This window comes from Hibiscus syriacus, unplaced genomic scaffold, assembly GCF_006381635.1.
Source record: "Hibiscus syriacus cultivar Baekdansim isolate YM2019G1 unplaced genomic scaffold, ASM638163v2 tig00110186_pilon, whole genome shotgun sequence".
NCBI lineage: Eukaryota > Viridiplantae > Streptophyta > Magnoliopsida > Malvales > Malvaceae > Hibiscus > Hibiscus syriacus.
In genome coordinates, this window is record NW_024062617.1 from 859,014 (window position 1) to 1,003,192 (window position 144,179).

The following is a 144,179-nucleotide window of genomic DNA, read 5'->3' on the forward strand; positions in this document are numbered from 1 at the left end:
CTGATGGGATGTGTTTCCTTTTAGGTCTCAAACCACGAAAGGTATTTGGATGGCAAAGTGCTCTGGTATAGAGCCTTGCACTCTAGTAATGGATCTGGAGGGTACTGATGGAAGGGAACGAGGGGAGGTGCTGTTGCTAACTTGCATTATATTATTAACTGTAGCGTCCAAAAAATTGAAACTACATTGTTTTATTTAAGGATAAATATTTAGTGACGGATTCAAAAATATTTTTTTTAGTCACAAATATATTAATAACAAGAATATTTCGTATGGAGTGTGCACAAATTAAATTTCAAGATAAGTACCATCGCAAATAAAATTTTAAGATAAACACCATTAGTAAAATAAATAATTAATATAAAGAAATTCAGACTTTAGGGCAGTGGGTTCATGCTCGCCCTGGTTAACCCTTGCATCCGCCAGTGTAAATATTTGTTCACTCTGTTGTTCGTCTTCTTTCTTATCAGCTTAAATATCTTTTCCCCTTTTGATGGCTATTTTAGCAAGTACATCCTCTAAATAATTCTTAGAAATTCTCAACCGGTTGGTAATGCTAATGATATGGTAGTTGTAGGAATAGTTATAATATTGAATGAATTTTTGTTTTACTGAAGAGTAAAATCAATTAAAGGTCAGTCGTTATTTATTTTTATGTTAAGCATTTAGTTCTGAATGTTACACATTATTTTCTGTCATAAAAGTAGAGAAAAGGTGATATTTATACAATATCATATTTTCAGACATGGATTAGGAGATTGTACGTGAAATTGAAGAACTGATCATGATCATATAATTACACGGGTTTTTAAGTTAAAAGAACCCTAAATTATTTTTGAATGTCTTAAAAGAGGTCTCACTGCTCTGAAAGCTAGAGTGATGGATCAAGCTGAATCGACTCAGTAGTTGGAATTCAGATTATAAAAGATGAAGAAATGGATTTTATGTGTCTATTTTTGTTTGTTGAGATTTATTTGATTTTCCTTTGTTTTATGAAAAATGGGGAGGAAGGCAGTTTTTTTAAATACATGTTATTTATTGTTTTGCCTTACTCCAGGATGACACGGCATTTGAGAAACAAAGTGCACTTTTTGCACTGGCGGTTTCTGATATAGTACTCATAAACATGTAAGGTTTGACATCTACATGGTGCTTGATTCTTTTAAGTTCATTACCATCATTAGTATGTCCAAGTAATATGCTTGATTAACTTTCATCTAGGTGGTGTCATGATATTGGACGTGAGCAAGCTGCAAACAAGCCCCTTCTTAAGACTGTATTCCAGGTATTTTGCTACATTGTTGCCTTTCTAATCAGTGTCCTGAATTTCAAGGGGTTCCTTTTTACTTTTAATTTGGTTGTATCGGTTGCAGGTCATGATGAGATTGTTTAGTCCCCGCAAAACAACATTGATGTTTGTCATTCGTGATAAAACAAGGGTGGGTGCCTTTCTTCTATTATGGAGTCTCTAGTGTTTGGAGAGCTATTATTTTCCCACCATTTTCCTTGAGAATTATGAGCATCTAAGCTTTATTTTGTTCTTATATCCCACCATTTTCCTTGTACGCAGACACCACTGGAAAATTTAGAACCTGTTCTGAGAGAAGATATTCAGAAGGCACGTATATGGTGCCTATGCTTCCTTGCTTTCCTCAGTATATTCAGTTATGCTTTCTTCTGACCCGTGTTTCTTGAACTGCAGATATGGGACACGGTTCCTAAGCCCGAAACACATAAGGAAACCCCATTAAGTGAATTTTTCAATGTATAGATACATTGGGTCGTTATTTCATGCAATATGCACTAAATGTTTTGACATCTCTTTATATCTTTTCTGATAATTATTGCTTCTGACGATTAATACTATTTTTATATTGACCAGGTTGAGGTTGTGGCACTTAATAGTTATGAAGAAAAGGAAGAGCTATTTAAGGAGCAGGTACATAATCTGTATCCAAGTCACCCATAAGGACATTCAGCATGTCATGCAAATGAGACTTTCACACAATTGGCTGTTTAGAACTTTGTTTAAATGGAAAGAAAAAGGTTTATTATCTAGACATGTGGACGTCACCTGATTCACTGTTTGATGACCTAAAACCTTTTTTTTCCATTCATGTTGTTGAATTTCCTTTTTTCTCACTTGTCTTGGTTGTTAGGAGCAGTTTACATTTTCTGGATATTGTTAAAATAAAAGATCTCTACGTACGGTTTATAATTTTGTCTGTATGTTGGATAATGGTGCTGAGACTTTCAACTAATTGGCATGAAAACGGGCAGTTTGTCTGATTCTATTATTACTACTGAAGGTTGCTAAATTGAGACAACGATTCTTCCACTCTATTGCACCGGGGGGGCTTGCTGGAGATAGGAGGGGAGTGGTACCTGCTTCAGGGTTCTCTTTTAGTGCACAGCAGATCTGGAAAGTCATTAAGGAGAATAAGGACCTTGACCTTCCAGCCCATAAGGTAAGCTTTTGGACATTATTTTGACAGTAAATTTGTATATCTCGTTGATGTTTCTGTTATGCATGTTTCATTTGCCTGTAGGTCATGGTGGCTTCAGTACGTTGCGAAGAGATTGCCCATGAAAAATACGATGCTTTCATTGAAAGTGAGGTACGGGGATATGTGAATTTGTTTGTGAATCCTAAATGTTTGAATTCAGGCACTCCCAGATCCACATGTTTGGGAGTTGAGTATTTTTCTAGAAATAGAAACCAACCTATTACTCCATATAACAGAGCTGGCGTAATTTAGAAGAAGCTGTAAAGACTGGTCCAGTTTTTGGGTTTGGGAAGAAGCTGAATTCACTTCTCTACACTTCTCTATCAGAGTAAGATTGCTTTAATGAGATCTCAAGAAATTTGTTTCAGTGCCAAGTTACAAATGGGCTTAAATCTATATAAGCATTTTGAAGAGCTGCGCTGACTTATAAGGGATTTGTTCTATCAAAGTGACTGTACAGAATTCTGATACTAAAGGATAAATATGAATGGTGTGATAACTGATTGGCAATCTACCGACTTGTAATTCATGATGGTGATAATGGCATATTGCTTGAGTAAATGGGTGGATGAAAATTATGACATAACTTGGCCAAATAAGAGCCCTGATGATCAAATTTAAGATTCTTGACTTTTCTGTAGTTATTATCTGTGGTTTTACAACCATATCATGGACATTAATTTTATTTTTCATTTTGTTCTGATTTTAGATATGATTCAGAAGCCACGTTTTTTGATGAAAGTGTCGGAATATCAAAGAGAAGACAGCTTCAAGAAAAACTGTTCCAAGTACTGGCACTCAACTCTATTATTTTCAAATTTTTGTTGTTATTCAACTCATTTGCTTTTATTCTTCTGATTTAGCTTGCCCAACCAGCCCACCACTCCGTACTGGGACATTTAAGGTCTGGAACTCTTGAAAAATTTAAGGAAGCATTCCAGAAGGCTTTGAATGGAGGGGAGAAGTTTGCTGTGGCGGCTCGTAACTGCACTGGATCGTACATGGCTCTATTTGATGAAGGATATGAAGGTGTGGTTGATCTTTATAAATTATTCTCGTTTACTATAAACTGACATTATAAAATAAGCTACAGAGCACTGTTCATGATAGAATTTGACATCATTTTTCAGATGCTTTTGTTGAACTAGCAAATTGGGATTCCTCTAAATATAGAGACAAGCTAGGTCGAGATATCGAGGCACATGTGGCTTCTGTCCAAACTGCTAAACTTTCAGAGCTTATTTCATCGTATCAGGTGCATAAACTTATCTGTCCGCCCCTTCTGACCATTTACTTAAGTGATATATCTTCATGATTATCAACTACTTTACTATTTACAAATCACCTTCTGTTTAGCAATCCTAATCAATAAATCAGGGACGGAAGCATAATTTTATGTAATAGGATAAATTTATAAAATTCTAAAGAAGAACGAACTTATAAAATTTGAAGGAGACAAAATCAGATTTTTAATAAAAAAATATAAAAAATATCTAAAATGTATAGTTATTTGAAATTTGTAGGGAGTAACCGCCCTCACCTGCTTCCCTCTTGGTCCATCTCTGGATGAAGTAATATTATGAACATTGCGGATAGTGTAACCTAAACCCTTCGTTTTCAACTTGCAGGTTGTTGAAAATTTAAAATTGTTGCATATAATATGCATTACTTCAAAATAAATTTTAGCCAAACTAGTTATGATGTCATATTAAAACAGTTAATTTGTTTAAACTTCAATGTATCTAGGTCTGAATAAGGAAGGTCCAGACTTTTCTTGTTTAATTCAATTGAAGACCATGTATTATGGCTCTTTGGTGCTTTGTTTTTATTCTCATATACTATGAAGGATGAACAACAAATTACTTTGTATCAAAGTTTGTATCCATGTGATTATTCTTATCGTTTGGATGATTTCGGTGGTTTATAGTCATGGAGTTCCATAACGGTTGAAGAATTAGTCACGGTGACATCCAACTGCACATTTTTATGACTGGACTTTGAATCATTGAGATAATTATAATGCTTTTACAGGAAAAGCTGAATGAGACATTGGCAGGACCTGTTGAATCACTTTTTGATGGAGCTAATAATGAGACCTGGCTCTCAATAAGGAACCTTCTTAAGTGTAAAACTGAATCGGCTGTCAGTGGAATGTCCAAGGCTCTCTCTGGTTTTGACTTGGATGAAAATGCCAAAGGCAAGATGCTAACGAGCCTAAAGGATTACGCCAGAGAAGTGGTTGAAGCAAAAGCTAAAGAAGAAGCCGGAAGGGTAGTGATCCGTATGAAGGAGAGGTAATAACACATTTCAATGTTTGAGTCAAAGTGGTTGATTTCCAAGACATTGTATATTACCGGAAGTGACTGGAAAAAAATTGCATACAGGTTTTCAACATTGTTTAGTCATGACGCTGATTCAATGCCTCGGATTTGGACCGGGAACGAAGATATTCGTGCCATAACTAGAACAGCTCGTACTGAAGTATGTTTATGTATTATTTTCAGAATTATGCTACATTCTCTTCTATGCTAATCTTGCTGATTATCTGTTACCAGTGCTTGAAATTGCTCTCTGTTATGGCTGCAATTCGGTTGGAAGATAGTGTTGATAATATCGAGAAAATACTATTTTCTGCCTTGTTGGATACCAGCAGTAGAGCTGCGAACAAGAGCACACTGCCGGATCCACTGGCCACGAGCACTTGGGAGCAGGTGAAGTCTTGTTCCTGCTGAGAACCTTCTGAGATGTAGTTGAACCGTGCAAACTGCTTGGTCATTGCATACTATTCATTGACGAAAATTTGTAGCATTCACCTACTAAATATGTAATGCTAAAGCTGCCGTAGGGTCTTTACATTTTCCGTCTCTCTCTAACGTTGTATCGTGTTAATCGAAATCGGTACAGGTCCCTCCCGCAAGGACATTGATCACACCTGTCCAGTGCAAGGCTTTGTGGAGGCAATTTACGACTGAGACTGAGTACACTGTCACTCAAGCCATTTCTGCTCAGGCATGAATTTTAAAATTCTAATTACCTCGAAGATTTCATTCCGATCCTTCCCGATGAATCTTTTTTCTGTCGTCTGAGTTTTACTGATGCCTGATTAGTTTTCTTATACTTTCAGGAAGCCAACAAGCGTAGCAACAACTGGTTGCCACCTCCATGGGCGATTGTTGCCTTGCTGGTCTTGGGATTTAATGAATTTATGACTGTTCTGAGGTGCGCGTTGCACTCGGTAGCCTGGATTCCTTTGAACTAATTTTGGTCCCTATCCGTTGCTTGTGCTTACTAGCAGATATCCTTCATTGCAGAAACCCTTTCTATCTGGCTATCATCTTCGTCGGCTACCTAATTGCGAAGGCTCTATGGGTGCAACTCGACGTTTCGGGTCAATTCCGCTATGGCGTTGTGAGTTTCGAACTTAATATCTCTTTGTCCCTGTTTATGAGCATGCTAAAATCATTTGGTTAGTCAATGACTCTTACAGAACAATGTACCGTAACACTTAAAACCATCTTTCTATGGTTGCAGCTTCCTGGTATTATCGCCTTATCCACCAGGCTGATTCCCACCGTTATGAACCTTATCCGAAAGTTATCGGAGGAAGGTCAAGCACCCGCCAACCCAACTAACATCCCTCCGAGAATGACGGCTTCAGCGGCATCTAGAAAGTTCGAAAACGGAAGCACTATGTCATCGAATGCTTCATCCGGAGTAATTTCATCCCACTCCAACAAAGAAGAATAACTTGTTACACTAGAAATTCGTTCTCCATCTGCTTAAGATGCCGGTTTTGTGCTCGGTTTAACGCCGGGACCAGCTTCCTTAATAGAGAGGGAAGTCTAAACTAGATTAGGCAACATGGAAATTAAACATCCATGTTTGTTGATAAATGATATGGATATATGATAATCAAGCATTCATTTAAACTCAATATTTATCTAACCCAATTATATATTCTTGTAGTAAAGTATTTATTAATGACACTTATTTAAGGTGATCAAATACGAGTCGTTTCTTGGATTTCGTATTGATTTTTATTTATTTATTTTATATTGTCATTAAATTTAAAATATGAAATTCATACCAGCATGCCATATTGATATATTTTCCTCATGTTATAATCATATTTATAGCATTTTATGTTTGTAATTTTTTATAGATTAATAATTTATGTTATGTAGATTTTGATATTTTGATATATTCATATATATTATAAAATATTTTAATTATTTTACATGTAATATTTATAGGATTATTATATGGTACATTAGATTTGGGATTTTTAGGTCTTACAATTCTAGGTGAAAAATCATCACATATAACTAAATTGATAGTCAATTAAACTTGTGGAGTAATGACAAAACATGCCACATTAAAGTTCTTGTTGACATCATGTCTCAAGTTAAAACTGGGACAATCCTTCCTTTTAGTTTAATTTGATTTTATAGAAATGAGATTTTTTTTAAAAAAAATCGACTCGATTTTAAGATAGATTAAATAAGTTTTATTTAAAATTTTCAAGGTCAGGTTTAGGTGAAATTAATCAATTCATTCGGATATATTTACTAATATCTTAATAAACCCTTAATCTTTAATGCATACTCTTAAAAGCCCTTCATTTTAATTAATTAATTTAATTAAAAGATTTATGTGTCTCTAACCACAAAACCAAGTGTTTTTTTATTAAAATTATTTGAACTTAATAAATATTTAAAATTAAAAAAAGCCAAATAGATTATTTATCGTCTTAATTTTTATATCATTATTAATAAGTAATCTATTAATTAATTAATTAAAATTAAATATTATAAAAATTTATTATGTGAGCCAACCAACCATATCCTAATTATTTATCATCCTAAACATTACTAACTCTAAATTGCCACGTTGTTAACTCATAAGACACCTCACCCAACCCTCCACCTTACTTTGCTTGAGTTGAACACAAATCGCCACATGCATTCAAACTTTCGTGAATCCCACGTTACATACAATTAATATAAAGAAAGGGCATACAATTATTTTCTCTTTGATCAATCCACCATGACACAGTTTTCCCTCCGTCCAAACAAGCCACAAACAGCTCTGGCTCCGGCATTGCCGCCAACCCTTCCTTCCCAGCCACAAAAGCTCAACTATACGAAGCCAACGGTCCTCTCTACCGTCCACAACCCAAACATCGTCGTTCCTGTTGTTGTTCATGTTGCATTTAGACCATCATCACCATCCTCCTTCTCATCCTACTCACCGCCGCATCCGCCACCATTCTATAACTCATTTACCACCCTCACCGCCCCGCGTTCACAGTCTCCTCCCTCAAAGTCAAAACCCTTAATATAACTTCATCTTGAAAGCTCCTCACCAACATCAACCTCAGTGTCAATGCCAAAAACCCTCACAAAAAATTCATCTACATTTATGATCTCATAGCCATATCTCTCACCACAGAAAACGACGTTGCTATTGGGGTCGGTTCATTCGGTTCCTTCGTACATGGCTCTAAAAACAATACCCTTTTGAAAGCTGCCATCAGTGGTGGAAACGAAGAGCTTGATGACTCATCAGCAGGGAAGTTAAGGGTTGCCTTGAAGAACAAGAAAGGGTTGCCATTGAAGATGAAGCTTGATACCAAAGTGAAAGCTAAAATTGGAGGTTTAAAGGCCCCAAAAATTGGAATTAGGGTTATCTGTAAAGGGATTAAGATGACTGTTCCTAAGGGGAAATCTGCAACAACTGGTTCAAATTCTAATGCAAAATGTAAGGTTGATTTTAGGGTTAAGATTTGGAAATGGACCTTTTGATGATATTTTTCAATTTTGATTTTGTGTTATTCATTTTTGGTTGATTACATTTTGTGTAAATTTGTTGATTGATTGTAATAACATATTATAGAAAATTGTTTTTTTTTTTGGATTTTGTGTATTTTAATTTGAAATTTAATTTGATCGATTGATTTTTGTTAATCACAAATTCTAATTAATCCAACAAAATGTAAACTCCCAAAGTGACGATATGAATTATTTAACTAAACTTGAAGGCTTTCTTGCTCTATAGTTAACAATGATTAATCTACTTTTTTTTCCGTTTTCTTATTTACCCCAATATTAATATAAATAAATAAATGTATTTCTAAATTATTCACATGCAAAAAGACGTGCAGAGTTGTTCCGAGCCAAATTGTTTTCTAAGTAAAGCCTGTTATGGATGGTTGCCATGTCATGTTTCACAATATTGAAATTTCTTTAATTAATTTATTCAGAATATTTATTTTCTTAAAGTAATGGGTTGATAAGGTTTATACTATAAATTAATAATAAAGATTATATATGTTATTCCTCTAAATACTTATATATTTTCATTGAAATAAATATTTAAAGTTATTATCTTTTTTATTTAGATAGTTGAAGTATTTTTTTTCAAAGTTATTATTTTTTCAGTCATCCTAACGTCAATTTCTCTTAAATCATCATATTTAAATCTAAATATTTTTTTAGAATTTTTGCCCCGAGCTTAAAGCTCCAACCTTACCTTTAGTCTGCTCTAGTGTTTAGGGTTTAATGATTCTTCTATCGAGTTTAGAGTTTAAGTATTATGAGAATAAGTAAATAATTCATAATCTATGGGTAAGAGAAAGTTGGTGAAGCATATTACTATATTGTATTACACCCTAATAATCATATTAGTTATAAATAATAAATTTATCAATAAATTAAGATAATATTATTGATATTCACAGAGTTTGTTTATAATTGATATCTTAATTTCTAGTGTATAAATATACATAGGTAGTGAATTACATACATACCAACACATCGTTAAAAATATTTAAAATTAAAAATAACTAATTTTATTAGTAATAAATTGAAGTTTTGAATATGTAACATCGCATGAATCATCACTATTAATTAACTTTCTTAATAATTCCTAACCTTAATTCTTGGAGGATGAGATTTCAGTGGTACAAATGGGGCAAATCTTCTTACGAAGCCATTTGGATATACAATCCGAATGATATGGATAGTCACAATTCCGAAGAGCCACAACATCTTCATCTTCTTCATAATCAGTTTGACAAATCACGCACCGATCGACTTCAGTTTTGCACTCGACGTATCGAAACTTGCATCGAATCAAGCACGGTAAAATTTCATCCGGAGATAACCCTCTCTTCTCCACTCCTATAATCTCCCCCATTGAAATCAACTCCTCGTATGATAAATCGTCTGGATATATCTCATCATCTTCTTCTTCAAAATCATCGTCCTCCTCCATATCTTCAAACTCTAGGTAATCTCCGACTTCAAGGCCTTCAAAATACTCGTAATCGTTAACGTTGCTTTCTTTGTAGGATGCCTCGGTATCGTACTCTTTGTTATCATCACTCTCGATCATTGAAGAAGCTATTTCTTGTTCCTGCAATGCCATAGCCATGGTTAAGTCAGAGTCGATTTGTTCGAGGTGGGTGAAGGGCACCCTCTTTGATGGTTGTTTCGTCTTTGTTTTCCATCGTGTCGGAACTATCTTTCGGTTGGGCCCCGAATTGGGTTTCTACTTGGATTAAATGAATTGGAGTCGCCACTGACCATTTAAAACAAATTTAGGTAGGTCGGACATCATCTTACATGATCTGCGTTGTATCAGAAACGTGTCAGGTTCGGGAGTCGGTTACGGTCAATGAAGGATTAGCACCCTTAAACCGCCCTTTTGGTACCAATTAATTCATCGGTTGTCTTAATCGCGAAAATCAAAATTTAAATTGAAATTTAAAAATTCAATTCGAATTAATTATCTTTGATCGATTAAAAGTATCCCTAAAAAGTCAAAAGTGTTGGATTGTAAAAATGAAAATAAACATGAGAAAAGAATAATAAAAAATATTAATATAATAATATTAATAAAAAATGAAAAAAATAAATAAATAAATATATAAAACAATGTAAAAATAAATAAAAATATTAAAATTAGGAGAAAATGAAAAATACATATAAAGTAAATAAATAAAAAATGAAATAAAAAGAATAAGTTAAAAGTTGTTACATCTCCCATGTTTTGCGTGTGGAGAAACTGGATTTGCAATGAAAATGCTCTGTCACTTCTCGTGCTTTTAGATACTGGCTTTGGATCCTCCACGGCTTCCCTCCACGCTTATTTTTGTCCTTTCTTCCCTTAGTTTTCTAAATCGTTGCCCCTTCCTTTGATTTTGGTTCCACGTTTTTCTCCGTCCTTTCCTCTTGATGCATGAGTCTATTTATAGTCTAAAGAAATATAATTTTAGCTCAGATTTAGAGTTTTACTTGGACTCAAAATGCTTCGGTTTTAGTGTTTCAATAGGACTTAAATATGTTGGTTTTAGTGTTTCAATATGACTCAAATAAGTTGGTTTATTTTCTGAATCTCACTAAATCGAGGTTGTTAAGTGCGGGGCCTACAAAAATAATAAAATAAAAATATAATAATAATAATAATAATAATAATAAATAAATAAATATAATAAAATGTTTTTGTAGACCCGGACAAAAACAGGTGTCTACAGCTGCCCCTCTTTGCATATTTTTGTGTTAACAAGAATAGGGCAAAAATGAAAAAGACAACCATTTTTTGTCCGGTTCTCTTTAATTTAAGACTTGATAGTGTTTGTTGTGACACTAAGTCTATCCATTGGGCACGATATCATTCTTCTTGAAGTTGAAATCGCGGGGAATCGGAAAGTGACTCTTTGTTGCCAATCTTGGTCGACCTTGGTCTTATTCTCGATTTAGAGACCTGGGTGTAAAAATTTGATCGGAAAGTAGTTCCTTGCTGATGCAACACGGTTGATACGCTCTCGAGCTGAATGAAATCGAACTCGAAGGTCTTTGGCAGATATCTCTTCTTGCCTTGAGCTATGCTGCAAACGATGGTTCCTTTGAGCTGAGTGGAGTCGAACTCGAAGGTCTTTGTTGACAGATAACCCTTCTAGCCTTGAGTTATGCCGTAAATGATGTGCCCTCGAAGTTGAGTGTAATCGAACTCGAGGGTCTTTGGCAGATAGCCCTTCTCGACTTAAGCTATGCTGCAAATGATGTGCCTTGGAGTTGAGCGTAGTCGAACTCGAAGGTCTTTGGTTGGCAGATAACCCTTATCGACTTATGTTATGCTGCAAATGATATGCCTTGGAGCTGAGCGTAGTCGAAATCGAAGGTCTTTAGGTCACAGATAACCCTTCTAGTCTTGAGTTATGCTGTAAATGATATGCCCTCGAAGCTAAGTGTAATCGAACTCGAGGGTCTTTGGCAGATAGCCCTTCTCGACTTAAGCTATACTGCAAATGATGTGCCTTGGAGCTGAGCGTAGTCAAACTCGAAGGTCTTTGGTTGACAGATAACCCTTATCGACTTAAGTTATGCTGTAAATGATATGCCTTGAAGCTGAGCGTAGTCGAACTCGAAGGTCTTTTGGTCACAGATAACCCTTCTAGCCTTGAGTTATGTTGTAAATGATGTGCCCTCGAAGCTGAGTGTAATCGAACTCGAGGGTCTTTGGCAGATAACCCTTCTCGACTTAAGCTATACTGCAAATGATGTGCCTTGGAGCTGAGCGTAGTCAAACTCGAAGGTCTTTGGTTGACAGATAACCCTTATCGACTTAAGTTATGCTGTAAATGATATGCCTTGAAGCTGAGCGTAGTCAAACTCGAAGGTCTTTTGGTCACAGATAACCCTTCTAGCCTTGAGTTATATTGTAAATAATGTGCCCTCAAAGCTGAGTGTAATCGAACTCGAGGGTCTTCGGTTGGCAAATAACCCTTCTTGACTTAAGTTATACTGCAAATGATATGCCTTGGAGCTGTGTTGAACTCGAAGGCCTTTGGTGGGCACGATTCCCTTTGTCCTGAAGTTGAAACCGTGGATGGCCCCTTCGTTGTAAATTTGAGCCTCGAATTGGATATCATTCGTCGTGAAGTTGAAATTCAAATATTTGTGCAGTTTCGAGGCCAATATCATTCGCCGTGAAGTTGAAATTGACTCTGAAACTGGAAAGTTGTTTGTTGACAACCAGTCGCCCCTCCGCTGTGAAGTTGAACTTGTGTTATCTCGAGTCCAATATCCTTCGCGGTGAAGTTGAAATTGACTCTAAATGAAACTGAAAAGTTTTTTGTTGACAGTCAATCACCCCTTCGCTGTGAAGTTGAGCTTGTGTTGTCTCGAGTCCAATATCTTTCGCTTTGAAGTTGAAATTGACTCTGAATAAAACTGAAAAGTTGTTTGTTGACACTCAGACGCCCATTCGCTATGAAGTTGAGCTTGTGTTGTCTCGAGTCCAATATCATTCGCTGTGAAATTGAAATTGACTCTGAATGAAACTGAAAAGTTATTTGTTGACAGTCAGCCTCCCATTCGCTGTGAAGTTGAGCTTGTGTTGTCTCAAGTCCAATATCATTCGCTGTAAAGTTGAAATTGACTCTGAATGAAATTGAAAAGTTATTTGTTGACAGTCAGTCACCCCTTCGCTGTGAAGTTGAGTTTGTGTTGTCTCGAGTCCAATATCCTTCGCTGTGAAGTTGAAATCGACTCTGAATGAAACTGAAAAGTTGTTTGTTGACCGTCAGTCGCCCCTTCGCTGTGAAGTTGAGCAACCACCATCAATTTTCGAATGCACTTTTTGAATCGATCATCTTTCATCTTGAAGTTGAAATTTCACTCTAAAATCTATAAAAAAAAATATGTGTGCTAAAAATGATAAATGTGATGCTCTTAAGTGTGTCTAAGATGCATGCAACATGAATTAATTCTGTTTTATCTCTTGGATGGAGCCTCATTTTTGTCTGTTGGTCTTGTCGTTGGAATCGACCATGCCCTATTTCAAGCTTTGGCTTTACAGACCTTTCATATTTGAGATTGTCCTGTTTGAAAATGTTTTTCTCATTTTTCTTGTTTTAGGAGGGAAAAAGATAAAAATTCTGTAAAATATTATTCGCAATTGAATCAAATTATAAACATGAGTTCAAAGTATATCAAATGAATCAATAGCTCTTTTAATGCTTTCAGAGTTACAGCTCTTTGACAAATGTTCAAATGGATGAGTTGGCTTTAGGTTAACCTAAGGTTTCAGCCATAAAAAGTTTTTTTTTGTTATGCAACGTGTTTTTTTTGTTTGGCATTTTAATTGGGTGCAAACAAAACACAAACTAGCATGATCAATTACTATACATTTTATTTCGGTCCTATGAAATCTTCTATTTGTTCAAGCCTCGTAAGCTCCTCTAACAAAGGTAGTGCAGAAATATCGGTCTAAAAATGAAATTCCTGAGTGCTCGTGTGAAGTTGACTATAACAGGTGTTCCTTAACTCCCTTAGTCCATCATTACCGAAAATTTCTTGCTTAGATAAATTTGATTTAATTTGCTGTTATCTGGCTAGCTGAATCCATAAAGCCGGGGCGTTTAACCAATTGCTTTAGAGGGACAACTTAAAATTATAATCAAGTTAACTGAAGGGTTCATCTCATCACAAAGTCTTCGGCCGGACAGTAGTAGTGGAGCAAACACCGAATTGCCAAGTGTTCGAGCAATGTCATGGTTTAAACGTAATCTACTCATAAGGCCAGGGCTTTCAAGTTTCCTATATAACCAATTTCCTTAGTGGAATAGCTCAGCTTTACGGATTTAATTTCTTAAATTTGTCAAGAAGAACCTGTTATAGTCTAGGTGTTGTTGAATTTCAATGAATCTCATTTTTAGAGTTTAATTTCCAAGCAACTGACCTAATCTAGATTTACCTACTCGACTATTCCATCTGTAAAGATAATACTAATGTCATATGCAAAAGGATGCCCCATGTTGTCCGCACCTTATGAAAGGAAAATATTATATTGGTTTATTACAAGAGCAGGGTACGGTGTTTGAGTGCATATTCTGGGTAAAGTCAAATTCATTGTTTTAAATCATGTTACTTCATCAAAGATCTGTAACTTTGAACCATTTACAGAGTTTCTAAATTCATATGATATTCAAATAATTGCAAGTTTGCAAATGTGATTCATTGCTTAATGTCTTTAAAGTAACATAAATTTATTTAAAAGTCCTTACAAAAACTTGAGAAAAAAATGAAAAACAAATTCAAACAGAATGCCTCAAATGATGAAATGATCTTCCTCACTTGGATGCCCCAAGTTGTTGAAGTCTATCCAGTTCTGGTTACACATCTTTTGTATGACTCTCTTGAATGCGTAACAAATCTCAATTGTGTGCCCTGAGACACCGCCGTGATATTCACAATAAGCATTCTCGTCATACCACTTGGGGTATGGGGACTTCATGGTTTCCACCAGGTATGGTGACACTACACGGGTGTCAAGAAGTTGCTGGTAAAGCTCTTTGTAGGTCATGGGAATATAATCAAAAAGTTCACATTTTTTATAAGACATGTGAATATAATAAAAAAGAAAAATAATGCGAAATATGCAGGAATGCATGATGCATGCAATGTTCGAGGCATTGATAAAAAAATATGTCTGTTATTAGAAATAATCCTTATTGGAGGCAAAAGTGTTTTATCTTTTAAGAGACAAAAATATCCTGACAGCTTCTGACATGTTGACTAGTCTTCTGCCTTCGTCTGTTACCGGTTGAATAACCTGTCGAACCGCTCTGGCTTCTCTGGATGAACCATGAAAATATTGAGATGTTTTTTGTACTAGCTCAAGAAGTCTCGAATGATTGCATCTCTGGCATTTATCTTTTGTTGAAACTATTCCCAACGAATACATCATTGGAGCCCTCAATTTATAGGAACTATGTGAAGTTCATTTGTCTGTTTCTTGAATTCGTCAGCAAGGGTCTCCAATTTCAGCTATTGTTTTGCCATTGTTGTATTTGAAGGGACTCCCTTCATCTTGCCCCTACAACATCTGCCAATCAGTTCTTCAAAGATAGACTTTCATTGTGCTTGATGTAGACCCGGTTCATTCTGAGTCCTTTATAATGTACCAGAGTGATACACTCTTCAATTGTGGGCACCATGTCTTCTGGATTAAATGCGACACATAGTCGCATTGTAGACTGTCCTCTATATTTTTATCTCTTGTATTACAACCCCTTTATCCATTAATGGAGATTATTCATGTTTAACAAACATATTTTTTGTGGATCAACACCCTTTTTAAATGATGCAAGTGATGAAAATAAAATAAAATAAAATAAAAATAGTTAGTGAGGTGAAAATAATAAAAAATAATCATGAAAAATAAAAGTCCTACCCCACATGATGTTTACCCCACATGCTTTAATTCCTACCCGGACATGATCTCTATCATGTATGCTAAATTCAAACAAATAATAACCGCATATTTGTCTAGTTCGCATGCTTTGAACAGAAAGTAAGGCAGGAAACAAAGCAACCTATGGTTTGGAATGAGGTTTTGTGGTGGACTCTAATTCCTTGTACTCTCTCGGTTTAGGTTCTAAAAAAGGTACTCGAGTTCTCTTTGCTGGTGCCCCCTTGGGCTTTCCAGACCCTTAGTCCTAAGTCCATTACAAGCTTATGTGGACTAAGTTAAACTCGAGAAGAAACATTCCCTTATGCCCACACGGAGAATAAATTCACACGAAGGCATAAGGTATATGAATCCCGAAGGTTACTTGCTAGGCCCATACGGAGAATAAATTCTCACGAAGGCGTCACTTTCACCCCCACTTAAAAAGGGTTCGGAGCTCGGGTACAGAGCCAGAGATAGAAACTTTTCAAAAGTCTGAAATCATTGAAAAAATGTCAGTACAACTATTTATTTAAAAAAATAATCAAAGGTAAATAATTGGAATCGAATAAATAAATTAAAATTTACTATTTTCGCATAAAAAGACAACCGAAGATTAATTCTGGCCTGACTCACTTATCTGTCCCCAGCAGAGTCGCCAAGCTGTCACGACCGTCTCTCGGTTGGGCCCCGAATTGGGCTTCAACTTGGATTAAATGAATTGGAGTCGCCACCAACCATTTAAAACGAATTTAGGTAGGTCAGACACCATCTTACCCGATCTGCGTTGTACCAGAAATGTGGTCGGGTTTGGGAGTTGGTTACGGTCAAGGAAGGATTAGCACCCTTGAACCGCCCTTTTGGTACTAATTAATTCATCGGTTGTCTTAATCGCGGAAATCAAATTTAAATTGAAATTTAAAATTCAATTCGAATTAATTATCTTTGATCAATTGAAAGTATCCCTAAAAATTCAAAAGTGTTGGATTGTAAAAATGAAAATAAACATGAGAAATGAATAATAAAAAATATTTAATATAATAATATTAATAAAAATGAAAAATAAATAAATATATATATATATAAAACAATGTAAAAAGAAGTAAAAATATTAAAATTAGGAGAAAATGAAAAATATATAAAGTAAATAAATAAAAAATAAAATAAAAAGAATAAGTCAAAAGTTGTTACATCTCCCATGTTTTATGTGTGGAGAAACTGGTTTTGGTTTTACGTTTTTCTCCGTCCTTTCCTCTTGATGCATGAGTCTATTTATAGTCTAAAGAAACATATTTTTAGCTCAGATTTAGAGTTCTACTTGGACTCAAAATGCTTCAGTTTTAGTGTTTCAATAGGACCCAAATACGTTAGTTTTAATGTTTCAATAGGACTCAAATACGTTGATTTATTTTCTGAATCTCACTAAATCAAAGTTGTTAAGTGCGGGGCCTGCAAAAATAATAAAATAAAAATATAATAATAATAATAATAATAATAATAAATAAATAAAATATATAATATAATAAAATATTTTTATAAATCCGAACAAAAACGTGTTTCTATACATCGGAAGACGAATGCAATCTTAATTTCAAACGAAGTTGAAATGCAGACCTATATATATATATAATCTGTTAGATTGGGGTAATGCTTGGGGTTTTCTTTAGGTGAAGGCAACTTCCATACGAATGCTTAGGGTTTTGCTTTAGGTAAAGGCAACTTCCATACGAAGCGATGGAAGTCCAAATAGTGTTATATTCTTTGTATACTTTGAATGTTATGTGCAGGGCCGCATTCATAGGGGTGTTTAAATTTTTGAATTAATTTGGTTAAACGATCGAATCGATTTAATTCGATTAATTCGGTCGGTCACCTAATTAGTTCGGTCGATTAACAATTAATGATTTTTTAGATATTCGGTTAACGGTTAATTCGATTCGAAATCGATTAATTAACCGAATTAACCGAATTAAATATTATTTTAATATTTTTTCACCCCTGCCTCCCATTCTTTTCTAGATAATAGATATTCATAAATACATTGTCCAATGGTGTCTGCTACTTTGCTTTTTGCAGAATATCCAAGGGACATTGCCCCCCACTTCCTAAAAATATACACGAAACCCATAAAAATGAATTAACAAATATTATACTGGCCTAGAAATATTAACAAAGACTAACCGCTTTACCTCTTTTCCACAACACTAAGAAAATACAATAACATCTGCACCAAGACTCATGGTACTAGTCTTAAATCTGTTGCAATTTCCTCGGTTATAATTTTTTTTTTGCCTTTTTGTGTAAGGTATGGGCATGAGATGGCAGGTGGAGTATGGTGTAGTAGAGCATGGGTGAGGCAGCACTACTTTGATTTATGCCTAAATTGTTTTTTTAATTAAAAATATATTAAATTCTAAAATTTTAAAAAAATTCGGTTAATTAAAAAATTAATCGAAATTTATTCGGTTCGGTTAATATTTTCATAAAAAAATTCAGTTCGGTTAACGATTAAAGAAAAAAAATTAGATTAATTCGGTTTGGGTATTTCGGTTCGGTTCGATTCGATTTTAACCGAATGAACACCCCTACGCATTCACGACAATTTGCACCTGTTCTTTTTTAAATATTATATACTTTTAAAAAAAAATTATATATTAATTTTTAAATTTTAGTATTGTAATCTAAATTTTCTAATTACATCACTATCTAATATCATAATCGCCTATATTGCAGCACAAAATTTAGTTTTTTTAGCATGAACCAAGTTACTTCAGTCATTAAAGGGATTATTGATATGTCTCAGGTTCGAGCACAAGAGACTGTGAATTTGTTTAAATTTTTATTGTCAAATAATTGAGAATATTTTGAACAAATACTAATTTGTAATTATTTGAGATTAATAAAAAAACTAAAAAAAAAAGCTTTCTTTGAGGAGGGGACAACCTTATTTCACATGTACTAGAATAACATATCTAGTAAGTCACCATACTAAATCATATACCAACTCTTATACCTTATATTTGGGGACAATTCTCTATTTTCAATATACATGTATTTTCAGTTTGATTATAAGTTTTTATATATAGGATTAGTATAATATTGTTCTGAAAAGTGTAATGAAAAATTGATATAAGAAAGTGATTTTTAAAAGTGTGATTACAAATTTTAAATAGAGTTAGTTTACCATTGCTGTCAAACCGTTTCTATGAGATAAATGAACAGAATTTTATAAATTAAAAATATATATATTTAAAATAATATTATAATATATAAAGTTTATTAACTTAAATTATGATAAAAATATATAAGAAAGTAAATTTGTAATGCTTTTAAAGACAATATTGAACATATATAAGTTAATGGTTTTTGGCAAATCAATTAAAAGATTTCACCCAATAAATCCACTAGGTCTTGATATGCATGCTGACGCAGCCATATAAGAACATGAGCAATTCTCATGTATAGCAGAAGAAACACTAATAATTTCTGCAATAATAGAATTAGTCTACGGTTCTGCCGGTTGGTACCTCAGGGTTACCTGCCGGAGCATTTTCACTGGAGCTTCAGTTTGGGTTATCATTGGCATATGCACCCTGTGGTCGAGGAGATTGGGATGATGGTGATTCGGGTGTTGTTGGTTTAGGTTTCATCAGTATTGGCCGGCAAAACCTGTTTTAAGGAACAATTTTGAAATCTCAGCCACGAATGCCATGTATTGATACTTAGATTATCAACATCATAATACATTATATAGGCACGGAAGAGGAAAGAAAGATTACTACTTTGTGCAATATTACGTTGATCTGACTCTTTATTTTTCTTTAAATGCCCGAGTAATATTGGTAAGGATGAACATTCGATCTAAAATTGACAAGTTTTGATCTAACCTGACTCGATAAGATCTTTTATTTTATTATTATTATTATTATTATTATTTTAAATTTGAGTTTAGGTCGAATTTTTTAAAGATGGTGTGAGGTCGGATTCAATTTTAGATCAAATACAAGACCTAACACAAGAATAATAATATATTTAGGGATGATTATTATAATATCGTTCTCTTTATAATTTTTTTCAATTTGATCTCTATTCATCTAAAAAAAAGAGAATTATATATATATATATATATATATATATATATTTTAGGTCAAGTCGACTCTGAGTCACGATTTTACCCTAAAAGTTGGGTTGGTGCCAGATCATGTGGAGCTTCTCTAAATATGAGTCGAACCTAGTGACAGATAAAGAAGTATTATACAAAGGTCGAATACCAGTAGGCCAATAACCCTAAACCCACGAATAAACAATAACCTAAATGCGAAGGGTATCACCTGTCTAGTGCTTCAGCCTTCCTCCTCACATCAGCCGATAAAAGAACTGGAGTGACATACTTAGGAAGTTGGTCCTGCTGTTGTTTTTCTCTCTAAACCAGGCCTCAGCTTCAGCACACTCATTTAAGACCTATAATACACCAAAAGGTTTCAGAACTCCGCCATAAAGATCGGGGGAAGGTCCAGAGAGAGCCTTTACCTTTGCTTTCCAGCAAGTTCAACGTGATCAAATTTGGGATCATTTGACATGGCTGCCTCCCTGTAACTGTTAATGCAGTAGGCTAACTTATCAATGACGGCTCCCCTCTCGGTGTACTCTTTGTAACGTTGTTCTTCGATAGGATCCCCTTGCTGCAACAGTAAGAAATCTGTCGGCTTTATGATTGATAAAGTCGACAAAAGAAGAAAGGTGTTACCTTCTTAAGCTCTTCGAGCTTGGCAACATAGACACCCTTTGTTTCATCCTCCCCGTCTTCGTATAGCCAATACTCTCTTTCCTGAAGCTTAGCAGTGAACTCTTCCTTCTCCGAAGCAGTGACAAAATCATGGTATTTATCACTAAGCTGAAGACAATATACGATTAGTTTTAATATAATCGTAATAGCCAAGAATCAGTTCTGATAGTAGACATTAGCTTACCTTATTCCTCATGTCATAGACATAAGCCTCAACAGCATTCTTTTTATCCTTTGTTTCTTCCATAACCCTGTCTTGCAAAGCCATTTCGAACTCTTTCTCGACTGTTGGAAATAAAACACTCACACAAACAACTTTTATTGAAACTCAAACAAATATTACAAGAGTACTCTCACTCAAAAACAAGAACTACAACTCACTCTTATAAGACTTTGCTTCTTCACTCACTTAGAAGCTCTTAATTTTTCTTGATACTTAAAACTAAAATGGGAAGGGGTATTTATACTACTCAAGAACAATCCTACACCACACAAATAAACTAATTTAAACCATTACAAATTCAACACATATCTAACTCTCACCTAACTAAATTGATGTAAGCAATGACATCATTAATTAAATGATGTAAGCAATGACATCTTTAATTAAATGATGTAAGTAATGACATCAATTTAGTTTGGGTTTGGGTTTAGGCTCCCATAATGGATCAAGTTTATGATCCAACACCCTCCCTTAAACTTGATCTCGTGACCCCTAGTAGGTTCCTTAATCTTAAGAAGTCTTCGCTGGTCAGTGGCTTGGTAAAAATATCAGCAACTTGATCTTGTGACTTCACATATTCAACTTCCACATCTTTTCTTGCAACACACTCCCTTATATAGTGGTAGCGAATATCAATGTGCTTGCTTCGATCATGGAATACTGGATTCTTTGCTAAGGCAATGGCTGACTTGTTGTCGACACAAACCTTGGTAGGCTCTTCTTGTATCAAACCAATCTCCTTCAATAGATTTCTAAGCCAAATTGCATGACAAACACATGAGGTAGCAGCAACATATTCCGCTTCACAAGTGGATAATGTGACAATCGGTTGTTTCTTTGACATCCATGTGAATGCAATATCTCCCATGAAAAATACGAATCCAGTAGTGCTCCTTCGATTATCTATGTCTCCACCCCAATTACTGTCGCTATATCCAACAAGCTTGTAATCATTAGAAACTGAATAGAACAAGCCAAAGTCAATTGTACCTTTCAGATAGCGAAGAATTCTCTTTGCGGCTTTAAAATGGGTGGTTGTTGGGGATTCCATGTAGCGACTAACCAATCCAACTGCGTGAAGAATATCGGGTCTCGTGCAAGTTAGATAGCGTAGACTTCCTACCAAACTTTTGAAGAATGTTGGATCTACACTTTCGCCTTCTTCATGTTTGGTCATCTTGATCCCGTATTCTGCCGGTGTGCTTATTGGCTTACAGTTCTCCATCTTGAACTTCTTCAGTATCTCCTTTGCATAGCTTTCCTGTGAAATGAAAATTCCATCATTTTGTTGCTTAACTTCAATGCCAAGGTAGTACGCCATGAGCCCCATGTCTGTCATCTCGAATTCTTTCATCATCACATCCTTGAATTCATTAACATGCTTGGGTTGCTTCCAGTGAAGATCAAATCATCCACGTAGAGGCACACGATCAAAATATCTTCATCTTTGATCTTGATATATAGAGCATGCTCGTAGGGACATTTGTTGAAGCCATTCTCTTGGAAGTACTTGTCGATTCGGCTATTCCATGCCCTTGGTGCTTGTTTTAGCCCGTAAAGAGCCTTCTTCAACTTCAACACCTTGTCTTCATGCCCTTTGACTTCATAGCCTGATGGTTGCTGAATGTAAAGTTCCTCTTCAAGAACTCCATTTAGGAAGGCGGACTTTACATCCATCTGTTGTATCTTCCACTTGTTTTGAGCTGCCAAAGAAATGATTAGTCTGATAGTCTCCAATCGAGCAACAGGAGCAAATACCTCATCATAGTCAATTCCAGCCTTTTGACTATAGCCTTTAGCAACTAGCCTCGCCTTGTGCCTTTCAATCTCTCCTTTGGCGTTTTGCTTTGTTTTGTACACCCATTTGACACCTATCGCCTTATGTCCCTTGGGAATTGAGGTAAGTTCCCATGTGTCATTCTTCTCGATGGCCTTGATTTCTTCGTCCATCGCATCTCTCCATTTCTTTTCTTGTACCGCTTCTTGAAAGCTCACTGGTTCACAATCGGCAAACAGACAAAATAATGTAAGATTATCTTGTCGTTCAGTTACCTCATAGAGATCTCTAAGGCTTCTTGTGCGTTGCACAACTCTTTCACTTTGACTCCCACTTGACGATGATGAAGGTGATGAGTCTCCTTGAGTGGTTGATGTTGGTGAAGTGGGTGGAGTTGCAAGCTCTTGTTGAGATTCATCTAGTTGCTCCCTCATTGTCTGCTCATCTTCTTCAAACTGAGGAAAGAAATTGAAGTCATCTGTATGGGAGTTAAAATCCCATTCTCCTTCTTCGTTGAAGACCACATCTCGACTAATCACAAACTTCTTATTGTCTGGATTGTACAACTTGTAGCCCTTCGAATTAGCATCATAGCCGATGAAGATAAAACTCTCGCTTTTATCATCAAGCTTCGTTATTCTCTCGTCTGGTACGTGAACATGGGCTATACTTCCAAAGGTTCTCAAATGGGAAATGCCAGGCTTTCTTCCACTCCATGCCTCTTGCGGTGTCTTTCCCCATACACTTCTTGTTGGAGATCGATTTGACAAGTAGACTGCACACGATACTGCTTCCGCCCAAAATTCTTTGGGTAGTTTCTTGCTTTTGAGCATGCTTCGTGCCATGTCGAGGATTGTTCTATTCTTTCTTTCTGCCACACCATTTTGCTGGGGGGATCTAGGAACTGTCATTGGTCGACGAATTCCATTTGCTTCACAGAACTCTTGAAACTCCCTGGAAGTAAATTCTCCACCTCGATCGGATCTCATGGCTTTGATCTTTCTACCGCTTTCTCTCTCCACTCCTGCTTTGAACTTCTTGAAGACTTCAAAAACTTCTGACTTCTGTTTCAAGAAATATACCCAGGTTTTTCTTGAAAAATCATCAATGAAGAGAAGAAAATAGTTATTGTTACCGAGAGAGCTTGGCTTGATCGGTCCACACACATCGGTATGGATGAGCTCAAGTGGCTTCTTAGCTCTTGTCTCTGACTCCTTTGGAAAGCTTTTCCTGAATTGTTTCCCGACTAGACACCCTTCACAGAGTTGATCAGGATGGTTGATGTGAGGTAGTCCTTTCACCATCTCCTTCTTAGATAATAGCTCTAGACCTCCAAAATTGAGATGCCCAAATCGAAGATGCCAAAGCCATGATGCATCTTTGTAGCAAGCTTTCAGGCACTTTGCAACATCATTTTGTATGTTGATCAAGAACATTCTATTCTTTGACATCGGCACTTTAGCAATGAAGTTATTCTTATCATCTTTTATAGAAAGATTATAATTATTCATATGAATATCATAACCTTTCTCTACCAGTTGCCCTAAACTTAAAATGTTACTTTTCATATTGGGCACATAGTAGACATTTGAAATAAATTGATGTCTCCCATCTTTCAAACGGATAAGAATGTTACCTCTCCCTTTCACTGCTATTGTGGAATCATCTCCAAACGAAACATTTCCACTTACTGACTCGTCTAGCTCCACAAACATGTCTTTCCTTCCACACATGTGATTGCTTGCACCACTGTCAAGATACCAGGAATTTGCTTGGACACCATCAGTTTCCTTTCGTGCTAGAAGAAGAGTTTCTTTGCCATCTGTCTTTTCCTCCACGTAATTGGCCTTCTCCTCAATTTTGTTGTTGGGAGCTCTACATTCTGAAGCATAATGCCCAAATTTTTGACAATTATAACATCGAATTTGAGATTTGTCATACTTTGAGTTTGGATTAATTCTTCCACGGCCTCGTGTTGAGCTTTCTCTTTTCTCATAGTTGTTGTTGGAATTGTTATTGTTGTAATTCCAGCCTCGTCCACGACCTCGACTTCCACCTCGTCCATGGCCTCTACCTCTGCCTTGGCCACGTTGGTTTCTATCATTGCGTTGGCTCTCATGCATATCCTTGAGTTGCAGCTTGAGGAGTTGCTCAGTAAACTCATGCTTCTTTTTATGCTTCTCTTCGTATGCTTGCAATGATCCTTGGAGCTGTTCGATCTTCATTTCTTCCAAGTCTTTAGTTTCTTCAATCGTCACGACGATGTGCTCAAATTTGGGATCCAACGAACGGAGTATCTTCTCTATTATCCTCACATCGTCTAACTTTTCACCATTTCTTTTTAATTGATTAGAAACAGCTACTACTCTTGAGAAATAATCTGAAATAGACTCAGATGCTTTCATGTTTAAGGATTCGAATTCACCTCTTAATGTTTGGAGACGAACCTTCTTCACTTGCTCGGATCCTTTGTAAGAGGTTTGCAGCTTCTCCCACGCTTCCTTGCTAGAGCTTGCACTTGAAATCTTTTCAAAACCATCATCATCTAATGCTTGATAGATGAGGTAGAGAGCCTTCTTGTCTCTCTTTCTTGAATCCTTCAAAGTTGTCTTTTGATATGGTGTAAGAGTAGCAAAAACATCATCATCCGCAGGCTCATTATAACCTTTCTCTATGATATCCCACACATCTTGTGATCCAAGAAGTGCCTTCATTTTGATACTCCAATTGTCGTAGTTGTTGTTGTTGAGTGTCGGAACTTGGAATGGTGCCATACCATTTGCCATATCTCTCAATATAATAAGATTTTGTAAAATCCGATTGCACGGATGAATCCGAAACGATGAAAAAAAAACTTTGGAGGGACTTGGACAACTCGGTCAAGGGCTCCAACTCGGCTGAATCGGCTCAACTCGGTGAGTCAACTCGATTTTCTGGCAGCAGTCTTCCGGCGGTGCGTGGCGGTGCGTCAGAACTCAGATTGAGAAAATTCTGGCAGCGTCGTATTCCTCTCGTCGAGACCTTCGATCTTTCCAACTCGCTCTGATACCACTTTGTTGGAAATAAAACACTCACACAAACAACTTTTATTGAAACTCAAACAAATATTGGGAGCCTAAACCCAAACCCAAACTAAATTGATGTCATTACTTTGTTGGAAATAAAACACTCACACAAACAACTTTTATTGAAACTCAAACAAATATTACAAGAGTACTCTCACTCAAAAACAAGAACTACAACTCACTCTTATAAGACTTTGCTTCTTCACTCACTTAGAAGCTCTTAATTTTTCTTGATACTTAAAACTAAAATGGGAAGGGGTATTTATACTACTCAAGAACAATCCTACACCACACAAATAAACTAATTTAAACCATTACAAATTCAACACATATCTAACTCTCACCTAACTAAATTGATGTAAGCAATGACATCATTAATTAAATGATGTAAGCAATGACATCTTTAATTAAATGATGTAAGTAATGACATCAATTTAGTTTGGGTTTGGGTTTAGGCTCCCATAATGGATCAAGTTTATGATCCAACATCGACTGCCTTTTGAACATCTGCATGTAACATTGCACCATAAACCAACTCTGCCACTGGTATGTTTGTTTTCTTCACCTTCTGCTTGGGAGCCTCAACCTGTATGACACAGGGAAAGGTAAATGTAAATAACCTCAGAAAAAGAGACTAAGATTGTTCCATACTAAAACTTGGCAACCGGAAGTATACCTGATTTAAAGGCTGCAACGCCGACTCAGGCAGCTCATTTATATAGTTAACAAAAGGAATCACTTACTTTAGTGTCGGTCGATCTCCATTTGCACTGGCTTGTCACCTGAATCGGGAACACCATTTTCAACTGCTCCTACATCGGTTATACCTTTGGCATATTGCTTGTTAACATCTGTATCTCCTTTGGTTGGTTCTTTTGAAACTGGAACTTCTTCCTCTTCCAAGAGCTAAAAGAGCATGCAAATTGTCAGGAAAGAGCACAACAAATTCCAGTGTACTTCAAATTTTAAAAGCTCATACACTTACGCTTGCTGACTCAAGGGACACAATCCCATGCAAATTCAGGCGAACTTTGGCCTTCAATTTTGGTCGTTCAGTTCTTATTGTTGGAAAAGGACCAATCTGCTGTTAACAAATGCCACAAATTGTTTCACAAATCAGAAAGTAGAGCAAGAAATTTTTGTACCAAATAAGTTACATTTATGTGAAGAAAAAGAAAGAGGAAAAAGCAAAATAATTAGAGATTAATTGAGGTTTGTGGATTAATTACAGTGTATGTACTGATCTTTGCCGGGTTATGCAAATCGGATACATCAGAGTATTGAACATCGACACTGAAAGTACTCATCTTGTGGAATGTCACATCCTTGACACTGGGTATTGAGTTTCCCTTGGGAAAAATTAGTCGCTGTTGTTCCACTCCTCCATTCTGAGGATCAGAAGCAGACCCTTTCCACGATAGAGAAATTGGGAAAGGGAAGCTCTCATTGACCTTGAAACCATACAAATTAATTGGTGAGCTGCGTTTGATATACAGCAAGAAGCAAAAGCAAAAGGACGCAAAAAAAGGAAATAGAACATGCAGCAAGAAGAATGGAGAAACCTTGCATCATTCTCATCTTCAAACAAAAGAAAAAGAAAAGTAACAGCTAGATATCATACTACAATGCAGTCAACTGCGTACATAATGACTGATACGCAAAGCATAGATAACAACACTCAACAGAAATGGCAAAATTATGGTTGATATCTTGGTAGAAAAATACCTGGAAATCTCGAACTTTAAATGTGGGAATAAGGATTGCACATTGTAAAGCACCCCCCTTGCGACACATTCACTAGCATTCATTGTGCGCCTAGGCTCTTTACCATAGAACTCCGTGAGGATTTTCAAAATAGCAGGAACACGAGAAGCTGAGCCGACAACCTCAACCATGTGAACATCCTCAACAGCAAGTTTTGCGTCAGCAAGAGCCTTCTCTAACTGTCTCTTCACACATTGCAAAATAGGAGCACTGATCTGTTGCGGAAGACGGCTATCGGATAGAGCAAAATCGCAACTAATAATTTGAGAAAATAAAAATTGAAGATAAAAGAGACAAAATTTACGTGAAAAACCCCTAAATAATATAGGGTAAAAACCACGGACAACGGTAGAAGAATTTCACTATGAGAAAATAGGAATTACAACTTCTCTCGATCTACCAAGGAGAAAACAATGATAATTATCTCTTGATAAAAAGGAGAAAACAACTCTCAATAAACTCTAAATTCTCTCTAGTATTGGAAGAAAGCTAGAATGTTTTGGGATGGTTTTGAAGCTAAATTACCTAGGGTATTTATAGTTGAAGCTTAAGGACTAATTTGTAAATACCCTAAATTACAATGACTAAATGTGAGATTGTATCATTTTCAAAATTCAACATTTTTGTTGTCATTTGCTACCACTTGCACCGAAAGTGCATCTCTACCAAAATTGCATGTGCTTGCATGCTTTCCACCGAAATATTGTTTTGATTTTTCAATAATCTCTCACTTGAAGATTTGATTGGAACAATCATATCTTCACATCATTCTTTCTACCTTGTACTTTCACGTTGCTTACGTCTCTGACAGGCCACAAGAGGATCGACACCAAGTAAATTTATCAGCGTTGATCGCCTTCGTCATGAAATCTGCTATGTTGTCTTTGGTATGGATCTTCTGCATATCTACCGTCCATTCTTCCACCTTTTCACGAATAAAATGGTATTGAACTCGTATGTGTTTTTTCCTTGAATGAAATGTTGGATTCCTTGCTAGATGCAAGGCGCTTTGACTATCACAAAACATAGAGACATACTCTTGATTGTGCCCAAGCTCCTCCAATAGCATCTTCAGCCAAATTGCTTCTTTATTGGCTTGTGTAGCTGCTACATATTATGCTTCTGTTGTTGATGTAGCCACAACTGACTGCAATTTTGAAACCCAGCTTACAGCTCCACCAACAACTTTGAACACATATCCTGTAGTAGATTTGCTTTTATCCAAATCCCCTGCATAGTCAGAATCTACATACCCATTGATTAGTAAGTTTGATCCTCCGTAACATAATGCAACATTTGAGGTCCCTTTGATGTATCTCAGGATCTTCTTTACTGTATTCCAATGCTCTTTACATGGATTCGCCATGTATCGACTAACCACTCCCACAGCTTGTGCAATGTCTGGTCTTGTGCATATCATAACGAACATTAAACTTCCCACTGCTGATGCATATGGTACTCGAGACATCTTCATCCTCTCTTCTTCACTGCTAGGACTCATACTGGAGGATAATTTGAAGTTAATAGAAATAGGGGTAGAAATTGACTTACAATCTTGCATGATGAATCGTGACAAGATCTTTATCAAGTAATTCTTTTGTGAAAGCCAAATCTTCCTATTACTTCTGTCTCGGTGAATTTGCATCCCTAGAATCTTGTTTGTTGATCCCAAGTCCTTCATTTCAAATTCCCTAGCCAGTTGTGCCTTCAATTCTTCAAAATGATCTTTGTTGGGTCCTGCAACCAACATATCATCCCATACAATAGCAAAATAACAAAATCGTTATCACCAGACCTCTTGAAATAAGCACAAGGGTCTGCATTAAGTCTGTTGTATCCAAGGCACATAATGAAATAATCAAATCTCTTATACCAACACCTCGGCATCTGCTTTAGACCGTACAGAGATTTGTTCAACCTGCAAACCAAGTTCTTCTTTTCTTTTTCTTCAAAGCCTTCAGGCTTGAGCATATAAATTTCTTCTTCAAGATTTCTATGAAGAAAAGTTGTTTTAACATCTAGCTGCTCTAGATGTAATTCCAATATAGCACACATTGCCAAAACTACTCGAACTGTTGTTAGTCGAACCACAGGAGAAAATATTTCATTGAAATCAATACCTTCTTTTTGAGCATATCCTTTGACCACCAGTCTTGCACGATACCTCTCAACTTGATCGTCACAATTTCGCTTGATTTTGAAGACCCATTTGTTACCAATTGGATTCCTTCTTTGTGGTAGTGGCACAAGGTCCCATGTATTATTTTTATGAAGGTCTTCAATTTCTTCTTGCATCGCCATCATCTACAGTGAAGCATCTGAGTTGTTTAATGCCTCCTGGTATGTTGATGGCTCACCGTCCTCTGTTAAAAGGCAATATGCAATATTACCTTCTATAACATAATCTGAGTGCCAATTGAGACGTCTTCTCACACGATCTAATTGACGAGTTGTTGGAGCTTCAGAACTCTCTGGTTCTTGTTCATCATGTGTTGGTTCTGCTTCAGAAGAATCTCCTTTTTCAAACTCTTTTTCCACATATATCTGAGTAGTCTCTGACTTTTCAGCGCTATCATCGTCTTCTTTTCTTTGTAGTTTATCTTCTACAAAGATAAAATCTCTGTTGGTGATCACTTTGCGGGCAGTGGGATCCCACAAGCGATACCCCTTTACTCCATCAGCATACCCCAAGAATTTGCATTTCTTGGATTTTGGATCCAACTTTGAAATTTATTGGGAGTTGTACATCACGTACACAATACTTCCAAATACATGGAGGTTTGAATAATCAGCTGGTTTACCAGTCCACATCTCTATTGGTGTCTTCAGCTCTATTGCAGTTGATGGAGCTCGATTCACCAAATAACAGGCGGTATTGACTGCTTCTGCCCAAAATGATTTTTCTAGGCTTGCATTCCTCAACATTGCTCTTGTTCTTTCTAACAAGGTTCTGTTCATCCGCTCTGCCACTCCATTTTGTTGAGGAGTGTTCGCCACTGTGAACTGTCTTTTGATGCATTCTTTCCTGTAAAAGTCATCAAATTCTTCACTTGTATATTCTACTCCATTATCTGTTCTGAAACACTTGATCTTATTTCTAGAATCAAGTTCCACCCACGCTTTGAAGATTTTGAAAGTTGAAAACACATCTAACTTCTTCTTAATAGGGTACACTCAACATCTCCTGGAGTAGTCATCAATAAATGAGACAAAGTACTTTGCTCCGCCTAGGGATGTAACTGGTGCTTGCCATACGTCAGAGTGAACCAATTCTAGAACACTTTTGCCTCTAGAATTTGACATATTAAATTTCAACCGGTGTTGCTTACTTGTTATGCAATGCTCACACAAAGTAAGTGATACCTTCGCTAAGCCTAGAAGTAGCTTTTGCTCTACAAGGACTTTCATTCCTTGTTCTGACATGTGTCCAAGTTTCTGATGCCATAGCATTACAGAATCTGAGCTACATGAGGCAACAGAGGCTTCTGCTTCTAGTAAAGTCTCCCCCTTCAGCATGTACAAGTTTGCTGCTATATTTTCATCTTTCAGCACCACAAGCGCTCCACGGAACACCTTCATGATTCCTTTCCGTGTTTCAATCTTGCTTGCATTATTATCCAACAATCCGTAGGATAATAAATTTTTCTTCAGGCCTTTCACGTGCCGCACATCTCGAACAACTTTGATTGTTCCATCATACATCTTCAATTTGATGGTTCCCACACCAACGATCTCTAAGGCATGATCATTGTAACTATACAGAGATCCTCCTGAGACATGTTCATAATGATGGAACCATTTTCTTCTTGAGGTCATATGATATGTTGCTCCCGAATCAATGAGCTATATATTTGCATATCTTTTTCTACCTTCTACGGTGGTTGACGCTTCACAACATAGAGCATCTCTATCATCTGAAGTGTTTGCAGTATTGCCTTGTGGATTGGAGTTTTTATTTAGACTCCAACAATCCTTCTTCAAATGACCCTTCTTTCCACAGTTGTAGCACTTTAAATTCTTCTTGCTTCTCGACTTAGATCTACCATGTTTGTGACTGCTGCTTTGGCCACGTTCTGTTGATCTCCCTCTCATCGTTGTCAACGCTTCTGCTTGTTGCAGATTTACTTGTCTGTTTTCCTTGTTCTTGCACCGATTTTTTTCTTGTAGAACAGTAGCTGTAACATCATCGAAGACTAGACTGGTGACATTACTGTTTGTCAAGTTGATGATGAGTTAATCATACGAATCTGGTAGACTTTGAAGTAGAAGTTCAGCACGTTCTTGTTCTACTATTTTACAACTTAAGGATGTAAGCTGAGAAAATAAAGTGTTCAGTGTGTTTAAGTGCTCCGTTACTGAAGTAGATTTTGACATCCGAAGAGTGTACAATTTCCTCTTAAGGAAAATTTTATTGTGCAACGATGTGGCCTCGTATAATTTGGTGAGATGATCCCATATCTCCTTAGCTGTCTTCTTCTCCTCGATGCTTGACAATACTTCATCTGCTAATGCTAGATGAAAGTTTGTCATAGCATTCCCGTCCATTTCGATCCATTTGTTGTCGTCTGTGAAATCTATCGGCCTTTCACTGATAGCTGCTAGATAACCGTCTTTCCTCAGGATGGCCTTCATCTTCAATTTCCACAATGAGAAATTTCTCCCATTAAATTTTTCAATATCAAATTTCGTTGCCATAGCTTCTATTATGGATAGCTCCCACTATTTCACTATCGTGAATAGTTCTCTGGAACCTTAAAAGAATGGGTAATGCCTTCTTACTTTCTTATGTTGGAGGATCCACCTTTTGGTGGCAACCACAAAGATAAGTAGATATTACACACTCAAATCTGACTCGGATACCAATTGTTGTGGAAGACGGCTATCGGATAGAGCAAAATCGCAACTAATAATTTGAGAAAATAAAAATTGAAGATAAAAGAAACACAAAATTTACGTGGAAAACCCCTAAATAATATAGAGTAAAAATCATGGACAACGATAGAATAATTTCACTATGAGAAAATAGGAATTACAACTTCTCTCGATCTACCAAGGAGAAAACAATGATAATTCTCTCTTGATAAAAATGAGAAAACAACTCTCAAGAAACTCTCTAAATTCTCTCTAGTATTGGAAGAAAGCTAGAATGCTTTGGGATGGTTTTGAAGCTAAATTACCTAGGGTATTTATAGTTGAAGCTTAAGGACTAATTTGTAAATAACCTAAATTACAATAACTAAATGTGAGATTGTACCATTTTCAAAATTCAACATTTTTGTTGTCATTTGCTGCCACTTGCACCAAAAGTGCATCTCCACCAAAATTGCATGTGCTTGCATGCTTTCCACCGAAATATTGTTTGGATTTTTCAACATGATCTGCTCAAACTCCTCTCTCTTAATGAAACCCCTAACATCCTTCTCATCCATTAAACACTCAATATTTAAAGGCGCTTCACGATTGGCACTAAGTACCTTTTTTAGCTTCTCACAAGCAGCCCGAAGCCTAATAGAAGACCTTGCATTCTGGAAGACATCAATCTTGTATTCCTCTTTAAATTTTGCAGCAAAATGATGGAGAGCTTCATCAAAATCTCTACCGCCTAAAGAGCGGCCAAACGAATGAGCCAATATCTTGAGTTGCCCATTCTTGAAGCCAACAATACAAACTTGCATGCTAGCATGTCCAATATCAACAAAGGCCACATTTAATTGGTCATGTTCAGGTAAATCGGTCTTATAAATACCATAAGCCAATGTTGTTGTTGTAGTTTCATGAATCAAGTGAAGAGGTTGCAAACTTGCAATTTGGGCTGCATCTATTACTGCCCTTCCTTGAAGATCAGTGAAATATACATGAATTCCAATGCAGTAATCCACCACTGCTGCATTCAGATTCTTCTCGGCTATGCTTTTCAGATTCGACAAAATCATTCCTTGTACTTGGGTTGGGGTAAAAGTCCTTATTTCACATAAATAAGGAGCATGAATCAAAGGATAATCATCAGGACCCTCAGTGACATTGAAAGGCAATGACCTGAGATCCCTTTGCAACTCAGGATCTGAGAACCAACGGCCAATCAAACGTTTTATCTAAGAAATTGAATTCTTAGTGTTCATTGCAGAAGATGCCGCCCCTGCAGTCCCAATGAATCTCTGCTTCTCCCCAAAGCATACAATCGACAGGGTTTCACGCTTTGATTCATCATTAAGCACGACATCAATACCTCTCTGCCTCGCAACAGCAACAATGGAACTCTAGTTGCCAAAATCAAATCCAACAACACTCATCTTCTACACCAATTATTTTATTAAATAAAAATCAATCCACGCTTAACAAAACAACTAGCATATGGAGTATATATGTTGAAGCAGAAAGTAAAAAAAAAGTCATAAACACAATATTGGAAATCTAGACATGGCACTGGACCTCATAGGATCATTAATTCTTTAACAGTAAATACCATAACATGATTCAATTAACATCCGCCCCCCCTTCATTTCGATACTCCAGACGAGTTAATTATTTACATTAATGCAAACCAGAAGACAGCAGTCAGAGGTATATGATTATCACGTGCATGCAGAGACACAAATGTATTTAAAGTTGATCAAAATTTCACGCAATGACTGATAGAAATCGCATTCGAATCAACCTAAGATAACTAATTTCAACTAAATCTACGTAAATTTTATTAAAAAAACACTTAAATAAGCTAATTTTATACATAAAAATTGTTAAAAGTTTCAAAGTTTGGCAACCAACTTTGGAAATTTTTTTTTTCAAAGTTTGGTAAATGTTTCTTTGAAAAATGTTTTTAAAAGTTTGGTAAAATTTTGGTAGATGTTTGTTGAAAATAGGAATGGGTAAATTCACTTTAGTCATTGCACTTTAGGGTATTTTCAAAGATTAGTCCCTAAGTTTCTACTATAAATACCCTTACCCATTTAGCTTCAAAATCATCCCAAAACATTTCTTTCTTCCTATACTAGAGAGCTTTCTTGTGAGTAGTGAGTGTTTTGTAAACACCTGTAAATTTTCTCTCTTAGTAAAAGATCTGCAGCAGCCCGGAGACGTAAGCACAATTGGCTGAACTCCGTTATCAATTTTCGGGTATTATTTTTCCGCTTTTATTTCGCATTCTCACTAATCTGGTTATAGGGAAATTACTTGTACTCGGTTTATTTTCCTAACAACTGGTAATCAGAGCTTTTGGTTGTGAATTTTTTCAAATTTTCTGTGAGGTTACTATTGATTACTATTCACGTGAATAGTGAATTTCGTGAATAGTGAAATTCGATCGGCGATACGAGTTTTGTCGACGGTGGTGTTCTAATACACGGTGATTCGCAAGAATTGTCAGAAACGATCCAAACGAAGCCAGATTCGAGTGGGAGCGATGGCTGCAGACGAAGGGAAGGTGAAAATTGAAAAGTTCGATGGTGCGGACTTTGGTTTTTGGAAGATGCAGATTGAAGATTTTTTGTACCAGAAAAATCTATATCAACCTCTCTCAGGAAAGCAACCAGAGGGCATGAAGGATGAAGATTGGGCTCTTCTCGACAGACAAGCCCTCGGAGTTATCCGACTGACGTTATCCCGCAATGTTGCTTTTAACATAGCAAAGGAAAAGACCACGGCGGGTCTTATGGCGGCTCTCTCCAGTATGTACGAGAAGCCATCGGCCTCAAACAAAGTTCATTTGATGAGGCGATTATTCAATTTGCGGATGGCGGAAGGGGCATCGGTGGCACAACACCTAAATGAACTCAACACAATCACAAACCAGTTAAGTTCAGTGGAAATTGAGTTCGATGATGAAGTTCGAGCTTTAATTCTCTTATCATCTCTACCAGACAGTTGGAATGCTACTGTTACAGCAGTCAGCAGTTCGTCGGGAAACAGCAAATTAAAATTCGACGATGTTCGGGATCTGGTATTGAGTGAAGAAATTCGACGAAGAGAATCGGGTGAAGCATCAACCTCCTCAGCCTTGCACACCGAGTCTAGAGGGAGAACTTCAGAAAGAAATTCAAATCGTGGCAGATCAAAATCCAGAAGGGGCAAATCAAGAACAGGAAATAAAGATTTTACCTGTTATAATTGCGGCAAGAAGGGTCACTTCAAAAGAGATTGCCGAGCACTGAAGAAAGATACCGGTGCACAGGAATCTGCCAACGTGACAGAGGAGACAGGTGATGCAATGATTCTAAGCGTCAACAGTCCGATTGAATCATGGATCTTGGATTCAGGGGCATCTTTCCACTCCACCCCATACCAAGAAATCATGGAGAACTATGTCAGTGGTGATTTTGGGAAGGTTCATCTTGCTGATGATGAAACCTTAAAGATCGTCGGAAAAGGAGACATCCGACTAAAGTTGCCAAACCAGACCACCTGGAAGCTGACAGGAGTGAGACATATTCCTGGCCTCAAAAGAAATCTGATTTCTGTTGGACAGCTTGATGGAGAAGGATATAGCACAACTTTTTCAGGCTGTGAATGGAAGATTACCAAAGGATCACTCGTCATTGCTCGTGGTAAGAAGACTGGTACTCTCTATGTAACCTCAAATTTAGAGAATATCATTGCAGTAGCAGATGCTGATGGAAAATCAAACCTATGGCACCAAAGGCTTGGCCATATGAGCGAGAAAGGAATGAAGATACTTCTGTCAAAAGGGAAGCTGTCGGATCTAAAGAATGTAGATGTCGGACTATGCGAGGATTGCATCTTTAGAAAACAAAAGAAAGTCAGTTTTGCAAAGATTGGCAAGACACCCAAGGCAGAAAGGTTAGAGTTGGTTCATACTGATGTATGGGGACCATCCCCAGTTCCATCTCTTGCGGGCTCACTATATTATGTCACCTTCATCGATGATTCAACAAGGAAGGTGTGGGTTTATTTTCTGAAGAAGAAATCAGAAGTCTTTGATACCTTCAGAAAATGGAAGGCCATGGTGGAAAATGAGACTGGTTTGAAAGTCAAGCGGTTGAGGTCTGACAATGGAGGAGAATACAGAGACAGTAGATTCAGAGATTTCTGCGCAAACAATGGGATCAAGATGGAGACAACAGTTCCCATAACACCGCAGCAGAATGGCGTAGCAGAGCGCATGAACAGAACTCTGAATGAACGTACCAGAAGCATGAGGATACATGTCGGATTGCCCAAATTTCTATGGGCTGAAGCTATCAACACTGCAGCTTACTTGATCAACCGTGGGCCCTCAGTTCCTTTGGATGGCGGAATACCAGAGGAAGCTTGGAGCAAGAAAGAAATAAATCTTTCATACTTAAGAGTGTTTGGTTGTATTTCTTATGTACACATAAACTCTGCTGAAAGAAGTAAACTTGATGCCAAGTCCAACAAATGCGTCTTTGTTGGTTACGGTGGTGATGAGTTCGGTTACCGGTTTTGGGACTACGAAAATCGAAAGATCATCAGAAGCAGAGACGTCATTTTCAATGAAAATGTGATGTACAAAGATAGGTCAACCGCAGAATCAAGTAATACCGAAGCTGAAACAAAGGAATTTGCTGAGTTCGAGGAGATTTCTGAAAATGATGTTCAGATCAATCCTGAAGCAGTTCAAGAAGAACCAGGCACACCAGAACTGAGACACTCCTCCAGAATTCCTAAACCAACCCAACGGTATTCTCCTTCTTTACACTACTTGTTGCTGACTGACAATGGTGAACCAGAGTGCTATGATGAAGCAATGCAAGTGGAGGATTCAGTCAAGTGGGAGTTTTCCATGAAAGATGAGATGGACTCGCTTATGTCAAATCAGACATGGGAATTAGCTGAATTACCACCAGGCAAGAAAGCGCTCCACAACAAGTGGATTTACAGGATCAAAGAAGAGCACGATGGGAGCAAACGCTACAAAGCAAGATTGGTTGTCAAAGGCATTCAGCAAAAAGAAGGTATTGACTACAATGAAATTTTCTCTCCAGTCGTAAAATTGTCTACAATCAGACTGGTGTTGGAAATTGTAGCTGCAGAGAATTTACATCTTGAGCAGTTAGATGTAAAGACAGCTTTCCTTCATGGTGATTTGGAGGAAGAAATCTATATGAGGCAGCCAGAAGGCTTCATAGAGGCAGACAAGAAAAACCTGGTATGCAGGTTGAAGAAGAGCTTGTATGGTTTAAAACAAGCTCCTAGACAGTGGTACAAGAAGTTCGATAGCTTCATGAGTAGCAGTGGTTTTATCAGATGCCAAGCAGATCATTGTTGCTACATCAAGAGGTTCGACAACAGCTTCATTATTTTATTATTGTACGTTGATGACATGCTCGTTGCAGGCTCAGACATGCAAGAGATTATACACTTGAAGCAAAAATTGTCGAAGCAATTTGCTATGAAGGATCTGGGCGCTGCAAAGCAGATTCTTGGGATGAGGATCAAGAGAGACACAAAGTCGGGGACTTTGATATTATCACAGGCTGAGTACATCAACAAAGTACTCTCTAGGTTCAACATGCAAGATGCTAAACCAGTAAGTACACCTTTAGGTGTTCATTTTAGACTCTCCAAAGACCAATCACCAAAGACGGAGGAAGAACGTGCACACATGGTGAAGGTGCCGTATGCCTCAGCAATTGGAAGTCTGATGTATGCCATGGTTTGTACCAGACCAGATATTGCTCATGCAGTGGGAGCTGTTAGCAGGTACATGAATAATCCGGGCAAGGTACACTGGGAAGCAGTCAAATGGATCCTCAGATATCTTCGGGGTACCACAAACAAAGCACTTTGTTTCAAAGGTGGAGATATGATACTGACAGGCTATGTAGATGCTGACTTAGCCGGAAATGTCGACATCAGAAGGAGCACTACAGGGTATGTCTATACTTTAGGAGGAACTGCAGTGAGTTGGGTTTCTCAACTACAGAAGATAGTTGCTCTCTCCACAACTGAAGCAGAATATGTCGTTGTTACGGAAGCCAGCAAGGAGATGGTTTGGCTCCAAAGTTTCTTGGAAGAGTTAGGCAAGAAACAAGAAAATAATATCTTGTATTGCGACAGTCAAAGTGCTATCCATCTAGCAAAGAATCCGTCTTTTCATTCCAGGACAAAGCACATACAATTGAGATATCATTTTATCCGGTCTCTTCTGGAAGATGGGATTTTGAAACTTGAAAAGATTAGTGGAGCTCAAAATCCGGCAGACATGTTGACAAAGACGGTGACTACGGACAAACTGAAGTTGTGTTCAACTTCAGTTGGCATGCTAGAATAACAAGACCAGACATGCTGCTGCATTGATCGAGGTGTGAAGACATATTAAAATCAGTCTTCAAGTGGGAGATTGTTAAAAGTTTCAAAGTTTGGTAACCAACTTTGGAAAATGTTTTTTTCAAAGTTTGGTAAATGTTTCTTTGAAAAATGTTTTTCAAAGTTTGGTAAAATTTTGGTAGATGTTTGTTGAAAATAGGAATGGGTAAATTCACTTTAGTCATTGCACTTTAGGGTATTTTCAAAGATTAGTCCCTAAGTTTCTACTATAAATACCCTTACCCATTTAGCTTCAAAATCATCCCAAAACATTTCTTTCTTCCTATACTAGAGAGCTTTCTTGTGAGTAGTGAGTGTTTTGTAAACACCTGTAAATTTTCTCTCTTAGTAAAAGATCTGCAGCAGCCCGGAGACGTAAGCACAATTGGCTGAACTCCGTTATCAATTTTCGGGTATTATTTTTCCGCTTTTATTTCGCATTCTCACTAATCTGGTTATAGGGAAATTACTTGTACTCGGTTTATTTTCCTAACAAAAATAAAACAATCGAACTTCTTCCACCTGAATCACTATAAACAGCTAAATTCAAAGAGGAATTTAAAGGTCAATGTTGAAACTCGAAAGCATCGAGCAATGGATGCATTGAATTCCAAGAAAAAAACAACACTGACAGATCTACAAATGAATCAACACAGAAATAATTGGAAAATTAAAAACAAATGACGAAATTACGTCGAAGAAAGCATGTGATCATACCTTTAACTAAAGGAAAAGAACCCGAGAGAGGGGATGTTGTTTAAACAAGTTATGGAAGTTTTGAATGCGTCAGAGAAAATACGGAAACAACCTTTTGAATTCAAATGCTTGATTTGTGTAGAATTTTAGATTTGGTACAATACAAGCCTGTAAGTGAATAAATAATGTGAATTTTCTTTTTTAACTCTCTTGCCAAATTAGAAAAGAGAAAATAACCTCAGTGACCGAAAATGCCTTATAATATATGATTTTAACCAACTTTTTTTGGATTTGCGAAAATGACCAACAAAATCGCAACGCGAATTCCAATTTCACAACTCAGTTTCCAAATTCACGTTGCGATAGTCGGAATTCGTGTTGCGATAGTCCAAAATCATTGCGATTTTCTAAATTCGCGTTGCGATAGTCCGAATTCGCGTTGCGATTTTCTGAATTCGCGTTACGATAGTCCAAAATCATTGCGATTTTCTAAATTCGCGTTGCGATAGTCCAAAATCATTGCGATTTTCTAAATTCACGACCACGAGACGGACGACGACGACGGTGCGCGAGAGTCCCCCTTGTTCTCTTTCACTCAACAAGGAAGTGGGAAATCCAAGCCTTGAATACCCATTCCCAATAGTGTTTCCAATACTATGTGGGATTGAGCATTACCAACACTTATTTCCAATGCTAAGTTGAAACATTTAACATTTGGAAGTTGTAACACATTTAACCAAGTGAACATCCTACTCGGTGGCCAAGATGTAGATGCATCCTTTTAGAACACATTCGTCTTGTGTTGATTATATTTCCACCCCACAATTTCAACAAATCTTATGTGATTCTCATGCACTAGTGGTATTACCTACAATGACAAACGTAATTATTGTTTTATATTTTAAGTAGCTAAGCACATGATCTATGTTAATGATTAAATGAGAAGGTTTAATCAATGCTTGAGAAGGCAATGTACTTGGCGAAAGTTGGGTTAAGAGAAGTGTTAAATGTGTTCCAACTTCCAAATGTTAAATGTTTCAACTTAGCATTGGAAACAAGTGTTGGTAATGCTCAATCCCACATAGTATTGGAAACACTATTGGGAATGGGTATTTAAGGCTTGGATTTCCCACTTTCTTGTTGAGTGAAAGAGAACAAGGGGGACTCTCGCGCACCGCCGCCGCCGTCTGTTTCGGGTCGGGTCGTGGTCAATACGTGTCTTCGACACGTCCGCGCGGATACTATCTTTTTAGGGAAAATTCTTAAGAAACAAATACGAATTATAATCCTACAACAATTAAATAAGATAAGCTTTTATTCTCAACGTGTTTATTTAAAAAAAAGAGAGAAAATTCGGACTATCGCAATGATTTTGGACTATCGCAACGCGAATTCGGAAAATCGCAACACGTCCGCGCGGATACTATCTTTTTAGGGAAAATTCTTAAGAAACAAATGCGAATTATAATCCTACAACAATTAAATAAGATAAGCTTTTATTCTCAACGTGTTTATTTAAAAAAAAGAGAGAAAATTCGGACTATCGCAATGATTTTGGACTATCGCAACGCGAATTCGGAAAATCGCAACGTGAATTTGGACTATCGCAACGCAAATTTAGAAAATCGAAGCGCGAATTCAGAAAATCGAAGCGCGAATTCAGAAAATCGCAGCGCGAATTCAGACTATCGCAACGCGAATTCAGAAAATCGCAATGATTTTGGACTATCGCATCGCGAATTCCGAAACTGAGTTGTGAAATTGGAATTCGTGTTGCGAATTTAATATAGCGTTGCGATTTTGTTGGTCATTTTCGCAAATCCAAAAAAGTTGGTTAAAATCGTATATTATAAGGCATTTTCGGTCACTGAGGTTATTTTCTCATTAGAAAAATACATGTATAAAAAATAACTTTACAAACAAGGTTAAAACCATATTAAATATTTAAATATTTTTAGAAAATAATGTATTTTATAAGATCATAGATATTGGTACAATAAAAATGAAGATGTTCGACGAGATTATTCGAACATATAATAATATAAGATATTCGAACAATTGTGTGCAATTGTTGTTTTCTCTTTGATGTCAGATGTAAAGACAATCAAGATTCTAGTTCAATGGGATAAAATATAATTAACAATAAAAAAATGTGATGAGCAAAATCAAAACTTGAAGGTCTAAAAAGATATTTTTTATATTTTTTTAATAATAAAAAATTAGAGGACAATGGCCCCTGGGACTGAACATATCTCTAGTCAGATAACAATGTACTAGGGGAAAATATCTTAAATGAAAATTTCGTGTTAGAACAAGACAATCATACACATAACAATTCTAAGAACTACAAAAAAGTTAAAATTTGTTGGCACGATGAATTTGAGAAGAATAATAGAATCCAAATCATCATAAAAATATATAACAAGAAATATATAATTATTATTGGTGATCAAGATTATGTTATGCATAACATTAATTATGACGATACAGTTGTTAGCAATATTAACATTTAAATGACCTTACTGAAGTAAAGTCTAAGTTACTTTGCATAATTAAACTTAGCATGATTTGGATTCGATTAATATTTATCGTTGATTAACATCCTTTAAGGGGTTTCATGAATATATTATTAAGGTAGAGAACATTGTTTGTTAAGTGGAGAATTGGATTTTCTATGAGTTTGAATTTTTCATCGAAATTGAGGGGTTTTTTTTTGTCTTGAGCTCCTCACACTCTTTAGAATTCATATCAGGAAGGCTATTGTTAGAGTCTTATGATTTGAATTATATTTTTATCCGGTCTAAAATGTTCATGATATTATTCGCTTGGTAAATAAAAAAGTGCAAAAAATTAGTTTGAGTAAAAAGCTTATCTTGAGTCCATATATGACTGCATTTGTACTATTAGAATAGATCTTTTGTTAAGCAAGTTTCATGATCCCTATAATTGATATTATATATTAAAGTTAAAAGCAAGTTGATTTTCGTAATCCTCTAGTATTCTTATATTTTAGACATCAGTGAAAATTTTCATTTTTTGCATGTAGATTTTTTATTTAAGATTTTTCACGTAAAATCTTATCGTTGTTGTCATCAATTCTAACATTAAATTTATAAAAAAATTAAATAAATGACAACAACATCAATAATCATAATCCAATCAAATAATATAAAGTGCAAACTCAATTACATTTATAAAATCAGATGATATTCAAAATAAAAAAATGTTAATTTAAGACATTACATTATAATTGAAGGGAAAAATATTTAATCCAACCCAAATAAAAGAATTTGAAGTAGTTTAGTAAATAATAAACAATCAAAGTGTAGAAATAAGTATGTAGCATTTGATGTATTTGTTCCATTGTTGTAAGACAAGTTAAATTGCATAACTATAAATTTCATTATATTTACTATGTGGTTAAACTAAAAATATTTTAAATAAACGTATTAAAAAATTAATCAGTAAATGATTATAACTAGAATAATTAAAACTTTCCATATAATTTTATATTGTATTTAAATATCAAATATTAATTTAATAATTCCTCAATTAAATTGGTGTTAGTTGATTCATAACATTAAACTTTAACATAAACTTCGTCACACATTTAATATAGTGTGTGTATATATATTGGTAGTCAATTTGTACAGAATGTCAATGTCCTGATAATAAAAGTGATTAAATCATAGTGTAAGGATCTACTAGAGAGTTTGATCTATTTTGATTGTAATAGTAAATTACTATTAGCGGGAAAATCTAACTCCCGCCCGCTCACCACCTAGGGTTATAATACAATGTTTCTGTGACTCGATTCAAACGAGATAACAAGGTAACCCAACCCCATTTTCTTTCATCGACTTTCTCGTAATCCAAACAGAAAAAGGAAAATAGAGGAAAAATGCCTACTTACAATTACGGGGAATCGATGTTGATATTCCGTTTGAGGCTTACCATTGCCAACTTGTTTACATGGAGAAAGTTATTGAAGCTCTCCAAAGGGTATATTTTCTTATATTCTGTATTTCCTTTTTCTGTTTAGTGGTAAGGAATTTTATTTTTATTCTTAGTCGTGGAATTGAATGAACAGTGATCACATGTCTGATTTTTCTTCAACTTTTATTTTAGAGAAAATTTTAAACCATTTTTTAGCTTATTGACATTAATATTTTCAAAAATGTATTTAAGAAGATTTTGGTTATCTTTTGAAACATGGTTATGCAATTGAAGGTCATTCGGGTAATTGCCGCTTTTATTTTGGCGTAGTTGAGTTGGATATTGATGTTAGGCTGTTTTAAGTTATTGTTCTGAGTTCTATTTTTAGAAATACTAAGTGTTGAATGGTATAGATATTGTTTATTCAATGGCTATTTCCACTTGCTGCTTTATGTCGCAGAGGTGTAATGTACTTTTGGAGAGTCCTACTGGAACTGGGAAAACATTATGTCTTCTCTATGCCACATTGGCCTGGAGGAAAAGTTTGGGCGGTTTTTCAACTGGTAGTAATAAAATAAAGAGTGGAGTCTTTGAGAGACAATCTGATGTACGATCTCCACAATCTGAGGCCAGTAACCTTCCAACCATTGTTTATACCTCACGAACTCACAGCCAACTTCGGCAAGTCATTCAAGAGTTGAGAAGAAGCTACTACAGGTCATAGTTGATTATTTCATGACACATTTTTTATGTTTCTTCACCACTAGCTTGTTAGCCCTGTTGTGTTATGCGTACTTCGCTGTAGTGGAGATGATTAATATGTTAATGCCTTTTATATTTCTAATGTCGAAGTTGGCTTCATATCCGACACCTCAAAGTTGGCATGAGTATAGGTTTTGACCCTCCAAATTTAAGGAAAAACTAGAAGGCATCTGTTGGCTCATGCTTGTTTCTGACACCTGCACCTAAGCTCATCTTGTTCAGTCTTGGCATTGCCCATATTTGGCGGTAGACCAAAGTCTGTTGGCTGGCCTACGAGATATGTCTGATTTTGTCTTATTCTACAAGCCAGAGCAGAGGAGAATCTTGTTGAGTTGATAACTACTTCTTTCTCTCTTTTTCTAAATAATATTTTTGTGGGTAGAGTTGTTTTCTTATCTGGTTTGATTAGATAAGATCTGGAATCTCAAGATGATATAAGATGCTTTAAAACTGAGCAATTGTGAAACTCTATTAATCCATGTATTCTATTGCTCGATCAAGTTGGAGCTTTAGCTTGATTTGGTTATTTCTATCTGTTTTGAACAGTTTGATCAATTTGCAGTCTCAATCTAGTTGCTCTTTGATTGAAGTAAAAAGAACTGCTGTATTTCTAGGAAACCTTTTCACTCTAGGGTTCAACTTGATTTATTCTTGGATTTATCTTCATTTTTCTCCTTGCCTAGCTGGATGTTTTGCATTTATGATTAGTATTTAGACAAAATAGTGCATGTCTGAAGTATTTAAAAAGAAGAAAAATGAGGGTATAACAACAATTGAATTTTCATTTCTTTGAATATGGTGTAGAATTTGTTTTATCAAAAGAAAGAGAAAGGTGAAGATACTGCAGATTTCCAGCCTTTTCTTGTCATATATCACATCTACGGGAACTTCTCTTGCTGCCAATCATTGTTGTTACAGTATGTTCTTAAGAACCTTCAGGGTAGCAGTGGACATTTATTTTGTTGATACTTCAAGCCTTGAAATTGCATTAAAAAAATTATTTTAGAATTGCTCTTATATTTTTTATATAGTAGAAGTATAGAATATATTGTATAAAGTCATAAAATATTAATTTTAAATTTAATATTTTTGTCAACTTAAAGTTTATATTTGGATTCAAGTATCCGAATATTCGATCCAAAATTTTAGATATATGATTTTTTCATATCGGATACATATCACAATTTTAGTGATCCGAATTTCAGGATATCTAAATTTTCGGATAAGATCTGATATCCGAAAATGTACACCCCTATCTACCTCAATCTCATCACTATTAGTTATTACTACGTCATCCACATACATTATTAGCAAGTGTTAGACCTGTTTTGAATGAACAATGATGAATCTGTTAGACAAAATGTTAATTTGAGATAAATAATAATAATAATGAACATGTATTATTATTTATCGAACGAAGCAAAATAAATACAAAATTGAAGTAGAGGAATGAAATGATTTACTCGTATATGTAGACATGAAATCTGATGAGTGGAGTCAGATATATAGAAGATGAAATTTTGTTGAAGCTTATATGAACACTTTTCTTAAGACATATTCGTCTTCTCTTCAATGCTTTGAGTAACATTGGACGTTGGTCTCCCAGAATACAATAACAAACAACCATAACAATAAACACAACCGTAGTGATCAGTCGAGCACAATCTTGTCTTTCTCTATCACCAGAAAGAATGAATTTTGAAGGAATTCTCTGTTTTCGAATTCAATGTTGTGAATTGTAACGTGTGTCTAAGAAGTGTGCCTCAACTAGTCTATATATAGATGGATTAAAGGGTTAAGACCTTTTGATGAAATGATTTAACCGTTCGATTAAAGGACTTATCCTTTTGATGAAAGGGTTAAACCTTTTCATAAAGTGAATTGTTGAATAGATATGACTTAATGAATGCAACTTTAAAGCAAAAATTAAGTTTATTCACCAGATGACATGATTTATTATTAATTAGTTATAAATAGCATCAATTTACAATGATGATTACATATATATAAATTGGGATGAAATTGAAATGTTGAAAAATTAAAAGGTCCAATTTACAATGAAAGATATAGTTTGGGATAAAACTAAAATATTGAAAAAATTTTAGGACAAATTTAAAAATGATAGAGTTTAGGAAGAAATTAAAATGTTAAAAAATTGAGGATAAATTTAAAATGATTATTTTTTTCAAATATTATTTTCATTATTTTGTATATAAAACACCTTAAATATTGTTAAGAGAATAAATATATAAAATGTGTATTTAGGTATGACACGGATATTGATTTTGAACAATAAAAAATTATTATATTATTTTATTGTTAGATTGTGATTGGAGAAGACTAAAAATTCAATTATATTTGATAAATTGAAGAATGTCATTTAAAAAAGAAAAAGAAAAACATGCTTAGATTTAATTTGAAATTAAATGAATTAATGAGAGGAATGGAGAAATAGAAAATAAATTGAGAAATTTATTGAATTGAAAAAAATTAGGGGCATTAATCGTAAAGGTAAAAATCGATATTGAAAAAATTAGGGGTCTCAATTGTAAAAGTAAAAAATAAGATTGAAAAAAATTTGGGGCCTTAATTATAAAAGTAAAAATTGTGATTGAAAAAATTAGGAGCGTTATAAAAGTAAAAAGTGAGATTAAAAAAACTAAAGGCCTCAATACAGGTATAAAGTGAAACTAAAAAAAATTATGGAGCTCAATTATAAAAGTAAAAAGTGGGATTAAAAAAATCATGAGCCTTAATTATAAAGGTAAAAAATAAGATTAAAAAAATAAGATCTAATTAAAAAAATAAATTAAAGGTATCAATTATAAAAATAAAAAAACTAGATTTAAAATAGTTAGAAACATCAATTATAAAGATAAAAAAAAATTAAAAAAATAAGACCTATAAGAATTAGAGTGCCTGAACAATCGCTCATGGTGTTCCCCTATTAGCCCGACTCTGATCTTATACATATACTTTTTAAAAACATTATTTATTCACAATTACATTAATAATTAAATGGCATAACTTTATCCTAATTTATTTAAATGCAACAAGGCCCACCTTCCAGGGGTTTCCAGCCCAGCTAATTTAATAGCCGTTGGAAATCTCCCAAAGTTTTAACGGGGTTTTGGCTAGTATATATAGATGACATAAGAAACGTTGCCACGCTTTCTTCTACCCAACTCCAACCTCTCTGCAAATATGGCCGTTCCCATTACACACTTTCCCTCTCAATTCCCCATTCTTGAAAAAACTAGCCGTTCCTCTTTTTCTACTTCAATTCCCTAATCTTTTTTTTCAATTCCGTTGTATATCGATAGATTTATTTTCCAACAACATAAATTTAGGAAATGTTTCTGTTGAGTTTCAATAGATTCTTGAGCAATGAGTTCTGGTCGTTATGCGGCTTGCAGATATTTGAGGAGAGATGCACGGAAGACTGTATTCTCTGGCCTTATTTTCCGTCAAATAATCCCCAAAGAATTGTTTCTGTTCATAGAATCTATGGTGCCAGTAACGTCACAAAGTTACTTCAGGTATCCATGATATATATTATCTCAGTTTTGGGTTTTGGATTTATTTTCAGATTTGTTGTTAGATTTTAACGATTTAAAAATGTTTTAGTAACGATTTTCAATATTATACAAGATTTCTTGTCGATTAATAAGGATGACATTGCTTGATATTTATTTATACTCACTCTACCGTCGAAATCCTATCTTTTTTCTGTTGAAGAGAACCTGTTTGTATTTATGTCTGAATGATCCTAAAACTGCTTGCATTGACGAAGCTTCACAATTATACAGACAGTGTATGATAATGAGGTTTGAAACTGACTGTTTTTACTAGATTCTTTAGGCGAATTCTGGTTATGAATCTTGCTAACGCCACCTTTGTTTAAGTTTTGCCAGTTTGTTCTTGATAAATGTTTGGGGTTCTCTTTTATTTTATCCTGATGTTAAACATAATTGTTTAATATTTATGACCGATTGCTCCACCATATAAGACAAAGGAAGATATTTTACTTTTCTACAAGCACAATGATATTGAGAAAGAAAGCTTTGGTAGGTTGTCTATGTTGTCTATTTCCCCTTATCTTTGGACAATAACGTGAAATCTTATTTGGGTTATCTTTCTGATCTATTAGCTATATTTGAGGGCTGTTTCAGATATTTGTACTTGTTATATTGATAACTGAAGCTAATGTAAAATTTGTACCTTGTTTTACAGTAGTTTTGTGGGTTTGACTGTGACATGGTATTATTTGCCATCTGATTAATTTTCCTAACCTTTTGCTCTACTTTTGACATTTTTATGAGGCATAATGCTTTGTTTCTGCTTTAATTTCCAGGAAATTAAGTTTGAGCCCAATGTTATGTGTGAACCAATTGACAAGAATATCACCTTTGAAGCTAGAATGCAGGTTAGTCCCTCTAAAGGTAGTGAAGTAGCAGGGGTTAGTAAACAAGCTAGTTCCAGTAACGTCACAAAATTACTTCAGGTATCCATGATATATATATTATCTCAGTTTTGGGTTTTGGATTTATGTTCAGATTTGTTGTTAGATTTTAACTATTTAAAAATGCTTCGGTAACTATTTTCAAGATTATACAAGATTCTTGTCGATTAATAAGGATGACATTGCTTGATATTTATTTATACTCATTCTTTCTCCAGTATAAATCCTATATTTTTTCTGTTGCAGAGCATCTGTTTGACTTTATGTCTGAACGATCCTAAAACAGCTTGCATTGATGCCTATAGGCTATAATCGGCATGCATATGGCTGTTCCTTCAAGGATATGTCTCTATTTCTTCCATAAATCTTGTTTGTTATTTATATTTTATTAAATTAAATTTTAACAACCGCATACTTGAAAACTATTTTAATATATGTTTAATTATTATGCTGATTTCCCCCTAACTTCCCCCATTTCTTTCCCTATGTGTTCCTAACCTTATCTCTACCATCTTTGTGGTGCTTGTCTCATCTTCAAGCCATTGCAAGTGATAAAATGGACAGAAACTCCAACTGTATGCATATGAGAAATAAAGAAAATCTAGAAGATTTGATGTTGTTTATCATGAAAATGCTCATGTTCTCCTTCACGATGAATATATATCACATTGAATGTGTAAGACTTGACTTTTCTCTTTTTCTTCTGGATTGTTTATTTGATCTATAATATAGGACTCTCACATGCACTGCATTTTTTGTTTGCTGTCATTGAGGCCAACTTGTTTGTCCATCCAACTTATGGACAATGGACAAGATCAACCTGAAGTGACAACTATTTCCATGGACCCTAATGTTGTATCGTATTTGCACAATGACTTTCTCTTAGTTGTTCCCGAGGAAAAAGAGAAGCTCGGGATTTTCTTGAGGAGGTATATTGACTAAGGACTATAGACATGGTTGCCTACATTTACATAGTGAAATTATCATGATATATAAGAATTATGTTTGCAGGAAATACACAAATGTGCGGGTGGTGATGATCTATCTTCAACATGTCGGACGGAGGACTTAAATAGTTAATGGTTTGGAGTGCAAGATCACTTGCAATTCTTCCAAGGTATACCCAATTAGATATTCCGTCGCACATTAGTGAAATTTTCTTCTTTTTTTCCCATAAGATTGTTTTTTCTTGTAAATAGATATGATAAGTTAAATGACTGGAACTGGTACCTAATAGGTCTTTTGTTTTGGATACAGATTGTTCCGAGTTAAACGACAAGCAGCCTAAAATCAGAACATCTAGTGCCATAACCGAGCAATGGTTTCAAACGGTAATTCAATTAGACTACAAAGTCTATAACGATATCAGAGATTACTCTTGGCATATACTTCGCTAGCATAAGTAGATATGGTATGTCTGAATCCATTTGCTGCTATGTTCTGTTTGCTCAAGAATTAAAGGACAATAATGAACCATAAAGCAATTTCTCGCATGAGTTAAATCCAATTTCTTATATTCCAATTTAAATATTATTTTTTCAAAAAAATAAAAGAAACTTCCTCGGACGTTTTCTTTGGATTTCTGTGTTTGTCTGTCGAGTCATGCATTATTTACATACAAACACAGATATTAGGGACTGGGTAAGAGAGTTGACAGTGGCAAGAAAATGGAAACCTTTTACTTTCATAACATGGAGGGTAAAAAGGAGGTTTTTTATGAGGCCTCATCTTCTATCAAAAAAAAAAGAAAATGGAAACCTTTTTCCTTTCTAAATGAAATCATGGTTCAGTGTAGTGTCATTCATATATGACTTGCCAAATAAAGAAATATATTGAGGGCGCTCTAAGAATTATAAGTTTAATCTGTGTAAGTTGGTGGTGGTATTTGAGCCACGAGGGTCTAGTGTACATAGGAGATAATATGATATATTTCTTTCTGGTGTATTACATGACACATATGTTCATTATCCATTAAGTTATTCTTTTGGCTAAAATTTAGCTTCCTGATGTGTAGCATGAGCGGAAGCATTCTGAACAAAATGTCGGTGCTCCTAATTAAGTAGAAGTAGTAAGTGTGATTTAGATTCTTACCCATAGTGAAAGGTATTTCTTTTAAGAGATATGTTACTTGCAATTGTGTTTTTCTTATTGGTGGATACTGAAAAAATCTTTTATGATAGGGTTGGCCTTCTATAGCACTACTCCTTCTTGCTAGCAATAATAATCCTAACCAAGCAGCTACTGATCTTAGTAATTCAACTTCTCAAAATCATCATCAAGCGGAGGTCTGTGATGAATTTGATCCCCACGGTTCAGTTTCAGGTATGAAATTGTATATGAATTCAATGGATTTTATGTTCCAATTCTTTTATTTGGATGGTCATAGAATTTGACTTGTTCTTTTGCTTCACATTCAATTTTATTATTAGTTTTATTTATTTTTCATGTTGTAGGTTTCAGTATATTTTTTTATTTCTGAATTACATTTTTCTTGTCAAATGGTTAGTCATTTAACAGGGATATTATTTTTGGGGAGCTAAACCTTTTGTAAATAGTTATAACTAGTGACAGTGTAAAATTAAAACAAAAAGACCATTTTGGGTGACTTATTTGAGTATTGATTTTTAAATTGAAACATAAAATCCTTGAACTTGCTTTGGATTGTCTATATGTATGTAGAGTCTTTCTTTCCCGATCTATATTTTGAATGTTTATTTTCCTTTTGTAGTCTGCTTCATGTTTTTATTAACACTAAGGGAACACATAATGTATCTGAAATTCTGCTATTTTTGACTGCTTATTGTCTTCATGTTTATTTTTTTTCAATTTGATTTTGAAAATTCAAAAGTTTCATTTTTACATAATGATTGCTGACATGATCTGTTTTTAATTCCATGACTCTGGAAGAAGATTACTGAATATGGTTTGTGGTACAATAATTGTTAGTTTCTTGTTTCTTAAATTTCTGTTTTTTTTTTTCTTAGATGGGATTTAGATTCTTGCCCATAGTGAAAGGTATCTTTTCAGAGACATGCTACTTGCAATTGTGTTTTGCTTGATGGTCCATACTGAAAATACTTTTATGATAGGGTTAGCCTAACTTCTGTAGCAATTGCTCCCGAGGCTTCTGCTGCTAGCAATAATAATCCTAACCAAACAGCCCCTGATCTTAGTAATTCAGCTTCTTGAAATCATCAAGTGGAGGTCTTGTTTTAGATTTGACATGCTTTGTTGCTTCACATTCCCTTTTATGATTATTTTTTATGTGGCACCGCACAACTGCAGAACAAGAGCAGCCGAGCCAACAAGAAGTCAGAGAAGAAACTACACCAAAGCCGCAACTATGAAGATCAAGCAGGCAGCGGAATTGGAACACAGTGCGCAGACCACTACCTGAATCCAAGCTTTTTCCCTGCCCTTAACTTGGAGTTGCTGACCTATAGTCCGAGGGTTTAGTAATTTAAATGGGGATACTATTTTTGGGGAGCTAAACCATTTGTGGTTATTTACATACTAGTCATAGTTTTAAATTAAAACATAAAAGACTATTTTGGTGACTTATTTTAGTTTTGATTTTTATATGCTCAATTCAAATGAATTTACTGGTTGGAGTTCCATGTGATTGTAAACAAACTCCTTCTGCGGTTCTCTTTTGACCAATGCTGAACAAACTTATTGAATGTTCTGTCTGATTCATTTGCCATCATCCCTGTTACAGCTGAAAACCATGCTACTGATTTTGATGCCCGTGTCGACTCCAGTGCTATGACCACCTTGCTACCAATCAATCGCATCTAATTTTGGAAATCAGGTAACATGATTATTTTAATTTGGAAGATTTAAATATTTTTCCCTTTCCTCTTCTGTATCTCTCCCTTATTTATTCTGAACTTTTTCTTCTTTGATTCCAGAGGATTTGGTTAATATGTTTTCATCTATATTTTTGTTATATTGTTCTTGATTCAGAGTTTTGAGGGACTTGACTCATCAATTACAGCTGCTCCAACTACTGCAGTAGTTGTCCCTACCACTGCGGTTCTCTTTGCTTTGACCAATGCTGAAACAGACTTATTGGATATTCTGTCTAATTCATTTGCCATCATCCCTGTTACAGCTGAAAACCATGCTGATTTTGATGCCCGTGTCGACTCCAGTGCTATGACCACCTTTGCTACCAATCAATCACATCTAATTTTGGAAATCATGTAACATGATTATTTTAATTTGGAAGATTTGTTAAATATTTTTCCCTTTCCTCTTCTATATCTCCCTTATTTATTCTGAACTTTTTCTTCTTTGATTCCACTGGACTTCAATATATATTTTAGTTAATCTGTTTTCATCTATATTTTGTTATATTGTTCTTGATTCAGAGTTTTGATGATTCGTTTGATCCTTTTAAAGTTCTCCCTTCAACTGATATTGTCCCAGTGTTGCATAAATTTCCACTTACATGCCTACTTTCCAGCCTGCAACAACCAGAATGCTGTAGTTCCTCAGTGCACTTCTACAAATTCTGAGACAGTTGGAAACTTCACCACTGGGGACTCTGCTTACTCTGTACTAAGTTTGTCTAGTTTTCAACCGCCATCAACAAACTCCCAGTTTCTGCCTCAAGAATTGACAACTCCAAATCAGGAAAATGATATTATGGCTGATGTATATGTGCAGTCAAGTGCTAATCAATATAGTCAACCGCCACAACCTGGTGCTAATCACTGTGGCCAACCCTCATAGCCAAATGCTAATCTATATGTTCAACCTGGACAGTCAAATGTTAATCCATATGCCCAACCTATGCAATCAATCTCGAATAATTCGTATGACAATTTTAACCCACAGACAATGTCTATGCTCCCTCAGATCCTAGAATATACTGCCCAAATCAGCAATTAGAGCTTCAACTCTCAGATAGGTCTAATGCTCTCGTCATTTCACACATGGCTGCTCAACCTCAAACTAACAATGATGTACTGGGTGGTTTAATTTCACATTCATTTGAGTTCAAGGTCTAAGGTTTTATACCTTTTGCTAGGCGTTTGCTTTAGGGAAGCTTTATTTTGGTTTCATGGTTCTTAAGATGAATCCCATCTGTTTTGTAGGGTTTAGAGGTTGAACTCTTGACAAAGTTGTGCAACTTCAGGACGATCATGAGGTATGTACCAAAGTATTTTACCCAGATTGCTAGTCTCCGTTTCTTACTTGGGCTAATATTTTTGTTGCAATTGTTTGTTGATACTTGCTATCATGACTCTGAAACTTATCTTTGGGAGATTGTCCCTAGAGTTTCGTACCCTTTGCAATACTTTCACCAATTATTCTATGCATTTTGAAATCTTTTCTAGGATTCCCTTCATGAAAAGTTTTTTCTTCTAGATGAGCAAGAAGGAAGACACTGATGATAACAAGACACATTTTTTCTCTTGAGATTTTACAGGTTAACGTTAGTCACAATCAATCTGTGAATTGCAAGTTGATTTTGCAGAAAAATGAAGGAGATTGAAGAAGTAAAATAGAAGTTGAGAGAAAAGGTAAATTTCATTGAAAATTCATCACGTATGATTCGTTACAATTGTTTTGATATATAAGTAATTCAGGACATCAGCAAATTATTTTAATACAGTTGTCCGTTCCTTGTCTTCTACCGCAACAACTTCATTCTAGTTGGTTTTTCTTGTACTGGCTTAAGGAGTATTCTGCTGCATTGAACTGATTGGTATCATTGATTCATTGGGTTCCTCTGTAGTGGGCTACTTCCACAAGGTCTGTTCTTCTAATTGGTCCCCTGAGTTCATAAACACTGTTTCTTTTAGTTTTATGTGTTGTTTAGGCTCCACCAAGTAAGTTGCATTTTGTTGACGTGCTAATTTAGTGATCCTAATGGATATTTCTTGTATAGTTTGCTCATCAACTCAGTAACGTCTTTACAATTTCTACAGACATTGTATGAGAGAATACAATCAGAAAAGGTTAATTCATCATCTGCTGATAGGAAATGGAGGGCTTCTAGTTGTCCAAGTCCCTACTTATCTCTATGCCAGGTAATATAATTCAACTTCTGTTGGTGTAGGAAAATGTTAAAAAAGTCACTACATTTCATTAAACTCTTTTGTGATACAGGTTCATGAGTGCACTTCACAATTTACTCGATAGATCTCTGTTAATACAAAATTTGAAGATGATTGTCAAGCTATCATCGACTTAGTCATACGTTATATTCACGCTGGATAAGCTGATATTTAAAATTGTCAAACAGGCAGTGTTGATTTTCCCCCTAACCTTCCCGTATGTGTTCCTGACTTATATCTACCATCTTTGTCGTGGTGACAGGATTATGAGCTATACTGATTGTTGCTTGGTTGTCACAATACATCTTCACTGGTCGTTCATACCGTACTTGGAGTTCCTCCATTAATCATTATATCCAAATTCCCTACATATACCATGGACAATGCTAAAACTCAGCCTCGACTCTACTACGAGCTACAACCGACTGCTTTTTTTCCATGTAACAAGGTTACTACATAGTTATTGTAGCCACGTAGAGTGTCTGTCACTTACTGAATCAGCCTCTGCGTTAGTATAAATCTCCACACATCTACTTTTTGTTTTCTAGAAGTGTAGACCCTTGCTTGGAGTCCCTTTCAAATACGTACTTGTAAGCAACCTCTAAATGTTTATCCCTTGGTGCATGCATAAACTGACCGATGACGCTCACTATGAAAGCTATATTGGGTCGTGTGTGAGATAGATATATGAATTTCCTTATTTTCTCTTTTTCTTCTGGATTGTTTATTTGATCTATAATATAGGACTCTCACAAGCACTGCATTTTTGTTTGCTGTCATTGAGGCCAAATTGTTTGTCCATCCAGCTTATGGACTATGGATAAGATCAACCTGAAGTGACAACTGTTCCATGGACCCTTATTTTGTAGCGTATTTTCACAATGACTTTCTCTTTAGTTCCGTAGGAAAAAGAGAAGCTCGGGATTTTCTTGAGGAGGTATATTGACCAAGGACTATAGACATGGTTGCCTGTATTTACTTTGTGAAATATAAGAATTCTGTTTCTAAGTTCAGTATTTGCCTGTGTTATGTTGGACTCCTCCTCCAGTTGATTTCTTTGAGATGAATGTTGATGGGGCTGCGTGGTAATGGGTTGATGGGAGGTGTAGGGGGTATTTTAAGAGACTGGAATTGTTCTATTCTGCTGTCTTTTCAGAGAATATTGGTCCTAGCCCTCCCTTTAGCAGAATTGAAAGCTATCATTAAAGGCTTAGAGATTTTTTATCTTCAGCTTGGTGTTCGAAGGGTAGGCTGATTGTTGAGTCCAATTGTAAGTCGGTGGACTGGATTAATTCTCCTTCTTCAGCTCCTCTCTTCTTTTCTAATCTAGTAAAAGACATAGTGTCTATTATTTCAGATAAGGATTGTATCCTTAGATTGATACCTTGGGGTTGTAATTGTGAGGCAGATAAGTTAGCAAAGGAGGGGATTGGGTGATTGTAAGCTTTATTTATTTTCTGTTTTATGTTTTTGTAAGGAACAGTCGTTTTGCTGTTTGTTTAAGTTTTATGTAATATGTTTTATTCAATAAATAATGAGGTACTCTTTTCCTCCTTCCGCTAGTTGGTTCTTTCCTTAGGGAATAAGACCTACTATGAGGGAGGTTTTTAATGAGGCCTCCTACTTCTATCAAAATAAAAAAAACATGTTGGACGACTGGAGGACTTAAAATAGTTAATGGTTTGGAGTGCAAGATCGCTTGCAATTCTTCCAAGGTATACCCAATTAGATATTCCGTCGCACATTAGTGAAATTTTCTTCTTTTTTCCCATAAGATTTTTCTTGTAAATAGATGTATATGATAAGTTAAATGACTGGAATTGGTACCTAATAGGTCTATTTTGTTTTGAATACAGATTGTTCCGAGTTAAACGGCAAGCAGCCTAAAATCAGAACATCAGTGCCATAACAGAGCAATGGTTTCAAATGGTAATTCAATTAGACTACAAAGTCTACAGCGATATCAGAGATTACTCTTGCTCAAGAATTAAGGGACAATAATGAACCATAAAGCAATTTCTCGCATGAGTTAAATCCAATTTCTTATATTCCAATTTAATTATTATTTTCAAAAAATAAAAGAAACTTCCTCGGATGTTTTCTTTGGATTTCTATGTTTGTCTGTCAGTCATGCATTATTTACATACAAACACAGACAATAGAGACCGGGTAAGAGAGTTGACAGTGGCAAGCAATGGAAACCTTTTTCCTTTCTAAATGAAATCATGGTTCAGTGTAGTCATTCATATATATGACCTGCCAAATAAAGAAATATATTTTGAGGGCGCTCTAAGGATTATAAGTTTAATCTGTGTAAGTTGGTGGTGGTATTTGAGCCACGGTGGTCTAGTGTACATAGGAGATAATATGATATAGTTCTTTCTGGTGTATTACATGACACATGTTCATTATCCATTCATCCATATTATCTTTCCCTCTTAAAGCTTCAATCTTTTGGCTTTGGGTTTTGTCTTTCTGAATGTTAGATGATATACAGGCCCAAAATGGTAGTTTTGGGATCTCGGGCAGCGCTGTGCATACATGAAGAAGTAAGTTTACTTAGAGGAAAAGCTCAGACAAATGCCTGCCGTTCCCTTTGCAGAAAGGACTGGAAGTTGCACTGATTTCCCACATGTTGCTGGTACTTCTACACTTTTCCGCATAGATGTCATTTGACATGCACTAGCAATGCCTTGAATATGTCAGCATCTATTCAATATTTCATTTAATTTGAACTTTTAAGTCTGAGATGATGTAAACGTTTATCTTGTATAGACTGACTGTAAAAGTGGATGAGGTGGACTTTGATCCTGGCTTTAGAGTGTCTGGTGTGTAATGACTATTAGGATGACTGTTAAAGTTTTGTATCACATTGGATTGTTATTCAATCCACAAGAAGAAAGTAACAAATGCCTGTCAATATTAATCATGGTAATGCAAAAGTGGTTTGCTCGATTTCCATCTTCAAAGTATTACTTGATGATGGTGATACTGGCCTGCTGATATGACCAACAGGGAGGATTGAGTTCTGTTCTATTCTCTTCTGGACTATACTATTCACTTTCCAGTGAATTGACCCATCTCTCAATATATTTTTTGAAGTTTCTATTTGGAAATAGTTCGGGTGCATCTGGTGTCCACTAATGTTGCTTGTTTATTGTAGATTACATGAAGAACAACCCTCATATTGGAGATGAACCTATTGATATAGAGGATTTGGTGAATATTGGAAGAAAATATGGGCCGTAGGTTTCCGCAGTAGTATTTCCTTTCTATACTTCATATGGCGGTGGTGGTGGTGTTTGTTTTATTTATTTTAAGATGCATGCACTGTAGTAAATCCCCACTACTAACTTTAATATTGCTGATAATGTTTTCTTGCTAATTTATACATATTTTTTTCCTTGCAGGTGCCCTTATTATGTATCACGAGAACTCCACAAGGCTGTTGATATTTATTTGCACCTTACAACTCTTTAGATCGTGAATATAGAAAATCCCTTAGCCTTGAGTGGCACAACATCATACTGATTTTTGATGAAGCTCACAACCTTGTAAGGGAAAATTGAAATTTGTAACTGGAATTTATGTTTAAATTTTAGTTAGAACATATTTGCTTCTGTTAATTGGTATTCTTGGTCACTTCACCGTTGGAATTTAGTCACTATGAATGACATAGGCCAACTGATCTAATGGTTTACTTCTGCCTTCTGTTAGATTGAGTTTAGTTACTGATTTTATGGGAAATATAATGCAGGAGAGTATCTGTGCTGATACAGCCTCTTTTGGCTTCTGGACTTTTTGACGCCATGTATTCTGAAGCTAAAAATGTGCTGACCTAGCTGTCAGGAGGCAAGAAGAATCATATGATAAATCAAGGAATTCTGATAACTTTGCAATCCTTAGAGGTAAGTCAATTGGTACATAGAGAGTGCATCTATGTTGCTGTCCTTAGAAATGCTTTTGCATGCAACTATTTATAACATTTAACCATTTTCAAATGGAACACTTGTTCTTGAATGAGTTTGTATTTGTTCCTGCATTAAGTTAGCTTTGGTTCCTGCATTAAGTTAGCTTTGGTTCTTTAAGTTGCTGATATTGTACTTCTAGAAACCTTTCAGTCACTTTGCTGGCCGCTTCAGCTTAATTTTATTTGTAATTTCGTTATATATATATATATGCATCCTCTCTCTCTATATGTGTGTGGTTTCACATCCTTACCAATATATTTATTTAGAGCTATACTCTTCATATTTTCAGCTCTTTTGAAACTTCAGAAGTGAATTGCTGAAGTTCCCATTGAATCCAAGGAACTTGGATTTACCAAGCCTGGGCCATACATTTATCATATCACTCATGAAACTGCGTCTATGCTTATCGATATTATTGAGGATGCAACTCTGCTGCTTGAGGAACATAAAAAGCATGATGCAAAAGGAAGTGGATGTAAGCTGGAAAGCATTGGCAACATCCTTAAAAGTATATTCAGAGACAAGGGGAATCATCATGCTGATAGTTCTCGTGTAAGCTGAGAACTCAGAGCTTTGAGTTGACGGACTAGTGATAGTGGATGTCATTTCATTACCTTTTTAACAGTGGGCATATTTCCATACTAGTCTTCGCTAAGCTAGGCATCTCGTATTTTAACTTTCTATATTTCAGTTCATGTGCAAGAGGCTGAGGTGAATGCTACAGATATCTTCAAAGGTAATTCAGAGACCAAACTGTTAGAATTTGTTATTTGTTCTTTAATTTTTCTACACGTGTATTTTCTTAGCTCGAGTCAAGTTACTTCTCTATTTAAATCAGGTTTACATTGTTTACTGATCATTATGATTCTTATGGTTGTCAAATGTGAATATTTAAAATGGGCATATGAACACCACCTTTTCTAGGAACCTCATGGTTCTAGAAGAAGATTCATAAGTTACTCTTTTCTTTTTCCTTTCCCTATCTAATCGAAGCATTGGCAGGAAGTCTGGGACCAGTAAGGATTCAGCAAAAATGAACAATGAGAAGTACTGAAAAGGAACTAGTGTTTCTTGGGGTATGCATGTGAAGTTAGTTGGAACTTGTTTCATTTTCGAGTATTTTGGTAGTCATATATTCTTGAAAGTAACAAGGACTGCATGGAATAGTGAAAGCATTTAGTTACAAGAGCAGATCTTTTATCTTCCAGCCTCCTGTATACCAAAATGGGCAGACAAAATATAGCAAGATTTGTGTATTCCAAGGTGCACTATAGGTGCACATGCTTTCTTCGTGTAAAGTTTTAGCTCTATCCTTTTCTTCTCTGAATTTATTGTACTTTTTAATAATTTATGCTCTTCGTACAGCTGCATTAGTCAATAATAACAGATTAAGGAGCTGTAAGGTTCTGGTCCTGGAAACCAGCATTCTGCTGTGATCTTTTGAAATGCTTCGTTGTAAAAAGTGAATTATATTTTCATCTTTTTGAATTTTGGCAGGTAAGTAAGTCATCCAGGACACGTGCTTCAATCCAGGAATTGCCATGCAAACGTTTAATGAAATGGGCGTTGGATCTATTATATTGACATTGGGTACATTATCTCCCTTGGATTCATTTGCACAATAATTGAAATTGTAAGTTTCCGAATTCATTCTTTCTACATCTATTATGCTTTGGGTATCTTGAATATTAGTAACTAAAGAGAAACCTCTTCTGAATGCAATCTCAGAGATTTTGCTGTTCAGTTGGAAATCCTCATGTAATATCCTCAAATCATATATGAGCTGGAGTTGTCTCACTTGGTCCATCAGGTCGTCCCTTCAATTCATCTTTTCAGAATCGTGATCTCCAGAATACAAACAAGAGCTTGGGAATGCTATTGGTATGCGAACATTTTCATTGGTAATAGTTGTGTGGAAACTGATAAGAAACAGTTTGTTTCTTCAGTTAATCTCATTCAATCTCGAAAAGAATACAAGAGTCTTTTAAAGACTGTAATACAAAGAATTGTACCTAGGTTAGGACTCCTACAGCCTTACAAGTCTTATCTAAAACTTATGATAGAGTTTAATCTAATCTAAACTACTTTAACATATCCACAAGAAGTAAACTAGAAGTAAACTGTAGAACTCCTAATTTACAAATTACAGTCGGTTACAAGTTACAGTTTGATGTATCAATGGCATAAAAAATAGTATTATTTAACCAGCTCTAGATTCTCTTCTCATATTTTCAATCCAATGAGAAATATAATCGCTAATTGATGGTAGAAATGCTGTTGATTCTCTTCTCAACTTCATCATGCTATTGCACTAGAGTATTCATTGAATGTGCAATTGTTTTGAATAATAGATGTGAGCAGTTCATGTTATATGAATAAAATATACTATGAGAATTGCCAATAGGTCCGTAGCTCAGTGGGAGACCACTAGACTTCAGATAAAACGTGCTATGACTCTCTACCCTGGTTGGCTGAGTATACATGTTCAAAGAATTCAGACTGTGTAAAAGAAACGAGTACATTGTTTACATGAGGCAGTGTCACCTGTTAATGCTCTGATCTTAGAGGGATTCTAAGTTTATTCATAGAAACGGTAACAGTTTTTTTTTCAGTCAATTTTGTCTAATTGTACCTGATGGACCGCTTGTATTCTTCCCATCTTACTACCTTTTGGACCAGTGCATTAGCTATTGTAAGAACATGGTAAGATCTTGGAGCAAGATTGATGGAGAAGGGGAAATTACTCCCTTTATTTAAGCTTCATAAACATTATCTCCTTCCAGGGTAACACAAACTCAAGTACAATATGGGAAAGAATATACAAATTTAAGAAACCCGTTATCGAACCCAGACAAGCATCCCTCTTTCCTCTGGCAATTGAGGTAGTAAATTCATGAAAATTTTAATTTGTCCTTCATTGTATTCTAAGTTAATCAAAGACTTCATACCACAGATGAATAGTTTCTTTTCTTTGGCAGGACTGTATGAATAAACTAAAGGACACCACTTTCGGTGCAGTATTTTTGGCTGTTTGTCGTGGAAAGGTATGCTGATCTCATCCAAAACTTGAAGCAGAATTTTGTTTTTGCACAGTGCCAGACATACATGTAAGATGTCTTATGTGACAAAAAGTAGAGATCTGCTTTGGACTTTTGAACCATAAATTGTGACCAAGTTTACCCTACCCTAAAATTTTATAAGTTCGCCCCCCTAACAATAAAATCACTTATCCGTCCCTGCCGGTGTAGTAGTGTTTTATTTTATCAAATAGAAAATACACTGCTTTTTTGGATAATGCACTGTCTGATTTATGATTCCTTAATGGATCATTCTTTTTATAATTTATGAGATGCAAGATTTTAGCGAATAACCTACAAATCCCCAGTAAAAATATATGAGTGAGTTCTTGAACCTGTGTACATGTTACTAAACTTTGGATTAAACTATGGAGTAGTTTTCTTTGCAATCCTGAACTTGGTCTTATGTCTGGTTCTAGGTTCTATAGACCTTATGAACAGTGCTACTAGTAGTAATATAATGAATGGAATGATTCAGGCCCATATCTTGCTAATAAGTGATGCTCAGCATGGCTTGCAAGTTTACATTAGTGTGGTCTTGGTTGGTGTTTTTCCCCCCTTAAACACTTTCATTTGAACAAGTTATTTTGGTTCTAAGTAGTTCCTAATTATCTTTCTGAAGTTCAGCCTTGTCTGCTGTGTCTCTCTTTTTTCTATTTCAGGTCATTGAAGGATTAGATTTGCTGACCATGCTGGAAGGGCAGTGGTCATCACTGGGATGCCATTTGCCACTAGGACAGATCCCAAGGTTTGGTCATCCTTATCCCATTACTCAGTTTCTTCATTGACAGTTTTCACTCTCACTCATCATGAACTTTGCTTCTTTTTTGTGGCATGAGCATCATATAACCAATTTGGCTATTACAGATGAGTGCATGTACCAAACAAACGCTTACCATTACCTTCTCATTGCTTTATGTGTGTGCGTGTGTTCTTTTTACAAATCTGACAGATAATATGACAGGTTCGTCTGAAACGCGAGTACTTGGACCTACAGGCACAATCACCCAGGGAAGGATGTAAGGTAATGAACGATGCAGATACTGCTCAAGTAAAGATGTTTTTAATAAGTAAACAAGTTTTTGTGCTGATTTCATCAGATGCTTAAGTTGTTAACTGGAGAAGAGTGGTACAACCAACAAGCATCAAGAGCTGTAAACCAGTCAGTCGGAGAGTATCCGTCACCGCCATGATTATGGAGCGATTATCTTTTGTGATGAAAGGTATTTGTTTTCTGTTATCCTTTCTCGTAACTTTCATCCAAGTTTTGTCCATGTTGTAGTAAATACTTGAAATTGAACAATTTTCTTAGGTTGTGTTCCCTTCGACTCTCTGTTGAAAATGATCAACTCATTATCAATTTCCCTTTTATGGTTCCTTTATCTTCTGAGATCTTTACAGGTTTGCTCAACAAAGTCGTCAGTCTCAAATATCAGTTTGGATACACCTCATATTAAGGTATACTTCTAGAAAATGAAACAACCATTATTTGAAGGATTCTGCTTATTCCTTCTTTGCTTTTGCTGTGTTACACCAAATTCGGCGATGCTGTTTTTACGCTGACTTGTTTCTTTCGAGATGGAGAAAGCCGTGGTCCTGCAAAGCCAGAGCCAGAACTACCAAACAAAAGCATGGTATATGTCCTTTAATAATGTTTCTGTTGTCCCATTTCTTTGATTTATTTCTCAATCTTTGTAAATGTCTTGCCAGCCATCTATATGGATCACACAAATCATGGTCTTACTTGGGACAATACCTTCCCTGAGTGTCTTCTTTGGTCTTTACTCCCCATTGACAAGGCAATCTTTATATCTTTCATGGAGTGACATCTTTTTTTTTTATAAGAAGTGGAGGCCTCGTTAAAAAACCCCTTCATGATTAAAGGAACACCAATAGGTGTTCCTTAATCAGCGGAAGGAGGAAAAGAGTGCCTCAAAATTCATTAATAACTGAAAATTGCATAATGTTTAAAACAGCCAAGCCCCCTACAAAGAACAACCCGAAACACTCAAACAAACATCCTAACTGAATAAAAAAACTAACCAATACCAACCTTAGCTAAGCTACCAGCCTTATATTAGCTGTTATATCAACCCATCTGATAACCCTCCAATTCTCTTAACATGGCAGCAATCCTTCACTAAATTTAGATAAACAACATGACATCTATCTAAATTCTTTACCCAATCCACTGCTAGTTTACTATCAGATTCAACAATCCACCGATTCTTAAACCTCTGAAGAATAGAATCTAAGAGAACTAAACCCCTCTTAATGGCTATAAGCTCCATCAAAGTAGGAGGACCTAGACCAACAGCTTCTTGGAAAGAACCCTTCATCTCACCAACCTCATCTCTTAATAAACCACCTATACCACTCTTTCACCAATCTCCACACAGCTGCATCCACATTCAATTTTAGATAACCCTTTGAGGAGGAACCCAAGACACGATATTATGAATCAAATTCCTGGAAGAAGAGCAGAAATCTCCAATAGAGGGATCACTAATTAGAGAGTCCTTAGAAATAGAAACTTCCTTGAACTTAGCTAAGAACCAAGAAGCTAGTCTAAATCTAGCCATGAAAAATAGTTCAATCTGATCTAAGGTCCTTCCTTCAAACACAATGGCATTTCCGAATCCAAATAGTCCAAAGAACTACTCCCGGAATAAAGGACCAAATAAAATAATAAGGCACCAAATCACTCCAAGCTAGTAAAAAACTTTGAGCATTATCAGAAGAACTAAACTAAGTTTCCAAAAATTCAAAAACTTATTCCATAGGGACCAGGCCACCGTGCAGGAGAAAAATAAATGGGAGGCAGATTCGATCTCTCTTTTACAAAAAGGACATGAAATGTCTACAATCCCCGAAACCCCTCGTTTTGTAATTCAAACTTACTGCTAATTTTTGGTGCGCTACCTACCACATAAAAGTCTCCACTCTTGGAGGCACCAACCCTCTCCAGATAAGTTGCATCCAAAATTTCTCGTCTGCCGAATCAGATAACAAAGCTTCATACAAGAGTTGACAGAAAAAAACTTCCCCTTCCCTCTCCATATCAGACCATCTCTATACTCTTGGGAGAGACTATAGCCAGTAAATCTGAAAACTATCCAGTTCTCAATCACACAGATTTCTTCTCAACTGAATGCCAGACCACCCTGCTGATCGAAATCACCATACTCAATTAAGACCCCATACTTATTCAAAGAAGAGCAAATAATCTCGGGAAAACAAGCTTCAAAGTAGAATCCAATGCCCAACTATCGAACCAAAAACGGATACTCTCCATTACCCACTTTGACTTGAAACAAGCTTCGAAATTAACACCAAATGATCTTCTTTAAAATGGTTGTTTACCACCGATTTCCAAAGCCAAGAAACATTTGTTGGAAATTTGCTCTTGAAAAATAGCAGATTAGTGTTCAGATTATTTGGAAATCATCTTCTTCCAAATGGATTCCCTATCATTAGCAAACTTCCAAGACCATTTCCCTAATAAAGCTCTATTCATAAAATTAAGATTCAAAACACCCAGACCACCAACTTCTTGCTTTACACGTCGTCTAGTTGACCATGTGAATCTTCTTGAACTCTGCCCTTCATCCCCATAAAAAATTGGCCATGTTGGAATTCAGCTTTAAATTCACCGCTGCAGGAATTGAACAAGACAAAAAGAATGTAGGTAACGAGCACAAACCGACTTCAATATTACCAGTCTCTGAGCATTATCATGAAGAACTAAACTAAGTTTCCAAAAATTCAAAAACTTATTCCATAGGGACCAGGCCACCGTGCAGGAGAAAAATAAATGGGAGGCAGATTCGATCTCTCTTTTACAAAAGGACATGAAATGTCTACATCCCCGAAACCCCTCGTTTTTGTAATTCAAACTTTACTGCTAATTTTTGGTGCACTACCTACCACATAAAAGTCTCCACTCTTGGAGGCACCAACCCTCTCCATAAGGCACCAACACTCAAACAAACATCCTAAACTGAATAAAAAACTAACCAATACCAACCTTAGCTAAGCTACCAGCCTCTATTTAGCTGTTATATCAACCCATCTGATAACACCCTCCAATTCTCTTAACATGGCAGCATATCCTTCACTAAATTTAGATAAACAACATGACATCTATCTAAATTCTTTACCCAATTCACTGCTAGTTTACTATCAGATTCAACAATCCACCGATTCTTAAACCTCTGAAGAATAGAATCTAAGAGAATTAAACCCCTCTAAAGGCTATAAGCTCCATCAAAGTAGGAAGACCTAGACCAACAGCTTCTTGGAAAGAACCTTCATCTCGCCAACCTCATCTCTTAATAAACCACCTATACCACTCTTTCACCAATCTCCACACAGCTGCATCCAATTCAATTTTAGATAACCCTTTGGAGGAGGAACCCAAGACACGATATTATGAATCAAATTCCTGGAAGAAGAGCAGAAATCTCCAATAGAGGGATCACTAATGAGAGAGTCCTTAGAAATAGACTTCCTTGAACTTAGCTATGAACCAAGAAGCTAGTCTAAATCTAGCCATGAAAAATAGTTCAATCTGATCTAAGGTCCTTCCTTCAAACACAATGGCATTTTCCGAATTTCCAAATAGTCCAAAGAACTACTCCCGGAATAAAGGACCAATAAAATAATAAGGCACCAAATCACTCCAAGCTAGTAAAAAACTTTGAGCATTATCATGAAGAAATAAACTAAGTTTCCAAAAATTCAAAAACTTATTCCATAGGGACCAGCCACCGTGCAGGAGAAAAATAAATGGGAGGCAGATTCGATCTCTCTTTTACAAAAAGGACATGAAATGTCTACAATCCCCGAAATTCTCGTTGCCGAATCAAGATAACAAAGCTTCATACAAGAGTTGACAGGAAAAATACCTTCCCCATTCCCTCTCCATATCAGACCATCTCTAGACTCTTGGGAGAGACTATAGCCAGTAAATCTGAAAACTATCCAGTTCTCAATCACACAGATTTCTTCTCAACTGAACATGCCAAGACCCACCTGCTGATCGAAACTCACCATACTCAATTAAGACCCCATACTTATTCAAAGAAAGAGCAAATAATCTCGGGAAAACAAGCCTTCAAAGTAGAATCCAATGCCCAACTATCGAACCAAAAACGGATACTCCCTCATTACCCACTTTGACTTGAAACAAGCTTCGAAACTTAACACCAAATTGATCTTCTTTAAAATGGTTGTTTACCACCGATTTCCAAAGCCAAGAAACATTTGTTGGAAATTTGCTCTTGAAAAATAGCAGATTAGTGTTCAGATTATATTTGGAACAAATCATCTTCTTCCAAATGGATTCCCTATCATTAGTAAACTTCCAAGACCATTTCCCTAATAAGCTCTATTCATAAAATTAAGATTCAAAACACCCAGACCACCACAACTTCTTGCTTTACATTGTCGTCTAGTTGACCATGTGAATCTTCTTGAACTCTGCCCTCATCCCCATAAAAAATTGGCCATGTTGGAATTCAGCTTTAAATTCACCGCTGCAGGAATTGAACAAAGACAAAAAGAATGTAGGTAACGAGCACAACACCGACTTCAATATTACCAGTCTCCCTACCAAAGAAAGGGTTTTTGCCTTCCAACCCGCCAGCTTCTTAAAAAAGTTATGAACAACCGGATCCCACAAAGTTGAAGAGTTATTGTTTGCACCAAGCGGCAGCCCTAAACAATCAAAAGGGAAACGACCAACTGTACAGCCAATGTCACCGCCCACTCCTAACCTCTTCCTCACTAATGTTAATGTCAAATTTGCTTTTTCTAAGATTAAGTTGAAGGCCGGACATTACTTCAAAAACTCGTAAAACTCTCTTAACATTTAAAATTTACTTCTTGGATGCATTACAAAAAATAATGAGGTCATCTGCAAATTGCAGATGAGATAGCATAAAGGAACCCTTATCTTTGCCTAACACCATACCACAGAACAAACCCGAACCGCCTTAAGAAGCAATAGGTTGAGGAGCTCTCATATAAAGTTAATGTTAATGTCACTAATGTTAATGTCAAATAATTTGCTTTTTCTAAGATTAAGTTGAAGGCCGGACATTACTTCAAAAACTCGTAAAACTCTCTTAACATTTAAAATTTACGTCTTGGATGCATTACAAAAAATAATGAGGTCATCTGCAATTGCAGATGACATAGCATAAATGAACCCTTATCTTTGCCTAACACCATACCACTGAACAGACCCGAACCGCCTTAAGAAGCAATAGGTTGAGGAGCTCTCATATAAAGTTAAACAATAGTGGGGAAAGAGATCCCTGTCTAAGGCCTCTAGCCACTGGAAATTCCTCTATTGGCACACCATTAACCAAAACTGACACCAAGGAGGATGTAACACATTTTCTTATCCAACGACACCATTTAATTCCAAAACCCATTTTGACCATCACTTTAAAGAGAATATCCCAATCCACAGTATCATAAGTCTTCCTGAAATCTACCTTGAACACGCAGCCCTTTAATCCTTTCTTCCTCCAAAAGCCAATTCTTTCATTAGCAATAAAAGAGCAATCCAAGATTTGTTGACCATGAATGAAAGAAATTGCGAAGCACTAATAACATCATTCATGCAACTTCTCAGCCTTCTCGAAAGACACTTCGAAAGGATCTTATACATCCCTCCTACTAAACTGATAAGTCTGAAATCATCTAAGCCACCAATGTTAGAACCCTTCGGGATGAGAGTTATGAATGTGTGATTAATATCATGCTCTCAATCTTTTCCCAAGTAAAAGTTATGAAAAAATTTCAGGATATCATCTTTCAAAGAGGACCAAAACCTTTTGAAAAACCCCATATTTAGCCCATCAAGCCCTGGCTTTATTACTATCACACGAATTTAAAGCCTCCCAAACTTCTTCCGTAACACATTTTCTAAACTAAGGCTCTGCTCCAAAGAGATTCTTGACTTGAATCTTTATAATCGAGCATTGTTGGGAAAATGGGTATGGAAGTTTGTAAACGAAAAGAATTCCCTATGGAAAAGAGTGTTGTGTAGCAAGCAAAAGGTTAGTTGCAATACTATGTCTATTAGTAAGGTCATTTCTCCAAAATCTTCTTGGAATTTGAGAAGTATTGCTAATAATTTTTTGGAGAATGATTCGGGGGGAAAGTGTCTTAGATCATTTCGAAGTTGCAAGTAGGAAATGGAAAGTCCATATCTTTTTGGATTGATCCATGGGTGGATGAGGTTCCTCTAAAAAATATTTTCCCTAGAATTTTTGCACTCTCTACTAACAAATGGGGTAAGGTTGCTGAATTTGGAAGTTTTGAGTTGAATGGTTGGGTGTGGAACATTCTTACTAGGAGGAATTTGTCGGATTGGGAATTTGATCAATGGATGGATTTGATGGTGAATTAAGGATATAAAACTCACTGATTCGGTTGAAGACTTTCTCTCTTGGTCTGCAAGTGGTGATGGGTTATTCTTAGTAAAATCGTGCAGGAAAGCTCTTGGAGGGGAAGCTGGGGGTAATGATTTGTGGTCAAAAGGGGTGTGGTTGGGTTTGTCACCGCCTCGTGTTGAAGCTTTTCTTTGGCAGTTAGCTCATCAGAAAGTTGCAGTTAAAGTGGAGTTAACGAGAAGAGGAATGTCCTTAGAAGAAGATATCCTCTGTCCGTTTTGTAGGGAACATGAGGAATCAGTGCAACACTTGTTTATTACGTGTTTTTATAGTGTGGGAATTATGGAATAGAGTGGTTAGATTCTGGGATTTTATCTATAGTGTTACCACAGGACCCTGCTTCTTTACTTAACTCGTGGGGGAATTTGAGGGTGAATTCATTGATTTGGAAGTTTATCCCGGGAGTTGTTTTTTGGTCTATTTGAAAAGCAAGGAATGCGATTGTGTTTGAAGGATTAAACCTTGATAGGTTATCTCTCTTTTTCCTTGTGAGATTTAGGCTATCTAAATGGTTCCTAGCAAAGTATCCTAAATTCAATATACAAGAGGATTTGCTTATTGGGGATCCATCACTTGCTGATGGTATTTCTGTTCCTAAACCTAAGGATTATTCTATGATTTGTTGGCTCCCTCCCCCTGTTGATTTCTTGAAGATGAATGTTGATGGAGCTGTGAGGTTAAATGACTCGGTTGGAGGTATTGGAGGTATTTTAAGAGGCTGGAATAGCTGTACTCTTCTGACTTTTTCAGAGAATATTGGCCAAGGTCCTCCACTAGTTGTTGAATTAAAGGCTATTAAAAGAGGCATTGAAATTTTTTTGGCATCACGCTGGTCTGCTGTCAGTAGGTTGGTTGTTGAGAGTGATTGCAAGTCAGCAGTGGAGTGGATCCATTCCCCGTCTTTGGCTCCAGTTTTCATATTGCCTTTAGTTAAAGAAATTTTGTTGATAATTTCAGAAAAGGTGGTGTTAATTAGGTTGATTCCAAGGGCTTGTAATGGGGAGGCAGATAGTTTAGCAAAGAAGGGGATAGGTTGATTGTATGATTTTAGTTGTATGTTTCATTCTTTGGTCAGTAGGATTTTGAAGTAGGTGAAGTTGTTAAGTCTTATGTAATCTCTTCGGATGTAATTGTTAAGGCTTATGTAATTCTGGTATAGTAATAAAATGAGGCACTCTTTTCCTCCCTCCACTACTTGATCTTTTCTGTTAGGAAAGGGTTATCTATGAGGGAGGTTTTTAATGAGGCCTCCTATTTTCTATCAAAAATAAATAAATGATTTCATCTTTAACCTTGAGAGCGTTCAAATAATTCATCCTCCTCCTAATGGTGTAGGTATGAAAAAAGTTTTGTATTCCAATCTCCATCTTTTATCCATTTCACTCTTGAGTTTTGAAACCAAATTTTCTCCTCAATCCTGTAGAATCTCCACAATTCGTTTCTCAAAGCACGCAATTCTGCTACCCTGTCTCTACCCCTCAAAACCTGTTGTTTCTGTATTTCATTTTCTAATCGATGAATCTTCACTTCTAATGCAGAAATTACAACACCTAGAAACTGATCTCTCCTTCCAGACCATTTTTTAATAGCTGATTTCGAGCTTCTAATGATACTCAGAATACCCACTCTTCTCTGAACTTTCTTGCATTCTTTAATTGCTGCTACAGCCTGCTCATCAAACCCATCCTCATTCATTAAATAATTGAACAACCTGAAAGGTTTCTTACCCCAATTAGCTTACCCACTCTCAAGTAAAATTGCATTATGATCAGAAATAGACTTCGGAAGTAAATACTAGGTGATATCCGAAAATGCAGATGAGAAATTTATGTTCAGCAAAAACCTATCCAATCTGACAACAGTATGATCTCCCCGATTATTACCCCAAGTAAATCTTCCCCCAATTAAAGGTATATCAATTAGGCTAGTTTGTTGAATAAATTGCCTAAAAATCTCCATAGAATTTCTGTTTTGAGCTCTACCTTCCTTCTCCTCTTCTGTTAAATAGGCATTAAAATCCCCTCCCACACAAAAAGGAGTACTGAAACCAATTAGAAACAAGCACAACTCCTCAAAAAAAACCTGCTTTCTCTTCCTCCACTGAAGGACCATATATATTAATAAAGCCACACCTAAATTGATTCGTTTTGAATTTCCCTAAAATGGCAATAAATCTCCTATGTATATGTTGATCTTCTACCTCAAAAACACTATCATCCAAACAACTTAATAAACCACATGTGGAACCTTCTGCTGGCGATTCAACATAACCTTATAGATTACTCAGACCACTTCTTCTCAATAAAGACCTTGGACATACCTCCACTTTTGTTTCTTGCAGAAAAAGAAAAGATGGTTTCTTCTCAGAAACCATTTTTTGAACGGCTCGATGCTTTTTTTTCTTCTCAAAACCCCTGACATTCCAGGACTTAATTCCGCATTAACAGGTTTATGTCACTTGGCTAAACCACCTCCTGATTTTGAGATTTAGCTGTATCCTCTAGGACCATTGCTGGCAGCTGTGAGTCCATAGTATTGAAGATGAGGTGCATGGTGTAGATTTTGACTGTCCTATAATTAATAAGCTATGCATATGCCAATTTACGAAGATCTCTACTTGCTTTTCAGATGGATTCATCAATCAATACAATTCATTGTTACTGACATTCAAAGTGTTGTGATGAAAATCACTATATACATTTTGTTTTCACTAGAATGTGTAAACTTCTTCAGTCTCAATGCAAAAATCAGTTACTTTTGCTCATCCTCACTGGTGTAATGGACACCAGAGGGTCCTATTATTTTCTGATTATAGCACTTTTAATCAATGTTGCCTTCATTAGATCACCTATATTTCCTATTTTCATGCAGATTTAAGTCCATGTTCTACAGCATCAGTTCCTGATGAGGAGATCAAGGAATCTTCATCAGGTAGCATACTTCTCTAGACTTCGATTTAGATTCTTTTCCTCAATTTTGACCTGATAAAGTAATTAAGAGTTCAAGTTAAGAAGAATACGCAAACAGGATTGTGTCATGGGGTGATTTACAGAGAATTCCACGTCAACTGTCTTCCCTTTATCTTATTTCCTGGGACGACCTGTTGTGATCGATAGTCCAGCTCATCCAAGAGAGACTGAAACCTCAAGACTTTTTTAGAGAGAAACCCAGATCTCTTCAGGAAATAAGTCAATTGAAATAAAAGCACAATTACGAAACCTAAGGAAAGAAATAAAAAAGCGACCTAGACAAGTATCTAATAAATTATGAGTCCAACATATCCAGTTTAGCAGAAAGACGGATATTCATTGCTCATCATCAGACAATCACTTATCCACAAACTTCGTGTGGGGCTAATAGTTTCCATATCCTGTCTCATTGAAAACCCTTGTCGCTCCGCTTCTCCCTATCTCCCTCTAGGGTTATTGTAGTAAGATTCGATAGCAAGCTGGTGATCCTATTTGGTCAAATACCTAACTATAAACTCCTATGTTCCTTTCATACAGTATTTCTTAACAAGTTCCTGGATAATAAGATTAAAGGTTCTCTTATGGATATGATGGTGGAAATAAATGTATCCATCAGTTAATTAAAGAATCATGAATGCGTCAACTATGGATATTGTGACTTCTTTAGTCATTTTACATTCCAGTACTGAACTATGAAAAATGGGATCTCTGTATCCATCATTCATAAACTATTTGACATGGTGGATGAAAAACACTACTGCTTATGCTGTTATTTTTTGAAAAGGAAATAGAGCGGAGATACAAATCGCGCTCAGTCTACCGAAGAAAGCTCCCTGCTCGGGTATCTATAGTTCTCGATGCACAACGTCATCTTGTTTCATCTGTTTCCTTCATATGGGTTGCGTCTTAATACCAAGTTTTTGCAGTCTACATCAATGGCTGTACCTCACTCCAAAGGTAAACGTCTTCTCTTTTAGATGTTAAAAGCAGCAACAACACAAGCCATCTCAGAGATATTCTCCCTGCCAACCTTTCATGTTTCACTCCTTGTATGGATTTGAAAAAGTTGAAGCGACCAAGTGATCTAATGATCAAAGAGAAAAAGTTGCTAATTACTGGGAAGGGGAAATTGCAATATCCAAATCATGATAATATTGGTTTGACTGCTGATCTTTCATTGGAAAAACAACAAAGTAAAGAGAAAAAACCAGCGCCATGTTCTATGAAGAAACACAAGGTACTACTTACAGAGCATGATGCATTGCAGCATAATAGCAGTCCCAGTGTTAATGCATCAGCTGCCCAAAGATTAGGGTCAAGAGATCCTACTTTCATTGTAAGTACAGCGGAGCACGACAATCTTTCTGATGCTACATATATTTTGAATGTTGATTTTCATTTACTACCCAAGGATGCTAGAGCTGCTGAGGTGGATGCTAAGTTCCTCGAGCATAAAAACAACAATGTTCCCGTAAGTGATGAGCAACGTGGTGCAGAGGAAACAAAAGGCTCCGCTTTTTTGATTCAGGTAAAATGTATCTTCTTTGTCTTCCAAAATTTCTTATACGTCAGCAATTGGAAGATTTAGTTGTATTGATATTTGCTTCGGTTCTATGTATCAACCATGTAAAAGGGAAGTTCCAGACCTAAGTGAACATCATTGTTTCTAGGTGATATGAAATTCCAACATTCTTGTTGCCAAATTTGGTCCTTTACATGAAGGAAATGAAGTCCAAAATGATAAAGATCGATAATCTTCTGCAATGCATTGTGGGATTATTTTCAGGACCTGAGAGGCTTCCTCTTCTTGAAAGGTATGCATATGCATCTACTCTTCAAATGCTTGTCTCCTAAAAATAGCTATAAATTTGAAAGTTGGATTGATGTTGCTTTTGCTTTCCATGTTTCTACCATGATGTTCTTTTGTTAGACATAGGGGTGAGAAAACTCAATTTGTTCTAAAAATTGACGCGAAAAGTTTTTAATAAAGTTTGAATGATAAAATATGACTTGTCAACTCAACTAACTTTAAATTTTTAAATTCGAATCAACTTGAATACTCATCTCAAATTTTTCAGATCTTTAATTCTTCTGTCATTTAGTACTTCAATTTTACATTTTATTCAATTTAATTTTTTATTGTAATTTTTTTGTAAATTCTTATTAATATTTTTTTCCGAAAACACCTTTTAAAAAATAAAATTATAAATATATTTTATGGTTATAGAAAGTCTTTAAATTAGACCAATTCACATGATAGCAATATAAATATTTACAAATTTAAATAGAAACTTGAAAATTCTACGTAATTAGATTCAAATTTTATAAATTCGACTTGTCTAAAAAAATTTTGAATGAAGTTTGAATCCTAAAATAGTACTCGTCAATTCAACTAATTAACTTGACTTGATCGAATACTTACCCTAATAAGGCAAGCAATTGTGAAGTTTTTTGCTAAGCATTGTGGATCGAGAGGAAGCGGGTGGAGACACTACGCCCCCCTCCACACACACACACAATAAAAATTTCAAATTCCTATATATTTTAGTTTTTTTTTTGTATTTTCAATTGAAAATCTGTTTTTGTTCCTCTAAAATTTTATAAGTTCATCTTCTCTTGAAATTTTATAAAGTCATCCCCTAATATAAAATCTTGCATATGTACATGGTGAATATTTGGGAAGAAGGAAGCAGGATCACGTAGTAGCAAAAGAAAACGAAAAGGGAAATACACAGTTGGAGAAAACCATGATTGTTAATGAACTCTGGGGTATACCATGCACCATTAGGAAAAGAAACCGGGGAGTTGAGCTTTAAGCATAGCCTGCCTGATTAGCCATAAAATCCTCCCTCAAATGGTGAAGAACAAGCATCATCTTCCATACTTAAGGACGCCTTCGTTTATCCCCCACTCCTCTCTGCAAACCCTTGAAATTTCTCAAGCTAAATCCAAAATTGTCTGAAATCACCAAATATGTCGGATGTCTTATTAACTTATGAAAGAATCCTATTTGCAACACTACCAAAGAAACAATTTGTTAGTTTACCGTACCTAAAATATCGATATTCTTTAGCATACCATTCATTTCCGTCCTTAGTTAGCTTGTAACTGATCTTACACTCCGATGTCATCTGTAACAGATTCAAGGATTACATGCCTGCGAGATATCGTTCTTTGTATGAGCAGTACATTGAAACAAGTAAAAGAGATGCTTGACAACCAGAGGAACTAAACTTATTAAGGGATGCCATTCCCCAATTTGAAATGGAAGTCTGCTGCATGGTGTACTCTCTAGATCAATGATCTTGTAGAATCAGAACTGGGAAGAATCATATAAACTTCACGGAAGTTTCATAAGAAGTAAATCGAAACTTTGTGCAACTATTGGAAACTTTTGGATGCATATTCATGTATAGAGGAACAAAAACTCATTCAACTTGAAGGTGTGATACTACCCATTGCAAACAATCTTCCCTAATCATCATTTGTTGCTTACTAAGAACATGAAGGAATTTTGCTTGGGGCAAGTCTAAATGTTTATGGGGTTTCTTTGGACAGAATTAGGCTTCAATTTTGGCTGGTTAATCCTATTCTTTTTTGCTGTCAATATTGTAAGTTGATTGATAGCTTTTCTTTGAACATGCAATGAGCTAAGTGGAAAACTTACACTAGCTGCGTTATAACCTCACCTCCAGCGTCGACCCCAAGCGCTAAGATGCTGAGCTGTGGCTCATACCCGCTGTTATTCTAGACGCAGCCCATTATTCACCTGTCGATGTGGGACTCCAACGTAGTTTAAATTTGCTATAAAGAAGGTCAAATTATTAGCGGTAACATACAGATTACAAACGCTGACACACATGATATTTATTAGGGTAAAGTAGGTCAAAAAAGTCGCATGATATTTTTAAATTTTTAAAAGTTATAAAATTATCATTCAATTTATAAAACAATTTCAAAATAATAAATTTGAATTTTTAATTAATTAATAATCAATTATAATAATTATAGTGACCTCTATAAAATTTATGTTATCCTTGTTTTTGGTATAGTCTTGTATCTTCATTTTGAAATTTCAGTGACCTCTTTAAGAGTTTAATTAATAATTTTGATGTTCAAATATTTAATCGAATTTAATCCTTAAAATTAGGAAATTCATATTATTAACTGACCTATAATGCAACTCACTTAAACGGACAACATATCTTTAGATAAATCGCTAAAATAAATGAGTTGGCTTAAGATTTGAAGACTGAAAATTGTAGGGCTTTACCCTGAAGGGAGCCCTTCCAGAAATTCTCTAAGGCCAGGGCTTAACCAAGGCCGAAGAGGGGGTTTGGAAATAGTTTTCAACCAGCAATAGACGCGCCTCGGTTAGAACCTCATTAGCTGCGTCATTGCCCCAAGCGCAAAGATGTCTTAAACTAGTGTATGCCCTCGCATTTTATAATAGATGCAAGGAATCTCTCCCTATTCACCTACCGATGTGGGATTGTTTTCAATTTGGCATTTAAAAGGTAATCACATCATGATAACATCATAAAAGGATTCTCCATGATAACACTCAAGTAAACAATCACCAGTTTACTCTTATTTTCAGATATGTGATTCGAATTTGATTGCGAGTTTCGAATATATTTATATGTCGGTCTTAGATATGGATCAGATTAACAAAACTCAACTGTGATTTCTTAATGTTTATAAGGATGAAATTCATTATTGAACCCACGTATATTAAATGTTAAATTTTAAAAGAGATTCGAATTTAAAAGAGAATTTGATTTTAAAGGAAAATAGAAAATAACAATGAAAGCTTGCAGGGAACGTAGATCCAGCTCTCTCGGTCATTTGGTGGATCAAGCATCGGTTTCGCACCATTCTTGCAGTGCTGGTGTTTCAATTCCTATGTTCTTCATGTCATTCATATTGGCTGGTTCACAAAATAGTTTAAAAGTCTCTATATTAGGGTCGGGATATGTATTTAAGCTCAAAATCTCATATGATATTCCAAAGAATTTGGATAAAAACATTTTAATCTCGAACAATTATCTAATATAAATAAGATGTAATTTGTTTCATAAATAGAATTAGTTTTTACTTAAAGTCGAACATACCGTCATGTATGTCAAGAGTAGCAGCAGCTGTGGCATCAACAATAACAATAACGGATTTGAAATCAAATGACACTGCATCAAACACGGTTTGTCTAATGCAGTTTGGAGTTTGAATACCTACATATGTATCGTATCAAATTTGACAAATTTAACCGTTTCAGTTAAGTAATAACGGATTTAATAAACTAATTTCATAATCGAGGAAGGAGTTACGATCAAACAATATAAGGTATAAAGACTTATTAAACATTTAAATCTAAAAACTGAGGAAATTAAATATTTTATTTAATTAATATTTAAACTGATAAAAAAAATTAAAATATTATTACAACAAAATATTTGGGGCATATCGTTACTCTCCGGTAAATAGCTTCGTCATTGCCCATCACTTTTAAAGAGTGAAATGGTATTTTAGCCCAAATACATCATTATTACTTTGATATCTATTCTTTTATTCATTTGACTTTTAAAATTTTCAATTATGGTGTATATTGTCCCAATTCATTTTTTCTATTTTTGTTATAAAAAATTCTTGTCATTTTAAGAACGTATCACGTAACATAATACATATTAAATTTGAAAAACTTTATGAGAGTCTATAAAATAAATTTTAAAAATAAAAAATTATTTTTAAAAAATATAAAGAAAATGTAAGTACTTTTATCGGAGTTTTTTTTTAATAGATTTTCTAATAATTATTTTAAATTTAGATTTTACATATTATACGTCACACGATACGTTCTTAGAATATCTTGCTATTTTTCTTAAAACAAAAAAATGAGTTAAGGTAATGGGCGTATTAGTAAAAGGTTCAAAGGTTAAATTCAATAAAATACTTTTTCACCTAAAAAATGATAATAAAATGCAATTATAAAAATTAAAATATCTTTTAATGGAGAAAGTCTTAAAAAGGGTAACCTAGTTTAAAGTTTAGAATCGACGGAAATCGAACGGGATCGAAAATGTTATTAAAAATCATTATATTTTAAGATCAACTTAAAATGTTACGAAGAATATAATATTTTCGGTTGTCAACCGAAAATGTTTTGAAAAATATAAAATTTTATATTGTAACCGAAAAAACATAATATATTCGATTACAAGCTAAAAATGTTATGAAAAAGATAACATTTTCGATTGTAAACCAAAAATATTGTTGCAATCGAAAATATTATAAATAATATAATATTTTATGTCGTATCCACCATAAAATGTTATGTGCCGTTGAAATTAAAATTACCCCATTTTATAGTATTTTAAATTAATGTTACGTCATTTAATTTAAAAAAATCATTTAAAAAAATAAAAGTCCGTACCAACAACCACTAGATTTTCGATCCCTGAAGTGTGAAGAAAAGAATGAAGATGGGTAGCAAAGAAAGCACTGAAACGAGTCTTCAGCAACTTATAATCTCCTTGCTTTACCACCAGCCCATCTACCAGTTCTGCACCCACACTTCCCTTTATGGCCGGGCCTTCTTTTCCAGCAGAGTAATAATGACGACGAAACAGTTCCACGTCTCTTCCTAGATAGTCATTTTCACGAACAACCTAACACCAAAAAGCTTTTTCCTCACACACGCATTTTTACAAACACCGTAGCTGCATACTGCTTTTAAAAGTCCAGTTTTTAAATCTCGATTCGAATTGACATGAAACCTACTCTATCGATAACTTGGATTTAAAATAAATTAAATTTAAAAACGCCCAGTGCAACTAACAAAAAACTTACCCAACCAATGAGAACGCCACGTTCCCTGGCGATTTCTACAACTTTGATAACATTAGACTACGGCTTCGCCACCATTCACCCTTGTCGGTCTTTCTTCGAGAATAAAATCATTCTATAGAAAATACAAAAACACCCAAATACATTTAATCATTCAAATAAAAAAAAAAGGTGATCTTATTGATGTATTTCTGCTTTGCCGAATGTTTTTGATAGAGATTTCGTCTTCTGATTTCATTCACAGATAAAGACCACTATGAGATTGAAATTTAGGAATTCTGATCTAATTCTACTTTGAATATGATTTATATTGATCTGACAGTGAAAGAATAATCCGATAACGACACAACATTAAAATATAACTAAATCTGTTCGACCCAAAAAAATATTAATAAAAGACATTAATATCTATATAATTATAATTACAAAATAAGAACAGAATATTTTAAGAAAATATCGACAAGACCGGACAAATTTCACTTAAATCTAACTTTGACCTGACCCTTAAAAGTTTTAATAAAATATCAATCTCGACCAGAATCTGAACACCGTTAGGGTCAGTTAAATTGCGATCCATATTTGTGGAAAAATATATAAAATAAGACTTAAATATACAAAAAAGTATCTTATCTATATTCGTTTTTCAGTTTAGTGTCTAACGTTTATTTCGTTTTAGTTTGATGTTTAATGTTTCATTTCGTTACTCAAAATGAGTCATATCATGACGGACTGTTAGTTTTCTCCGTTATCAAATTGTGACATGTTCTCCATTAAGTGATACATGTCACAATCTGATAATGGATAAAACTAACAATCCGTCATGACTTGATCTATTTTGAGAAACGGAATGAAACATTAGACACCAGACTAAAACGAAATAAACATTAGACACTAAACTAGAAAAATAAGTATAGGTTAGACACTTTTATATATTTAAGCCCATTAAATAACAAGGATAAAGAAGAGGGAGAAAGAAGGCAGTTGCCTGCATGTCAACTACTAGTAGAGCCGTTTGCTTCCATTTGTCTGCCGTTGTGTCTCTGTGAAAAGAGCTTAGTGAATTACTGTTATTTGGACTGCTATAACAAAATGGCATCCAATAAATAAACATATGAGGTCAATAAAATAGGTAAAATCATTATGCTTTTTTGGTGTTCTATCACTTTCAATCATCAATGACTTCCCAGTTTTGGCTAAAAACAATCAAAACCCCATGTCGTAGGGGGTGTGCGGCGGGGTGAGGGGGAGGGGGGCAAGAAGCATGGTCTTGATGCGCAATCGGACAAGAAGCCAGCGGCATGGAATTAGGGATAGGAATTTGAAGTTTTTTGTAATTTCAAAGAATTTGAGTTTTTTAATATCAATATTTTAAAATCTTTTAAAAAAAATTCAAAAATATAAACCCAACATATAACCGTCTTTTTTAATGACCATTATTGCATATACACTTAAAAGAATAAAGAACATTACAACTACTTTGAGTGAAAAAAATCTTTAGCACTTAATATGACCAAAGATATAGTTTAAACACTTATTTTCTTCATTATGCAAAAAAAAAAAAGTACAAGCATTGCATCATCCACTAAGATAAGTTTGAAGTTTGAATTTCAACTTTTTTTTTCTTCCAAGCTAAGACCATTTTTCTTAAATATATATAAAAGACCAATATGATCCAAGCAAACTTAAAAACTCTTTGCATTGCATCATTCAATAAAACACTAAAGAAAAAAGAAAACCCCACAAGAACATCCAGTAGAATCTCCCCTTCCGGCAACACCACTGATTATCTGGCAATACACTTGATCCAATCACCTCTTTTTCCAACATAGACCACAGCGCATTTCGGACCAGGCAAGCAACCATCGGATTGCTCGCCAATGCTTTGCTCTTGAAAGTCGTCTAATAAGACGGCTAATACAGTACCAGGTAAAGGACTAATCAAGAACATATTCTGGAGAATACAACTATTGCAAACCCAACAAGGCAAATAGTGTGTTGTCTGCACACTTCATGGCAACATGGCAGAAGATGAGGACCCCGAAATTGGGTCGAAAGGGTTGTGATTCAAGACCCCTGTGAATCATATGAATTAGTTTCACAAACCCAGAAAGAAGATCGTGTTAGAAAATCTTAATGGAAATAAATACAAAACACTTACCGGTTCAAGTTTAGATTTTCTAAGAACCTGAGGATGATTTCTGAACCCACACTTGTTTCTGCAAGTCGATAGAGAAAAGAACATATGAACCAAAGGTGAACGAAAAGATGACAGATTCTGCTGCTGATTCATCATAGAATCAGCTCACCTCATGGGCTCCGGAGCTTGTAGCACCTCCTCTTTTGGAAGGCTTGCCCTCACTTGATATGATAGATCCATCATCTTTAATATTATGGGTAGCTGTGCCCCGACCAAATTGCCAATTGGAACCTGCATGAATGAGATCATCAATAAGACAATTCTAGTTCTGCTGTGTGTGACAGCAGTACTGAACCAATCAATTATGGATAGACTAAAAACATTTTTATAATGGAATATTACACCCGATGCTTCCATTAGCCAAGTCACATTTCATTTCTCCTTGGGTAACTAGAAGATCATAGGCAGAAAATGAGGTAAATTAGCTTCCCTCATTTCTTGGAAATTCAATAGAACAACGTGATATAAGAACTGTATCCAAAATCCATCCACACTTGCAAACACCAGATATTCATGTGAATAAGCATTAATACCTTCCATGGAACTGCGAGAAGAGACGGGGGGGTGTCAGACGCTCTTCACTAGATTGTGAAAAATCAGAACGATTAAGAGGGGCCCATACACCACGATCAGGTCTATCTTTATTTCTTGTACGTTTTTCATGCTTCTCGCTTCCAGAACCTGAACCATGAAGTTCCTTTTTGATGAACTTATCATCTGAAACTCTTTTAGTATCACCATCAGATTTCAATGCAGGCATTTCATTAGGAACATGACCATTCATACCCAATCGTGGATTAGTTGGCTGGGGAGGTTTTTTGACAGTGTCTGGACTCATGGCTTGAGTTTTCTGCTGAGGCTGGACTGCTGCTGAAGATTGATTTTGGCCTGCTTCGTTTCTCAAAAGTATGCTCCTTATTAACTTTCCACCGGCCTTGCGTCTTTGACCCTGTCTTGAAGCAGTTGAACCAGGTGTATTTGCTGCAGGAGATGATACACCCTCGGGCACCTGGGAATTTAGAAAAAGAAAACATAATTTGCATACGAAAAATTGAAAGAACCAATTCAAAAATCCACTCAATAATTAAATATAAAACGATACCCATCCCAGTACTATGTTGCTCGGACTTTTCATTTTTCATGAAAAATCTAACCATGCCCATGTCCGACACTTGAACCCGAGTCCAACTAACATAGTCCCAGTATATATAAAACTTAAATATATAATGGACACCATGAATGAGCAGAAATGAGACAAACTAAAGGCACATATCTTACATTAGGAGCCTCTCGGTCTTTTTGTTTAAGGAGAAGGATCTTTTTCTTGCCAGAGTCGGCAGCAAAAGTAATTCCAGTTACAGGACCATCAATGCCACAGACTGCAAGCAACTTATTATTAAGCAAAGATATGGGGAAAGGAAATACAGTGAAAAAAAAAGAAAAACTAAGAACCAAAACAACCCATATTTAATCTATTACAACTTCCAGTCAAATGAAGAAAATTCAAACCAAAGTTCAGAGAGAATAAACCATCAATTTAAACACGCACACATATGCACACACGATCAAAACTGAGTGCAAATAGAATGGCAAGGGGCTCTAGCTCTTATTCCAGTATAATAAATGATTATAAGAAAACAAAAGGTCAGCATTATTCACACCTTCACCGAGCAGCATCAAATATAGCGATGAGTTGTATTCTAAAGCATGAACTCAGGTTGACCTAAAGCTCTCCATCATGGGGGTTCCATTAAACAAAATTTCAATGTATTCCTTTTTTATGGCACTATAAGTAACTAGCAGCAGCATATCGGTATTACATGAGTCAGTTACATCTATAAAATGACATATAATGTCCCTGATCGCCAAGTAACAACAGAAGGATCATCACAGCTAACTTAAATGCAGAATAACAGGTGGCATTATGAAGGTCTACTGTTGTATTAATGAAATATCAATAAAATGAGGTACTCTTTTTCTCCTTCCGCTAGTTGTCCCTTTCCTTTTGGTAAGGGTCAATTATGAAGGGGTTTTTAATGAGACCTCCAATTCTTATAAAAAAAAACAGGTGGCATTGGCATGATAGGTAAAGACTAAAGAGTACAAAAGTCTTTTTTCAGAAACATATTCAAATAGCTTCGCAATAAAACACATTCATGACAACAAGCTAAGCTTCCACGTTAACCATTTAATGAGATGGCTATTGGCGCAACGTATGAGGTTCATATTTACAGACGACTTTGAAGTTGAACACTCAGAGATTGATACGCACAAGAACAGCAGGAGTCATTTTTATGTGCAAAAAACTATAAATCACTAGGTTTTCTCGCCATAAATGTATTATGTATCTTGCAAATATTCACAGAGATAACACTAACAAGTCGGTATAAATGCTGACAAAGCTCTATGTGGATCATAACCTCTGCTAATACTGTTTAAACCCTCACCAGTTCCATTCTCTCTTATTTCTTTTGTGACAGAAGTCATTGATTGATCCTCTTGCTTGGATGCTACAAAAAAATTGGACTTTTTCGCACTTTTTGCGCTGTCTTTTAGAATATACTGTCAATCAAACAAGTTATATCAAATGAGAAAATAACAAACTAAACCACTTGAAAAATTGGATATGCACTCAGAGTAACACAAGATCATGGGAAAGGATCATTGAGAATTGCTTTATATGAAAGAGGCAATGAATATGATATCTAAGAATATCAAAACTTCATGCAAAATTTGATCCAACAATTTGTAAAATATTAAAAGCATCCTCCAAGAGTTCACCTAAAGATAGCACCCTACAGGTATTTACGAAGAAATTTGAAAGTGCTTCAAATTTCAGAAACCAGACTATTTAGACATCTTATTTGACCACAAGTGCCTCACTAAGGTGCATGCAAAACAAAAGCTAGAATGTCCGTTTGTTTCACGTAAAACGTTTTCCGGAAAATGTTTTCCTCATTTTCCAGTGTTTGCTTGGAGGAAAATTGGTTGGTCAACGTAAAACATTTTTCTGGTTAACAGAATTTCCTTTGTGTTTTCTGGAAAATGACTTACGATCTGATTTTCCGTAAGTCATTTTCCGAACTTTTCACTTCAAAGAATAAATACTCAAAATAAATTTATTTTATGAATTTAATATTAAAAAAATATTTTAATATCATTTTAATCAAAATATTAATTATTAAAATATTTAAAATATATTTATTAATATTTCTAATAATATAATATATTTTAATATTATAATAACCAATTATATTATAATATATATGAGATATTATATTATAATAATATATAATAAATTATTATTAAAATTTATATTATTTATTAATTTTATAGAAATAATATTATTAAAATTTTAATAATGAATAATATTATTTATATATTTAATATTAATATAATAATCTAATAATATTTTAATAAAGATATTTAAAATATACTAATTAATATTTTTAAAATATAATAAAACACTATTACTTCAATAAATAATTAATATAATTTATAATATATTTATTTCAATAAAATATAACAATATTAATATCTTTATTAATAAAATTATAAAAAATAACATTTTAATAATAAATACATTATTTTAATATTTTAAAAATAATAATATTAAGTTTTATGATAAATAATATTATTTATTGTATTTAATATTTGTAATAAATAATTTTAAAAAAATTCATCAACTAGTGGAAAAAGGGTTTAAATATCTTCCAAACATCGTAAAACGTTTTCCAGAAAATGTTTTTTCAGAAAATGTAATTCATTTTACGGAAAACGTTTTCAGTGAAACAAACGGACACAATATCAACTAAGAACAGAATTATAAAGCAGATGATCCAGATAAGCAGAAACTATGCTTTTGTACAAATAAAACGCCACCGATTCACCAGAACGGTGAGTTTATAAGAGAGGTCCACAATGCAAAGATCCTATTATCCAAGTACAAATTACCATATGCTCAAATATCCAGCAATAAAATACATAAGAAAGCTATTGAATTAGATACCTTTTTCTTCTCAGAGCTCTTGCTACTTGATCCAGACTTGCCAGCCATTTTTCTGCCATTCTTTCTTGTTGTTATTGACCCCTGTCAACAAAACAAACTAAAACGTGGTCACGGAAGGACTGCTTATTGATTCATTTTTGTTTCTTTTTCCTTTTTTCTGGGCCACAATTTTAAACATAAGAATCCCAAGGAAATAGTGACACATGGAAGCATTACTTAACATAATAGACTGCAGCATGTGTGACAGACATTTTGTGGACAATTCTGGTCACATTGGATTATAATAATTCAAATGGAACTTTAAAAGGAAACCATGCAACTACGATCAACAATATGCCCATCATATTTTAATAAAGTTGGATCACATAGATGCAAGCTCAGCGAGCTAAAAATATCAAAATAAGTAAATGCAAAATTGAAAGCACGATGACTTAAGGCCATATAATCAGGGGACAGAGCAACATCATGATACGAAATGCAGCTTTTCCAGGGTAAAGTACCTGAGTTCCACTCTTGGCAGCTCGCTTCTGACGCACAAATTCCATTAGTGGTGTAACAACAGGAGTTTCCTTGGGAGCACCTAAAAAAGAATAAAGCGGGCCAACCACATTCGTATTAGGGTGACAAAAAATCATAACTAGTGTTCACAGTTTTGTATTCCTTTTATCACAACAAACCAGATAGTTCAGCTTCTTTCCTCTCCAACTGAATCTCAGCACTAGGAAGATTCTCAACAGGTTTTGCAATCAATTTGAGAAATTCCAGATAATCAGGATCTAGTTTCATAAAAGAAAAAGAAGATTTAGCACAATATAGCAAGCTATAACTGACACTTCAATGTTAGTTCAAAAGGCTTCCATTAAATAATATGCCTAACAATGAACTCCGTTTTTTTTCAAAATAATGCACCTTTGAAAATGGTCCCTTCACGACCATCCTTTTTAGTGCTAGGCTTCGGTACTCGCTGTGAAGGAGCATATTCAACAATGGCCTTAAATTGAGTACCTGAAATAAGGGGAATCAAAATGAAAAATTAGGATAGAAGGGCCAACGGGTAAATTAAACTCAGAGACAAAAAAATTAACATATTGCAATCAAATTGAACAAATGCAAACAGTTGTATTTCACATATTTAGAAAGAATCCTATAAGCTGTCCTCTAAAACAAGAAAAAATGTGTCCGCAGTTTATAAGTCATAAAGAATCAGACATTTTAAACCTAAGTACCCTTCTCATTAACAAATACATGTCCGTCAAAGAACTCAGCAAACTCAAATACATCTTCCGGTCTCTTGAAGTTTATGTAAGCTCGAGAGTAGCTCTGTTGCTTATGGCTGCAAAGTAAGAACAAAAAAGAAAAAGATCCTAAGGATCAAAAGATGGAGTATAATGAAAACATAAATAAATAAAAGCATGTTCAAAAGAAATTATCAATAGAACTTCCAATACTTTCTTCACTTTCCATAACTTTCTATCATATCTTAGTTAAATCACATGTTCTTTCCCAAGCTTTCTAATATGACTAGCATTTGAATTGCAAATTATGATAATTTCTTTAAGTTTCATGCAGTTCTCCATTAAGCAAAGAAGCAAAACATCATTAAGAGAACCATATTCATGGCAAAACAAATACATTTTTAAAAAACTTGGCTCTCAAATTTTACTTTCAACTATTCTTCCAACCTAGCTTTTTTTTAACTCCAGAAGCTAAAGAACAATAATTTCTAAACCCCTTTCAAAAGCATAAATAAGAAACTCAACAGTGCAATCACAAATTCTGCTCCTTTTGATACCCTAGGAACTAAATTACAAAAACATGATGCAAACTAAATATAGAAAATTAAAGGGATATCAGAAATTGGGGGAGTAGAGATTAAAAATACGAAACCCTAACCTGGACTTGCCGAGACGGAAGGAGAACCAATTGTAACGATCAGAGAAACGTTCGTCGATTTGAGAAAAGAAAAACGATTGGGTAACTGACGGCGGAAAATGCCTTATCACCACTTTCGTTTTATGCAGCGGTTCCTTCATCTCGATTTTCTCTCTTCCCTCAAATTCTTCGTAAGGGATTCAATTTTCCAGTTTCGTAAAGAGTTCCATGTTCTCTTTTTCCAAGAAGTATTTTTCTTTTCCCTTTTTATAAATTTGTATTTTATTATGAAAATACTTAAAATTAATAACTGATTTATAGATAATCTTTAATAAAAAAATGTTTATGTATCCTAAATTATTTTATTATGAATTAATAGTGTTTCTTTTATTTATTTTTAAAAGTATTTATATTTAGTTTGTATTTGTTTAAATTTTTAATATTATATTTGTATACATTTATTTATTTTGAAGGTGTTCATATCCGATTCGTTTAGTATTTCTAATCATGTTTATTTAATGTTCACTATATGTCCGTTTAAATGTTCGTAAATATGTTCGTTTACATGTTCCTTTATTCGCACGAACCCTAGTAACCTCAGTGATAAATGAATTGTTGTTATTCTTTGAGGTATTGGGTTCGAACACTAGAAATGTCAAGGGTACAAGCTTTCAATGTAAAAAAGGTTGATAGTTATCTTTGAACAGATACTATCTTTTACCAATAAACGAGTTTACTCGTGAACATAAATAAACCGAACATACATATATGCGTATTCATTTATTTAATAAGTGAACATAAAAATTTTATTCATGTATGTTTATTTAATTTAATAAATAAACATAAACAAATGTTATACAAACAGTTCACGAACAATTTATTGAACGCGATGTTCATTTACACCCTTAATTGCCAATTTATTTTCGGTGCCTTTGTTTTGACTACTCTCCTGCATAAAATGACTATATTCATCATCTATGTATGATCATTGTGTTTTATTTTTATTTCTTTCAATGCTGTGGTTCTTAATGTTAAACGACTTTAATAAGTGAGTCTTAGGCTCTGCTTGGTATGAAGATGGAAATAAGTGAGAATGTTTTTTTTCCCTATGCTTAAACTACAAAACAAGAAAGTGATTATAAATTATCATCAATATATTTGTATACGATTAAAATTTATATATCAAATTATATATTTTATCAAATTCATATATATTTTGATATTTATCTACTTATTAATATATCTATTTATTTATATTTATATTTATATTTTCATTAAAAAATTAAAACTCAATTGACATATGTGTTGATTTGATATTTAAACAATTTATTAAATTGATGATATAGTATTTATCGGTCAAAATATTTACATCTTTAAATATCATATATCCCAATTTGATTAATTGTTGAAATTCAAGTATTTCATGGACCTCCGGAAAAAGTCTTATCATTTCATCAAGATATTGTAATACTTTTAGTTTTAGCCAATTCTGATTTATTAAGTTAATCTAACTCTCTTTTTCATAATATATATACACACACCTATTTAAAGTTTTTAATATTTAAATATAATAAAATAATAAAATTAATTTTCTTTTATTTTAAATGTTTTTAATCTTCTCTATCAATAATTTCTAGAACATGTTAAAAGTTATTAGTTGACGCCTCTTCTTCTTTAGATTGTGGATCCAATATCGATTAGTAATAAAATTGCATTTCCCCTTTTTATTCTCTAAATAGAAATTTATTAAAAGAAAAGTCTTTAATCTCAACTTTATTTGAAATTCATGTGGCTAAAATTGTGTAGCCACATGATGATGGATTAAAAAATCATCAACACAATCACCATAGTTGGATATGTCGAAAATCAAAGTTTGACCGAGAAAGTATTGATGTTGTGCTCTTTGCATTTCATTTTGCCTCATAAGCTCCAAAACTTTCCTATGCGAATTTGAATGCTTTGTGGACATAAATGTCGGATTTGTTGTCGATATTCAGGTACCAACCGATCTGAATTATACCTCACCCCGCACACGTTACATAATGTTTTCGGACCCATCGGTCCAGTTCTCCATTGTGGTGTTTTTTCTGACGCACAATGTAAACATTTCTACATGTCAACGATTTCAAATTTGGTTAACAAGTACATACAAAAGTACACTATGAAAAACAACTAAAACAACCTTGTACACTATACCTTGGACACTTTCTAAAGTGAGCAATTATAATCTATCAATTACTCATGGAAAATAGTACACCAAAAAATATAAACAATATCACAAACTTGTACATACAAGCTTCACACTTGGTCTTCCTCAACCTTTCCTCCACCTTCAACAATTTTGAACCATCACTTACATAACAATCTCTTTTGCATTTCAGCAATACTTGAGCAACCTTCAACTCTCGATTCTCTCTTAACATGTTATTTTTTGTCATAATTTCGAGAAGAACGTCCTTTTCATATTTGTCTACAACATATTCATCGATCCAACGAAAGAAGTTACATCCATTCTCCTGCATCACATTTCATAAAGTCCAGTTAAAACAAAAGAATTAACATTGAACCAATATGGACAACCAAATAATAAATCATTATCACAATTTTCAGAATAGTTAACATGAAGAAGAACTAACCTCGAACCAATTTGGGCAATCAAAGAATGACTGACCTTTGCTTAATTATTTTCTAGAAGTACGAATTATAACTTTCTTTCCACAATCTCAAAAAATTTCTCGACAGTTTCTTTCCTTTGAATTTGAAGAATATGATGACATTCTTTAAAACAATATAATAAAAACAAATTCAAAGCGAATAAGCAAAAATCCAAATGAAATCGAAAAGAACCCAATAAACAAATTCGTGAAAATACACAAATGAAGAACCCTAAAAACAAATTCGTGAAAATACACAAATAAAGAACCCTAAAAATAAATTCATGAAAATATCCAAATAAAGAATCCTAGAAACAAATTCGTCAAAATACTCAAATGAAATCGAAAAGAACACTTGTTTACCTAAATTTTCATAACACAAGCCTTGAAATGATTTCTAATAGGGGGAAATGCAATCCTCAGTTTTTTTCTAAAGAAAGCCTGTTGCAAGTAGGGGGAAAAGGAGAACGTTTAATCCACGTGGAAAATAGGAGGGAAATAGATAAAAATTAATAATAATTCGCCATATGTTAGATTGTTTGTGGTCATAGTGTCCCACGTCATCTTCCATGACGGAAATTGGTGTACTCGTTAATGGCAGAAAATACCATGTATTTAATTCTAATTTTAAAACATTATGTATGAAACTGAGAATTGGATATAATTCATGTATGAATGAGGTAATTAATAAAAAAAATCTATAATCAAACTTAAATTGATTTGAACCTGATAATGCATCGATTTCATTTGGTTCAATTTTACTCTCTTTTTTCTACAGATAAACAAATTTTACAATCATCTAAGAATAATAATGGAACTTGAGACTCGACTTTAGGGTGTAAATTATTATTCTTATATAAATTCATATAGCATGTGTATATATAATGTAAAACTTTGATTATTATTTCTTTCATAATATTTCTTAAATAAAGATAGACATCGACATTTATAAATATTGACCCATTATGTTGTAGGAAAACACATATTTAGATAAATAATATTAGAGAAATCGAATAAACGTTGTTATTTTTATTTTTTTGTTAACGTTTAAAAAAGAAATATTTTTTATTAATGTAATTAATTTTTTTTAATAGGTGAGTGGGGACTAATGAGCACGTGACAAAGGAGTTGGAGCCATTAGTTATCATGTGACTTTATTTTTTTCTAAAGCTTTAAATAAGCAGTGTGAAGCTAAACTCCACAATACTTAAATTATTTTTTTTTATAAATTTGAAATGATTATAAAATAATATTTTTTTATAAATAATTGATATCTCACGTCACCTGTAAATAAAATTGTTCAAAATAAAATCATCTATAAAAAATAACAATTTATTTTATCATTTAAATAATTCAATAAATTCGTAACTTTATTTTTTTGAAACAATTCTTGCCTAGAAAGAGAGCAAAAGAGAATTTTACTCCTAACGTACACCTAAGTGAAGAAAAATATCAATTGATAACTTTTAATCACGTTCTAATTGTTGATCACTTTTCTTTTAGAGAAAATAACTTCAGTGACCAAAAATGTCTTATAATATACGATTTTAATCATTTTTTTTAGATTTGTCAAAATGACCAACTAAATCGCAATGCGATCGATAATTCGCAACGCGATCCCCGGTATCGCAAATTAGTTTCCAGATTCGCAACGCGAACTTCGACTATCGCATTGCGATTTACATATTCGCATTGTGATAGTCTAAGTTCGCGTTGCGATTTTCCAAATTCGTTGCGATAGTCCAAGTTCGCGTTGCGATTTATTCCAAATTTATTGCGATAGTCCAAGTTCGCATTGCGATTTATTACAAATTCGTTGCGATAGTCCAAGTTCGTTGCAATAGTCGAAGTTCGTGTTGCGATTTTTTCCAAATTCGTTGCGATAGTCCAAAATCGCAACTACTGGTGGTATTGCATTTGTTTCTTAAAAATTTTCTCTAAAAATATAGTATTTGCGCGAACGTGTCGAAGACACGTATTACCACGACCACGACCACGACCACGAGACGGACGGCGGCGGCGGCGGCGCGCGAGAGTCCCCCTTGTTCTCTATCACTCAATAAGGAAGTGGGAAAGCCAAACATTAAATATATCATTCCCAATAGTGTTTCCAATACTATGTGGGATTGAGCATTACCAACAATTGTTTCCAATACTATGTGATTATTCAGGAAACAATTAACAATCATGCACCTTAAAACAACTGAATCAGCAACCAATTGCATTAGTATTATACGATTAAATATGTCATAATTAAAAATCAATCTACAATCAATCGCGATTATTGCAATTTTAAGCAAAACATTCAAAAAATATTGCATCACTCGCGAGAATAAAAAAAATTGTTATCGTGCAATTACAATCAATTGAAAATAAATTAGAATTGCATGAAAACTAAACGAACCACAAATACTTTTCATACAAATACTAAAGTCATTAACTATAATTTACAAATAATATCACTATTTAATGCTCAATCTCACATAGTATTGGGAACAAGTGTTGGTAATGCTTAATCCCACATAGTATTGGAAACACTATTGGGAATGGTATTTAAGGCTTAACTTTCTCACTTTCTTGTTGAGTGATAGAGAACAAGGGGGACTCTCGCGCGCCGCCGCCGCCGTCCGTCTCGTGGTCGTGGTCGTGGTCGTGGTAATAGTAATGGTAATGCTAATGGTAATACGTGTCTTCGACACGTCCGCGCGAATACTATCTTTTTAGAAAAAATTCTTAAGAAACAAATGTGAACTTCGACTATTTCAACGAACTATGGCAGCAAGTGCAAACTCATGTCACGTGATTGGCAGCCTTCGAACGTGACTCCTGTTCTAGGTCTGCCACCTTTGATATATTTGTGGAAGTCCCCTTGAAAAATAGCGTGATTGAAGGTCTTTGTGAAACTCGAGTAGATACTTGCTCTATACATAAAATAGTAATATGCTGCCAAGCTTTATGAAACACCTAACAAGTAACAGCAAAATATTATTTCTTGCAAGCATTTCAAGCGTTTTACAAAATATTGAGCAATGAACTACAACCACCTGAAATAAGATTACATATTTGCCACTTCAGGTTTTTGACAGGTATTCGGACTGGGAAATATCTTTAGCTTCTATCTTTTCACAATATATGAAATCCTTTCGAGTAAATATCAAAGCAGTGCATATATCGAAGAAAAGATCTAAAACAATTACAACAATCTACAACAGTACAGTTAGGCTCACCATTTTTGTCCATCAATATTCCAGACAAGACCAAGAGGAGACCATAAATAACATCCTTATCCACAACATCATTGCTTAATGCAGATAAACCATCCAATAGCATTGGAATGATCTACGTAAATAAATTTTGATTAGTGTAGTAATAAACAACTTTCTCAAAGTGTTTAATATATCTGAGAAAACCAAAATCTTTTAATAGCGAATTCCATTACTAACCTTCTTGGTGTCACTTAAGACAACAACTGGTGACTGGTGGTGTGTCTATAATAATATGTGCAGAAGCCTGGAACAGAAACCGCCTGAAATCAATCCAAATATTTAAATGTTTAAAGAAGATTGAAACGCATGCAGATGTGGTTATGATGTGACAAAGAAGCAAATAAATGATATTTAAGCTGTATCACTGCCGGATCTGTCGGCAAAATGTTGAGAAAGAACGAAAATCAATATCAATCAAACTCAGCTTCATAATTTGTTATTTAGTGGGCATAAATCATTCAAGCATGTACTAACGTGGACAAATTGAAGATGAGTACAAATATACACACTAATTAAACATACAAAACCTTAATGAAGAAAGATCATTTTACCTTGAGAGTGGTTCCAATTTCATAACTAGTGATTGCAAAATGGGCATTATTGTTGAGAAAAAACCGTTGCTTATAGAGAGGACGTATTACTGCATGGAATTCCGGATTTAAACACTGTTCAGAGTCACCCATAAGGATCTGAAATGCATCTGCTGCACTTTTCATCACAGGATGTAAATCAAGCTCATAATTGTTTTCGGAGACACCCTTTTCCTGATTAGAGATATCTGCTCTTCCACTTGTCTGTAAGCACTGTAAAAAAAGATCATAGCAATGTCAACTTTTTCATGGCCCCGCCGCATAAGCAAACCTTTTCCGATCCATGCAAGTCCCATAATGGCATGAATTTGAAGGGAGGTCAACTTTCCGGCACCATTACATAAATTATTTAAACTTGTGTCATGAACACCGATCATTTTGGTTTGAATATTAGAGGAACTATTCTTGTCGAAAATCCATAAACTTTAGTTAAGAATTATATCTATTGCTTCCTCCAAGGTACAATCAGTTGAAGTTTGTCCTCCAGTGGATTTTAGATCCAATTTATTAACCATAGAGCCCATGCTTGGGCTACTGCAACATTACCCTTGAGCAGGGCTGTCATGAACAGAGAAACTATCGCTCTTGCATTCGGAACATGGGTTTGAGGATGAACTGCTATAATCACAGCAGCAAAAAGTGAAAGAACCCATTCATCTCTACTGACTATTATCTACATCTTGTGCAATTTGAAACCTTTTTAGCTGGAACAGCTCCTCCGATGAAAAAGAAATGCTTGATAAAAGTATATTGTAACTCTTTTGCACAATTATGCTTTGCTTTTCCTCTGAATAACTTGCAACAGCAAGTTTCATTGCTTTTATCATCGCATCAAGAACTCCGGCCTTTAGAAAGAAAGAAAAAAGATTAGTGTTACGTAACCCCAAAGAACTGATGAGAAGCTCTAATATGCACTAAAAAAAAGCTTACTCTTTTGTTGGTTTCACTAGCATTGAAGACCATGCTACTCTCAATTTGGTTCCAAATATTAATAGCAAATTGCAATAGAACTTCTTCAAAACCCTTTCCACAACATATCCTGCATCCATGCCAATAATTATTTTGTACCAAAAAAAAGGAGGAAAGGGGGGATGAAGGACAAGAAGGAAACCATTTCCCAACCCCAAAATAAAAATAAATAAATAAGAGCAAGAATTTAAGGTAGAGTTATATACCATGGAATCACCTTATCAGAATAGCATTTCAAAAGGTGAGTTACAATTTCTGCCGAATTTGTACTTCCATGGACCTAAGCATACAGAAGGCAACATTGAGTTATGATATACAATCATATTTTCACGCTTGGAGAAAAATATGAAAGGTAAAAAAGTAACAGAAAAACAATCAGGGAAGGCTTATTAACGTGTTGTTTCAGTAAAGTCGGGTCCTGTTAAGCACCGTTAAAAGTCATGAACCATTCAACTATTGCCAGAAAACCATCTATAAAAAAATCTGAAGATGATGAACCATCATCTTCCAAAATAAGGATATTTGATTTGATGATCTTTCACATGATAGTTATATGATAAACAATAAATTATAGGCCACACATACGTAAACCTCATCTAAATTGGCATATATAGCTTATTCCAACCCTTGAACAACTTTCAGCATATAACTTCGCCCACTTGTGCCAATGTCTGAGAGTGCTTCCAGTCTGAGCAGAAATGGTACGCTAATATCACCCACAACAGCTAACGAAACAATTTTTTCAACAACAATGCCCATATAACTTGGTTCCTTTTCTGAGTCATGGTATCTTTCAACAAATGAGGCAATTTGCACCAGGGCTTTCAGTTCCAGTTTCCATAATAATGACTTGTCATGGTCCACATTGACAATTGACACAAATGTCACCAAGATCTTCTCAAACACAGTTTTCGATATCAGCAAATAGCCTCCAGGGAAGGTTGCCAAAATCAGCAATCCCTTTACTGCATGTTAAACCGAACCAAAATCAAGACAAAATAAATCAATGATTTTGATCTTGGTTTTACACAGCCAATAATTGCATAACATTATAGATAGTACAAATTAAATCATATGCTAAAATTTATAAAATTCTTCTAGGCTCTAAATATGTGTGGGTCTGAGTAATTTAAGTGGACAAAACCATGTTCAGTAAAATCAACCTTTAGCATTTGAAATATATGATAATTTACTTGCACTTCTATCACAAACCATAGTCAGTGGCTTTTACTAAAACCATGGGCAAAAAGATTGACAGGATCAAGAAATGCAATATGAACAATTCCACCAGAGGCAACACAAGTAGATATGCAAGCCTGTCGTGAAAACTTAAGATAAGCACAGAAATCGTATCTAAATCATTGTAAGACCAAAGAATTCACCTCGAAAGTACATATCAGCATCATGAGTATCTTCGCTGGTGCAAATGAAGGCAGAACAGAAAGACATAGTATGTGAAGGAGAAAAGTTTTGAAGCAAATACTTCCATTTTTCTTCTGTATGAGAAGATGCTGCTAGGACTGTTTCAGAACTAGCAATCAAATCTCTGCATACTGAAAGGAGCTCAATGCTAAGATAGAGAGCTCCATGATTACATCTTTTGGAAATCAAAGTACTCTCACCAGAATCTGGTTGTCCAGATGAGTTTCTAGAAGAAAGACCCAGAATATCCATCAATTGACCGAAGAAGCATTCAAAAACTCTATTGCATGACACTTGTGAAGCCTTAGCAGTAGTAGAAAGGATACGACCAACTGCATGTAGTCTCTGCTTGCTCTCTGAAGGAATTTCATGGTAATTCTCTTAACTAGATAGTGTGTTGAAGATCATGTTTATGTCTTCATCACCAACAATTAAATCCATAGACAATTTTGTATTTTGCACAATAAGCTTCAGTAAAAGACTTAGAGCCTCTGCTGCAATTTCAATTTTAGGAAGATCTAGTACTTCAAGGGATTCTGGAGTAAAAGATAAATCACTTTCAGATGAAGTAAATATTACTTCTTTTAATGAAGACCAGATAGCTTCAGCATGTTTTGCCATTCTGTCTACTCCATACTTCACTGCGCAATCAGTGAGATACCTCAAAGAATCAAGCTGCAAACAAACACTTAATGGTAAACAGATTTGACATTTAAAGAGACACTCCAATAGCCATAAAATGAAGATTATGATCGTCGAATTAGTTTCAAACAGAAAAAATATTTCATTTGCACTGACCTTTGCTGATGGAAGTGAAGAAGAAAGCTTCTCAAGTAGTAACGGGATGGCATATGGCTCAAAAAGAGTTGTCGATGAAAATGCTCGCTACAATGATAAAAAAAAGATCAACAAACAGACCAGACACATAACGCAAATTAAAATACTAATTTTATAAGAAAAGAAATAAGGTCATACAAAGCCGATTTTAGCAAACCTAAGGATTCAAATTACTTTCTAGTTGAGGTATTTTACGACATGATACACAAGATATTAACAGGGTGTAAAAAGTAAACTACTTTTAAAAAAATTAGGTGGCCAACCATGCTTATTGTACGACAAATAATGAGACCATCCTTTACGCTGGTGGGTACAAGTAATACAACTTAAACTACACAAAATATTTAAGAATGCCTCTATATTAAAAATGGTGATTTTATCCAAAAATCTAAAGCATGTTTCAATCATATGATTGCGTTGCCATACATTCTTTTTCTACTATTTACATGGGGTTAAATGTATTAAATAAATAAAAGAAGTAAATTGTATTTCCATTTTTCACTACAGAAAAAAGAAAATGTGCATATAGAAGAAATCAATTGTGATAATAGGAAAAAATAGAGAGAGGAGTGGTGTGGATGCCTTATTTGAAAGCAATATCAGAGAAGGAAGGCAATAAATATATCGAGGGCAGTAAATTAGAGTTTTATTTGTTTCCTCTATTACATTAGATCTTTCCTCTGCAACTTTAGTCTTGCTAGTCAAGATCCTATATGTTAGGGATCTTTATTTTATATCCAGTAGGACCTTTGTCATTAAAGGCCTATTAAAGGCTGCCAATATTGAATAAAGAAGACAAGCAATTACTCTATTAAGAAAAATGTTATTCGTAAAGGGGGTTCTGTCAAGGACGAATCTGCCTCTCTGATTAACCATACGTCAGAGCAGAAATTATTCGACGTCTAGACTAGTGACTAGATCCTACGCTAAGGCTCATAACAAGGAGCCTTAGATACACCATTTTTGAAGCTCCTCCTTTCTGTTCTGATAATTTACGTTTCATGGACTGATCAAAAGGTTGCTCCAAAAAGAAGTATTAAGAAGAAAATCAAAGCTTGTTGACATTTTGGAATCAGCAAAAATGAACATTAGCAGAAAAGGCAGATATAAACGGCAGAGGTATGCAATGTATATCAGGTAAAACAAAGTGAATATAGCAATGCATCTTTTCTCAGAACATGGTAATCAACCATCAACTACCACAAGACAACTTCAGAATTTTGGTAGAGTTTTGTATTCTACTGGAAGTCAAAAGTGCAAAACAGAATTCTTAACAATGGTAGCCTTATTTTGGACAAGAAATTAAAATGCATAACCTTCAAAAGAGAGAAGTTTCAGCAGAAGAATCACATACCATCAATGCTCTTGCGATATCATCCCTTTTAATATTCACATCTTCACCTTTTTAACTGAAGAACACAAGAAAGAGAACCACACACCACAAACCAAAGCCTCTTATCAGTACATATTCTAACAGATTTCATGCACGCACAGTATTTTACTTTCAGCACTAATCCGTGAGCTTATAGTTGCTTCCTTTTAAAATTCTATCCCAACGTAAAATAAAGGCTAATTTGAGTTTCAAAAGAACTGCTCATATTTAACTCTGACTAAAACATAGGGCAATAACTGAACTCCAGCTTTCATAGGGCTTGAAAATAAGAACAATAGTGATAAAAGTCGTGTATTCATTTAAAAATTAGAAAAAAAACAGGAACCAACATCAAGACATGAACCTTTTCTTAAATAAGGATCATTAGATTTAGGGCATTAACTTTCTCCAGCATTATTTAAATATAACATAATGTATCTCAGGGCAAACAGGAGAGCAATAGTGCGCTAGCTAGTTATCTTTAACAAGTATATAACAAATATGGCAACCATTCCGGATATTTGGTTCAAAGGTCCTCGAAGGAGATTCCACAAGTATCACTCATAAGTTCTCAAGACAATTTGTATTGACAGTTTAAATTCATCGGATATATAGTGCAGAATTCCACACTCATTTGAATTGTACAGACAGCTCATTAATATGGCAGAGTAGATAGGCACGCATAAAGCTTACATGTGTAAAATGAATGGGAAAGTAACAGATCAAGATCTCGAAAAGTTCACGAGCAAAACCTGCAAGGAGATCAGATGGATCAGGGAACAATCGGGATAGAACATCAATAATGTGAAATGTTAACATTAAACAGCGAGGATCCTTTTCTCCATCAACAGATTCACAGATTCCATACATAAGAGTATCACCCTGGACCATAAATGAGCAATCAGAAATCATCAACATAGAAAGAAAATTGAGATGTTGCCAAACTTCTAGGAAACTGAAATTCTATGTGTTCTCATTCTCCAATCTCCCATTCCTTGTGCAAAGTATCAAAATTGTGTTATATTACCATGCTCTTTCCTTGTACGAATCACATATTTAGCAAAGTCCCATTACTCCAATCATAAACCTTCATCTCACATTAATAAAACTTAAAGAACCCAATCTATAATAACGAGCATAAACACCTCTATACCGAAGGACTATAGCTCCATGGCTCTATCATGGTGTTTTAAACAAACCAGCCACAACTGACTTTTTGGTAATATACGATATCCTAGACATTAAGATACATATCCCTATTCCATTTATTTTATTTTCCGGTTAGTCTTAACAGAGATACATGGAATGTGTTCCAAACTTTAATCGAGCATAGTACAACCTAGGAGATTGCATCAATCACTTCCTTTATTCTTCATTATATTCACCACACTATATAACTTTAACATGCAAAAATAATAAATAATAAAATTAGAAAATCAGTCCAATAAGAATGCACTGAAGAAACAAGCTCTGAAAACATACAAGTGACGCAACAGCATCAGACTCAAGTTAATCCTTCACCGAATCCGAAATAAATGAACGATAAACCGCGGATTAAATTTTTATGTGGTTTTTTTTAAAGAAATCATTAATTTTATTAAAAATATAAAATATATTAAATTATGATAAAAAAATTACAATCATAATCCTAAATTAAGCACATAATTAAGATAATTTTTTATAATCATTGAAACAAAACTAACAACTTAAGATCACATAAGGACCATACAAGGGAAGATTAAAATCTAACCAAAAGGGGGTCAAACTACTAAAAAACCACCGACAAACTACAAATCAGACTCGAACGACGTGAAAAGCTATACATGAATGCATAACTAGTATTCAAATCCAATCCGATTGTCCAAAGTAGAGTAGTCAATAGTATAATAGATAAGCATCATCTTGATCAGTTGTGGCGATATTTATTCAACCCTTAGAAAACTATAAATGAAAACAACGTATAAAAAATTCTGATCAACAACGGTCGGAAAAACGTATAAAAATACAAAAGAAAAGTATCATTAAAGCAAATAAAACACATCATACAGACAAATTTATTAAAATAAAAACAAGAAAAACAAAAGGACAATAAAAAATTCTGATCATCAACAACTAACAATGATGTTGGTATTACTGTCGATCAAAAAAAAAAAGATGAACAGCTTACCAATGAAAGAAACAACTAGAAGATATAACTAAGAAAATTATTTAATCCAATTAGTTGTGATTATTTTTGGTGAAAATCATAATTTAAGAATACTTTTAAGATGAATAAACATGCATTAACAATAAATTTTCTATATACAACCGAATAAAATTTAAGCTTTAGGGTAATTAATAAAATAAATAAGCAACCGAATAAAATTTAAGCTTTAGGGTAATCACTTGTCATCTTAACTAAATGTAATTTAACTTTTAATAAAATTTTATAAGGATCATTTTATAAATTTTAATAATTAGAAATTTTATAAAATAACATTTTATAATTAATGAATAATTTTGTAACTTTTAATAGTTAAGGTATTTAACAAAGTAATACCTTTACCCTTAGTTTTTTCTTAATTAAGTATATACTTTACTTAATCCGAAAACCAGTGGGACACAATGTCATTATCAAATTAAAAGTAGACACTACAAATGTAACAACCCGGAAAAATTTAGAATAATATTAAATTGAAATTGGAGGTTAATTGTGAAAATTGGTAAATTTTTTGGGACTAATTTGAAATATTTTAAAACTTGGAGCTTGTTTTAGAGTTAAAGAAAATTCAGGGACCAAGCCCTAAATTTATCCTAAAAGTGTCGGCAGCTTTGGGGATTTAAGCGTGTTTCTGGTTTCAAATCAGAAACCACAAATGTTAAATTGCTTAAGTTTTTCTCCTCCCGTACCCTTACTTCAAAGCCCGATTCCGACGCTGTTCGACGTCCAATCGTAAAATTGAAACCACCGTTGTGTTCATCATCAAGCGAGGAACAAACCCTTCAAATTAATTGAAGTGAAACGCTGCCAAACGTCGGGAATTTTCAGTCAAAGCATCGTCGTTTTTTTTAGCTCTATCGCCGGGAAAAACTTAAATTCACCGCCGATCGTTGTTCCGTTTACGACACCTCCTGCATCATCGTGTTCCTTGTGTCGTTGCGAGTCCGCCGGTGTCAACCTTGTTTGCCGTCGACGGCGGCGCGTGAGGAGGTGGAGCAGTCAAAGATTCGGCCGAGTTGAAATACGAGCTCTCCGCCGTTCAAAAATTTGAACCGATCGTTGTAAGTATCTCGAAATCGCTCAAAATAATTTTTAGAAATTTTTTCGGGAATTTTCCGACACCGTGGCACTGTTCATGCGCCGCACGCGCCGCCGCAGGGAGAGTGAGCTGCTGGAAAACCGGTTTGACCAGTTCGAACCGGTTTGACCGGTTCGAACCGGTTTGACCGGTCCGAACCGGTTTGACCGGTCCGAACCGGTTTGACCGGTCCGAACCGGTTTGACCGGTCTGAACCGGTTTGACCCGACCCGACTGTTGACCGACCCGACTGTTGACCCGACCCGACCGTTGACCGTTGACCGTTGACCGTTGACTTCCTTTGACCAAAACTTAAAATGGCTTTGACTGAGCATTAAACGACCGTTAATCTTTTCCGAGTATACCTATCCTGATAGTTTTCGACGTGCCGAATCCGTTTCCGCTGTCCGTTTCATCAAATTCGAATCCGAAGGCCTCCAAATCGACGGTCAAAGTGGTTGACTTTGACTTTGACCAAGAATTTGGATTTTCGAAAAGTCATACTTTATATTTTTCGACGTCCTGATTCCGATTCCGCAATCCGTTTGGCCAAATTCAGACTCGAAATACCCCAAATTGATAGTCAAACTCGGAAAATGCTTTGATACTTAAGAATTTTAGCTTTGAACAATTAAGTAAGATTTGGGGCTGATAAATTATTGTTATTTGAAGGTACACGAGACTCACCGGATCGTTCAACAGCTCGACCCAGCTCTTCTAGATCAGTTAAACCACGTATGCCAGTATTCACCCGTAAGACCCGTAAATTTTATGATTTTAGAGATTTATTTATGTTACCCATAAGTAATATAGTGTTACTATAAATTAGGTTCGAAAACTGTAGCAGAGCGTGGTGAAACCAGCAATCAGTAGATCTACGATTTGAACCTATTATCGAGGTGTGTTCCCTATTTATTACTGAACTGTTTTATTTGTTTTAATATGTGGTACACTGAATTCTTTGGTTACCGTATTGTTGATGTACCGATTTAATGTGATGATTTATGGATTATGACTGTTATCTGATATTTGTTTTGAAATGGTATATGATTACCATGTTTATGGATTTATGGAATTTATAACACGGTGCAATTGAATTTTTGGAATACGAATTTATAAATTACAGCTCTGATCAAGCTGGAAAATTTTACAGACCTAATGTGACTCTTAGGTAGGCTCTGCGGCCCTGAGATCATTCTCGGGTAGGCCCTGCGGCCCTAAGATGTTTCTTAGGTAGGCCTCACGGCCCCGAAATCTATCTTGGGTAGACTCTCAGGCCCTAAGATGTTCCCTTAGGGTAACGCTTTTTAAAGAGATTTACTGCAGTATAATTTTTTGAGACTTTTTGGACTATGATATGTTTAGTGTACCTATAGTGATTTTATGGTAATATTGGGACACACTGAGCCTAGCTCACTTTTCGAAAATGTTTTTCCCCTTTCAGATACTGTTGGTTAGATACCCTGGATTGAGCACTTGGAGGATCAACATATCTCTTGAAGTATATCTGATTGTAATGTTTTTACCTTGCAAGTTGACTTTATTTTGTTGACATGGACCTTATTTTAAAGTATGGGATTTTAATATGATGACACTTTTACTATTACTATTTGGTTTATCGTGATTTGATTTTTAAGATATGTTTTAAATTAATTTATTACTTATTGATATTATATTTACAAGTTGGGTTTTGATAGTATGATTTATTATAATTTCATGTCATTTATAATGTGATTTTACATTGATTTAATAAAGGTTTCGAAAAAATGTCTTTAAGAATCATAATGTGATCCACTAGACTTAGTCGAACGCATAGGCCGGGTCTAGGGGTTACAACAAACTTAAACCCTAATCCACTCTTGTATACTTTGCATCGTAACTATAAACTATTATTATTACCTTTCTATTTTAGTTTGTTGAATTAAATATTTGTATAAAAATTACTACTTTTTAAGTTTTGACAAAAAATAATATTTATTTGTACCAATTATTTATCATTTAATTTTTTTTAAACGATACTATTATTATGGGATCGACCGTACATAATAACACAGCTGACTAGCAAATAGGACGTAGCGTTAAAAGTCGAACATGTTGGGTTGGTCGGAGGCGGAAAGCATTCACGATTTACGAGCCCAATTACCCCCGACTGGCGGGACGGCGACTCGGTGGGATTCAACGATGCCATCCTTTCACCCTGTGACACGTGTTTTCTCAAACAGAGTAACAGACCGCTAAGCTTTGAAAAAAATCATTATTGAAGATAAAATAAAGGGTTAACTATACATATGCCTACTTAATTATTGTCAGTTTTCTTTCTGACCACCAATCGTTTAATTTTACCAGTCAAACCATTTAACTATTTAAATGAGGTCATATGTCACTTAAAAATTAATATAATACACATTTAGTCCTCATAACTTATATATTATATCAATTTACTCATAATTTTGAATTAATTCAATCAATTTAATCATATAATTAAATGATGATATGTGTGTAATTATACAAAATCAAATTAAATTGATAAAATGTATAAATCTCGAGGATTAAACTACTATAGTAGTCACCTTTCGATATATATTTTGAATTAAGTATTTATTTTGTCGAACAAAAATATTTTTTTATATATTTATTTCAAGATGGGCCGAATACATGTTTTTGCCTCAAAATTCAGATTGAGTTTCAAGTCGGATAAAACCTCATTAAAGTCGAGTCGAGTGAGAGTAGAATAAGATGAATATGCTCATCAAGTTAAGTCGGATTGGACGAAAATATGAATGACTCAACCTAATTCATTATCATCTCTAAAATATAGGTGACAATAAATATTAGAGTATTATTTAACTTGTAATGACTGAATTATCCTTTTTGTTAAATAATATAAAATTACACCATAAAACAAATTAAAAACATCCATAAAAAATACGCCTTTTGTGTTTTTAGTATATTATGATTTTTTTTAAATGTTTGTGACATAAATTATTTATAAATAAAATATATTTTTTAAATTAATTTATAATGACTATAATGTAATATTTGTTATAAAGATTCAAACTATTTGACAATGGAATATACTATACCTTTATAGTCCGTGATACTCAAACCTGAAACTTCTAAGGAAAACAATTATCCCTTTAATTATTAAGGTAACTTAGTACGTGCATGAAAAAAAATGTGTTTCAAAGAATTTAAATCATTAAAATTATATTTATGAAATATAAAATGTAATAAATTTTCTCCTTATGCTTAAGTTTTATTCTTTGAAAATGGAATTTGGCTAGAAAGATTATTAATGGACACGTAATGACAATATAGTCATTCGATAAAAATTTTGTCGGTTTTATGGCCCGCTACAAGAATGTTCACTGCACTTGGCGATGTTTACGGCCTCACCTTACGGGTTCTTTTTGGCAACTATTATTTCAGAGTTGTACAAATATTATTATTTTTATTAATTTATTATGAATACAATATAATATTTATTTAAAAAATTTTAATTATTTAATTGATAATTATTTATATATTTTTATATACTTTGTGTTTGAATTCAGTATCTCAAAAGATAATAATATTTTTTCATTGTTGAAATCATTTAGTTCATACGGTTGTACAAATATTATTACAATGAACTATTGAATTAACAATATTATAATTAATTTATTAAATTTGAAAATTACAAATAAGATTGATTATTATAAATAAATTATTTTATCATTGAATTATATTAAATATTAAATTTTAAATTACAGTTGTTTGATATAATTATAACAATTGGTAAAATAAATAATTTATTAATAATTAAAAAGTTAATATATATTATTTCTAATAATAAAATTATTTATTTGCAACAATTAATTAAATAAGTGATGCATTTACTAATCGAGTGATCTATAATATATTTGTAAATAATAGAAACTAATAACAACAACAGCAAATCAAACATCATATCTATCATTTTCTTGAACCTCCTAAAAAAATGATATTCTCCCCTTAAATTAAGCATCGAGTTAATTAATTAACAATTAATCAGAATATTTTATATTATTTTTGAAAGAATTAAACCTCTAATACTAGAATTAGAGCAATTAGTTTCTAGGCAAAGAAAGTGGTCATAAATGTTGTCTTATTGAACTCAAAACTAGCAACTTTGAATATTTGATGGGAAGTTCTATAGTGTGACACTATTAATATATAACTTAAAAAGATGCGTTATCGATTTATTATTATTTAAATAATAAAATCAAAAAAATTATTTAAAATATTATTATTTTACTTAAAACATTAATATTTTTTAACATTTTCGATAAGGTGCCAAACAATAACAAAACAGGTAAAACGCCAATAATAACAAACCAATAAAAATAATAACGTTTTTGATAATTTTTTATCAATTTTATTATTTAAATAATAACAAAACAGATAACACATTTTATAGCCGTATATTAAAAATATCGCACTAACCATTTCCCATCTTTGATTCTAAGGTTAGGCGAGCTTCTCAAGTAAGAAAACAAGTTTTATTTATAAATTAGTAATGAATTATATCTCTTCTTCATTTTGATACTTATCTTTCATTTGATTTTAATACTAAGGGTATGTTTGTTTGCCTGTAATTAGTTTTTCAGAAAATGAATTACTGGAATTTGAATTACTGAAAAATGAATTACTGGAATTTGAATTATGGAAAATGAATTACATTTCTAGAAAATGAATTACATTTCTGGAAAACATCTGGAAAACGTTTTATGATGTTGGAAGATGTTATTTAAACATTTTTCCACTAGTTGAAGAGTTTTTTTAAAAATTATTTATTACAAATATTAAATATAATAATAATTTATTTCTCATAAAACTTAATATTATTATTTTAAAATATTAAAATAATTTATTTATTATTAAATATTTTTTTTATAATTTTGTTAATAAAAATATTAATATTGGTATATTTTAGTGAAATAAAATATTATAAATTATTTAATTATTTATTAAAGTAATAGTGTTATATTATATTTAAAAATATTAATTAGTATATTTTAAATATCTTTACTAAAATATTATTTAAATATATAAAAATATCATTATTAAATATAAAAAAATTATTATATATTATTAAAATAAAAAAATAATATCTTATATTATTATAATATAATTGATTATATTATTAAACTAAAAATATAATATTATATTATTATAAATTTAATAAATATATTTTAAATATTTTAATAATTAATATTTTGATGAAAGTGATATTAAAATATTTTATTAATATTAAATTCATAAAATAAAATTATTTTGAGTATTTTTGTTTTGAAGTTAAAAGTTCGGAAAATGACTTACGAAAAATGAATCTGTAAGTCATTTTACAGAAAACATAAAGGAAATTCTGTTATTAGGAAAATGAATTACATTCCGGAAAACGAATTACGTGAAACAAACACGGAAAACATTTTCCGGAAAACGAATTACGTGAAACAAACACGAAAAAATATTTTCCGAAAAACGAATTACATGAAACAAACACGAGATTTCGAGAAAAACCAATTCCATAATTGGTTTTACGGCAAACAAACACACCCTTAATCTATCGTTCTATCTCAAATTACCTCAAAAGGTAAACCATAGTTAAAAACAAGATGAAAATAACAACCAATAATTTGTCAATGTCGATCATTTTAATTTATCAAATCAAGATAAAAGTGTCCAAACAATTATTCATCTGTAATTTCATATATGTAATAAATACTGTTATTTGTCATGTGTTATATTCTTATTGTTTGATATGATTGTTTTTTTGATATCTTTAAAAATTTTTAAGTCATGTGAGGGGAAGGGGGGGGGGTTAAGTACCAAAATTAAAAAAATGATGTGGCTAAATGAATATTGGGTAAAGTACAGAAATGGTCTCTTAATTATATGATAATGTTTTATTGAATTATTCGACTATTAAAGTTATAAAATGATTTCCCAATTATAAGAAGTTGCTTGTCTCTTTATTATTAAAGTTACAAATGGTCACCCGACAATTCATTATATTCCAACTCATCTTTTTTGGCTAAAAAATTAACATTCGTTTGAGCTGTACGTTAACATGATAACTAAGATATGATAGTCGTTTAAGATTATGAGATCAAACTTTATTATATCTCATTTAGCAGGTTAATGCCAAGCTCGAATTACCGTTAATTTCTAATGAAATAGGATGATTTTGAAACATAATTAATAGTCGAGTGACTATTTTATAACTTTGATAGTCGAGTGACTATTTTATAACTTTTGATAGTAAAGTGACTCAACAAAGGAACTCCTTATATAGTTAGAGAATTATTTATAATTTTAATAGTTAAGAGACTTAAAACAGTAGTATCTTATAGTTAGAGGATCGTTGTGTACTTTACCCATGAATATTAAACCAAAAAATTGAATACTTGAACTTGACAACAAAGGGCTTACATTTTAAGCACACGAGTCCTTTATCTTATTTACTTTTTCCCATAAAGCGACAAAGAGGGATGTTTTGGTAGGATTGTGTTTAAATGAAGCCTTTAAATTTAACAGTAATATGGTACTTATCTTCAATGGAGGTCAGCAAAACAGCATAACCAGAGACAAAAAACAAAAACCCAACGTGTTTCAGCTGTGGTTACGTGATTGTTGTTCTAAAATTTTCCTTTTGGGGGGGGGGGGCACTGAGTAAAGGGGGGAATCTCCACTGTTTTGCACTTTGAGTTGTTGAAAAACATAAAACACCCTTTCTTCTTTTGGGGGAATTACTGGGATTTTCAGCTCTTTAAACTGGATGGTTCTTGACACGTTGTTGAAATGCTTCAGAGAACTTTCATGTCAAAGGAAAGCTTTGTTTGATTCATTTCATGAAGTGGATCCTTCTGTTTGAGTTTTGGTTGAGCTTTGAGTAACAACAACTCCTTTTGTTTTAAAGGTATAGAGCAAGTTTTCTATGGATAATTTGTGCGTCCATGTCCATGGTTTATGTCCTTTTCACTTGTTGTTTTCTTTGTTTTACTGATACTTTAAGATTTCGTTTCTAAAATTACAACACTTCCATTCTCTTTTTTTACAGTTTGTTTTAAGTTATTGGCCTTCAAAGTTACAAAGAGGAGTTGGTGTTGTTTAACTGGATAATGGAGAGTAGATGCTCAAAGAAGCTAGAAGAAGAGAAACTAGAACTGAGGCTTGGTCCACCAGATCAAGAAGATAACAGCTGGTTCATTAAAGATTCCATTAAAAACAACCACCAAGAGAGAGATGAATCTTTGCTCTCATTTGGGTATTTTCCTTCAATGAAAAGCAATGCAAACCAGACACATAAGTTCCCACCACCGGAGGACCACCGTGTTGGGTCAGTTTTGGCTTCTCCATGGGCCAAAACAACCACCAAAACCAGTCAAAGCATACAGCTATGCCTCCCAACTGTTCTCAAAAAAGGTACTTCACCTTTTCACTTTCCTCTCTCTCTATTTTTTCTCTGTGCAACTCTTTAAATATTTTTTATTTATATTTTTAACCTTTTTTGGTTTTTTGACAGAGAATATTCATTCACAAAGGGTCACATGTTTACCTTGCTTGATGTTTATGTGGTCCATGCGTGGTTGTTTAATGATCTTCCATGTGTTTCTTTATGTTTTTTTCAACATGATTTGTTGATCTTTAATTTTAGATGTACATTTTTTACTAGGTTTGCATGTTATCTTATAGTATCCCCTCTCATGAAATTATTATATTAATCCTTTCTTGTTGGATTTTTTCTTATATAAACAATGATATTTGACTCATAAATCGACTAGTTCGGATATCACGAAGCTTGCTTATAAGACAGTTCTACTAACAAATTTTCTTCATTCTAACACCCGATAACTTGTTTAACAGACTTAACAACTCATAGATAGTCTTAAAGTTTCATAATTTTAGGTAGTCTTAAATCCTCATAGGTACCTGGGTGACATAGTAGGTAAAATGATTGACTGAATTGTGATGTTTTTATTGTCTAACTCCATGGTCATGATAATGGAAAAACAGGATTGCTCCTGGTCCAGTTGTAGGTTGGCCACCGGTTTGTTCCTTTAGGAAGAATCGTGCAACCCCGAGTTCTTTGAAACCAGCTTCTGAACCAACAAGTGGTCTCCCTCACAAGGTTGCCGGTGAGGAAAAACCAGCAGGAACTGAACCTAATGTTAAAGGCCTATTTGTGAAAATCAACATGGACGGAGTACCGATCGGAAGGAAAATCGATCTCAAAGCCTACGATAGCTACAAAAAACTCTCGACTGCCGTTGATGAACTCTTCAGGGGGCTTCTTGCAGGTAAAGTCATTGTACTATTATTTCCAACTTTGTAGAGTGTATGTATCAATTAAGTGATGCAAGTGTAATATGATCGATTGGTTCACATGACGTTACCATTGGAGAAAAGCTTGTTTCATTCATTTTTCCTATATGATGACAGATCGTTTCCATCGATGTTCTCAACTGTTTTAGACCATGTTAAAGATTATCCTTGTTGACAGAAAATGGTTAATCTCATATGGTCAATCCTGTGCAGCTCAAAGAGATACCTCTGTTCGTAGAGTGATGAACAAGCAAGAGAAAGAGAACCTATTACTGGTGTTTTGGACGGTAACGGCGAATATACACTTGTTTATGAGGATAACGAAGGCGACCGGATGCTTGTAGGCGATGTCCCATGGCAGTAAGCATCTTACCACTATAAAATCTTAATGAAAATTTTCAGATTATACAAATATGAGCACGACATTATAGATGCATGCGCTTGTATATATTTCCACAGTCGAGTTATCGTTTATATTCTTAACCATAATCATACAGAACCAGATTGTTTGATTCAACTACGTTATACTATATACATGAGTAACTTCTTTGATGTGTGGGGTTTGATTTGGATTTGCAGCATGTTTGTCTCGACCGTGAAGCGGCTGCGCGTGTTGAAGAGCTCAGAACTCTTGGCGATTAACCGTGAGTTACAATGACCGGCTGATTTTTCCATTTTTTTGACCACCGGGTTTCATTAACAATAAATTGATGGTTGTTTTACAGTTTGAAGCAGTAAGAAGGGAAAGACTGGGGGAAACTAGAGTAACTTCCATTTGAAGATTATCCATCAAAGTTTGAGGAAAAGGCTTTGAATTAGTGTTCATGTGTTGACATCTTGATCCTCTGTTTTGCACGGAATTGCTATATATATATATATATATATATATATATATATATATATATATATATATCAGTGGTTTTATATTTGCTTTTTGTCCTGTTGAACATGCTTTTGTCATTTGATCTATCAATTCGATCTGATTCAGACAACATTGATTTTCGTATAACACGTATGTGGTGTAAGGGTTGATGACGGCTCATCTTTGTTAAAACGGGGCGGAGGCGTAGGGTCGACTTTGTTGCTCTCGAGCATGTGATAGAATGATATTAATCGTTTAAACATGTTCGATTTTATTTTATTGTTAAAGTTAAAACTAACAAATCACTGAAATATAAGCTGCGTGTCTAAATTAATCTTCAACTTGGATGAACATGCTTAAATGCACTTAGTTTTGAAGATTGAACAGTGCTTAAAACAAACTTGGTGATAAAATTGAATAAGAGAAGACTTATACGGAGAAGATAAATATAATATTTATTCAAAGATTTCTAATCTTGTGACAGTAAAGCTTAGACCTTTATGCGGTGCTTCATGTTAAACTCTTGTGTTTCTTAATATAGTTCTAATTAAGTTGGTCGATGCGGATGGGCATAGGTCGGGTTTTTGGACCACCCGACCTGACCCGAGAAGATAGGGTATTTCACCCGTAAGCTGAATTGACCCGACGAAAGTATAATTTCACCCGACCCGACTTGATAAACAATTAAAAATTTTGATCCAACCTGACCAATTTAATTTTTTTTATTTATTAGAACCCACAAATTGTTGTTCTCTTGTAATCATGAAAAACAGAGTAATCATATAATGATGTGAAAGGATTGTGCCTAGTAATCATGAAAGTTGCTAGTTTCTTGTGTTGCCATTGAACATCTGACCAAAAGTTGTTGACACATCGGTAGGAATAAGAAAAGTAAAAAAAAAAAAGTAATAATTATGCATTAATTATTTAGGTCTTGTCGGATAAGATTATTTTAATCTTAAATTCAACTTCGAATATTTTAATGTAAAACTTGATTCGAACCGTTTTAAAAAATCTTACCCGAATCATATTTTTTTTAAAAAAAATTCGATCTAATCAAATTAGAACACATCAAATTCGGGTTCCATGCCTATCCCATGCCTAACTCTGTGCCCAAATAGGAATGGTCATTGTCCAAATTCGCTTCCATTTTAAGAAGAGAGAGACGTGTGGGGCGAATGTGAAATTATGTAAAACACACGTGCGCAATCGCCGGCATTTATCAGGGCGACTATTGCTTTCGGCTCTCTGGTTTTTGCTTTTTTACTTTACAGAGCCCGGCCGGTGGGGACACGTGTGACAGTCGACACAAAACACGGACAATAACTAGACAAGACATGTTTTAAACTTCAAGCTTAGCCATCTTCGCTCAATTCTTTTTATATATTTAATATTAGAGATGTTAACAAGTCAACAAGTTCGGATTGGATAAAGGTTATAATTCATCTCTGAATACTGTTTTCAAAAATAAATTGTACTGATTGGTCAAACAGGTTAAACGACTACCGCTAGTTTAATAATAATATAAAATTATATATATCAAATTATTAAAAATTAAAACCCAAAAATAGCGAAAAAACAATTTATTTGATTAAAATTATTCTGAACTTTTTTATTTAATTATGATTGATGCTCAAGATGTTATCTCTCGATCCTGATATAAGTTCCAAAGAGCACCTCCAAGGGAGAACACAATACAAAAATTATATAACGTAAGCACATATCTTGACTTATCATCTCTCGATATCGATGCGTTGTGTGATTACTCAAGTAAGGATTTAGAAATGATAAGGACTTGAATGTAGAATTAACGAAACTTAGAGGACTTTATACAATTAGAGAGCTGACTGGCCATGACAAGAATAGAACCTGTGCACTTTAAGCGCAATGTCATGTAAGCCCGTCGACTCTCCAATTGTGCTATCAAGTCCTCTAAACTTCACCAACTCAGCAATCAAGTCCACCATTTCCAAATCCTTAATACAAATACAATACAAAAGCCTATTAAGATATAACCGGAGATAACAAAAATAATATAGATTAATAATAGATAAAAATATTTAATTTTATATAATATAAATGACAACGTATTACAAATTAAAAACCGATTGAATTGAATTAAAATCTTAAATCTTAAAATCCAAATCCGAAACATTTATTAAATAGCTTAATTTTTCTTTTTGCCCAAGCCCCAAGCCATAGGCCCAAGCTTTGTGTTCTTTTGGGAATCGTGGGGAATAGTCTAGTCTCCCCATGCAACAGAAAAGTACCATTAGGAAATACTTTCTCAGGAACATTTTTACAAACAGTTTAAGGACATGTAATGCAAAGATCTGGATTTAGAAAACTTCCGGACCTTATTGACGCGGTAAAATCAGCGAACAATACTCCTCGAAACCTAGTTCTTGCAACTCGATAATCCGAGTTCAAAACCGAGAACGGCTAATTAAAAGTTTCACTGACCGGTGAAGTTAGAAAGTGAAACAAACTTAAGCGAAAAAAATGGTACAAGAAGATAGCTGCTTCAGTTGTCGCTGGCACCATAAACTCTTATCTCCATTCACGGTGCACTCATTTGGCACGAAACTTGCTGCTAATAGATTCGTAGTTAGGGACTTGTAAGACTGCCAAACAAGAAGGGTAGAGAATCTCATAATCCGACAGATATATTCACGAAAAAGAGTTGGATAGGATAATTCCGGGAAACCGGATGTTTACCGTCGCCATAAGATGCTAGGTTAGAGGCGAGGATATAAGCTTCTTAGCCATATTGGTAATATCCTGCAGCGTGACTTCATCCACCATCTTTAAGAACGAATGTACGGATTTCCTGCGAAGAAAAGTGATAAAACATGAAATACGAAAACAAAATGCGTGTTCATTCCACTGCGAGAAATTATCTGGATAATCATTTTATCAAACAAACTAAGCCGATTCCATTAAGCAGTTAACAAACACGATAAAGCCAAAAGGGATGTCGAAACAACATTGAAACTAGAACATAAAGATCACTTATTTTATGTAACAACAATTAATATGAATCTTATGTTCTATAAACGATCATCGACTTTTTTACCATAATATCGAAACACGGTAATTTCAGTCATAAAGCCATTTTCATGCAAGGTGTTCGCTCACATGGATATCATACCAGCATGGATATGAGGTTAGAAACATATATTTTTTTCTTCGATATATTCTATGTTACTCGAACCCGGGTACAAGTGTCGAACACAGGTATAGATAGATTTTTCCAAGTTTCTCCATATATTGAGGGATCCTCGGAGGTCGTCTCCTTATATTTGTGTTGGACACGTGTAATTGAAAAATGAAGAGTCCGGACAACATAGGCAATATTGCTCAGATTCCTAATTTTCTTCAAGTGTTCCATTTGACAAATTACACCCCATATCCGAAAAATATTCGATAAAGCAGCAAATGTGATCCTAGGATTATCGAAGTACGTAGAAAAACATAGAAAAAGTTGGACAAACCTGTGTCTGAACTCTGAAACATAAGGGATATAAAGAAAAACAGAGCAAGAAGTCCATAAACTCACCTTTCTCCGTACGTCAAATCTGCCTTCCAATGTCTTCAGCCACAATCATCTGAAAAATGCAACAGATGGAATTACAATTCTTTTAACGGAACAAGGAAAAGTAAAACTAACAAGAAAATGATTATAAAGAAAAAATTAATAAATGAAATTGCCAGAATAATTTACAAGAGCATACTATAGATTCTAGATTCATCAGTACTGCTGATTTGTAGCCTCTTGAGCACGCTTTATCATTAGCCGAGAAACTGATCCTTCGGTTGCCAACAAAGTAATTCTTCTGCAGCTATGTCGACTGCTTTTGACACGAATCAGAGCTCTGGCATGAAAATTAAGCAAATTCAGCTCTTTGAAAGAACAAATCGAGGCAAGCAAGATAATGAAAGACCCGATTCAAGACATCGACTTAAAAATCAAAAGAGATTACCGAACATATTAAGACATAACAAGCTTAATAGGGTTCTATAAAAGAAAAGGCGCATCCACATCTAGACATACATGCTTACACGCTACTATGTTTTGCACGGAAAACAAAAAGAAAGTAGGTAATGATAGCCTTACTGTGCTGCCAATATGCCAAAGAGTCCTGTGTTATTGAAGATACTGTTGAATGCAGAGAAAGAATGGATCTGCTGATACTCATTCAATACACGGAGATCTATTCCAAACATAACAAAGAAAAAGAAAAGTAACGCGATGAAGGCATGAAAGAAATTCGGAAATAACACATGCAGAAGTCTCACGATATTTTCACAATGGACAGGAAAGGGAGCATGCAAGATCGTTGCAAAACAAATTGTAAGACAAATGACTTCAGCAGCTCAGCTGAAATCTAATGAAAATTGCAGATATAGGTTTGTGCGTGACTCAGACTCATGTCTCCGCATATGTGTTCAATATGAGTACTTTAAGAAAACTGAAGGTTCAGAGCAAATTATGGCTACATCCTAGATAAAGCAGAACTTACATAGCCGAGAGTGCATCCCTTTCCCGGGACCTCCAGCTGAAAATGAGCCACCTCCTCCCATAAGCATCTGCAGGTCAAGCAGAATCATTACCATTCAAGCAGGAACCATATAAATGATAAGAGAAACTAAAAAAAATGTCGAAGAGTTTTTCACAAAACATATTTGTCTGACCCGAAGATTCACAGTAGAACTTAATTAATGAAAAGATTCTAACAAAATTAAACCATAAATGAAGCAAAGTTCAAAACCCGGCACCTGCATTACAGTCAAAGTGACAGAGTCTTTCTTGTATTCCAGCCACCAGGTACTTCAAAAGCAAGAGCGAATGGGTACTCTGCAATTTACAACCAATCGTTCAATCTACGCCAAGAAGAATCTTGAAGTTCGAAAAAAGTTATTTTCTCTTTCCTAATTTTATTTATATCATTGAATGGTAAAATGTACCAGTGAATCAGCTCGTTGACGAAAATCACCACCAACATAAACAGATTTTGGCTCTTTTGGTTGGGGTCCGGCTGGGAGGTCGGAAGAAGTGTTCAGCAATCTGAAGAGCTCTTCATTTTCAATGCCAGATGCTGCCAGGACAATTCTATTCCCCTTATAGTTCTCCTGAACCCCTCAGACAAACCACCATTCAGCAAAATAAACACGGAAACAAACTTGGAAACACCATCAATCCCACACAGTCATGTTCGAAGTACTAAAACTAAAATGAATCATCTATATATGTAAAAGAACATGCAAGGATATGGACAGAATAGAAAAATTCTTACAGTAACGAATTCTTCCAAAATGCCACTGTCCAATCTGTCTATTGCTGATTCAGAAGCCAAGAGGGGATTGGCCAGTGCCCAGAGTAACCAGCAGAGTGAACTGCCTCCAAAATTAAGCGCTCAGGTTTTTGAAACTTCCTCCAATTCAGCTTTCATCTTTTGCAGCTGTAAAAGAATGCGATACATATCGAAAACTCAAAATAAGGGCAAAGAACCGAATAAAGTGAAAAGGAACAAATTCCAAGCTTATTATCAATGGCCAAATCATTGAGTCCTCATTCTCCCAATGCTCCCACATATGTATGGATGCTAAGCCAATAAATCTACATATATGCATTTAACTTTACTTGTACTAAGAACTGTAGAGTTCATTAATAAGAATGCATAATGATATGGAAAATTAGAAAATGGTACTTACTCTAAATAACATAAGCTAAGATTAGTAGGTGCTTCTTCTACAACTTTCAATTTAAATCGAAATGGTAAAGGATTACAACAAATTACCTCTGCATTAACTTCCAATCCAAAAAAGCGGGGTTCCGCCACAGTCAAGCATTCTACCATTTCAGGAACATAAGTCTTAAGGGCATCAAAGGTGTATGTCATGCACTCCCTAGAGGCCGAGGCCGATGTGTTACCTCCATTGCCTCAACTTCCCTAACAACACGCAAGTGGCTGCGGTTGGTTGTGCTCTTGAATGCCATTCGCTCCAGCAAGTGGGAGGCACCAGATGACATCGGTGTCTCATAAATGGAACCACAATTAATGAATAAACCAATGGAGGCAGCAGGAGTCTGATAAAACAAGCGAAGAGCATGACTAAACCATAACCAATTAAACAATCAGCAAATGAAGTAGCAGTAACACTTAAGAAAGGATATAATGTCTCGATAAATGATGAGTCGAAATTTTCAATACCGTAAAAGCTCCGAGGATATTCTCACACCATTGTAGAGGTTTTAACTTTGGTTTCACTGGTGCAACATAATCAGTAATGGGGGTGGAAGGGAAACACCATCTAATGCGTATCCAAAGCAGCAACAGCACTTGAAGTAGCGTAACGAGCAGCTGCCAAATTACCGGTGCGGCCCTATTCATAAATGTTTGAAAAGCATTCTCTGTAAGTGCTACATAGAAGATCAGTCCATCCAACAGTTGAATTTTGACCAGCACCAGCTCCATCAAGTGGAGCAAAACATAATTGAACCAGACGCTCATCATACATGGTAATGTATATAACAATTAACAAGCACCATAATATAGTTGAAAGACACTAAAAAACATACACAATCAAGAAAATAAGGATATAGCATAGCTTCCATCGTTTCTGTTAAATAAAAACCAATACCATTGCCAATAAACATCATCATACAAGGAATATAAGTTATAAACAGAAAATAACATAACCACTTAACTTCATAAAATGATAACGAATGAAAAGAATGTGATTGATGGACATTGAAACGGGTCTGGAAATGAAACCCATAAGACAAAAACCCGACTTGTTATGGGTCTTCTTCTTTCATATCGAATTCCTGTATTTTCTCGATAAATAACAGAAAATACATAGAGCTTTGAGTGTCAAAAGTAACTGACCTTAAGAGCCCTGAACGGAAAGCGCAACTCTATACATGGTGGCTGATTTTCGTGGATTTTATGGTTTAAGGATATCCTCTCACTGTCTGTAACAGTGATGTATTATTTATATGGGACAAAATTTAAAAAATTAATGTCATTATTAAAACATAACATTATATTTTAAAAAAATAATTAAATGACTAAAATAAAATAAAAATAACAATTAAACTAAATATACAATCTATCCTAATAAATAAGGAAATTTTACAAAATTAAATTAAAAATTGAAATTATATGAATATTTATCATAGTGTAGTATATGATTCCATTAATGACTTACAATAAATAATTAAAAAAAAAAAAATTAGAGATCGAATAATAAAGTAATTAAATTTTTAGTTATAAAATAAAATATATCATCGTCATATTTAATTTTTCAATTATTTTAATTTTTTAAATTCAAAGTTTAAATATGATTAAAATTTTAAATTAATTCAATATAAATTATAATTAAAAATTAATTTTTAGAATCAAAATAATTTTGTCAGAAAAAAATTGCAGTTAACTTTATAAATGCTAGATGTTAGAGAAAGTAACAATGAATAAATCTATAAATTTATTGAGGGAAAAAACAGAGGATATTTTGAGAAACTAATAATGGAGGCGTCACCTCAGGTGCTTGAAATCAACTTAATCTCAGCACAAGGGCTTAATCGTCGAACAAAAGCCTACGCCATTGCTTGGGTCGATCCATCGACGAAGCTCCGGACTCGAGTCGATCGCATCGGCGGCGGAAACCCGACCTGGAACGATAAATTCCTCTTCAAAGTCTCGCCCGATTTACGCCGTCAGTATCTTCCGAGACAAGCTCATCGGAACCGTTCGTATACTCATCAGTAATGTCCTCCCGACGGATTCATCGGCGACGGCGCCGGCTTTCGCCGCGTTATTAATCCGCAGTCCTTCCGGCGAGTTATTCGGATCCTTAAACGTCGGCGCAATGGTTGTTAACGGATTCACTGGTTTTTGAACGTTGAGCTAAGCATCCGCAGTCGATTACCATGATCTAGGGGGAGATAAACTCACTGGAAAACAGCTTATAATCCGATCGACGAACAAATCGAAAGCTACTGTTCGAGACATCCCGGGATCGATCCCTAGTGATTCATCAGTTCATCAATCGGAACTAAGTGAGTCCTTAGTTTCGCCATCATTGAAAGCTTTGAAACTCGACAACAAGAAAAAATTATTGATCAATCTCAGGGATGCAACAATCTGGAAATACACCATGAAATTACTGAATGCCGCTGATAATGACTGTCCGAGTTGAGGAAAAGTGAATGGTATAATTTTGGTTTTGGTTCGTCTATTATCAATAACGGAGTGGGTTTCAAAGCGAGGATCTGAAAGAGTTGCACAATTTGTGATCTGGTTCGGATAAATTAAGTCTTATTTTGATAATGTTATTAATCAATTCAAATTATTAATAGTATTTTGAATATTGTAATATTTGACTTAAATAATATTTTTCTTAATTTTAACATACATTCAATGATAGTGCATAAATTTTAATTATCATCAGTGAACGTCTGAACGATATAATGATATATTATCATATCTTAAAATTAAAATTAACTTTATTTGATGTTTTATTATCTGATTAATTGATGACGGCGTATGCATTTACACATTTTTAGACACCGAACTTTCAATATGTTTCTATTTTGATCATTCATACATATTTTTCTAAAAATTTCATCACTAAAATTTTAAATTGTGCTGTTCCCGTCACCCAATCTTCGCACTAGCACCAAAACATTGTGTTTGGAGTTTTCTTTTTGAAATTAACCTAAAATTCTATCATTATTCTTCCTCATCACCGATATCCTCTATTACTGCATTCAACCACCATTAACCATCGCTCACAACATAACTAATACCAAAATATCAATAGTTGATTTCAATGACAAGCTTAAAATTTTCAATAATTGAATGATCAAAATAAAAAAATGATTTTATACCTTAAATTTCTGTCGAATTCAAGTTTAGACCCAACACCATCACCAAAATCAATGCCAACTACTTGCAATACCAATTTTCAAATAAGGAATAGATGAAACAAGTCATAATTATACACGATGTCTGGTCTCCTTGTCAGCAACTGCATGGCTTTCTCATTGGCACATGGATTGAGCTAATCTGAATTGAGTGTATCATTACAGTAATATAAAGATCTTGAGAATAAGATCATTTAAATTCAAGCTTTGCAGGATTTGATTAATCTGAACTTCACGGACAAAGCGATAACTATGTTTTGCAATCATGCAGGGACAACCATAACCGAATTATAAAGGACAAAATGATCGAACTTACAATATTATAATCCGATAAACAAAATAGAAAGAAGCATGCTGATCACTTTTGTTTTGGAAATCTAACTATAAAATCCACCAAGCTAAAACCATGAAAGAAAGTCTATTTCAAAACAAGACGAGGATCCAAAACAACACTAAATTGCAGCACAATGAACTGTATAACCTCCATATTGTAAAGCTCACTTCCTGCCACTGATTTTCAATGCTTGTCGGTTTCTCTTCTTGACACCGGACTTGGCAACCTTCAGACTGCGGTGCACCGCACTCAACCTTGCGAGGGCAGCTTTTGTCAAATCAGGCCTGTAATAGTTGTCCGTCACCTGCAATTTTGAATCATAGAGAACTAGAGAAAATTCATGAAAGAATCAAAATGGTAAGACAAGTTATATAACCAAGAAGCAAAATTTACACAAATGTGGTTTAGAATAATATTGAAAATCTATACCCAGAAAGGGTTAACTAAGCATACATATACAATTATTGCCTGAAGTAGAGCTACATTAAGCATAAAAGATGCACCATTTCAGAACTCAGAAGCCAAATGTAACTAGAACGTTCCATTAGAGAACCCAACAAATACAATTCTAATATTACTGCATGATTCAGGAACATGATGCACTTAAAATCATCATTCAAGTAAAGAATCTAACAAGTCTTAACAGTTAGATTCAGGACTGGAATTAGCTAGGCAAAAACTTCAAACGCTCCTAAAGCAAGCCACTTTACCTGGTTTTTGACTGCCTTGACCATCGTGGGGAACTCCTTTTTCATGACAGACTTGTGAAGCAAGCTCGAAGGCTTGTTCTGCTTCTTAGTCTTGGTTGTTGCTAACAGCACAGACTGGTCCTTGCCCCCAGGTTGAATGGTGACAGTTTTCTTGTTTGCCAACCCTAAAATTAAACAGATCCAGTAAAGAAATAAGTGAATACAATTCAAAGGATTCTTAAAACATCATCAACAAATACAACATATAACGTCAAATTTCCAACTAAGATTTTCCAGCTTTTTACCATTCTCCTTTATAACTCTTAACACCATACAACATTTACCATTTTCCACCACATTCTATTGGTGAAATCGAGTTGAGCAGTGCTCAAGAGCAAAAACTCCAATAAATTTGAAGCTTGAAGCTCAAGTTCAATTCAAGATAAATATCCAAGATCATTTACCTAATAAAAAATGAGCTGGATTATAGTTGCTCAAGGTCAAATTGTAAATTTTCAGTGCTGTTTGAAAATTAGAATGCAAAATTAATCATTTTCCTCTGGTTAAGGTGAAACGAAAAGTTTCATTTTCTTTCCCTAAGAAGCAGCAAACAAACGAAGAGTTAAGAAATACCCAATTCTTCTCTTACAATTTCCTCAAATATTTGCTTATATATACGTGTGTGTGTGTCTACATATAATAACATTTCCATTTGTGTTCTACTAAATAAATAGTAAACGGCCATGACTATAATATTCATTTGTCCTTTGCGATCAATATATATTACCAGAGTGTTTGTAGGAGTTGAGATTGTAGAGATTGTTGGGCTCCTTGCTGAATCGAACTCCAGCAGTTCCTCTTCCAAATTGCTTCACCAAGAAACAATTGTTCTTCTTCACTACCTCCCAAATCAACTGTCCCGGAACTGTCGCCATTTTTATCTCTTCCCTGCACCTCGCTGCTTCAGATTCAACCCAAATTTAGTAATATTAAAATCGTCTAAACCAAATCAAAACATATCATAATGATATTGAGCTAAGAATCGAAGAATGAACCTGTTCAAATTTCAGGGTTTTTGAAGATATGAACCAATTAGAGAGGTAAAAGAGGAAACAAAACATAAGAGGTTTTATATTAGTGGAAGTAGGGTTTTCTTGAAGTAAATTACAATTGTGTCCTTTCACTTTCCTTAGTGAAGTTTCTTTCAGAAGCCCAATATAATTCAATTGAAATAGACGTGCTGTGATAGATCGAATCGAATCAAAATCTAATTTTATAACTTTGTGTAATAGTTGAAATTAAGGATGTTTAAACTCATTCCATTAACATCCTTAATTCGATTGGAAATAATTCACGTATCAATTTAACACTCGAGATTGGAAAATATCAAATTAAATTATCAAATTCACGTATCAATTTAACACTTAAGGACTAATATATTCGATTGTATGGGAAGAATTGAAAGCTCGACATAAGGACAGCCAATTTAACACTAGAGATTGGAAAGATTGGCTAAGAAAAAACTGTCAGTCAAACAAAGTTTTTGAAAATGGGATAAGTTGGGGTACCCTACTCTCTACTACTATTTGGGCTTTATGGGAAAATAGAAATGATACGAACTTCAACAACAGAAACAGGAATCCAAGCCAAATTACTCAACACGGCCGAAAACTAGCAGAAGAAATTAAGACAGCCATGGAAAGAACTCACAATAAAGTTATCAGAGAAGCACGTTGGGTGAGATGGATGAAACCACCTGAAGGGGCATGGATTCTCAACCCATACTGAGCACGGAACACAACCACCGGTCTAGCAGCGGTAGGAGGTTCAATCCGCGATAATAATAGAGACTGAAAAGGGGGATTCTTACTAAAAATCGGGAAAACTAGCTGCTCGATTGCAGAAATTTGGGGAATCAGGCAAGGTTTATTCCTGGCGAAGTCCTTGGGAGCGGAAAGATTGATAATTGAAGCTGACGCTGAATGGGTCGTGGAAGCTTTAATCAAGGGTGAAACGGAAGCCCTGCATGAAGAAGCTCTTGTTAAAGACTGCGTGGAAATCTGCAAGGAATGATGGGTCATCGAGATCCGTCATACTTGGCGCGAAGGGAATAGATGCGCCAACCGTTTGGCTATAAAATGGCTCTTGAAAGATAAGAGGGAACTCATGTCCTTACCAACCCTCCGAAGGAAATTGTTCCGTTATTACGAGCTGATGCTAGAGGATTGGCCACTCTATGACTGTAGGCTATGTTGTAGTCATATTTCTCAATGTACAATATATATATACATATATATATATATATTACGAGTGGTGGGATGAAGATGTGAATAAAATTTAGACTTAGCGTGGATAATACGATAACATGAGTATAATGTTGTATATGTATTATTTCTATTCACCACACATCATTATTTGTATAAGTTATTATATAAAAAAATTATTTTATGAGTTTTTAAAATTTAGGTTACAATTGTATTTTAATTTACTAACTAAAGGATTATTATTATTATTATAAACAATTTTTACATAAGGGAGCTAAGGAGAACTTCTACTCCTAATAGATATTAAACCACAAACTAAGGGAAAGAAAAGGTATCAACTTGAATTTTTTTAATAACTTGCTTTTTGAAAATGTTAACTAAATTAATATTATTTTAAGTGAATAATTATAATAATGTCACATATGCTAATAGTACAATAAAGATTTAGTGAATTTTTACATTAACATGGGTGGTAGGATAGAAATGAGTATAGTCTTGTGGATCATGAAATAAATATAATTTTAGATTTGATGCTTATCCATCACGAGATAATACTGATAATAAAAATTCTTAATAAAGATGAGTGGGAGAATAGCATCTCAAACTCGCTCTCCCATTTTACATTCCTAGTCGAAATCTCGTATAATGTTAATTCTTGTGATTTTGGAGAATTTAAAAACATTTCGATTAAAAAAATATTATTTATGGATTCATTATAATTTTGAGGGGAACATCATAGAAATTTAATTAAAAATATAATTAATTTTTTAATTGGATTGTCATAACTCACAATTTTAAATAAAAAATTAAAAGACCTAATTAATTATTTAGTTATATTATCGTAACTTATATTTCAAATCAATATATATCGTAGTAATTCAACTTCAAAGGTGAATTACAATAAATATTATATAATTTATATACTCCAAGTCTCTTACTCTCCTCGGTCAAAATATTTCCGAAATCTCCATTCTTGTGGGGTCTGAACTCAAAATTAATATTAAAAAAATATATATATTTTTATATCAACTTGAGAAGAAAATGTCAAATTCACGTATCAAATCATATATTAAGCCTTAAGTGGAAATACAAAAATTAGGGATAAATTGTTATAAGAAGGAGCGATTATTCTTCTATATCAATTTGATTTGATTTTATGAGATTTTTTTAAAATTAGGTTTATGAAGGTTTTTATAAAATAGATAACCATATTTTAATTATTTTAATTTTTATCAAATAATTATCAAAAACTTCAAAGTAAATTTAGAGTGGATGGAACATCACTAACGTCGGAATGTGTCGAAACATTCGAGGCCGGAGTGACCCAAAAACTGACCCACGTAGCCAGGTGACCTTCCCTAGCTACAAGGCCTGAATAGAATTGTTACCCTACTGGCAAAGCAAAACCCAAGCAAAAAGGAGCGCGGCAAATGCAAAAGAAAACTAGAGAGCAGAGAGAATTTGTTAGAGAGAACTGAGAACGAAGGGAGAAAGAACAATGAAGTCGCAGAAAGCTAGATCGGTGGAGGAGAAATACACTCAATGGAAGTCTCTGGTGCCTGTCCTTTACGATTGGCTCGCTAATCACAACCTCGTTTGGCCTTCTCTCTCTTGCCGGTCCGTACAATCATTTATCTCTCTCTCTCTCTCTCGGGCTTCCGATTTCAAAATTTGACTGATAAAGTTTTTAAATGTAACGTGTTAGGTTGCTGAGAAACTGGTGGAAACAGTTAATATTGGAACATTAATTCACCTTTGCCAGTATATCAAATGCTTGCTGTTATTTTTGTTTTATACTTCTACTCCTACTTTATATACTTTCCTTTTGTTATTATTGGCACTAGGAAATGTAATATTCACGAATATGCAAGTCTTTTTCAATCAAATTCCAGTTAGTACTATATCTTGTGGTTTTTTGTAATGATAGGTGGGGGCCGCAATTAGAGCAAGCTACCTACAAGAATCGTCAGCGTCTTTACCTTTCAGAACAGGCGAGTGACCGTTTTTACGGGAGAAACTTGATCTGGATACCAATTGATTATAGATTTGAAGCTGGTTACGGAGTCTTTGCCTCTAGTTTAGTTTGAGTAAATTGAAGAATTTTAATGTTTATGCGATGGATTTCTTCATAATCTTTACGAAGAACATTATTGTGTGTTTAGAAGTTTTTCCTTTGTGTGAAAAAGTTTGAATCTATTGCATTCTTTGTTTAGGTTTTATAATTACCAATTCACCTTAGCAAACGGTATAATTTCTTCTGATTGTGCCTTGAGATTCTTTTTAGTTGATGTTCGATTTATCCTAGTTGTTCAACTTACGTATGTCTACCAGACTGATGGAAGTGTTCCAAACACACTTGTGATAGCCAACTGTGAGGTCGTTAAACCTAGGGTTGCTGCTGCTGAACACATAGCTCAGGTGATATGTCTTAAACAACACCCCTATTGCTTTCCTTTTTCATCCAAAATTTTACCCTGATTTTATCTATTTCATTGAATAGTTGTGGTGATCTTTGCTTGCTTGATCTCGCAGTTCAATGAAGAAGCACGTTCTCCCTTTGTGAAGAAATATAAAACTATTATACACCCTGGAGAGGTATATATGGCTTGTATTCTCCACTTGCTTCTAACTCTACTAGTTTCTGTTGAATGATAAAAACTAAGTTTCGAATTAAGATAGTTCCAATCTGAGGTACTGAACAATGCACAATTATTTTTACTGGAATGAAGAAAGACAGAAAAAACTGGTTTTCTTCCTTGAAAGGACAGGGTTTATTCAATAAACTTGTGATAAGTTAATACTTGAAATATTACCAATGCATCCGTTCATTCTCTCAATGATGAAATTCTCTTGCAATTCAAGTAGAGCTTTAAATGAACTCCTTGGAGTTGTTTAGGATTTATGTTTGTATTTTGCAGGTGAACAGAATCAGAGAACTTCCACAGGACAGCAAGATAATTGCGACACACACTGATAGTCCTGATGTAAGAATTTATTATTTCTCATATTTTCTCTTTTGATAAGCGGGAACATATACTATTTACTTCTGTTTACTTGAAGTTTACAAGTCATTAATGCTCCATGTGGCCATAACACATTTCAAAATAGGTCCTCATTTGGGATGTAGAGGCTCAACCTAATCGCCATGCTGTGCTGGGAGCTTCTGATTCTTGTCCAGATCTGGTTTGTACTGGAGGAATTACATTTGTGATTTTTTTTATCAATGCCTTCTTCTTTCTCTTATTTAGTCATAAAAAATTGACTATATCTATGTACTTATTTGTAGAATTTGCATATTTAGGTGTCCAAAATGAAAACTCTTATCTTCATATTTCCTGATTTATTGCAAATTGTGTAGTATTAGTTGTTTATGAACCTTTAGAAAATTAAGATGCAGCATATTTTCATCAGGTTGTTTTTAACTTAGAATCTACTATATTGCAGATATTGACTGGACATCAAGAAAATGCTGAGTTTGCTCTTGCTATGTGCCCAACTGAACCCTTTGTCCTATCTGGAGGTTTGAATCATTGTGTTACTTGGAAGGATTTTAGCTCTAGAACTTAAATAACGGTGATACATGATAATTCTTTATTTATAGCTATTGATTATTCCATTATCACCAGATTGATATAGTATATTTTGAGGCACTCGAATGGTCTATTATAATCATATGTTGGTTTGTTGAGAGGCACTACTGCATGGGAGATTGTTTTATCTTTGTTCCAAAGTGATTGGTCAACCCATCTTATGTCTATTAGTTTTGTTTGATTCTTTTGAATTCCCGAGGCCAATGTAATATAACACCTTCAACCTTGGAGCACGAATTTTATCAGCTAATTCCAATTACCTATGAGAAAGTGGGGAAAGTTGGCACACCCTATATACTTTAGAGTATGCCAACTTGCAGTATTTCTTCTGGAAATTAAATAAACCACTCATTGGTTCATGTGCTGGGAACTTAACTATTTACCTCTTTTCTCTTTTTCATATTGATTTTCCTCTCAAATCCTCCTGAACGAGGAGATTTTACTTGCAGGCAAGGACAAGTTAGTGGTTTTATGGAGCATTCATGATCATATCTCTACTCTGGCAAAGGAGCAAGGGCCCACAAAGTCTGCAGGATCTACTAGCACAAGTACAAAACATGCCTCTAAGGGTGTTAATGGCCCTTCCATTGAGGCACGAGGTATCTACCAAGGCCATGAGGATACTGTTGAAGATGTACATTTCTGCCCATCAAGGTAATTGAGTTGATTATTTTCATGTTTTTTGTCATTGTTTCTTCATGATTTATACCAAGGTGCTGCATGGTAGATGTGTCATTGATGTCTTTGGTTTTAACTGATATTAAATTTTATTCATTTGGAGTTTGACATTAGTCTCATGAGGATGTTCTGAGTGACAGGGTAGAGAGTAATCCTTACATCTTTCCTGAATCATTTTAACAACTCCTTCCACTGGTTCTTGTGGTGTTATTTGGACATTGTCTTTAGTTCTCAGGAATTCTGCAGTGTTGGTGATGATTCTTGTCTTATACTATGGGATTCAAGAGCTGGCTCCACTCCAGCAATCAAGGTTCAAATTCTTCTAGTACTGTCTTTTTGCTATTCAATTTTGTTTCAAGATACATTTTATAGATACATGCAATGATTCTTATATTTCAGGTATGGTGGAGGAAGCAAAATATTGAATTGTCTAGTATGTCAATCCTAGTTATCAGAATGTCACCTTGTCTTTGAAGAGAAACTACCAATGTGATATAGCCTGTGATATAGGGGTCCACTTTAGCTCATAGTGATAGCTTAAAGTTTTGCTGAATATAGGAACGAAAAGACTTGTGTCACATTGTTTGATGCACATATAGATATTAAAAGCATTATTTACATGCTTTTCAAAGTAATTCATGGATGCACTCTTTGTAGCATTGTCTTTATTTATTCACTCTATTGTGCTCTTCTATTGCATTGTCCTTGTAGTCTCAGTTTATTTCACAGTTCAAACTGTCCACGTGATTTGTTTTACTTTCTTATATTTTTTTTTGATAAAATAAGGCCTCATTAAAAACTCCCTTCTTATCCTACATGTTACAAACATAACATGGAGGATATTGGGAGGAGGAAAAGAGTGCCTCTAACTTTTATTAATTAGAACAATAATACACCTCCACACCTCAACAACTAACAACTTCTTACAAAACAGAAAACCATAAATCTGAAAACATAACACACCCTGATACTCCCTAACTAAGAACAACCAAGGCATAACACCTTAACCATTACACAAACCTAAAAATCAGCCTATACCAGCTTTAGCTAATTCATCCGCTTCCCAATTTGTTGCTCTCGAGATGAGCCTTGTGATAATACCCTTCCTCTCCACAGTAGAAGCTATATCCCTTACCAAGGATTGAAACAAAGTAGTACTAAGGTTCGGATTATTAATCCACTTCAGAGCATTAGAAGAATCCGATTCCAAAATGATCCTCTGATTTGAAAAGAAATCAACTTCAACTTCCTCAATAAGAATCAACCCTCTATTGATCGCCAAAAGCTTTGCGAGTAAGGGAGGACCTCCCCCTACCTTCTCTGAAAATGACCCAAGCACCAACCCACTGCCATCCCTAATCAAGCCACCTATTCCACCCTTATCCCAACCTTTGACCATTGCACCATCTACATTTACTTTTAAGAACCCTTCTGGAGGAGGACTCCACTTAGAAGAAGGAAGATACCTCTTATTCAGATTGACAAGTTGATCTGCTAGTTTTAAATCCCCCATCAAGGAATCGAAATGAAAATGAACATCCTTAACTGATGTTTCAAACCAAGAAACAGTTCTGAAACGTGAAATGAAGAACAACAACGCTGAATCTACCTTCCCATTATGAAAAATCACCTCATTCCTACATTTCCAAACAGACCACAACACTACTCTTGAAACAAACTTCCATATATGAGATCACGGCACTAGGTCATCCCAGGCAATTAAGAAATCCATCAACGAACCAGGAACCACAAAGAAAACATTCCATAACTTTAAAAACTTAGCCCACAAAACCCATACCACTTCACAGTGAAGAAACAAATGAGAGACCGACTCATTGTACTTCCTGCACATAGGGCAGACAGAGTCTTCAACCCCAGTAACTCCTCTCTTCAGTAGTTCCTCTTTCATCGCAACTCTATGATGAGCAAGTTGCCAAACAAAAGATTCCACACGTGGTGGAGCTACTCCTTTCCAAACATACCTTTCCCAATTACTTTATAATTGATCAATACCCTCTCTATCAAAATAAGTTTTCATGCATGATTTTGCTGTAAAACAACCCTCTCCATTTCCCAACCAAATCCAACAATCTTCCTCTACTAGAGACAAAGAAGAGCTATTCAACAGAGAGATAATTTGCAGCCACTGCTCAACCTCCCAATCCACCAAATTCCTTCTCATTTGAATATCCCAAACCCAACCCGAATCATTGTACAATCTGAATTCTGCAACCTTACCCTCTTTGTTATTCGAAAGAGCAAATAACCTTGGAAACCTATCTTTTAGAGGAATCGAACCCAACAAACATCATGCCAAAACTGAACAGTTTCTCCATTTCCCGCTCTAACACACAAATTTCTCCTAAAACAGTCCCCAAATGCATCACTTGAAAAGAAGTTCTTAACAACTCTTCTCCAAATCCAAGAAGTACGAGCTGTCCAAGTATTCCGGATCATCAATGAATTAGGATCCATATTGTAAACACAACACACAACTGATTTCCACCAAGAATTTTTCTCTGCAGCAAATTTCCACACTCATTTCCCCATAAGAGCCTTGTTTAATAGCAACATATTCAGAATCCCTAAACCCCCCAACTTCTTTGGCTTACACACCAAATCCCACTTGATCCAATGAATGTTCTTTTTATCTGATGATCCCCCCCCATAGAAACGATGCCATGATAGAGTTTAGTTTGTTGAGAACACTAATAGGGATCCGAAAAATAGAAAGATAGTGAATTGGAAGAGAGCACAACACCGATTTAACCAAGACAACCCTTCCAGCATAAAGACTTGGCCTTCCAACCGGAAACTATTATAAAATTTTTGTACAATCGGTTCCCACAGGGAAAAAGAATTCCTCTTGGCCCCCAATGGAAGACCTAAGTACTCCGAAGGAAAAACTCCCCTTACGCACCCTATTTCCTTTGCCCATGAAACTAGTTCCTCCTCCCCCACATTAATTCCAAAAATTCTGCTCTTAGACAGATTCAACTTCAAACCCACCATCAGTTCATAAATTAAAAGCACCCTTCTAATATTCACCAAATCATGAATAGAAGCCTTACTAAAAATTATTAAGTCATCCGCAAATTGCAAATGAGATAACATGAAAGAACGATCATTAGAGCCTATATATTATTTGCTAAATTGCTTATGGATTATTTTTTGTGAATGGGCAGGTTGAGAAAGCTCATAATGCTGATATTCATTGCGTTGATTGGAATCGTCATGATATAAATCTCATTTTGACTGGGTATAAATATCCGTTAGACATTACACTTGTTTTCTCTACTAGGTTGCAGTGTAGGGTGTTCTTTCTTTCGACCAATATCTATGCATGTTTTTTGGTTGCCTTCAATTCACTCTGCTTTTACTAGGTCTGCTGATAATACTATTCACATGTTTGACCGCCGAAACCTCTCCTCTGGTGGAGTTGGATCACCGGTTCATAAATTTGTGGGTCACAGTGCTGCTGTCTTGTGTGTTCAGGTGCCAATTTAACTCTTGACATTCTCAGCTCAAAATCTCCATTGTTCTTTGTAATATATATATGTTACAGAATATGTTTAGATGCTTATATTATTGAAAAAATATTCTTGTATTTGCAGTGGTCCCCAGACAAGTCATCTGTCTTTGGAAGTTCTGCCGAGGATGGAATCTTAAACATCTGGGATCATGAAAGGGTGTGAATCTAAACGCTTCTGCAAGACAACATTCATCAAATCTTTCCATATATACATGTGAGTGTGTGTATTTCTGCTACTGCATGTTTAACAAATTTGTTTCAGATTGCGAAAAAGCAAGAAACTGCTGGATTGAAGGCACCAAATGCTCCTCCTGGATTGTTCTTTCAACATGCAGGGCATAGGTACGGGTTTCCATATCCTTTACGTAGCAAAAAAAATCAATATAATTGCTGCTTTTTGTAATGTATGTATGAGATATGCCGGAAAGGTCATCTTTATTCTGCATACGTATTTTACTTGATGGCCGGTTTATCATATTCTAGTTATGCATTATTTTCGAGGCCACGTCATATTTCTTGTTAAATTAACAAAAACTGGTTAAATTTGTTTCATTATATAAAAAAGTGAATTAACCTTCCATGGAACCCTTTTGTATGATCGTTGAATTTTAGAATCTACTTTGACATATTGGAATTCTTAGTTTCAATATCCCATTTAGCGGACGGTAAACTTGCATGATATTTTAACACTGAACTTTAGTGTCAATTGTGATCTTTTTGAAAAGCATTTTGTTATTGGGTGATTAAATTGTATATTACATATGTTCAGAGACAAGGTTGTGGACTTCCATTGGAATACATCTGATCCATGGACAATTGTCAGCGTGTCAGATGATTGTGAAAGCACTAATGGTGGTGGTACTCTACAGGTAATTAAAACTACCTACGGCATTTTGAAGTCTTTTGGCTAATTTTACCTTATTGAGGCTTTAGGTTGCTTGTCAATCATTTATACCGTGTCCTTAAACTGGTGCTCAACAGCCATGCTAGTCCGATTCGGGTGTGAGTGTTAGATATGGTCATGTGTCCAACAAAAGTATGTTTATTTTTTTATCAATTTTTTTTCTATATATTTGGTGGGTCATATATCCCGACTTGTGTTCAAATGTTTTGGACACTAGTGTTGGATATTTCAAGAAAAATGAAGTGTTATGACTAACATGGCTCATCTCTTTACAATGTTGACTTTTGAGAAAGCTTATGCTGTGAGTTAGGACCTCATTACCTCCTTTGTCTTGTCCTGGCGCCATCTAGAACATGCTTGCATCATGAGCAATAGGGAGGTGATACAGACACTTCCTCGTCTGTGTACTAAATGCTGCCGTTCGGAATCAGTAGTGATTAAATTGCATAAGATGGTACCATATTGACTTCCGGATACTTCGACTTAGAAAATTAGATAGAAAAAGCCCTCGTCATAGATTTATATCACGTTAAACTACCATGGAGTTATGATGCTTCCCTTAACTTCTTTTATTTTCCGTGTTTAACCAAACAAAGTTGGCTGAAAAAAGTGATGTTTCCATGCAGATATGGCGGATGATCGATCTGATTTATCGTCCGGTCGATGAAGTCCTGTCCGAGCTAGATAAGTTTAAATCACACATTCTGGCATGTGAAAAAAATTAGAGAAAATGCTTAATTGTTGTATGTTGGAGTTGTAAGTTTGTTGAAGCTAAGATTTGTTGTTTTAGGACTATCCTTTCTCATGCGCGTAATTGTAGAGAAGAAAATTGTGGTACGAATAGACAATTCTTTGTTGGTTAGGGGAATGACGTCCCATGGTCGGCCGATGTGCAAATTACATGTGGACTGATCTAGTGTCACACTGACCAGATTGATTGCATCGATAATCGAAATTTAATCCGACTGATGTACTTTACAAAATCAATGACAATTATGTTTAAATACATTAACTTCAACTGATATTAATCGAATTAAAGTTTAGTTGATACAATATTAAAAATATAAATGTAATATTTATATTATTTTATAAAAAATACTACAATTAAATTAAATTTTTTAATTTATAATGCGTTTTTTATTATCTAAATTTATATATTATAATTTCAAAATTGTTTAAAATTACATTGCACTTTGTAATTTATTGTAATCATCCACTATTACTTACAAACTTCAATTATTACAAGTCTTAACCAAATAGCAAATGTGTTATCTATCGGTATGTTATATTTTAAAAGTCAAATTTATATTTTAAAATCATGGAAAATCATGTGAATTTATTTAGGGTTAATATCACACTTAATATATATGTTTTGATAAAATATTTAATGTGATATATTTTTAAAATATGTAATATGGTACACGTATTTTGACAGAATGTCTAAGTATTATTATATTTTTTAAAACGTTTGATGTAATATTAATATACGAAATAAAAATTCATATATCATATTGAATATTTTGATAAAATACAGATATTATATTAAATATTTTAAAAGTATGAATACCACATTGAACAATTATCAAAGTACATATACCATATTGTATATTTTATCAAAGGAAAGGTACCAGATTGAATAGTTTAAAAGTATTAAGTATCACATTGTATATATATTATTAAAGTACACATATCAAATGTGATATTATCCCATTTATTTATTTTATCGGTATTTGTGAATTTACCTTTTTTTCCATATTTTGTTTTCTTTCCAACGCTGTCAACTCTTTACTAATATTTCTCCTCCAATCTATCTGTTTGAAGCAGAGAAATGGGTACGAAAAGGAAGACTCTATTCTTCGCTTTTCTGCTGCTACTATCCACTGCTCATTCCTTCTACCTCCCTGGTGTCGCCCCTCGCGATTTCCAAAAGGTACTTTTCTCCCCTTTATCCCTCTCTGGGTTCATATTTTTTTCGTGTTTAACCTTTAATGTTTGCGTTGATTCATGGGTGAGTCTTTGTTGATGGGATATTGGAGTTGGATCTAGGGCTTTCAAGGTTTGATCTGATGCGTTGGTGTATTCATTTCTCTTTTAGATCTGTAGTTGTGTTCTTTCTCCTTTTGAGTTTTAATTTTTTCTTTCAATCTTGGATGTTGATTTTGTTTTCTATTCAATGATGATTGTGTTGCCTGTTTTGGATTGTGATTCTGAACTGGATTAGTACCAGTGTAAGCTTAACAAAATTTGCTAACTATGTTGCTCGACTCCGATTTGAGCACGGCTATGATCAGATTTTTCTATGTTTTTCCATTGGAGGATACGGAAGTGGCGGACATGCTTACTTTGACAAATATAAAGAGTTGAAGCAACATAGTTTGCTGCTACCATTTTTTTTTGTAAAATCTTAATGCTAGGATGATCATATTTTTCTTAACAAATAATGGAATGTTTAGGATATAACTTGCAGATTGCATATTTGACTGTAACTTTTGGCAAGATATTTAGCTACTGTATTAGGTTTTCAAGAGAATGTAAGACAAACTGTGATTTCGTGCAAGAACTTTTTGATTTACTTATTATGCTTGTTGAATCTTCATATTCGACTTGCAAAGATGTATGATTCTCGAAAAAGCACCGTGTCTCCAGATTTTGTAATGTGAATATCAAATACCCTTTGTGAATCCTTAAAGTGATCTAGTTTTAGGTTCATAGTATAATTATTGTGATTCATGTTTAATTTTTTTAATCAAAGCTTATAACTTAGCACTTTGATCCTGGAGGCTTTTGGTGTGGTTTGATGGCTGTAAATCCACGATGCTGTTTTGCATTTCACTATAGGGTCGTCCTCAAGGGTCCATATTATTTTACTTGAAAATATTTTTCCATTTTCTAGTTTTGAAAGCAATGGATCAGTGGAGGAAATATTCATGTTTTATTATTCCAATTCTAAATTTTGTTTCAAGATATTTTGTGTTTCGATTTCCCCCCTTTATTGTTATTAGTTGTAATAAGTCTTAAATTGTCTTTTTTTCCTGATTCTGAACAGGGTGATCCCCTTTCTGTAAAAGTGAACAAATTGTCATCTACAAAGACGCAACTTCCGTATGATTATTATTACTTGAACTACTGTAAGCCACCCAAGATTGTGAACAATGCTGAAAATTTGGGGGAGGTGCTACGTGGTGACCGCATTGAGAATTCTGTCTACACCGTGAGCATATGTACCTTATGTATTTATATGCTGTTGGTGACAACTGGTTTTCTATTAAAAGCTTTGTAGATTATATCTTCAATCTTACTTTGTGTTTATCTTTTTTCCCCCTTTAGTTTGAAATGAGGGAGGATAAGCCTTGTAAAGTAGTCTGTCGAAAAAAACTTGATGCTGAATCTGCAAAGAATTTCAAGGAAAAAATTGATGATGAATATCGAGTTAATATGTAAGTAATAAATGTGATGCCTAAGATTCATTATTTCCTTGTTCCTTCTTTTTGGAGATGTTTTATGTGATTCTTACCCTTTATTTCTTTAATTTTTGTTTTCCTCCTTTTACTGCTTGTATATATATGGTGCATGTTTATACTAAATTAGATGGAGTTGATGACAGGATTCTCGACAACCTTCCAGTTGCGGTACTTAGACAAAGGAGAGATGGGAATCAGTTAACAACATATGAACATGGTTTCCGTGTTGGGTTCAAAGGGAATTATGCTGGGGTATGATGCTCTGGGAAGCTAGTATTACTTTCAAAGATTTATTTGTTTCTTATCTTTTCTTGAAATTCATGTGTCATTGCAGAGCAAGGAGGAGAAGTATTTTATCAACAATCACTTGAGCTTCAGGGTCATGTTTCACAGGGATACCGAGACTGATGCTGCTCGAATTGTTGGATTTGAGGTTACTCCAAACAGGTTTTCTATCAATTCCCTTTTGCTTTCATTTTGTTCATTTGCATTTGTTTCAACATTTAGTTAGGTTTTGTGGATTTGATTCTAACTTGGTCATTGTGAGTTGTTTTAATGCAATCCTCTTCAATTTGATTCTAATTAGCAATTTCAATTGTTCTTTTGAAATATGCTACTCAAAAGGGATGTGAAATTGTGATGAAATTTGCCTTCATCATGCAACATAAGAAACTAACATTTTTAGAATTATGGTTATTCTCTATTGCTTATCAAATGACTCATCCGTTGTCTCTTGTAAACAGTATTAATCATGAATACAAGGAATGGGATGAGAAGAATCCCCAGGTAACAACATGCAATAAGGACACCAAAAATATAATTCAAGGTAGCACTGTTCCGCAAGAAGTTAACATGGACAAGGAGGTTGTTTTTACATATGACGTAACTTTCAAGGTGAGTAGCCTTCCCTTTCTCTTCCTTGCCATATTTTCCCCCACTGTAATCCTAATGCACATCTTAATTTATGGTTTTCTTCAGGAGAGTGATATCAAATGGGCTTCTCGCTGGGACACATACCTTCTGATGAATGATGATCAGATCCACTGGTTCTCCATCATAAACTCGTTGATGATTGTTCTCTTCCTATCTGGCATGGTGGCCATGATCATGATGAGAACATTGTACAAAGATATCGCAAACTATAATCAGTTGGAAACCCAAGATGAGGCTCAGGAAGAAACGGGATGGAAACTTGTCCATGGGGATGTCTTTAGGCCTCCTATCAATTATGGTTTACTCTGTGTTTATGTTGGCACAGGTGTCCAGATTTTTTCAATGTCACTTGTGACGATGATATTTGCATTGCTGGGTTTTTTATCTCCTTCCAATCGTGGAGGGCTTATGACTGCTATGGTTCTGTTGTGGGTTTTCATGGGAATATTTGCCGGTTACTCTTCAGCACGTCTATACAAAATGTTCAAGGGCGCTGAGTGGAAGAGAATTACTTTGAAAACAGCATTCATGTTTCCGGGTATCCTATTTGCCATCTTCTTTGTGCTGAATGCACTAATTTGGGGAGAGCAATCTTCTGGTGCAGTGCCATTCGGAACAATGTTTGCTCTTGTTTGCTTATGGTTCGGTATATCAGTTCCTTTAGTCTTTGTCGGCAGTTACTTGGGTTTCAAAAAGCCACCTATTGAAGATCCCGTGAAGACCAACAAAATCCCGAGGCAAATAGCTGAGCAGTCATGGTATATGAAGCCAGTCTTCTCTATACTCGTCGGAGGCATTCTTCCATTCGGGGCTGTTTTTATTGAGCTCTTCTTCATCTTGACATCAATATGGCTGAACCAGTTCTATTACATCTTTGGCTTCCTTTTCATAGTGTTCGTTATTCTTATAATCACTTGTGCCGAGATAACAATCGTGCTTTGCTACTTCCAGTTGTGCGGTGAAGATTACCGTTGGTGGTGGAGATCCTACTTGACTGCCGGCTCCTCTGCCCTTTACCTTTTCCTTTACTCGGTTTTCTACTTCTTTACCAAGTTGGAGATCACAAAGCTGGTTTCAGGCATCCTTTACTTAGGGTACATGGTTATCGTTTCATATTCTTTCTTTGTCCTAACAGGGACAATCGGCTTCTATGCTTGCTTCTGGTTTGTTCGAAAGATCTACTCTTCGGTGAAAATCGACTGAGATTGAGAATGTAGAAAGAGGATCGGACATCAGACCTATAAGAATACATGATGGACAAGACGGAAACATGACGTGGAACATTTATGGGCGACAGCACGGTGTAGAAATTTTTATTTCCTATTGTTCCACAATCTCTCTTTACTTTGCTCAATCTGCAAGTTGTAGGCTTGGCATGTTATTTTATGTACACTGTTTAAGCACTGTACTCTTTAAATAGTTTATCCTAGGAGTAAAATCTGTTATCTACTCTTATATCGGTCCTTTGGTATCTACTCGCAACAAAACATCGAGGAAATCGTGGATTAGATAATGCTTACCGATCGGCTCAATTAGGTTTGTAAACGAGATATTCGTACTTGTAAGGTACTCGGGTTCTACTAAATGAAACTCGAATTCAGTTTGGTTGAAGTGGAGTACAAGAATGCAGCTTATTTTAATTATCAATGTCACGTTAACAATTTAATTGATTGTTCAAGTAACGCATGAACATATTAGTTATTGCAGTGACATGTCAAGTTAGGTATCAATTTAAAAAAAAAAATCAAGTTTAATTATCAATCGAAAATAAATAGTTAGAGCACCAATTAAAGAAAAAATTATAAACGTCAAGTACCAATTTGTATAACCTATTGTTTATTTTAATCCCCATTCCCCACACTCCAAAGTCATGAGGTAAGACACCGAGTTTAAATCCTGTTCACTATGACATAAAACGACATCGTTTACACGAGTAAACGAGCGAAAACTCGCCTTTTATTTCGTCTTCTTCGACCAGCTAGCGCTCTCCAAAACCTACCGAAAATTTTCATTTAAATTTTTTTCCTCTCTTCAAAAAGCATAATTTTATTTGTAATCTTTACATTTCAAGCTCTACAAGATTTTTTATTTAAAAAAGTTGAAAATATAAAGTAGAAAATATAATGGTAACTTTGTCAATGGTACCATGTATGGGCACAGTTCGATTTACACCTTCTTCAACGAGTTTGTCAACTTACAAGCGCCAAACATCAATACAATATGCTCCGATTTCGTTTCCAAGGAATGTGATTTCTTCATCCAGGAGGCTTCCTCAATCTAGTAAGTACTTTTTCTAACTATATTCTCTGTTCTTTATATAGTTCGATTTGCATTTATGGGTGTAGTATGCAATGAAATGGATAGTTATCTTTCTGGGTATTGATAATTTTCATTGATTTTCCATTACTTTTGTTTGGAAATGAGATGAGAATTTTTCAATATTATCATCATCTTTTTGAAGAAGTGTAGTTACATTTGCAATGACAAATAATACAACCAGAGTCAAACGATTACAAAGAGCAGTCGAATTACAATTGGATTAATAACCGGAATATTTTGGAACAAGGTGGGATGGCATGAGATTTCAAGTTCTCAGAGCTCAACTTTGGCATTAAGCCAATGCCTCATTGGTGATTTTTTAGATTAATTTGTCTTTTGTTTAATTTATCTCATCTGACTATCATTTAAACGTGGTAGTAGCTTAAATGGTAAAAAGTGACGCACAAGGGTGGATCAATTTTCAACTTTATGTTTAATAAAAGAAGTAGCTTACTGTTCTTTGGTTATCTAGTTGAAAGACAATGCTGATGTGGTCTACAGTTATTCTATTATGCCATTGCTTTGAATGTTAGATTAGTTGTAGTTAGTGACGGTTCTTGGAACACAGGTCTAGCAAGTGGGACTACCGGAGGAGAGTTACCAGCAGAACAATTGGAGATCATATTTTTATGGACGGGGGACCAATGTTAAAAGTTTCAAAGTTTGGCAACAAACTTTGAAAAATGTTTTTTTCAAAGTTTGGTAAATGTTTCTTTGAAAAATGTTTTTCAAAGTTTGGTAAAATTTTGGTAGATGTTTGTTGAAAATAGGAATGGGTAAATTCACTTTAGTCATTGCACTTTAGGGTATTTTCAAAGATTAGTCCCTAAGTTTCTACTATAAATACCCTTACCCATTTAGCTTCAAAATCATCCCAAAACATTTCTTTCTTCCTATACTAGAGAACTTTCTTGTGAGTAGTGAGTGTTTTGTAAACACCTGTAAATTTTCTCTCTTAGTAAAAGATCTGCAGCAGCCCGGAGACGTAAGCACAATTGGCTGAACTCCGTTATCAATTTTCGGGTATTATTTTTCCGCTTTTATTTCGCATTCTCACTAATCTGGTTATAGGGAAATTACTTGTACTCGGTTTATTTTCCTAACAATTGGTAATCAGAGCTTTTGGTTGTGAATTTTGTCAAATTTTCTGCGAGGTTACTATTCATTACTATTCACGTGAATAGTGAATTTCGTGAATAGTGAAATTCGGTCGGCGATACGAGTTTGTCGACGGTGGTGTTCTAATACACGGTGATTCGCAAGAATTGTCAGAAACGATCCAAACGAAGCCAGATTCGAGTGGGAGCGATGGCTGCAGACGAAGGGAAGGTGAAAATTGAAAAGTTCGATGGTGCAGACTTTGGCTTTTGGAAGATGCAGATTGAATATTTTTTGTACCAGAAAAATCTATATCAACCTCTCTCAGGAAAGCAACCAGAGGGCATGAAGGATGAAGATTGGGCTCTTCTCGACAGACAAGCCCTCGGAGTTATCCGACTGACGTTATCCCGCAATGTTGCTTTTAACATAGCAAAGGAAAAGACCACGGCGGGTCTTATGGCGGCTCTCTCCAGTATGTACGAGAAGCCATCGGCCTCAAACAAAGTTCATTTGATGAGGCGATTATTCAATTTGCGGATGGCGGAAGGGGCATCGGTGGCACAACACCTAAATGAACTCAACACAATCGCAACCCAGTTGAGTTCAGTGGAAATTGAGTTCGATGATGAAGTTCGAGCTTTAATTCTCTTATCATCTCTACCAGACAGTTGGAATGCTACTGTTACAGCAGTCAGCAGTTCGTCGGGAAACAACAAATTAAAATTCGACGATGTTCGGGATCTGGTATTGAGTGAAGAAATTCGACGAAGAGAATCGGGTGAAGCATCAACCTCCTCAGCCTTACACACGGAGTCTAGAGGGAGAACTTCAGAAAGAAATTCAAATCGTGGCAGATCAAAATCTAGAAGGGGCAAATCAAGAACAGGAAATAAAGATTTTACCTGTTATAATTGCGGCAAAAAGGGTCACTTCAAAAGAGATTGCCGAGCACCGAAGAAAAATACCGGCGCACAGGAATCTGCCAACATGACGGAGGAGACAGGTGATGCCATGATTTTAAGCGTCAACAGTCCGATTGAATCATGGATCTTGGATTCAGGGGCATCTTTCCACTCCACCCCATGCCGAGAAATCATGGAGAACTATGTCAGTGGTGATTTTGGGAAGGTTCATCTAGCTGATGATGAAACCTTGAAGATCGTCGGAAAAGGAGACATCCGACTAAAGCTGCCAAACCAGACCACCTGGAAGCTGACAGGAGTGAGACATATTCCTGGCCTCAAAAGAAATCTGATTTCTGTTGGGCAGCTTGATGGAGAAGGATATAGTACAACTTTTTCAGGCTGTGAATGGAAGATTACCAAAGGAGCACTCGTCATTGCTCGTGGTAAGAAGACCGGTACTCTCTATGTAACCTCAAATTTAGAGAATATCATTGCAGTAGCAGATGCTGATGGAAAATCAAACCTATGGCACCAAAGGCTCGGCCATATGAGTGAGAAAGGAATGAAGATACTTCTGTTAAAAGGGAAGCTGCCGGATCTAAAGAATGTAGATGTCGGACTATGCGAGGATTGCATCTTTGGAAAACAAAATAAAGTCAGTTTTACAAAGATTGGCAAGACTTCCAAGGCAGAAAGGTTAGAATTGGTTCATACTGATGTATGGGGACCATCCCCTCCATCTCTTGCAGGCTCACTATTATGTCACCTTCATCGATGATTCAACAAGGAAGGTGTGGGTTTATTTCTGAAGAAGAAATCAGAAGTGATACCTTCAGAAAATGGAAGGCCAAAAATGAACTGGTTTGAAAGTCAAGCGGTTGAGGTCCGACAATGGAGGAGAGTACAGAGACAGTAGTTTCAGAGATTTCTGCGCAAACAATGGGATCAAGATGGAGACAACAGTTCCCATAACACCGCAGCAGAATGGCGTAGTAGAGCGCATGAACAGAACTATGAATGAACGTGCCAGAAGCATGAGGATACATGCCGGATTGCCCAAATTTCTATGGGCTGAAGCTATCAACACTGCAGCTTACCTGATCAACCGTGGGCCCTCAGTTCCTTTGGATGGCGGAATACCAGAGGAAGCTTGGAGCAAGAAAGAAATAAACCTTTCACACTTAAGAGTGTTTGGTTGTATTTCTTATGTACACATAAACTCTGCTGAAAGAAGTAAACTTGATGCCAAGTCCAACAAATGCGTCTTTGTTGGTTACGGTGGTGATGAGTTCGGTTACCGGTTTTGGGACTACGAAAATCGAAAGATCATCAGAAGCAGAGACGTCATTTTCAATGAAAATGTGATGTACAAAGATAGGTCAACCGCAGAATCAAGTAATACCGAAGCTGAAACAAAGGAATTTGCTGAGTTCGAGGATATTTCTGGAAATGATGTTCAGATCAATCCTGAAGCAGTTCAAGAAGAACCACACACACCAGAACTGAGACGCTCCTCCAGAATTCCTAAACCAACCCAACGGTATTCGCCTTCTTTGCACTATTTGTTGCTGACTGACAATGGTGAACCAGAGTGCTATGATGAAGCAATGCAGGTGGAGGATTCAGTCAAGTGGGAGTCTTCCATGAAAGATGAGATGGACTCGTTTATGTCAAATCAGACTTGGGAATTAGCTGAATTACCACCAGGCAAGAAAGCGCTCCATAACAAGTGGATTTACAGGATCAAAGAAGAACATGATGGGAGAAAACGCTACAAAGCAAGATTGGTTGTCAAAGGTTTTCAGCAAAAAGAAGGCTCAAACATGCAAGAGATCATAAACTTGAAGCAAAAATTGTCGAAGCAGTTTGCTATGAAAGATCTGGGCGCTGCAAAGCAGATTCTTGGGATGAGGATCAAGAGAGACACAAAGTCGGGGACTTTGATGTTATCGCAGGCTGAGTACATCAACAAAGTACTCTCCAGTTCAACATGCAAGATGCTAAACCAGTAAGTACACCTTTAGGTGTTCATTTCAGACTCTCCAAAGACCAATCACCAAAGACGGAGGAAGAACGTGCACACATGGTGAAGGTGCCGTATGCCTCAGCAATTGGAAGTCTGATGTATGCCATGGTTTGTACCAGACTAGATATTGCTCATGCAGTGGGAGATGTTAGCAGGTACATGAATAATCCGGGCAAGGTACACTGGGAAGCAGTCAAATGGATCCTCAGATATCTTCGGGGTACCACAAACAAAGCACTTTGTTTCAAAGGTGGAGATATGATACTGACAGGCTATGTAGATGCTGACTTAGCCGGAAATGTCGACATCAGAAGGAGCACTACAGGGTATGTCTATACTCTAGGAGGAACTGTAGTGAGTTGAGTTTCTCAACTACAGAAGATAGTTGCTCTCTCCACAACTGAAGCAGAATATGTCGCTGTTACGGAAGCCAGCAAGGAGATGGTTTGGCTCCAAAGTTTCTTGGAAGAGTTAGGCAAGAAACAAGAAAACAATATCTTGTATTGCGACAGTCAAAGTGCTATCCATCTAGCAAAGAATCCGTCTTTTCATTCCAGGACAAAGCACATACAATTGAGATATCATTTTCCAGTCTCTTCTGGAAGATGGGATTTTGAAACTTGAAAAGATTAGTGGAGCTCAAATCCGGCAGACATGTTGACAAAGACGGTGACTACGGACAAACTGAAGTTGTGTTCAGCTTCAGTTGGCATGCTAGAATAACAAGACCAGACATGCTGCTGCATTGATCGAGGTGTGAAGACATATTAAAATCAGTCTTCAAGTGGGAGATTGTTAAAAGTTTCAAAGTTTGGCAACCAACTTTGGAAAATGTTTTTTTCAAAGTTTGGTAAATGTTTCTTTGAAAAATGTTTTTCAAAGTTTGGTAAAATTTTGGTAGATGTTTGTTGAAAATAGGAATGGGTAAATTCACTTTAGTCATTGCACTTTAGGGTATTTTCAAAGATTAGTCCCTAAGTTTCTACTATAAATACCCTTACCCATTTAGCTTCAAAATCATCCCAAAACATTTCTTTCTTCCTATACTAGAGAGCTTTCTTCTTGTGAGTAGTGAGTGTTTTGTAAACACCTGTAAATTTTCTCTCTTAGTAAAAGATCTGCAGCAGCCCGGAGACGTAAGCACAATTGGCTGAACTCCGTTATCAATTTTCGGGTATTATTTTTCCGCTTTTATTTCGCATTCTCACTAATCTGGTTATAGGGAAATTACTTGTACTCGGTTTATTTTCCTAACAGTGAAGGCATTCGTCGAGTCAGCTGTCTAACTGATCCTGTAAAGAAGTGTCTGGTATTGCTATTCATCAGAGTTGATCTCTTGATCATTAGTGTTGCCTTGCTTTCTTTCTACTCGTTTGAAGACATTCAATGATTCTGTAGGTGTGCACCAAAGCTTCAGAGCCCGGTAACAAAAACCAAAGGCTTAATACAAGCATAACTATTAGTTATTCTAAGCCTTCAGGAAGATGCACCATTCTAATAGGTGCTGGAAAGTAAGTAGAAGGTTACTTTAATGAGATAAAATGCTCTTACAATTATTTTAGTTTGTGGCATTTGACTGTTTTTTTTAACCTCTGAATAGTTATTAGTTAACAAGTACAAGGAGAATGAAAAAATAAAGTGCATAACAGATTCAATAAGCGAACTGATCCTTTCCTCTCAGTCAAAAGAAAAAAACCAGTCGAAAGTTTCAACTCAAAAGTATTATTGGTTGATTAAATGCCTGAACCGGGGATAACCTTTCCAAAATTTGATGTGCATATCATGTTCTTGCCTTCTTGGTCATTATTGCTAAACTTGTTCTTTGAAACCACAAATATAACTGCCCAATTGGCTGCTAAATTGTTGCTTTGCTTCTTTAATCCCCAGATGATTCTCGAATGTTTTCTCAACTGTTGGCTTTATTTTGTAGGTTTTTCTACCACAGT

The 144,179-nt window shown here is 34.9% G+C and overlaps 6 protein-coding genes, 2 long non-coding RNA genes, 1 other non-coding gene and 7 pseudogenes across 11 annotated transcripts in view; 8 read left to right on the forward strand and 8 right to left on the reverse strand.

Moving 5' to 3' along the window:
• The window catches only part of LOC120217167 (protein ROOT HAIR DEFECTIVE 3-like), a 6,729-nt gene extending 1,207 nt beyond the window's left edge, over positions 1-5,522 (forward strand). Inside the window, exons 4-20 of the mRNA XM_039214372.1 lie at positions 25-127; positions 1,058-1,128; positions 1,222-1,285; positions 1,374-1,439; positions 1,571-1,618; positions 1,703-1,765; positions 1,883-1,939; positions 2,310-2,468; positions 2,550-2,618; positions 2,744-2,835; positions 3,217-3,295; positions 3,371-3,536; positions 3,638-3,762; positions 4,539-4,801; positions 4,892-4,988; positions 5,063-5,218; positions 5,412-5,522. Of these exons, the coding sequence (XP_039070303.1) occupies positions 25-127; positions 1,058-1,128; positions 1,222-1,285; positions 1,374-1,439; positions 1,571-1,618; positions 1,703-1,765; positions 1,883-1,939; positions 2,310-2,468; positions 2,550-2,618; positions 2,744-2,835; positions 3,217-3,295; positions 3,371-3,536; positions 3,638-3,762; positions 4,539-4,801; positions 4,892-4,988; positions 5,063-5,218; positions 5,412-5,522 (1,789 nt within the window). The remainder of the gene's footprint in view (positions 1-24; positions 128-1,057; positions 1,129-1,221; positions 1,286-1,373; positions 1,440-1,570; positions 1,619-1,702; positions 1,766-1,882; positions 1,940-2,309; positions 2,469-2,549; positions 2,619-2,743; positions 2,836-3,216; positions 3,296-3,370; positions 3,537-3,637; positions 3,763-4,538; positions 4,802-4,891; positions 4,989-5,062; positions 5,219-5,411) is intronic.
• Positions 5,523-7,549: 2,027 nt separating this feature from the next.
• LOC120217306 lies at positions 7,550-8,314 on the forward strand (annotated as a pseudogene).
• A 1,122-nt stretch (positions 8,315-9,436) lies between these two features.
• LOC120217308 (E3 ubiquitin ligase BIG BROTHER-related-like) lies at positions 9,437-10,556 on the reverse strand. Its single transcript, XM_039214469.1, has 2 exons — positions 10,548-10,556; positions 9,437-10,004 (listed from the first exon to the last, which is right to left on the reverse strand). The coding sequence occupies exons 1-2, from the start codon at positions 10,554-10,556 to the stop codon at positions 9,441-9,443; spliced, it is 573 nt and encodes a 190-aa protein (XP_039070400.1). The 3' UTR covers positions 9,437-9,440.
• An 8,735-nt stretch (positions 10,557-19,291) lies between these two features.
• LOC120217166 lies at positions 19,292-33,648 on the reverse strand (annotated as a pseudogene).
• Positions 33,649-33,892: 244 nt separating this feature from the next.
• LOC120217309 lies at positions 33,893-75,280 on the forward strand (annotated as a pseudogene).
• Positions 49,561-51,618, forward strand: LOC120217261. The gene is made up of 3 exons (XR_005525140.1): positions 49,561-49,614; positions 49,755-49,828; positions 51,587-51,618. It is a non-coding gene; the product is annotated as an uncharacterized LOC120217261 (long non-coding RNA).
• Positions 75,281-76,313: 1,033 nt separating the features above from the next.
• LOC120217313 lies at positions 76,314-76,464 on the reverse strand. The gene has a single exon (XR_005525141.1). It is a non-coding gene; the product is annotated as a U4 spliceosomal RNA (small nuclear RNA).
• Positions 76,465-76,904: 440 nt separating this feature from the next.
• Positions 76,905-79,987, reverse strand: LOC120217310 (annotated as a pseudogene).
• A 1,210-nt stretch (positions 79,988-81,197) lies between these two features.
• On the reverse strand, positions 81,198-87,203 carry LOC120217253 (regulator of nonsense transcripts UPF3-like). Of its 2 annotated transcripts, XM_039214441.1 has the most exons (11): positions 86,991-87,201; positions 86,324-86,430; positions 86,007-86,102; positions 85,775-85,873; positions 85,598-85,677; positions 85,098-85,178; positions 83,536-83,650; positions 82,367-82,467; positions 81,875-82,097; positions 81,622-81,769; positions 81,198-81,319 (listed from the first exon to the last, which is right to left on the reverse strand). In XM_039214441.1, the coding sequence occupies exons 1-11, from the start codon at positions 87,128-87,130 to the stop codon at positions 81,280-81,282; spliced, it is 1,230 nt and encodes a 409-aa protein (XP_039070372.1). In that variant the 5' UTR covers positions 87,131-87,201; the 3' UTR covers positions 81,198-81,279. The 2 variants fall into 2 exon arrangements, with proteins under 2 accessions (XP_039070372.1, XP_039070371.1); XM_039214440.1 differs by having other exon boundaries at positions 81,622-82,097; positions 86,991-87,203.
• Positions 87,204-92,694: 5,491 nt separating this feature from the next.
• On the reverse strand, positions 92,695-97,710 carry LOC120217311 (annotated as a pseudogene).
• A 10,789-nt stretch (positions 97,711-108,499) lies between these two features.
• LOC120217312 lies at positions 108,500-110,526 on the forward strand (annotated as a pseudogene).
• Positions 110,527-112,813: 2,287 nt separating this feature from the next.
• Positions 112,814-117,560, reverse strand: LOC120217165 (annotated as a pseudogene).
• Positions 117,561-119,800: 2,240 nt separating this feature from the next.
• LOC120217255 (60S ribosomal protein L28-1-like) lies at positions 119,801-125,448 on the reverse strand. Of its 2 annotated transcripts, XM_039214445.1 has the most exons (5): positions 125,444-125,448; positions 125,219-125,225; positions 121,308-121,468; positions 120,542-120,705; positions 119,801-120,135 (listed from the first exon to the last, which is right to left on the reverse strand). In XM_039214445.1, exons 3-5 carry the CDS (start codon positions 121,453-121,455, stop codon positions 119,995-119,997), a joined length of 453 nt encoding a protein of 150 aa, XP_039070376.1. In that variant the 5' UTR covers positions 121,456-121,468; positions 125,219-125,225; positions 125,444-125,448; the 3' UTR covers positions 119,801-119,994. The 2 variants fall into 2 exon arrangements, with proteins under 2 accessions (XP_039070376.1, XP_039070375.1); XM_039214444.1 differs by lacking the exons at positions 125,219-125,225; positions 125,444-125,448 and adding an exon at positions 122,391-122,616 and having other exon boundaries at positions 121,308-121,478.
• Positions 124,275-132,329, forward strand: LOC120217254 (WD-40 repeat-containing protein MSI4-like). The gene is made up of 15 exons (XM_039214442.1): positions 124,275-124,401; positions 124,712-124,775; positions 125,116-125,202; positions 125,317-125,379; positions 125,703-125,768; positions 125,893-125,967; positions 126,229-126,304; positions 126,824-127,028; positions 127,281-127,362; positions 130,238-130,311; positions 130,436-130,547; positions 130,667-130,741; positions 130,847-130,926; positions 131,354-131,453; positions 132,115-132,329. Exons 1-15 carry the CDS (start codon positions 124,283-124,285, stop codon positions 132,211-132,213), a joined length of 1,377 nt encoding a protein of 458 aa, XP_039070373.1. The 5' UTR covers positions 124,275-124,282; the 3' UTR covers positions 132,214-132,329.
• A 939-nt stretch (positions 132,330-133,268) lies between these two features.
• On the forward strand, positions 133,269-137,411 carry LOC120217256 (transmembrane 9 superfamily member 7-like). The gene is made up of 7 exons (XM_039214446.1): positions 133,269-133,418; positions 134,535-134,699; positions 134,816-134,925; positions 135,093-135,201; positions 135,284-135,396; positions 135,693-135,843; positions 135,928-137,411. Exons 1-7 carry the CDS (start codon positions 133,317-133,319, stop codon positions 137,083-137,085), a joined length of 1,908 nt encoding a protein of 635 aa, XP_039070377.1. The 5' UTR covers positions 133,269-133,316; the 3' UTR covers positions 137,086-137,411.
• A 6,074-nt stretch (positions 137,412-143,485) lies between these two features.
• The window catches only part of LOC120217178, a 988-nt gene continuing 294 nt past the window's right edge, over positions 143,486-144,179 (forward strand). Inside the window, exons 1-3 of the long non-coding RNA XR_005525132.1 lie at positions 143,486-143,542; positions 143,632-143,744; positions 144,164-144,179. The exon at positions 144,164-144,179 is cut by the window's right edge and continues 294 nt beyond it. This is a non-coding gene — a long non-coding RNA (uncharacterized LOC120217178). The remainder of the gene's footprint in view (positions 143,543-143,631; positions 143,745-144,163) is intronic.

What these genes read in the sequence shown, in the direction of transcription:
- LOC120217254 (XM_039214442.1), top strand. Translation starts at nt 124,283, where the DNA reads ATGAAGTCGCAGAAAGCTAGATCGGTGGAGGAGAAATACACTCAATGG. An exon ending in CTGATTCTTGTCCAGATCTG is followed by an intron (nt 125,968 to 126,228) that starts GTTTGTACTGGA and finishes ACTATATTGCAG; the next exon opens with ATATTGACTGGACATCAAGA. An exon ending in ATAAATCTCATTTTGACTGG is followed by an intron (nt 130,312 to 130,435) that starts GTATAAATATCC and finishes TGCTTTTACTAG; the next exon opens with GTCTGCTGATAATACTATTC.
- LOC120217253 (XM_039214440.1), bottom strand. Translation starts at nt 87,130, where the DNA reads ATGAAGGAACCGCTGCATAAAACGAAAGTGGTGATAAGGCATTTTCCG. An exon ending in TGTATTTGTTAATGAGAAGG is followed by an intron (nt 86,103 to 86,323) that starts GTACTTAGGTTT and finishes CCCTTATTTCAG; the next exon opens with GTACTCAATTTAAGGCCATT. An exon ending in TGAAGGGACCATTTTCAAAG is followed by an intron (nt 85,874 to 86,006) that starts GTGCATTATTTT and finishes TTATGAAACTAG; the next exon opens with ATCCTGATTATCTGGAATTT.
- LOC120217255 (XM_039214444.1), bottom strand. Translation starts at nt 122,601, where the DNA reads ATGACCCATCATTCCTTGCAGATTTCCACGCAGTCTTTAACAAGAGCT. An exon ending in GCTAGTTTTCCCGATTTTTA is followed by an intron (nt 121,479 to 122,390) that starts GTAAGAATCCCC and finishes AATCTGAAGCAG; the next exon opens with CGAGGTGCAGGGAAGAGATA. An exon ending in TCAAGGCAGTCAAAAACCAG is followed by an intron (nt 120,136 to 120,541) that starts GTAAAGTGGCTT and finishes TCAAAATTGCAG; the next exon opens with GTGACGGACAACTATTACAG.
- LOC120217256 (XM_039214446.1), top strand. Translation starts at nt 133,317, where the DNA reads ATGGGTACGAAAAGGAAGACTCTATTCTTCGCTTTTCTGCTGCTACTA. An exon ending in CCCCTCGCGATTTCCAAAAG is followed by an intron (nt 133,419 to 134,534) that starts GTACTTTTCTCC and finishes GATTCTGAACAG; the next exon opens with GGTGATCCCCTTTCTGTAAA. An exon ending in TTTGAGGTTACTCCAAACAG is followed by an intron (nt 135,397 to 135,692) that starts GTTTTCTATCAA and finishes TCTTGTAAACAG; the next exon opens with TATTAATCATGAATACAAGG.